A 144179-nucleotide genomic window follows, 5' to 3' on the forward strand; every position below is an offset into this window, starting at 1 on the left:
TTTTTTTTCTGCCTCTGACCCCCTGGTAGGTACTCAGGGGCACCTGATCCCACTCTGAGAGCCGCTGGTTTAATCAAATTTTAATAAAATCTTGTTTTTGAGCAGAAAGCTTCAGAGCTTTGTTTTTGTAGCTGCTATCCTAACCTTCCTGTCTGGTGTTACTGACATGTTATTCTCACTACTTTCTAATTCATTTTTAAACACACCGCTGTATCAGATTCTAACTGCATTAATGTGTTTGGGCTGAATCATGTGTACCTGGTCTTAGTACCAAGCCTTAGATTTAGGTTTTGTGAGAAATGTGTAGAGCCCGCGGCCCACACAAGAACAAAGGTAGGAGGATAGACGAGGCTTCATGAGGGAGGCTGAACATTTGATTGTATGTTTGGTATGTTTGTACTTATGTTATTAAAAAACCACTGCAGTAAGATCATTTGATTTATTATTTTAATGTAGCTTGACTGTTCAAAAACCAGCATTTCATTTTTAGAGGCAGGAAACTGTTCCAGCAAACCAAGATCTGTGAATAAAATCCTGTATTCATATTAAAATGACAAAGATTAAAGTTAGCGAATAAATAAATAAATAAATAAATAAAGTTTTCACAATGTCACAATTTTAACTATCTATGTATGTGTGTCTCCTCCAGCCAAAGCGAACGGGAAGAGTTTGAGACCGAGTACAAGCAGAAGTATGAGAGGGAAAGAGTCCTGCTTATTGAAGAAAATAAGAAGCTGTCCAGTGAACTGGATAAGGTAAAATATCTGTTAATATATACACACATAATGAAACTAAAAAAAAACACAAACAAAGTCGGGTTTCTCTTTCTCTTGCTCAATCTTTGTTCCTCCTTTTATCTGTGTTTTTCTGTCTTGCTTTTTCAGCTTTTTAGTGTAATGTTTATCTCTCCAACACACACACACACACACACACACACACACACATATGCAGAAAAACACAATTCCCTCTAACCCCAGGTAACCCTCTTGGTCGGCCCAAACTCTTTCATCACATTCCTCCCTCCACCCCCTCTCTCCCTCAGCAATGCCAAAGAAATCACTGTTCAATATCCCCCATAAAAACACCCTGTAGCCTCCTACACAGTCAGATGGAATGACTCTCTGGATTACGCTCTGTTGACTTTGGAAGTGGCTTTTGGAAGTTCAAAAAGGCTCCCAATTTAAACAATGTCTTAGAAGTGGAAGGCATTTTGACATATGGAATAAAATGTCAGAGTGTTGTATTTAAAGTCTGCAACTGATGAAAAAGAAAATATCTTGGTGAAATGGAGAGAAATATGGACGTGGGTGCCACTGGAATGACAGAACATATCACTGTAGTTATTTATCTTATTATTCTGTTGTTTCACCCTCTGAATTATTATATTTTTAAAAGATAAAGAACTTAGGATGGATTCAATCTTTCTAGTTGTAGTTCTTCAAACCGTTTGGAGTGTCTGAAAATATTATTGTTTGAGTAGTCTTATTTTTTTTGAAGGCAGCACTAAATTTCAGCAGAGTTTGCTTAGTAGCAAAATCAAGCCACTCCATCTTGAGTTATAATGGGTTTTCAGTACGGCAGAGCGAGCGGGCAAATCTCAGAAGTTTAATTTCTACTGTTGACAGGATCAAATTGGTGATGAATGTGGAGTGAGAATTCAGAAAGACAAGCTCTGTGAACAGTAGTTCAGCCAGACACTAGAGACGTCTCCGGTGGCGACTTAAACTATTTTACCAACTAACTGCATGTATTGAAATGAACAAGACCTTCTGGTATTGGTCCAAATCTCTTCGAATCCCTTTTTTCTTTGAGGCTTGCTTCTACGAGTCTTTGGAGCAGGATTCACTAGACTCTCTTTACTGCACAAACTTGTCATAAATGATTTGTTTGTCATCTTTTCATGAGTAAGTATGTGTGCGTGATCACTAGCACAATCAACATCCTCAAATTGCCATATAAGGCTACATGTTCAGGTCCATTGATGTGCATTCACAAAAATGTCAACGATTAAAAAGAAGAAGGGAAGCACCGTTAGTCAGTGCTAGACGTGACACATAAAACACTTATTAGTTCAGTTGTCTATTCTGTCATCGTAAAGCTGTGAAGGATATATAGAGAGAACAATTTGACATGAAGCTAGATGACAAACAACATCTTAAAGTAAAGTAGTCCACAACTAAAGTGGGAGGTAGTCGAGGAGATGTTAAAATTGAGGTTGTACATCTGGACAGTGAACTGCGTGAAGGCCCTCAGGCAGCTGTTGAAGCAAACTGGACACTGTCATGGCAAAATACGTCCTGTTTTTAAACCTCTCCGTGAATTCAGGCCATGATGTGCACCTTGCTGATACAGTGAAAAAAATATTAATTTAACATTTGATTTGTTTCTAGTTACGCATTTGAACTTAAAATTTATGATGCATTATAATTTTGAGTCAAACAAGTGTTTCCTCCCTGTGGATAAGCAGACTCTGTACATTTCATGTGACAGGTCTGGACCACTTGTGACTTTGGTCCTTGTCTAAGAGAAAATGATAACTACTAAGAAAGTTGGTGAATGCAGCAAGTTTTCTTAAATCATTCTTACGTGCCACTTACGAATAAATTTGTTTGTATGAGTAGTTTCTGCATGAGGCTCGTTATTTTCTTTTCTTTACTGTCTTCAAGTAGCTGACAGAGCCTGCTCGCTGAAAGCAACAGCTACAGCTAGCTTAATAGCCACATCCATAATTTATATGTCAGTTCCACACCTGGGAAAACATCTGTGGGGTTCCAGGTGCAAGCATTATAACTGCTACGTCACTCCTGAAACATGATCCGCAGACTATTGCATCCCACGTTTCCCTATAGGTCAAAATTGTCTTAAAGTAACAGTAAAAGGCAAGAGGCACCTGGTTTGTTATACAAGATGTTTCCATTGTTGATAAAATGTCAGCAGAGATAGACTACAGACCAACTTGTGATGTGATGACACCAGTTGCAACACCTGTTCCGACCCATGAGTAATCAGTCATTACTACATTATTACATGACTACTTAGCACTCATGAGTCAGACCACACCCATCTTCAAACTCTCGAGCCTTAATTTTCATCTCGGCTACACACCTGTACAGTTTTTCGACTGATTCTTGTGATGACACTAGTGCTTTGACAAAATCTGTCCACAGACAAAGCCCTTAAAACACATAATAGGTGTACACATGTGACCACATTTTGTCATGATGACACACTCTCTCTCTCTCTCTCTCTCTCACACACACACACACACACACACACACACACACACACACACACACACACACACACACACACACACACACACACACACTCACAAGATGAAAACAATACCAGCCCTGCTGTCACAGCTGGTAATCAAGTGCACTTTAAATGATTTAGTATATTTTGAACCATACAGTAAGTACAATGTGTTTTTGGTGAGTTGTGGTGTCTATGTGGTTTCCTAGGTGACACCAGACTGCTGTTACACTTACATTTAGTCATATATGGAGGGATTACATCACTGGCAATCTATTACAGAATGCAACATGTGTCATTTTGGTGGGATCTTATTCAGAGAGTCACAGTACATACTGGAAAAGCCAACATTTAGTTCACCCCATGTTTGTGTTTATTTCAATGGCTCAGAGCCTTTAACACAACAATGGCATTGTTTTTGACCTTGACTGTCCTCACAGATCCAGTTACTCCATACAAACCAGCTCCCGGACTGGAAAGCAATTACAAAACAATGTTAAATTGCTGTCTAAGCTTGCACATTACATCACAGTATTGACAGTTTAAAAACTCCAAAATTGTGCCCACAATGTGAGGTATTCAAGCACATAATAAGGCAGTTTGAGACATGTAATGATGTCACCATGGTTACATATTCACACACCTCTCATAGCAAAGGATTCAGGAAAACGTTTTGAGATTAATCATGCTCCCTGTCTCTCTGTGTGTGTGTGTGTGTGTGTGTGTGTGTGTGTGTGTGTGTGTCTCTCTGTCTCTCTGTCTCTCTCCATACACCTCCTTCGCAGCACTGTGGTTGAGGATCTGGGAGTTCAATCATAAACTCTGTCATAACATTCAACAATGGGCTGATTAACTTTACACATGTATATATTAAACCAGTCATCATGTTCAAGGCTGAGCACCTTTACTTGTAGTCACACAACCAACTTAACCTGTTAGACTCATTATACAGTGGTATAGTTTTTTTAATTTATATGTGTGTGTATGTGCTTATTTCCTCAGCTGACAAGCATGTTTGAGAAGGTGAGCAGCTCCAACCGGCAGCTGGAAGATGAGATGAGGGAGCTGGCTGACAAAAAGGAGAGTGTAGCTCACTGGGAGGCGCAAATCACAGAAATCATCCAATGGTGAGACACTGATACACACACACACACACACACGCACTCTGTAACTTTATCAAATGTTGTAAGTATATTGTAATGTCTTAATGATGCTATGGCAAAAAGTGAAAGCTGCACACAGACACATGCACACTCCCATGTTGTCTGGTAGTGTATCGGGTTCATCGACACAGTATAACTGCAGCATTTCTCACATACCTCTGAAGATCTCGGAGCAGCTTGACCCTTCCTTCCTCTCAGATCACTTCCCATTGCAACTGACACCTCGCCAGCTGCTTGGCCTCCCTCTGTTGGACTAGCCTGCAGTCTTCACATAGCAAACATACCACACACAGACACTCAGCTAACATGTACATACAACATAGTCTGGAATGTACTTCAGTGAGCCATGTTGCCCCCTGGTGGGCATGTTGTGCTACTACTACGGATAAACCAGGAAATGGGATGTATTAGTGGGTAAAATATTGTTTGTAATCTTTTTATCATGTCTGTTTTTCATCTGAACTTTAAATATCAAAACTGTTCTTAAGTGTAGAGTGTGTGTTCTGGTGAAAGTCAGCGTATGTTTGAGTTAGCGTTAGCTTGAGTTTATACTTTTAGCACTGACAGTGTTTATTCAGCTCAAGTGTTGGGGATTAGTGAGCTGCTCAGAGCTACCTGACGACTGAGCATGTGTCCGTGTCTGTTGTGTGTTTGTGTGTGTGCGCGCTGGGGGCACTTAATGACGTGAAAGTGATGATAAGTGTGTTTTGGGGTCACAACACCCAAAGAGCATACAATAATACCAGGTTTTCTTAAAGGCAGTGTTTACATAATGTGTGTTTGTTTTTCATTTGTCCTCATGAAAGATGTTTGTAAAAAGGCTCTCAAGTAAAAAAAAAAAAACTTGTGCTGTAACTGTTTATGTGCTTATAAGTGTGTGTTTTGCTGAAAGTAATTTAATATACTGTCAAAACAGTTATTTGGTTCTTTAATATTTTTAGCTATGGGTAAAATTTGGTATTTGCAGTATCCTCACATGCATAGTAACGCAACCATGTTATTTGTGTTTGCTGCAGGGTGAGTGATGAGAAGGATGCTCGGGGCTATCTGCAGGCTCTGGCCACTAAGATGACAGAAGAGCTGGAGGGACTGAGAAACACCAGCCTAGGAGCCAGAGCCACGGTGAGATTCAAACACTGTTTTCAACTGTTTGAGATGCTGCTGAGTCAAATAAAAATCCGTGTTAATGTTGTTGTGCAGGTGTTCTGTGATTTGCAATTGAAAATAAATAAAAAAGAATTTGATTTTTAGAGGATAATTGAATTCATGTTCATTAAGATGAAGCTTTATTTGTAAGTCTTGTACATTTTGGATTTATATTATGTAGACAAACAAGTCTAAACTATAGTGATAGTAGTGATGGATCAGCTTTACACTCTTTTACTATTTTTCATTTCCTAACTTTTCATCTTCTCTCTTTCAGGACATGCCGTGGAAGATGCGCCGTTTTGCCAAGCTGGACATGTCGGCCCGTTTGGAGCTGCAATCGGCCTTGGATGCTGAGATCAGGGCCAAGCAGGGCATCCAGGATGAACTGAACAAAGTCAAGGCCAACAACATCTCCACAGAATGGTATGGATACTTTCATACAGTGGCTTAATTTTTCTCCTTTTTTTTCCCCCGTTACATCTTATGAATATGTTTTAAGGTTTTTTTTGTAACTTTACACTTAATAATAATATTTGATGCATTATTGTCTCTGATCCACCAGCAAACTGCAGGAGGTGGAGAGTAAAAACCAGGAGCTTCTGGCTGAGATCGACCGGCTGAAAAAGGAGACAGAGGAGCTTCGGCTACGAAGGGGTAAATATGTCAAATGATCTTTCTTGTCAGTCACCAAAATGCACAAAGAATGGCATTGCAATATTTTTTTTGAAACAAAAACAAGTGTTAACATACATATTTTCATTCTCTGTTGTAGGCCATAAAGTACTAATGGCAAATTGATGCATTCAAAGACGCTTTTGCCATTACTGTCAATTGATTTCACTCACACTTCACTTAGATAGAGTACAAGTTTGCAGTCTTTCAAGAATACGTATATGGGATGATGCAGCTGTTATATTGGGTGCTGATGGGTTGACTTTACACTGTGAGAGACTATCGCTGTAAAAGAGGGTTGTACCACAATCAGGGACCTAAATGAGAAGATTTTGCATCAGCAGCCATATTTGAGAAATGAAACCATGTGCTACGAACATGAAAATGTATTGTTAGGTCATATGGAACACCCCCCACTTCTTAGCAACAGTCCTGTGACTCATTTTGTTTAAGTCACCCTTTGATGTTTTAATTTGATGTATTTAACTGTGGTTGTGTTACTTGTTCTGTGTCCTTAGGTGTCAAGCACCAAGATTCCCAGAATTCCTTCTTGGCTTTTCTCAACGCCCCCACCTCAGCACTTGACCAGTTTGATGTAAGTATTCAAGAAAGAGTCCGTACAGAGGCTGAGTTAGTTATATAGTTGATATATCTCTATGGAATTAATCAGTGATCATGATCAGCTTGGAAATCATAAATCTCATTAAGCTGCAGTCCACATATTATGTTATCTGTGTTTTTCTTCATGCTTTTATCGTTTCTGTTCACATGAATTTTCGCAGATCTTTATGTTTGTATCTTTTTGGTTGTTTCCTTGCTTCACTCTCTGCTACATCAGGACTCTTATTCCTCATCCTCATCCTCTTTAATTGAGTTTTGGGAAGACGTAAGTTTTATCTTGGTTAGGTGGAGGTCAATGTGTGTGTATATACCTGTAACAGTAGCTGTATGCTGTAGAGCTGTGGGCAGATATACTAGATGAGAAAGACTGTACATACTGTAGATGTATGAGTACCTGCGTCTGTGAGTGTGTGCCTGTGTATCAGTGTAACTATAAGGACGAGTGGGTCCACTGCAAGAAATGTCATTTTAACAAGTTGAAAATCTTATTTTTCTTAAAACAAAATCAATGATATGGTGATATTGTCTTTAAGAAAAATAAGGTGTTTTAATAATTTGAGATAATAAATACCAACACTTGTTAAGGTGGACATTTTTTCCATTGTGCTGTCCCAGTGTTCAGGTGCGCGCTCGCTCTTGTTAACTAGTTGAATGGCTCTACTTTAGCTTCCTAACGCCAGGACAGAACAGAACTGCAAACTACATCTACTGTTTATCATGTTTTCAGCCAGAAAGAAACTTGAATTGTCACTGTGCTCCGTACAGACTTACCCATACTGCTCCCTCCCCATGCTGTCATCCCCATCCCAATGTATTTTTTCCATCAGCATCCATCCACCCTCTTCAGCCTCTGTCCTCAATTAAACCCTGGCTGACATACAGTAGTCTAATGCAGTGATTCCCAACTGGGGTGCTTAACAACTATTTGTGTTAAGCACAAGAATAAACAACCAAATACGATCGCAGAGTGTTGTGATCTTCAGTAAATTTGCTGTAACCAAGAACCTGCCCATCAATCTGAGTGAGGTGAAGCACATTAACACCGCATGTGTGAAAACTAGTTAGCAAGCAGAGAAGTTGAAATCGTCTGGTAATAGTAATTAATACAAAGTTTTGAGATAGTTAGCTAAAAGGAAAATGGAAGAAATGGTTCTTTGAATGGGGAGTTTAGGATCTGTGTATAAGAACATATTTGATTGGCCCTCATGCAGAAGTACATGAACTCGTCTGGTGGGCTGTGGAGGTAAAGCTTCATCAGACAGAAAAGGTTGGGAACCACTGGTGTCATGTAATACAGGCCTATATGACAGTTTTAATGTTTCTCTCTCAGTCTTTTTAAATGTGTTTTCAGCTCTATTAGACAACCTTTCTGACATTCACTCATCTTCTGTGTCTCTGCCACTCTCTGCCTCTTCTCCTGCCACTGAAGCGCTCGCCGTCGGTTGGCCCAGCTAGCAAAGGCAGACGTGTAAGCACCATCACTGCGCTCTGTGATCGCTCTCATTGAGCCTTTTTCTAAATGTGCCGTCTTGTCCTTTTCACAGTGTTTTTAATTTGTGTGTGCATTCCCTGTGTATGTTTACTGTGGCTGTGTGGTTGCATGGCAGGGGTTTAGAAACAGCTTTTTTTTAATGTATATTTGTGTTGTTAAAGTCATTGTTGTGTTGGATTTGTCATATTTTAAACACATGGGGTGTTGTTAGGTGTCTGCACTGGTGTCTGTGTTTTTTTTTTCTTGTTATTTTTCAATGTAGCTTTATGAATGGCCATGCATGGTGTATCGTGTCTCACGGTGTCTTGAATTAGCATGGTCATTGGGCTGTGATGTGTGGCGATGTGTTATAATACACGAGGTGCAATAGAGTTGTGGTCAGTCTGTAGCTTTGACCACAATATTTCAAATTTTTATTTTCATTATGGAGCTTGTTTTTCTCTCTCAGCATGGATGCTGCATATTGTTCTCTGGTTTGTTGTGTTTAAATAACTCTTCTTCTTCTTTCTCTCTTTCTCTGTCCATTTTCCCCATCACCACCTTGTTCCTCTCATCTGCCTTTCCTCCTGCCATCCTCCTCCTCTTCTTCTATCTCCCTCTTTTTGTCCTTTTTTCTCACATATCCTTGTGTCCTCTCACTATCCACCCTGACTCTCCATCCTCAGGTGGACTCTATGGATAACTTCACCCCCTCCAACACTCCATCCCGGGAAGATGACCCTAAGGCCCACCTCAAGTCCCGCTCACGTTCACCCTCCATGGCTAGTGATATGGAGCCTATAGAGGTCAGAAAACCACTAAGTCTGGACAAGAAACTCAGGTGTATTTGTAAAGAGGCTGCTGCTCTACTGGCCTGATCGTCTGAACACAACAGGACTTTTGAAAGACTTTACCTCGTTTAGTGGATAACCACTGCAGCCAGAATGAGATGCTGGTAGAATCTGGGTAGTGTTTGGGTGTAGTTTCCCGTGCTGTCCCCAGTCAGAGAGCGTGATCGAGTTTATTTTAATTCAAAACATCAACATAGGAGAATGCTGAAGATTTCCAGACTAACTTAGCATCAGCAGCCTCTCTCTTAACATGACATCTGTATGTCTGGCATGCTGAGGAGGAAAAACAATGTGTCTAAATATTCCCCATAGCAATTCAATTGACAATTTTCAATGACGGGTCAGCTGCAACTTTTACTCAAAGCAACTCACAATACTGACACTGTTAAATAGGTCAGGCCTGGTGAATTGCAAGTAACTCAGTTAAGAAAAAATGCAAGGAGCAGCAGTACAAGAAGAAGAAGAAGCAGACCACTGAGGCCAATAGTGGACTCCAGTCTAAACTGACCTTGGCCTTTTATCAGACTGCTGTCGATTATGGCGCTGTAAATAAATACCAGTGTCCTGTTTGCAACTTTTAATGATGTGGGGATGTGCTGCTGAAGAAAATCAAGTTTGTGATTGTGTAGAAAAGATTTCTATTAAAAAAAGAGACTGAATAAAATCTGTGAACAAATGATATCAGTGAGGTTATACAAAGACACTGAAAAAGAAGTGCTTTTGTGCAAATCCTCATCTGAGGCTGTACCGGTGATGCTGTATTAGTGAATGACTCTGTGGGAAAATGTAGAGAACCTTAAACAGCCAACCCCTGTTCACCCAGATAGAAATACTGTGCTCATGAAATCTTATCTCTTATCTCACAGAATTTTTTGTCTTAGCTTGTTTTTCTTGGGAAGCGTTGGCCTGAGTGTCTGTTAACCAAGTGGTCTGTCTCTGATTTATTAGTGAAAAACTCAGCCAAGCTACAATGATAAACCTCACTGCTTCATGTTTCTGTTTGTTCCGTCCTGCAGTTGATAGACCATCCTCCTCGCACAGTCCAGACCCCCACCATGCGTTCAGGAGGGTACGGCAGCATTGGACGCTCCTCACCTAAGGTTGGACATATTTCTGTAGAGTCACGCTTCATTGTTGTTCGACTCTGCCACAGTTAGACCTCATGTTAAGTCAGAACCACTGATTATGTCTCTTTTTCTCATTCTTGCACTCCACAGCCCAAAGCACATCAGTTTGTGGTTAAGACATTCAACACGCCCACTAAGTGTAACCAGTGCACTTCCCTCATGGTGGGGCTCATACGTCAAGGTTGTACCTGTGAAGGTAAGGACACAAACAGAGGATGAAGGAGGACAGTGACAGAAAATACAGTAGATGAGATTGAAACTTATAAACTGTGTTCCTCCAACTCATGTGTAAATGTATAACAAAACCTGTCCTGCATAATGTTTGACTCAAATGTTTCCAGGTCATAGATTCTCAGTTTAACAAATATCCATGGAACTTAAAGATTAATACGACAAAGCCAGTTTGTCTTATCATTGATTTTAAAATCTGACACTTGACCGGTCAAACCTCTCATTTTTTCTCCCTCTGTCTCTTCGTCCAGTGTGTAACTTCTCCTGCCACGTAACATGTGCGGACAAAGCTCCGGCTGTGTGTCCCGTGCCCCAGGACCAGACCAAGGGCCCGCTGGGTATCGACCCTCAGAGGGGCATCGGTACTGCGTATGAAGGGCACGTCAGGGTGAGTGAGACTCACAAAGACCTTGGTTGTCTTTGGCCCTGGACAGTGACTTGGTTATCACCATCAACAGCACAAACAGTGATTAGTTACATGTAGAATGCTGATATATAAAAACCCTTTGCTTCATCTGAAACCAAATAAAACCTTGACTGTCACTCTCCGTGCTGTCATCCTTCATTCACACAAAGGTAAACATGAAATATAATATTTTGAATGGATACTTAAATTTGAGGTTTCCTACAGAACTACAGCTTCTAACACTTGAGTTCAGATGGAAATTAAATCCTGTTTCATTTAGGTTTATACAGCTCTGAATTGGCACCTTTAAAGTATTTTAACTACAAGTATTTGGTGATGATCCATGTGTAAACTCTCTGTGTCTCTGTGTCTGTTCAAGGTGCCCAAACCGACAGGGGTGAAGAAGGGCTGGCAGAGGGCGATGGCTGTGGTGTGTGACTTCAAACTGTTCCTCTACGAACTGGGAGAAGGAAAAGCAACACAGCCAAGTGTAGTCGTCAGCCAAGTCATAGATATGAGGTAAAAGAAGCACTACCAGCTCCTCATGAGTCCCATGAATACTGCAGCTGAAGCAATTAGTCAACTGACATAAATTTAATTAATCAGTAAAAAATCTTTAAGCAAAAATGTTCTGGTTCCAGCTTTTCACATGGGAATATTTGCTGGTTTTCTTTGATCTATTAACTGAAAATCTTTGGGTTTTGGACTGTTAATCGGACAAAACAAGACATTCAAAGACACTGGGAAACTGTGATGGAGCACTTTCTGGCATTTTGTACACCAAAGGATTAATCAATTCATTGAGAAAACAATCTAATTAATCAATATAAGATAATTGTTAGTGTCAGCCTAATAAGTACAGTTAGAGTATAGTTGTTTCGATTCCATCCAGATGCAGCTGAGCTTTCACTCCAGGCTGGTTTGTTGTTTGAAAACAAGAAGTAGAGGACACTAACATACTATAAATACTATTATAAGTAATGTTGTCCTGTGTGTCTAACCTTACATCTCACACTGTGATCCAGGGATGAAGAGTTTTCAGTCAGTTCTGTCCTGGCCTCTGATGTCATCCACGCCAGCCGCAAGGACATCCCCTGTATATTCAGAGTAAGTTCAAGTTAATGTTTTTTTTAATGGTTGCGTACTGTATATGTTTCAACAAAGCTGTGGTGAGACATTTCACTCAAACTGATGATTCCCTTTAAGTGTGACCAACTGCCAAGAGAGATGGCCAACAAACGTTTGTGTTTTCCTTTTATGTCCCTGGGGAAAAAAACAAACAATAATCATGATAGATTCTGATTTATATATATATGTGCCAGTCATCTGGGATTGCAGGCATTAATAACTAAAAGCAACAAAAACATTATCAAACATCTAATATTACCTTCCACCTGTCACTCGTCCCTCTCCAGGTGACAGCCTCCCAGCTCTCCCCCTCCAGCAGCCACAAGCCCTCCATCCTGATCTTGGCCGACAGCGACCAGGAGAGGAACAAATGGGTGGGCCTCCTCAACGAGCTCCACCGCATCCTCAAGAAGAACAAGCTCAAGGAGCGCTTTGTCTACATCCCCAAGGAGGCTTATGACAGCACCCTGCCGCTCATCAAGACAACACAGTCTGCTGCTATCATAGGTGGGCGTTCAGCACTCACACTCCAGTTCAGAGACACAAAAAACACACTAGCGGTATTAGAAGCAACTGAAATATGTCACTATCAATCAAGATCCCAGATGTACGTACTCTCTTTCTATCACGTCTTTGTCATCTGAATGCAGTTCTCAAATAAGACACTTCCTTGTTTGTGTATTTTCAGTAAAGCATAGCTGTTCCAGATAAAGTTATTTTCACAGACAACCAATCAGAAATGAGTATAGCCCTCTATGCTCGACAGTCCAGAGTCCAACATGTTATGAAAATAGAAACTAGCGGATTGGAACATTTTCTGCCCTTTTCTGTCCCATTACTGGCACTGAAATAGCAACCTCCCCTCTTCTCCTTTCCCCCAGATCACGAGCGTGTGGCCCTTGGCAATGAGGAAGGCCTGTTTGTCATCCATGTCACCAAAGATGGTAAGAGTTATAAGCTATGTTCTTGCTCATTTGTTTATTTCCCTCTAATGCTGTTTTTAATGTGTTTACATGGATAGAGTGATGACCTGATTTTATGCAACCAAAACCATTTGTTTCTGTTCCTCCGTGATCTTCACCACTTAACTTACTCCTTCACACTATCCTCAGAAATAATCCGGGTGGGAGACAACAAGAAGGTGCACCACGTTGACCTGATCCCCCAGGAGCAGCTGCTGGCCGTCATCTCCGGCAGGAACCGCCACGTCCGTCTCTTCCCGACGCAGGCGCTGGACGGCCGCGAGACCGACTCCTACAAGCTGGCTGAGACGAAAGGCTGCCAGACCATCGTCTCCGGCCCCGTCCGCAACGGCTCGCTCACCTGCCTGTGTGTGGCCATGAAGAGACAAATCATCTGCTATGAGGTCAGGAAACACACATTAACTTACCTTTGTTATTTTAAGCCTGTCCTGAATTCCTTTACCCTCTATACTTATTGCCTCTTTGTTATATGACATAACATTTGTTCTTATATTACATATTATAAGATCATTAAAAAAAACTATTTTCAATTTGTCCTCCAGGTGAATAAGAGTAAAGCACGCCACCGCCGGTTGCGAGAGGTGCAGGCCCCCGGCCCCGTTCAGTGGATGGGTCTGCTCAGTGAGCGTCTCTATGTGGGCTATCAGTCTGGCTTCACCCGCTACAGGTGCTCTACCTGTTTATCAGCTGATCTAAATACAGTGCAGACTTTCCTCTAATGTTTTTAATGTCAATTTTGCTATTAAATTAATGTTGTTATTTGTTTCTGCATAATTGAGTCATTCTATCTGTGTAAAAGTATTTAAATTTCTTTTAAATGAAAATTTTAATTTAATCGATCCTACTTTGTGTTACCACTGTCCACTCCACAGTGTCCATGGCGACATGTCTCCGGTCAGCCTGCTCCATCAAGAGGACCACACCCTGGCCTTCATCCCCCAGCATAACCTGGACGCCCTCTGCGCTGTGGAGATCTCCAGCAAAGAGCTGCTGCTGTGCTTCAGCTCCATCGGGGTGTACGTGGACTCTCAGGGCCGCAGGTCGCGTCAGCAGGAGCTGATGTGGCCAGCTACACCACAGGCAGCCTGTGAGTGAAAGAATTCATGTTCATTTATGTGATGATGGAGTGTTACACACAATATAAATCCTGACATCATGATGAAAATAATCAGAAAGTCTGAAAGATAAAGTGGAAACTGGTTAGGAATGATGTCTCCTCTTCTGCAGGCTACAACGCCCCCTACCTGTCAGTGTACAGTGAGAACGCTGTTGATGTGTTTGACGTCAACACCATGGAGTGGATTCAGACCATCCCTCTGAAGAAGGTCAGTGCTGTGAATGTGACATGATGAAGCTTCAGCTGTCTGCGGCATCTCTGGCTCCACCTGGTGGATCAAATGAATTAATTCTCTTTGCCCTGTCACCATAGTAACCTCTCTTATTCTTTTGATTGCTGCGCTGCAAGATTTAAAGATGAAGGAATCCAGATTTTGAAGTCAACTTCAGATTAATATTAGAAACATTAGAATAAAACAGATGATTACTGGTTAGAATTCAGTTATTGAAAAGTCACTGATGATTGATTTCTCTGATTCCCCTTCAGGTGCGACCTCTGAACGTTGACGGCTCTCTGAACCTGCTGGGACTGGAGACAGTCCGGCTTATCTACTTTAGAAACAAGATGGCCGGTAAGAATTCAAGTGTATCATGTAAAGAATCACGCATCTAAAAACTACAAAAGTTGTCAAGGATGACACAAAAAAGTCTGAGGTTTATGTACTGGCCTGTAAAGTAACAGGTTTATGTTTTATTTTAGATTTATATCTGTTATATCGGGTTCATATCGACTATATGATTTTAGCTCCAGCAGGATGTGTGGCTGCACGAGGCAGTTGTCTCTCTTGAACTCTTGTGTCACTCTGTAACCCTCCTTCTGTTCTACAGACAATATCTTGTATAGCACAATAGTGACTTAAGTAACTGTAGGAAGTTCGATGTGCCACTCTCAGCCACCAAAGTAAATGTGAAGCGCTTTGTAGTCATTCATGTAAACACGCCTGAGGCTTTGTTGCGATCTTCCAGAGGGTGATGAGCTGGTCGTCCCGGAGACGTCAGACAACAGCAGGAAGCAGATGGTGCGCAGCATGAACAACAAGAGACGCTTCTCCTTCAGGGTGCCTGAGGAAGAGCGACTTCAGCAGAGGAGGTAGTTCACTTGTCACACTAGACAGCACACATCAGTGTCTACAGAACTGTGTGACATTAATGTTCCTTCTTTTCTCAACTTGTTATCTGACTTTTATTCTTTCCGTCCAACTGTATTTTTATTGCGTTAAGTTCATAACATACTATGACTGGACTATGTTTCTTCATCATCACTGTATTTTAACAATTCAAAAAAAGGAAATAAAATATGCCGGCTCATTGTGTAAAATGAGGAAAGACTGACAGAAGATAGAAACTAATAATAATAATAATCAGCTCTGTAATTTCCCACTGAATAATCTGCAGCTGAATCAAGATCATTGTTGTTAGATGTAGTTGAAAAAGCAAATAGTGAATTATTTGAGTTCCCTTATGGTACAATTTCTGTTTAACGGACAAGAGTTCTGAACGAGTGGGCAACTACAACCACGTTGTAGTGGCTGACCTTCCTGCTGCTGCACTCAGTTTGTTCCAGAGCATAATGAGGGAGACAGATGTGTGTCTGAAGCAGCACTTAGTGTGTGTGTTTGTTTGTAATGCTAAATCTTTTTGTGGCTCTGCTCATGTTTTTTTTTTCTTTTTTTTGTGTGTGTGTGTGTGTGTGTGTCTGGTTCCAGAGAGATGCTGCGAGATCCAGAGATGAGGAACAAGCTGATCTCCAATCCCACCAACTTCAACCATGTGGCCCACATGGGACCAGGAGACGGGATCCAGATCCTTAAAGACCTGCCCATGGTACATCCACAGACACACACACATAGATATTAACTTTTACATACTGCATATGCATGTACAGACAGACTCACAGCGTCTTGGAAAAAAATGAATGAAGATCAGTCAGGAAGCACAAAATAAACACACACACACACACACACACATATGAACACACATGAGCAGTTGTTGAGTGTGCCTGTGTGTTGAGCTGCTGCTTGCTCAGGAACAGTCTCCCTCCCTGTCCACTGATGTGTAGCATGCAGACAGTAGGATCTTAACAGAAAATAGAAGTTTCTGTTATTCCCTGTTTTCCGTCCTGAGCTGAAGTTAAATCACATCATGAACCTCGTCCCGGTCGTATTGTCCTCTAAAGTTCACAGACCTTCCCCACCTGACCCAGTGTGCGTTTATGGACAGCATGCTTGCATGTCTTCCTGCTTAAACCTCACTGGTCAGTCACATGTTGGCCACATGTGTGTTCGGTTGTTTGAAGCATGTAGTGAGTATCACTGTGCGTCCTCCTCACTCCTGTCCCCTGCACTGCACTCTGTGCTTGTGTGTGTGTGTGTGTATGTGTGTGTGTGTGTGTGTGTGTGTTTGCTCTGTGCGTGTTTAAACCAGAACGTCCGTGTTCAGGAGAGCCGTGCGGGCTTCAGCGGCTCCGTCAGCATCCCCTCCATCACCAAGAACCGGGCCGAGCCAGGCCGCTCCATGAGCGCCAGCAGCGGACTGGGCATACGTGAGTGACTGTTCATACTTCCTCTCAGAACCAGAGACACTGTGGTGAGTCTGAGGATTCATGTGTAACCGACGTCCTCCATCCTTCTCTCTCTGTGCAGGCTCGTCCTCTCAGAACGGCAGCGCTCTGCGCAGGGAGCTGTCAGGAGGAAGCTACGGATCTAAACGTCAGACCATGACCTCCCCCTCTGAGAGCTCCCTGTCCTCTGGTGGAGGAATGGACTGTGGTGACGCTCCCCTCTCACAGTTTGACAGAGAGGTCAGTGAATACATGAAAACTGAACATACAGCTTCATGTGCGGTTGACTCTAAACATGAGAGTAGTGTAAAACACTGTATCTTTATAGACGACTGGGATGTTAGTTAGCTCAAACAGCTAATCTTGTCTTCATGGCAAACTTCAGTTTCTGCCAACTCAGTCTGACTGGACACATTGTTCTTTAACCACTTTTATAATCTGAATATCTTGTCAATGTCAACCCAACATTAGCTTTGTATGAACAAGTCCAAATGAAGATCATGATTGTTTCCTTGTCATGTGATCGTAGAAGTTAGACAAGACGTTTTTAAATACTTGAAAACAGATAACACTGTTCCCCATTGAAGAAACTCCTCCCTCTGTCCCATCTGTCACAAACATCCCGGCCTCTGCGTGCAGGCCCCTCACCTCATCCCACGTCTACGACCGATTGGTTAGCTCTCTGTGATGTCAGCGCTTCATAGTAAACACAGCCAGCTCGCCGAGTCCTCTCCTCTCCCAGTATAGAGACTGTTGTTCCCTCCCCATTATACCTGCGTTAGGTTTAGGTCGTGCTGAAGGAAACACTGTGACACTGACTAATGTTTGCCATGTCCCTGTAACACTTGATACAGGCTTCCTGTCTGTAGAGCTTAACTTCCCTGCAACACTGATTTTTAAAGTCTCCCCAGCAGCGTTGGTCATAAAGTTTCGACACACAGATAAAATGACTGGCATCGAAACATTAGCTTTTGCGTTTAAGTGCAACTTCTTACCCCCCCTCCCCCCCATCCACCCTGCCATCCTTCCTGTGGCTCCCCATCCCCATGGCCCACAAGCCTGGACGCCGTCAGCTCCATTGCGCCTCATTTTGCCCCATTCCTCGTCTCCCCCCTCCCACCCCACCTTCCACCCAAGCTGTGCCCCGCCCTCCCCGCCTGCCCTCTCCCACCCCAGCATGTTGTCTGTGGGCTGGGCGCTGAGTCTGAACTCTCCTCTGCAGTGGCAGGCAGTCTCACCATCGGAGAAGACCCCCGATCTGAAAAGGGCTTTAAGGACCCTGCTTAGTAAGATGAAGGTAATGTCAACAGCTGCAACGACCTTGCACCAAACACACAACTGAGAGCACCGTGTCACTGAGTGAGCACCCACATGCAGAACACAGTTCATCATTTCTTAAAAAAACAGCATGTGGTGCATTCAAAACACAAACACACATACACACAGGTTGTCACCAAAACTCCGCCGCCCCACGGCCCCCCCGCTGCACCATCTCAGCCCCGTCACATCAGCAGCATCTTTAATCAGCCGCACCCGCAGTCCGTCCCTCACCTGTGGCCTGTGTCAGTGTTACTTTTGGTTGCTGATTAAATGGTGCGATGCTGCTGCTGCTGCTGCTGCTCGGCCATTTTGCATACGTCTTCTCCACCGCTGCCAGTCACCACCCAATCACAGAGCATGTCTGCTTCCATACGTCTCCCTGGCGGCCTGCCCATGTGTCTTACCATGAGCTGTCCCGTTCAGAGCTCAACGAGGCCAGAGGGACGTATAATAGGTTCACTGTAGTCTGTGCTCGGGGTTCCACCACGATCTCTCTGTAATGATAATGATTGATTATAAATTGGATTGGAAAACATCCCAACAGCTGCATGTGAGTGACTCCTGATGCACAGCTTTGGCTCAAATGACACAGATGTACGGACAGTGTAGCTGGGCAGTTAGTAACTCTAAGTGTTAAAGAACAGTAGAGCATCAGCCGGTACCGAGTATTGATCCGATATTACTGCATTGAAAAACCCTAAAACTAACCCTGTGTGGATGTGATATTATTGCTGTTGTAGTTGTCAGACCCTTTGTAAAACATGAACAGAATGAATGCCACAGAATCCGTCTTTTATGATCTGATTTCTCTGTCAATCATAAAAAAAAATAAATCTAGGAATAGAAAACAAATCCTACGCGTTGGCTAACGTTTCACTATTTACAGGAAATCAGTTCTTTGCCGCTCTATAACAGAAGATGCCAGTGGCCGCACAGCGCCAGCTGTGTAGATACTGCTTTAGAGCAGCATAGAAGAATTAAATTCTGGGGAAATTGCTGTTTTATACCCGTTTGAAACTATAAAGTGTATTAATAATTTACTTGTGTACTTGGCTGGATTAGGAGTATCGGAGGAATTTCTAGTATCTGTATCGAGCAACTCTACACAGCTGCCCATCTGCACTGACTTGTGAAAGGCTTTGTGTGTGTGTGTGTGTGTGTGTGTGTGTGTGTGTGTGTGGGTGTGTGTGTGTGTGTGTGTGTGTGTGTGTGTGTGTGTGTGTGTGCGTGTGCGTGCGCGTGCGCGTGCGCGTGTGTGCGTGCATGCGTGGTGTGTGCTGTAGGTTTCGCACAACAGATTGAGAAAGTGTCCAGTGTAACTTTGTGATTGTTTGTCTGACTGTAGCTGGAGATGGGAGACATGACGCAGGACGCCTCTCTGAAGTGTTTTATTGGCCAAATGTGTTTGTGCGAGTTTAGATTGGATCCAAACAGGAGATGATTGTTCACATCAAAGCTATCAAGTCCAGAGTCAGTGAACTTTCCATCCAGCACGAGATAATTATTATAAATCTGACGACATCATCGCTGAAGAAAGAATCTCGTACAAACTGTAGCACACAGAAAACAAAGGCTTGTTTCTGTTACTGTGTTTGCTTACATGGCAGATAGATGTTAGTTATGATCAGCTCATGTCATGGCTTTACAAGTCACACTCTCTGTGTTATACAGTACGAAGGTTTAACCCACATGCCCCCCCTCCCCTCATCTGCTCTCGCTGCATGTTTGTTTTACTGTAGCTGATCATTTCTGGTCAATTGAGCTGTTCATCTGCTGATGATGTGGAATGTACTGGAAGACGAGGAGGTGGGGTGGTGGGGGTGCGAGCACTGTGATTCATTCTGACTTTACATCTGCCCTCCACTCCAGACAGCAGATTAATAAGCATTGAGAAGAGTATGCATGCAAGCAAAGCATCCAGCTGTCAGCCATCACCTCTTCACAAACAGGAGGAGTCGCTTTAAATAAAATGATGTATTTTATATCTTTATTATCGCAGAGACAGAAACACAGTCTCCAGGTTCATGAATCTCAATCACAGTCAGTTTGTAAAGTCATAACGTATAAAGTGAAAATCATCTAACTTGTGTATTTTTGCTTCTTTCCTTTGTTTCTTTCCCAAACTTCACCTCCTTCATCTCCACCTCCTTTCTTCCTCTCCTCTTCCTCTCCTTTCCACTTCCTCTTCCTCTCCTCTCCTCTCCTCCAGGACTCGGACTCCCCCCGTCACTCCACGGCCTCCAACAGCTCCACCTTCAGCAGCCCTCCCAGCCCGGCCTCCCCACACAAGACCAAGTCCCTGTCCCTGGAGAGCACAGACCGGATGGGCTGGGACACATGAGCCCCCCCCACCCCACCCCACCCTTCACCCCACCCCACCACCCACCCCACCCCTCCAGCCTCTCGCCCGCCCAACCCCACCGACCGACCGACCGACAGCACAGGACTCCAAACCTTCCTCCTCTTCTTCTTCTTCTTCTTCTTCTACTTCCTCCTCCACCGCAGGCCTCTCGCCTCCTTTCTGAATATTCCCCCTCTGTGCCCAGAGAACTGCACCTCCTGTCGCCCCCCCTCCCCCCCTCCTGATGAACATTTGTCCCACTTTACAACCTCAGTTTGTCTCTCACCGTACTTCCAACGTGGGGCAGCGACACTAAGAGCGAGTCTGTCGTCTCTTTGAGGGAAATCTAAATTAGTGGTAGTGCTGATGTGTGAGGGTGAACGTGCGCGTGTGTGTGAGAGAGGCTGTGCGCGCTCGCCAGCGTGTGTGCATGTGTTTGTTCAGAAAGGGCAAATGATATAGGAATGAAAAACTCCCGTCTTAGCTCTTTGTGCTGAGCGAGGGTGACACCGCTCTGCCCCCCACCCCCACCCCCCTCCCCCCCTCGATGAGATCGATCCAGACTCATGATGCAACAAAAACAAGAAGAGGATTATTATTGAGAGAAAATGATTTGTACTTGTACATAGGACCCTTTGGGTTTTAGGGGACAATATTTTAATTTATTTATCAATCTTAGACAAGGAAAGGGAGGTTTGCTTCTTTATGGCCTGAAGCAGACGGGTGGAGTTTAAACCCCTCCTCACTTCCCTCAGTCGCTTTCTCTTTGGGTGCTGCAAAAATCAGAAAAGTAAAAAAAAAAAAGAGAGAGAAAGTAAGGAAATCAGTGATTTTTCTTTTTTTATTTTGCTCATGATACTAAGTGCAGTGACTTTATAATATTTTTTATTTTGACCATCAGTAAAAAAAAAAAAAAAGAAAAGAAAAAAAAAAGAAGCTACAAGCAGCGTCAATAATAACGGCTCGTATGACATCATCACAGCTCCTCCTACTGTGCTACTCTCTTCCGCATTGGTCCACCGCAAGTGTGACATCATCCAGCAGCCCTGGATGGACGTGTCCGCCATCGTAGCGTAGATGTTCCACTTCGCTGTGCAACCAAACCGACCAACTCACAGACTCCCATCACAATAATGTACATAGGTTCAAAGTAGAGAGTAATATATGATAAGGAAAATACTGTAGAGATCTACACGGGAAAGAAAAAAAATCCTCTTTGATTTTTATTGTTTGTTTTTCTTTTGAGTGATTTGAGGTTGTATTCACACACAAAAAGCCATTTTAAACTTCTTTCCAGTTTTCTTTTTTTGTACCATTTGAATTTAGATTTGTTTGTTTTTTTTATTGTATGTATGACACGCGTTGTGTGTTGTTTTTTTTTTCCTTTTTCTTCTCCCCACTCGGTTTGCATTTGAGTGAAGAAACCTGATTGACACTACTGCCCGTACTGTAGAGTGAACACATGCATTTATCACAAACCTCCTATCACACATGTATCTACACACTGAGGTGGTGTTTTTACGCAGCAAATGCCTTGTCCTGCTCCTCCTCTGGCTGCCAGAGGTGAAGCGGCTCTGATCATTTAATCAACAGTTAATATATGTGTGTGCGTGTGTTTCTAAATTCGCTGTGGTACCTGGATGGAAGCGGTCAGTCCCTCCACCGAGAGATCAGCTCGATTTAACCAAAAATGGACAAAAAGAGGGAGACTGAGGCGTTATTTTGTCTTTCTCACAGCCTTTGCTTCTTCTGAAGAATGTTTTAATGATTAAGCGACATTTGTAAGAGCTCTTAATTACAAAAAAAAAAAAAAGGAAGCTAAAATAAGAATGTAAAGCTGCGAGAAAGTCAGCACTTGGGTTTGTGTTTGTCTTGATTAAATAAGCTCAGTGCTGCCCGGCGTTGTCTGTGAAATTAACAGGGCTGGATGTGGACGCCTCCCTCCAGGCGGTTTTTCTTTGGCAGAATGGAAAATGCCTCTGAAAGAGCTTTTTTTTTTTTGTTCCCGGTGTGGCGGCTCCTGGCTGCAGAGCAGGGCATTCACAGCCAAAAACCTGTTACCTCTGTTCATCTCCTTCAGTTTACAGACAGTGAAAACAAAAAGCATTTTACTCGAGGAATCATGAGGCAGAATGTGCATGGAGCTGAAAAAGTCCTGACGTCAAACACTAACTCCACTGTGGTTGTAATGTGGTATTATCTGTTAAAAAAAAAGAAAAAAAAAAAGAATGCACAGTCTGTGTTCACTGTTAGTGACAGTGCAGAGAAACCTGGTCCTCCTCTGTGGGAGCTGACAGTACAGTGTCCTGGGTCACGATCCTCCGGTTTATTCCGCTTGTCTTGTTTGTTAGAAAGGGAAACAAAAACTTGAGTACTTCGGTGCACATTCCTGCCGATCCTGCCCTGTTGAGACTCAACAAAGTAGCTCTAAACAGCCCATTCCAAGTGTTTTATTTAGTGTTTTATACGAGGAGAGAAAGGTTTGGAGCGCCAGAGTGCAACTAAGCTGGTTTTATTCCAAACAACCGCCTCTTAGAAACTTTTTAAACTAGCGACTCTCCTTAGTTCCTGCTGGAGTTTATCTGTAGAATGTATTCGCTGGAGGAGAGGAAGCTGTCTCAGCCAGGTGTTTTATTATTGGCCAATATTGTACAGAAAAGCTGATCCCAGATATCCCAGTTTGAGGAGAGGGGAAGAGAAACTCAGGAAACGTCAGAACCAATGAATTATTTTCATTTAGATGAGAATGGGCGTGTTAGAGGTTTGTTTGATGGATGGATGGATGGATGGATGGAGGAGTGATTGAGTGAAGGGAATCTGGCTGTAGTGTACAGTAGATGTGAGCCGGGTGGAGACAGCAGGAAGAACGGGTGGTGAGGACTAGAAGATAGAAAATGATGAAATGTATCAGGGGTGAAGGGTGACAGGTGATTTGATGGCTGAGGTGCCACAGTGGTAACAAGAGGAAGAAAACCTAAAAAAAAATCAAACGCCTTTGCATTTCAGTGAGGTCTTATCCACAGTACCTTCTATATTATTTTGCTCTTTCATATCATATTACACTTTGTTTTTTTTTTTCTAGGATTGCTTTGTAATAATTTGTACAGTTTTGCATGTTATAGATGTAATCATTTTTGTTTTCGGTTTGTTGTTTTACTTGGACTTGCTCCTTTTTGAACGGTTTGGGCGTTTTACTGAGGATAACCCACTACAGGTGATGTAGATTCTTTTTTGCACAAAAAAAAATATTTAAGGTGTAAGGTCAAAACAAAAAATAATGTATGGAACTGGCTGCCACACTTATGTGGAGAACTCATTATATTAACCTGACTCCGATGTATTTCAATAAAGCGGAGGGCTGTTACAAATACACACCCAGTTTGTGTCAGTGTGGTCATTTCTTCTGCCAGAAACATGCCTTTTGTCCGTTCTTTAAAAAAACTTTATTACAAATGAACAACAAAAGTTCAGTTTTTACATCTATACACAAGTTTTGCCACTAGAGGAAATGTTGTTCTAACATTTACAGTAACTATACAAGTAAGGACACATTTTAGCAGGATCACCTATTTAGAATTTGACTAATTTAAGGGCTCTATCTATTCAAACAGTAGAGGTGTGTTCAGACAGAAACGAGCGAAATGGAGACGGAAGTTATTCACAAGCAACGACCGGGTGTGTGTCTGTGTTTGTGTTCAGCTCAGCCTGAACTCACTAAAAACTGTTCTCTCCATCCAGTCTCTCTCCTTCTCTTCACATTTATGTCATAGTTTCATAGAGGACCGGGATACACGCACAAGTTTTGGTTCAAGTCAAAACATTTTCAACTCGTGTCTTCACCTAAATTCGACACTGGGTGAATTTGCATCTGTCCTCTGTAAACAATCACGCGTGTAAAGTTCACCTCTGGTTCCGTCTGAACACAGTCGTAAGGCAGGAGTTTGGATTCAGCTTTGTTCCTGTATTTCAGCCCTTTCATTCAAAATGGTAAACCACAGATTTCAGACATTTTTCCTCTTAACATTACATACATTGTTCCATAGGTGCAATGAAGTACCTCAATATTAAAAACACTTTTTAAAATAAGAGAGAGATCCAGACATCACCATCAGACTATCCATCATTAACTTGACTGAAATCATTTTGAAGTTTTTGGGATCAGCCAGTGGGTCAGGTAAAGCTGAGAGGAAATTTTAAGGCAAAAATCCACACTCGGTTGTTGGTTCCCTAAACGTCTCGCTAATGTGTTGCCTTTCATGTGGAGTTTCAATTCAGGTGTGAAAACATTTGCCTTTATAAATAGAAGTTTAGCAGGTTTAAGTTCCCAGAATTTTAGACATGAAACTGAAAAATAATTGTGATGTCAGAAGCTGAAGAGGTGCAAAAAAGGTAAAAAGTAAAATCTAAAAAAGGTAAATCTTTAAAAAAATACCCTGCTTCCGCCTTCATCAGTGCTAAAAGCACAGACTACAAGAGAAGGCTCGTCATGTCCATTGTTCAAATCCTGTTCACAGTCCTTTATACAAACAAGTACAAGTAGAAACCATCCAGTGCAGTCTGTCAGTGTCACATTTTGTTCCTTACTGGCTCAGTTCAGGTCCAGCAGTGAAGCTTTGTCCACATCAGTACCACAAATTCTCTTGTGGTTTTGTAAACTGGACACAAATCATCTGACCTTCAGTTTTTGGGATCAGCTGGAGGTTCAGGTAAAGCTGAGAGAACATGTTAAGGCATCAGTCCATGCTCCATCCTTACTCTGGCTGATGTAGCCCTTGTCCAGCTAAACTTCATCTGGATCCTCGCACATTCTTCATCCTTCAAGAAAAGGACAGAGAGTCATCCTCTTCACGAGTCTCCAGGAGAGGAGGGGATCACAGTTCAGGCTGTCGCTGCGTCCTCCTCCAGGACTCTGTGGATCCCGTTTCCAGGGACACCGAGAACAGCTTGGGTGGCGCTGCTCAGGTCCCTGATGCTGCTGTGCCGCGACTGGCTCTCAAGACGCTGGGTGGAGCCGTGCCGTGATAGGCTGTCTAGGCGATTGGTGCTGCAGTGCCTGGACTGTGATTGGTCGTTGAGGCGAGGCATGCTGCCGTAGGGCAGTCGGTCATCTGTGGCGCGGAAACTGGAGGCTGTGTATCTGAGGTGGAGAGGAACAACCATCAGCTTCAGGAGTGAGACTTTCTGTGGAGTTATTAAAACGCGTGAAGCTGAAAGCTCACCTGCCGTCTCTGGAGCGGTGCAGGCTGCCGTGGTAACTACTCATCTTGGAGCGTGCGCTGCGAACTGAGCCGGCCCGGCTGGTGCTGCCGCTGGGTGGTTCATCCAGCATGGCCAGGTGGGTGGAGGAGGCGTGGGTGGAGGTCCCCTGGGTGGATGTGCCCCGCGACTTCCTCACGATGGGCGTGTTGGGGTCCCTGAACAGCAGCTGGGCGAAGTCGGGCTCCTGGAGCACCTGTCGGCTCTCGTTGACCATCCCACTGCAGCAGGGGAAGGAGGAGGGGGTGGAGGAGGAGGAGAAGGGGAGTGTAGGGAGGGAGGGCAGGGAGAGACGCAGGAGGGTGGGGAGGGAGAGGGGGAAGGTAGTGGGGTGGTGGGCGTGGTAGAAGAGGATGGAGGAGTGTGTGGAGCAGGCAGTGGGAGAGGGGGTTAATGCTCTGAGTTTGGAGGGGAGGGGAGTGAGTGCAGAGAAGGGCCTGTGTTCACCAACAAGCCACACACATTTACACACACTTACACACACACCAGAGTACCACTACACTCAGACCTCAGTCTAAATCAGAGTACAGTCACAGACACTGGGCTCAGATTCCTCTGTCCGGCTCAAACAGAGCCTTTATGGGGCCTTAAAAAGGCCCTAAAAAAATTTGATTTGGCCAAGACTTTGATATTTTAGTCATAGGTCATAGTACAGTAAGGCATAAAAATGACAAAAATCATCATTATAATAAGGCATAAAACATCATATAGTATAGTAAGTCAGTGGTGGTGTGTGTATGTGCTGGTCTGCCCTCCCCTTTTCTCATACAGGTATTCCAACACAGCTGATCCCTGATCCCAGTCAGGAGCTGGAGCATGAAGGTGGAGTGCAGAGGCTTGTCCAGCGCCAGAGAGCCATTCGACAGCAGTTGAGCTGTCTGTCATCTTGGAGAGCTAAATTAATCCCGTTTAGTGTTCATTTTGGTTCGTCTTGGTTTATAAGTTTTGAGTCACCCAGAGATTGTTCCACTGTTGGTTTTCTGTTATACTTTATTGTGAATAAAAATTCCTTATCATTTGCCAAATCTGTTTCCCTGTATCTGTTCTGTTTGGCCCAGTTTACTATTTCATTTGCTGTTACCTTTCCCCAACCCCTGGACTCTCACTGGGAGTGTAACAGTATAGTAAAATGTCATAGTATGGTAAGGCAACAAAAGTCAAAAAAGTCATAGTATAGTGAGGCATAAAAACACCAAAAAACATCATAGTAGTCATGGTGACATTTTCATGGGATTTTACGACAGAAATTAGACTCATACTTTGATATATCCACCGTTTAACAATTACGTCTGCTAGCAACCTGACTGCTAACCCACAGAAGAAAGAAGCCAGGGTTAGCTTGCTAGTTTAAGCTTGCTAACGTGGTTAAATAACATTATTTGGCATTTTTCTGGTGATGTTAGGTGCCACTGTGATTTTCTCACATGGCATTAGCCTTCAGATAGCCGCCGCCCCCCTTCAGTCAATCTGAAGGGGGGCACCTTTGACTGAAAGTGGTCAACGATGCCAATATGGAGACAGAAGAGATTTGGGTTTTTTAGAAGCTCTGTGTTGAAGTAAAATGTTGTTCTTATATGAAAAGTCAAATTTCTTCATTCCGACAGTATTTTTTTTCTTCTTTCTCATTTCTACGAATTTAAGATTATTGTGTAGTCTCCTTCACTTGTATGTTAACATCAAGTTGTTAATGACAGAACAGTAGATGTAACTACATACAATAATCTGTCTACATAATGCATTTATCATGTTATTGTCATTTTATGTTGCTGTAGGCTGTTTAAAACAGAAGTGTCATTCCCAGCAGTATCTGAGCCTGCAGCCTGCGCAGAGCTGGTACATAAGAATAAGCTTTGAGACTAAAAATCCACTGGACTTTTTTTAAATCTAATTATCACCATAAAGAGATGAAACGCTTTGAATTCTGCTTGAGTTAAAAATACTGGGACAAAACTTATGTAACAAACCTTTTAAAGATGTTTTAAAGATAGTTTGTTACTAAAATATTTAGCGTCATATAATTAAACCAATTCCTATGAAGCTGAGCCAGGGGAGTGTGCAGCCAGACAAAACCTGCAGTGTGATCATCCTGACAACTCAACACATCCTGTTTAGAGTACGTACTCTTTGCGTCTCTTTCCGTGGAAGAAGCTGGCCCACTCAAAGCAGGTCTTCTTACTGCCCACCCAGAACACTGAGGGGATTCCTACGATCAGCATCATCAGGTACTTGATGAGGAACAAGACCAGGTCAGGACGACTGGTGCTCTCCACCTACAGGACACACACACACACACACACACACACACACACACACACACACACACAGAAGATGTAGTTATTGGTTGTGTTGATTGGGACATCACTAAAACCAGAAACATCACTGTGGGTAGGTTTGGTTGATGTGGGAGGAAGAGCTGGAGGTAGAGACAGAATAAGAGAGACTTTGCAGCTAATACACCCACATAAGCCCTGAAGATGTGTGTGTGTGTGTGTGTGTGTGTGTGTGTGTGTGTGTGTGTGTGTGTGTGTGTGTTATGTGACTTGCAGTGGTTGTCAATGACTTCCTATTTCAAATTTCAGATCTTATATTTGCTAATGTCAAAGTAAGAGTCTGCAGCATTATACACACATTACCACAGGTGCATTACCGACCAAAACTAGATATAGAAATACAAACCAAACAGTGTGATAGCTGTACTGCAGTTCCTGTGTGTAAACATCAGCGCGTATGAACTACTAAAGGTTCCCGCCTGCTGACAGTGTGTTGATTCATTCCCAGTGTTAAGTCTTCACACATCATCAGTGACAACAGATGAGCCGCTGGAGGCATAAACACTGCAGCAGCCAAAACAGTCATCCATCTCTGACTCGACTTGTAGCCTCTGTGTTACTGTTTATTTGTGTGAAAAATATCTTCCATCTCTGTCCTGCATTTCCTATCACTTCTCTCTCACGCAATCATTCTATCACAGCAGGGGAGGTTTCTGATGACTGATATTCATAAATATATATATTTGGTATTTTGTGCTGATATTAGTCAGGGTGTTCTCCCCAAAAAACACTGAATGTGATTTCATTCTAATGACTGATTATATACAGGCAATGTAAGACTAAGGTTAAGGCAAATTACAGTGAAAAATATCTTAAATACTTAATAGCTTAAAATATATTTTAAAAAATGCATAAATATGAATGAATATTGTTTCAAAACCATAACCATAAATTCAAACAGATTTTTCAGTCACAGTCTCACTACACTGCTGCTCTCTGCCATAGCAACAACATTTCAGCTGGCATGCAGAGACCCACAGTCTCCTACTCTCTCTCTCTCTCACACACACACACACACACACACACACACACACACACACACACACACACACACACACACACACACACACACACGTTCACTCATGCAGTCACACACAGATGTAGTCATGATGGCCTCATTATGAGTGGGCCAGAGAGCCCCAAGGCTCAGCCATCCACAGATACACTCATTATAGCATAGAGATAAGAGGCTGGATGACTACAGCCAACGTCCTTATTACAGACTGTATGTCAGCGACCACATCGACACAGCAGCTTCCAGCTGCAGGATCAGATTCACAGGCCCAAACAGTTGGATGTGGTTTATGCAGCTACGCCTAAAATTAGTTGTAGGAGTGAAAACACAGCCTTCTGGACCAATCTCATGAGGTTTGTGTCAGTTATCAACCTGTGTGTGTGTGTGTGTGTGTGTGTGTGTGTGTGTGTGGAAGGGCGCATCACTCAGGATCTGTTCATCAGAGGAGAGGTCTGAGCCTCAGGGAAGGCTTTTAAGATAAATATAGTAAGGCACTTTGAGTCTAAGCTATCTATTGATGCATGTTATGGACTTTATGTGTGTATGAATATAAATGTGAGCTTTCATGAACACAGTAAGGTTGGGGGTGGGATGGGAAGCTGAATCTTGATGTGATTGTAGTCTCTACAGTGCACTGCTGTATCATGTCTAGCAGAACAGAGCTCAGCTGTGCACAACATGCAGAGTGTGTTCAGATCTGCTGGAACTATGATGTGGGGCAGCTTGACCCTAACGACCCCGTCCTCTCCCCGTAGAAACACACTGGATTATTGCACTGCTCTTACACAATGCAGTGTTTACGTGACAGATTAAGAGCAGGACTCTGCAGCACAATGCATCTGATCTTAGTCCAGTGCTCTTGCGTTTCTTCCCACAGCTGCAGCTCTGTACTAAACAACACAGGCAAATATCAGGTTGGTAACGACTGAGGTCATTTCTACAGGTAAAATTAGTTCAACTGTGTCTAGTGCTGCAAAGAAATGAAGATAAATCAATAAATCAGCCATTTCACAACTAGTTCAAACATTAACAGTTAAGTCAGTGCTGCAGTGGCGGAGATCCAGATTAAGTCAGAAAATACCAGAGGCAATTCAATAATGAATACTTCTGCTACAGAATACTGGACTTGTCAAAACAACACATAAACAGTCTGCATCACTGCACACCTACAACCCTCCTTTACTCTGCTCTACCACAATCAAGATCCACTTTGAACATGGAGGGGTAACAGCGGATGTGCAAAGGCAGTGGCTCACATGGGAGGTGATACCTGGCTGCAAGGAGCAGAGAACAACAGATAAAGAGAGCTGTTTGAATTATTAACAGCTCTATGAGATGAGCTGCAGCATGTGTACTGATGCTGGAGGCTACCGCAGCTCTGTGAAGCAACTCGGCTACTGAAGACAACGAGTGAGTGTGTGTACGTGTACGTGTACGTGTACGTGTGCGTGTGCGTGTGCTTGTGCGTGTACCATGGCTTATGTTGGAAAGTGACTGTGTTTACATTCACACAGTATCTGGTCATATTTGGGACACACAGTCTCACTGAGTATCTGCTCTGTAATGTCTCTGTATGCAAACACATCTGGCAGTTATCAGCTCTCTCCAGCTGTTACCTCCTGCTCCGTTTTCTAGCTTCTTTGCAAACGTCCCAGTTGTACATTTAATGAAGAAGAACATCTGTGAAAACTTGAAAACTGTCAATGAATGAATGCTTCAGTATCTCAGCTACCATCAGTACCTGGATTCTGAAATAATCATTCATCTGGGTTTTCTGGATTATAGGATATTACTCTTACATACAGCCTCATCAAGATTTAGCGTTGCAATAATTAAAAGCACACCAATGTCCTGTTTTCATGCGTAAACACTAAGTGTAATGTGTACATTTGTGTGCCAACAAATTAAAATCTGCTGTATTCATTGTAAAGAAGAGGGTAAGATATGATGACACCACCAGATGACGGAATATGCAGGCAGGCAAGCTTAGCCATTATTATCCTGTAACAATGAAACTATCAATATACTGCAGATGTTCAACTTAGAAGGAAAGCATTTTAAGGAATACCGCAACATGATTTATGTTAAAATACAATGCTCTGCTCCTTTAATAATATCAGAGTCAGATATATCACCTGGTAGGGGCAGGGGATGTGGTAGTCTCTACACCTCTCCTGCACCCAGGTGGTCTCCCAGATAGCTCTGTAGCTGTTCTCGTACAGGTAGCAGGCCAGAACGGTCAGCAGGGGGACCAGGTAGAGCACGGAGAACACACCGATACGAATCATGAACTTGACCAGTTTCTCCTGGTTCTCCTTCTCCAATGGGATTTCCATGCGGACTCTGTTTAGTGCTGCTATGCCTGCCAGGAGCAACGCCACACCAACCTGCGACGACATGTGTGAGGGACGAGGTTAAACATCAGAACTGACAGTTTGTTTCTGTTAGTGAACATGTTATTATTCTGTTTATTCAGAAAGTAAAATGTAGAGAGGAAAGTGTGTCTACAGTTTACTCTATAATACTCTTTCTCACCACTACGTCCAGTCCCAGTGGGACCAGCAGGAACCAACGCAGTGCCGTCAAGTTGTAGAGTCCAACAAAGCAAACACCACTGACACTGTCTCCCTCAATCTTGTTCATGGCGAGCAGAGTGACGGTAAGGACACCAGGGATGCCCCAAGCACAGGCATGGAAGAGGAGAGCCTTCTTCTCTATGGCCTCACTGCCCCACTTGGGAACAGCAGCCAGGAACCAGGTGATGGTCAGAATGACCCACCAGACGCTGCCAGCCATGGTGAAGAAATACAGCACCATGAAGAGGAGAGTGCAGGCCTGGGACAGACAGAAAACAAAACCAAGATGTGAGATTATCATCAGTGTGTAGGCAGTAGAAAACCAGACAAGAATACAAAGAACAGGACAGACTTTCTGACCTTATTATGGGAGCCTTGAGTCACCGTTGAAGCCCTAAACCTCCCAGGACTTGCTGCATTACAGGCAACTTTGTCCTCCAACAAAAACCCCAAGAAGAACACCAGGGACACCATCATGTAGCACACGGCGTAAAATATGATCGGGCGCTCTGGGTAGCGGAATCGTGACACGTCGATGAGAAAAGTCAGGAAGGTGAAAAGAGTGGCAGACAAGCAGACGATGGACACCACTCCAATGAAGTAGCGGGCGAACATCAGCTCCTCCCGTGTGAAATACATGTTAGGACAAGGAGGCGAACAGTCTCGAACCCCCATGAAAGAGTAGCCGAGCTCAGGGTCGATCTTGAGTTCACGAGGACACCAGAAGCCGTAGTCTCTCTGGACGGAGATGGGGGATTCGGTTGTGTCTGAGCTGGACAGGAGGTCTACAGGACGGGGGTAGGACTCATCGCAGTCTGGGAACCTGGGAGGAGAGGATGATGATGATGATGATGATGATGATGATGTTGACCTCAGGGTAATTACAGCTGTTCAGCCTTTAACAACAGATTACACACACTGCCAGCATGATATTACTGCCAACGAGCTTCAAAAGTGATCTGTAGCTTTTTAGATTAATGAATCCATTTTGTACCTTCCAGGCACCAGGTGATTACATGTCACATCAGTGCAGAAGAAAGGAGGAGAAATTCAACTTGCAAAGACTTGAAACTTGTCTCAGACATATTACTCATTCTAATGAGCAATTACTTACTTTACTTTTTTCAAAGATACATTATCATTGAGTTGTCAAGAAACTGAATTCATGTATTTTAAGTTGCCTTTTGGTATTTTTGTCATTATTAAAAATACACAAATAGTATAAAAAGCAGAAAGTAAATGAGAACAGAGAGATGGGGGATGACATGAAACTGTTGCCAGCCAGACTTGAACCAGCAATGTTGCACTTTTTTAACCTCATTTCTAAATGTGGTCTGAAATTTCATAATGTTCATTGTTTTTTGTTGTTATTTATCTCTTTATTTATTCTTTATTAATTATTTCATTAATTTCTTTTTATATCTTTTGTTCTATGTAAAGTTATTAGTCAGTTTTAATTTACAACCTTCTTGGTTTGTCATTTCAGGGTAAGTAATTGTTGGCTAATTGTTGTGTGGTCATAAATTGTATGCATTTCTGTGTTATCAGTTGCCTGGCATTGAGTTAAGAGGAAAAACATCTTGTAAAATCTTTACCCGTTCTCTTCCTGTCTGACATTTAATTTTCTTTTTTTTTTTTTTTTTTAAGACAAAAAAACTTTACAAATCACATTTATTCACCGTTTGTCTTCCAGGTTTCATTTGTAACAACTCGTGCCTGCTATGTTGTTTTTGGTAAAATTGTTTTAAGTGATGAAATACTGTGTTGGACGTGTCTGTGCACTGTGATGTGTTTGATGTGCAGCTGACTGAATCAATTATCTGGCCACAAAACTAGTTTCCTCTCTGGGAAAAGAAAGTTCCAAATAAATGGACAGTGGAGTCCACAAGTCTGAGACCACTTTCCCAATATGGGAATGTGGTCTCAGACTTGTGGACTCCACTGTATTTAAGGCAGCCAAATCTCCTACTCCACTCTCCAGCTTCTGATTAGCACATAAACACAAAACACAGATCACTTCTCAGCTGCAATCCAACAATATCATAAAAGTTAAATGTTCCATTTGATTGATTACCTGGTTCTAACAAGTTATATGTCTACAAACAGATTTTTATTTAGAGGTTATACAGCACTTTATTGGTGTGACTCAACTCATTCTGATCAGATTAATGAGTTTGATTTTTTTCTCACCACCACATATGACCAATAGAAACATGGTATTCTTCTAAGCCTCTTCTGCTGTGTGGTCTCGAAAATCAATTTTTTTTTTACTTGCTTGCTGATCTAATGCTGTATTATTACTCGTCCCAAAAAAGGAAAATCTTCTTAAATTACTAATGCAGCAGGGTTGTTCCTGCCAAAATAAATCCAGGGGAAAAGAATTATTACTGTTGTAACAACCTGTTGCAGTCCATCTCCTCCGGCCAGCTGACGCCAAACATGTCCATTAGTTTGTAGCAGTCGCTCTTAGCCTGCAGACAGAGGCGGCGACAGGGCAGAGTCATTCGCCCGTACTCTGTACACACCGGAGCGTAGAGTGCGCAAAGGAACATCCTGAGCTCCGGAGAGCACTGCAGGTTCACCATGGGATGGAACGGCTGCAGGCAGAGAGAAAGACACAGAGACACTATTTTAGTCTATGAACACATCAAACAGCAGCACAAAATTATGCATCTTTTTTTTTTATTTGAAACAGTTTTGGAAGAACACAGTGTTACTCCAGCCCAACACAATGTGAGCCAAAGAGGAGCTCAAAGGGATCAGTGGAGCATGTCGTCTGACAGTTTATGGAGATGAGTCCATAAAAACAACTCTGGCCCCTTTCCTAATAATCCCCTCCACCCCAATAATTTCAGATCCCCCTCCCTCCACCTCCGCTCTCTTCCTTCCCTCCAAGCTCTACATAGGAGGAGCACTACAAGCTGGCCAACACACACACACACACACACACACACACACACACACACACGGCTGCTTCTGCTGCTGACAGGGTCTTTGTGTTACAGGGAGGACCACGCTGTGACTGACTGACACACTGTAGTAACATGCATACACTCACACACACACACACACACATAAGCCAAAGTACCAAGGGAAGTATATTATTTACATGCTAACACACCCACGCACCAGCACAATAATGGTCCCACATATATAAACTGAGCCAAGAGGCGGTGTGAGTGCAGGAAGCATCTATGGGGCACGTTGTTAATATGCAAATAGCTGAGGGAGAGTGGGAGTGTGTGTCTGTGTGTGTGGGAAAGCATATATATAAATCTGTGTATCCAAGAGTGTATGGTTATATGTCTCTGTATGCATGAATTTGCATATACCTCTGCGTCGGTGTGTGTGTGTTACAGAAAGGCCTCCAGCCACACCCAAGTCAGTCAGACAAACGTTACCCGTCCTCCCCCAAAATTTAAAGACAGAGGTCTGTATGACAGACAGGGACAGGGAGGGGGATGGGGAAGGGAAGGGAGGGGAGGGGAGGGGTGAGGGGTGAGAAGAGGACAGGCAGGGGGCAATTTGTCTCTGTATTTGTTAGAGGGGTGGATATTAAAGAGGAAAGGTCAGTGTGGTTTAAAAATGTTCAACATTTAGCTTCTTCAGTGTAAAGTAAATGGAGAGAAGGATATTTACACTTTTAACTGATGTTTGTTGGAGAAAGTATATTGGCGAAATCCCTAAATTCTGGCCCAATAAACTTAGTCCTCTGTATATATGTTTCATGACACTTAAAGAGAGCTATTGTTGAACTAATGAGGCCATTTTGCCACATTCAAAAGCTGCTACACTGACAGAATCAAAGGGGGAGCAGCTGGGCTACACATTGTAGTTTATATAAAGCTGAGTCTACACAGATCACTGAGTGTTTTTTCTTTCCTGCCCCAAATGTAAGCATGAAAAAATAAAACACATCTGAGTCACATCCCAAGAAATCTCAAGATTGGATTCTTAAAAAAAAAAAAAAAAAAGAAACATGAAACGAAACTTAGAGCAGCCTTAAAAATGAAAATAAAAATGCGGCATCTGGCTAAGAATGCAGAAATAAATTATTTTAGCGATGATCTGATCTTAATTATTTGCTTCCTTAACTTCAATCAGATTTGAACAGACAATTGCAAGATGTCCCCACCATATGTCTACAACATCGGTACATATCCTTCTCCTGACAGCATGTTCGCTTGCCACCCACATGTGATGTCTTTATGTAAAAAGGATTATAATGGGTGTTAGGCTTGGCCCTCAAAGCACAAAGCACCCACATCCATGCAGCTTTTGTCATTGCCTTGTTCATATCACTTTTTTCTGGCAAGAGGATGTTCAGCTGCCGTGGAAGAGACAGAAAGTGATCGTGACACAGACAGGCGGTGCTCAGACTGGTTAGTCACGTCCACTGTGAGGGATCAGGGATGGGTGGGTGTTGACAAGGATTTATGATTACACTTAGAAACCACCACGAGTATTCATATCGCTATCTAATGTGCAGGGGATCAATTTTGCTGACTTACACGCCTGTCATAACTGAGATTAATCAACTATTCGATCGTGTAATTTCTCTACAAATGGAGTCATCACGTTTCACTGGGCACCACTGTAAGATGACACAATGACATGAGCACGCTCTGAGCCACAATTATCTGTGAAGCATAAAAACAACTGCTATGAGAGTGATCCACCTTGAGCTGGGTCTATTACCGCAGATGGACACCATCAATCACTCTGTACTGTTTAATGTCTTCCAACTGTATAGACAGCCTTCCCTGCAACAACACAGTCTGACCTTTGAGTGATTTTTCTTATCACTGGATTTCACATTTATCCCAAATGTCAAAATTTAAAGGGGAAAAAGTAGCTATTTTTCTTTTTTACAATAACTCACAAAACTGTGACTACTGGTGACTACCTCCAGTTTTACTAGGGTTGCTGGAAACAGATATTCTTTACATTGATCTTAAAACATTCCAAAACCCGAAGCTGTTCAGTTTAATATAGAAAATAAAGAAAAGTGGCAAATATTCACATTTGAGGAGATGGAAACATTTTGGCTTTTCTGCTTAAAAAAATGACAAAAGATGAATCAATTATTATTTTTAAAAATCCTGATTAATTTTCTGTCAATCAACTAATCATAAAATAATCCATATAATGATCCATCAGTCATTTACCAAGTGATGTAAAAGAATAGTTTACAAAACCCATACAAACTTCATGAAAGCATAGTGGAGCATAGTGAAACACTAAAAAAAACCTCCTAACAGCATAAGCAGAGAGTCACCACAGCCAAACAGACCAAGAACACACTTGAGCACTTACGCAAACTTCATTAACACAGACAGACGCCGGTAGGATGCTGTGAATTCACACACTCTGCAGCACTTGATACAACTTTTATAAAGACACCATTCACAATAATGACACCTTTTTAAATAAAATACCTTCAGACTATCACATTACAGATACAGTCACGCAGAACAAGGTCAAAGAAACGGAGAGAAAGGAAACTGGAGTATGTTGTTAGACAGTCTCTGGAGAAGTAACACAAAAGCAAACAATCCTGTAGTTCACTCCACCCTGCCAGCAGTGTGAAAACGGTGCTACTGTACTGATCATCCTCGCTGTGACTCCGTTTGCAAACTGTTGCCAGCGTGTATTCCTGTGACATCTATGACTTCATCTGTAGTGCTCTGTCAGCGTGGGTTAACCACTCAAACATGATCTAATGCAGCTAAAGTGAGCTTGCATCTTTGCTCTTCTACTCCGTTTTGATTCCCGCAGGCTACTGATATGCTCCATAGAACACAATGTACTGCACTGTACTGGACTACAAACTGAGCTGCCACAGGAAATGGTTGAATAAATATATAGGCTACAAGAAGTGATTCTCTACTACGGGGGGAAAAAAAGCTCAGCTTCACTTCATATTCATGCCTCTTCCTATTCATCATACTTCCCATTTTTCTATTTATATACTCCTCCATTATCCATCCATCCCTCTCCCAACCCTCCTCCATCTCTTCAGTATCTCCATTCAGCCATTTTATGACAGTCAACCCATCATGGGAGCCAGTGTGGGCAGGACTGAACTAGTGCTGGATGGGTCATATGGCTGGTTGCTGCTTTACCCACATAGTCAGCAGCCCAAACAATTTCAAACACCAACATCTTGAGGCCCCGCGGAGGCTCTGCACTCTCTACAGGGACGCCATGTTAATGGCCACACTAGAAACAGCTGGTGAACCACTGGTCCGATGAATGGCCAGGGGTTTGTCATGGCGCTTTCCACCCCAGAGCCAGGCGTGTAAGGAGAATCAAGCGTGTAATACACAACTCTGTCGAATGGTGCGGGGCCTGGGGGGGCGGTATGCTAATGTAATTTCAGCTTCGATCCTGCTGCTACAGTCATTACGTATTCATGGGAGTTTGTTAGGGGATTTTTGATCTCTGAAAATGTGGAATAATATGCCACTCTGGAAATAGCAGGCTCACACACAGTCTGACATGCCAGTTAGAGAAGCAGTGGATTCTGGGGCTGCAAAAGAAGGCCAACAAACATTCCACTCAGGGGGGTAAATGTAGCTGTAAGTGCTGGTTTGTTTTGCCATATTTAAGAATATATTAATTGAAATTTAAACCTAAGTGTTTTTCAAAATAGGAAATGGACAGATTCTGTATTCTGTATAATGTTTCCCGATAGCTCTGACAGCTTAAATGTTTAAAATACATAAAACCAAGTATCTGACTAACTGATGCAGTACAAGATATAGCATAAGGGACAAAAGAAAAACACTAGTTAATGACACAAAAGTCAGGACATGTGAAAGACAAAACTGAACAAAAATGAACAACAGCAAAACCAAAGTCAGACCCCACACTCACTGAACAAGAGAGGACTCTTCTAACAGAGAGCTGCGTTCCACTGTCATGTCATTGCAACAGAAATCAAAAGAAGAAACAAGAAATTGGCACATTTATCTTGATTAAAAATAAATGTAGCAATTAACTCTTTTTAATTAATCAATATATAATTTTCCTTCAGACTCATTCAGTAAATTTAAGTCACTAAAAGATCCAAAATGTTGGTAATTTGATGAAGTTTGTTGAATATCCAACGATTTATGTTTTTTCTATTTTATTCTCTTTCTATTTTTTCTCAGCAGACATTTTGCTTTGTGACAGCAGGAGAAGCAAAGGTTTTACAAATGACATTAACAATGGCTCTATTCTATTCAAGTGTCCCGGTAACTCATGACAGTGTGACAATGAGCCAACGCAATACTAGGATCCTGAAACTATCACCTGTGATTAAATGACAAAAAGCAGAGACTGAAAACCACTGTTTTGAGTTTAGTGAATAAACTAATTACTGAAATCTTTCACAAACGAGGAAATGAGGAAAAAAAAGTATGGAATATTATTTCAAGTGATTATACATGCAATTCAATCTGGTGAACGTACAATTTGTGAATTTGCATATTTCTGCACATTTCTGTAAAGCAAAAACCTCTAATCTTTGAAGAACTAGGCCACAGCCTTGACCTTAGTTTCACCTCCATGCAGTTTTGAGATTACCCAGCATCAAGACTGTCATGATATTAATTATTAATATGGCCCAGTCCTATGAAGTGCATCCAAATGTGGCTCTATGTACTTTCCTAACGCTAAAATAATTAGTTTTTAATAAAAGCTCTGAGTCCGCTGTTAAGATGCTGTGACTGATGAATCGCTGACAAAGAAGCCCACCATGGCCAACTGGTCTGTGTTGATCTGTTCTCTTATAAACACCTCCCAGTCACCTCACTTCCCATCATCCCCCTTTCCTCCCTCAGCCCCTTTCCCTCCTGCATTTACTCTCCCTCTCTCCCCCCTTTATCCTACTCTGCTGCCATTCCAATTCTCCAAATTTCCCAGCTCAGCGCCATGGCGACGAGTGATGCATCACCAGGGAGGAGGAGGAGGAGGAGGAAGAGGGAGGAGAGCAGGGTTCGAGGAGGTCAGGGTGCGGGGCGGAGGGGACCACCTCCCGGGAGGCAAGAAAGCCTCTGCTCCCTTTGTTAACAGCACAATTGGGACTGTTTCCTGGGCAACGGGTGAGCCCTGCGTAGGGGGAGGGGGAGGACAAAAGAGATGGGTGAGGGAGGGGGTTGAAAGGGTGGAGGAGAGAGAGAGAGAGGAGGGATGGGTCGACAGAGTCAGCCGTGTCATTCACCGCTGAGAAAGTGTTTGAAAAACCTTGTGCTCTGACAGTGTGTAATGTCCACACACACACACACACACACACACACACACACACACACACACACACACACACACACACACACACAGACACACACAGACACACACAGACAGAGCAAGGTTGTTGTGGACCAGCGACTTGCTCTCTGGATGTGCTTCTCATTCACTCCTCAGCCAATAAACACGGTGTTGGACATTAAATAAAACAACAGGCTCTTTTATAGCCTGGGTCACGCTGGGTAGGATTTATCAGACCATGTTGTGTCTGCATGAGTGTGTGTGAGTGTGTGTGCTTAGCTGGGATACATCTTTACTAGCCAACACAATAAGCAAGTTAAATGGTGCACTTTTTAGTTCACTGCAGCTAGTTTTAACAGACTTGCAGCCATCACACAGCTTTATCAGGATTTTCGAGAAACTCACACACACACACACACACACACAAACACACACACACACACACACACACACACACACACACACACACACAAACAAACACACACACCTCTCCTTTACAAATCCATTCACACAGCATGGGTGTAGGATCTAGGTTATTCCAAACAGCAGATGTAACATGACACAGTTTATCTGTAAACCTGAGACAAGAGGTTGAGTTAACAACCTGAAAGAAGGAGGAAATGAGTGGAAGTGGGACTGAGCAGACTATTGATTAGTCTTTGTGTCACTGCACACCCTTCACACAAAACAAAGCGAGACAAATAACGTGATAAGCTGAAATCAAGATGAGCAAGAAACAGGCAGAGTAACCTAGTCATAATCTTAGATTCCCATAATAGTCACTAAGACCTCTCTCTGAATTTCCCCTCGACAACGTTCATGTGACTTTTTTATCTTGCAGCCATTAAAAATGATTTGCTGCCTTGGCTCTGACTTCCTGTAAACACACCCTCTTATCAAATCTAATTCAATTTACATCTTCAGTTGGCATTGGCCCGGCTTCTCCTATCTGTCCTTGAAGAAACGATCAAGCAATCCTTGCTCTCATTTCCTTTACCATGACAGTCACATGACTCTGACCTTTCTGAAAACCACCTCCATCAGCCAAGTCTCTCCTTTTTTTTCCTGCAAAACATCCGAGAAGCATATCAAATGAAAAAAGGGAGTCAATGTTCCGTTCCACATCTGGAATGTTTTGGCTATTGCAAGATATTTATAACGGTGTGTTTTGGTTCAAGACTAAAGAAACAGTTTCTACACTCTGTAGCAGTCATCTGCTACGGTAACTGTATAATAAAGCAAAAGGCCACAATACAAATTTAACAATAACAATTAATATTTTTTGCTGCAATGATTCTTTCAAAATTTATTTATTATTTAAATATTTAGTTCTCTGGAAATCTAGTAAATCTGTAAGGATAATGTGGTTTGCAGAACATTTCTCAATCACCAAAAATCTGTTATTACACAAACAGCAAACCTGAACCAGATGAAAAACAGTAATGTTAACATCACTAGACAGTAGTTTTAGAAATATTAAGACGAATCCAAAGCCGAGGACGCTGCCATACACTCATCCAGTAGCTACACTGTGCATCCATCTCTAAAGAAGGGGATTTTAGCCTTTTCTTTTTTTTCTTTTTATAATGCCAGTCAAATCTGCTACGCTCCCACTTATCTTATGAGTGTGGCACAGTATCATTGTGGCACAGAAATAGCCGATTCCCAGCCCCGGGGCCGCTGTCCCACTTCAGCTGTGAGGTCATTCTACGGTCAGCGATGACTGACTAAGCGAGGATGAGCACCGAAACAGAAAATCCTGTTTTTAGAAATCACCTTGTTTGTGGTGTCTACTGCTCAGACAGCCACAGAAAATGTATCAGTGCAAAACCTAAAACAAAGCTGTTTTTTTATCCCTATTAATGTGCACATTTCTGATTCAGCAGTCATCTGTTACTGCACTAAGGCCAAACTAAGACAAAAACATTACAAAGTTTACAATCACTAGACAGTAGGTTTAGAAGTTTTTATCTCAGAAGACAAAGAAAATGTGAAAGTTTACGACAATATGATATAAATTCTGTCCACTTTCCCAAAAACAAAAACCTTGAAAAAACCTTGAAAAGCAAGACATGAAGAAAGAAATCCAGAGAGACACCGCTTCAGGGGGGTTTAGACAAAAACTGCAAGAACGGCAGGCGTTGGTTCTCGTCCAACTCCCTGGTTCTCCACGGTGCAGGGCATTCATCATTATTATCATGGCTATTCAGCGGAGATAATTCCCTTTAAAATCAACTGTCAATTCTCATTTGGCTGCCCTCAACATCTTATAGGCTTTGAATTCTCCCATGAACTGGATCTAGGGCAAGTTATCTGGAAAACAAGAGCCAAACAGAAGCGCAGTCTGCGTTATTTGGAGCCTATTTGGTGTCCATGTGTTTTCCAACGAGCATTTCTGAGCACTAAAAGAGACTTAATTGTGGATCCATGACCAATCAAAGTGAACACCGTCTAAAGCAGAAGTGCTTCTCTCTGTTCACTGCAACCCACACATTGTGATGAGGTGTGAAAAGCGAACCTGGCCTCAAAACAACACTGCACTGGGTTAATGACAGCTTGGTTGAAACCACATACACCAATTGAATCTGCATATTAATATCCATCAAAAATCACACTATGGAGATCTTAAACAGACATGGCAGAGTGAGTAAACCCAGGCGATGAGAGGGAATATTTCAGCAGTGACAAAAGAGAACACAGTGCGAGTATGAGCAGACAGAAAGAAAGGAGAGGTGGAGGGTGTTTGCATCTTTTTCAAATGTGAGTGCAGCTGTGGTGTGGTGCGATTTTGATGTGATGCTGCATGCTCCCAGTCGGGCAGGGCATGTTCAGAGGTTACATAACCCTGGATTTTCGTGCCAAACAGCTCCTCCCACTCTCCATCTCTCTCTCTCTCACTCAATGTGTACTCAATGCTGAGCACTGCACAGTGGAGAGGGCACAGATGGTCGGCAGGGCTCCACACATCAACATCCTCGCTGTGCCATGGCAGGGCGGGGCGCGGTCAAAGGGTAAAAGTAATAGAGGGAACAGGAGCCAATGGGAGCCTGATGCTGAGGATGGATAAACGGAGATAAATATAGACGGATGGATTGATATGCACACACAGACAGGCAGATAGTTCAGCCAACAGAGCATCCAATCTAATGTTTTGGCGCAGTCTGGCCAGTAATTGCTCGATAGATTGAGCTTCCGGAGAGATCAGCCTACATAAAGGATGGGATTAACTTAACGAGGTGATGCATCTGCTCCATGATTGTGTTTAAATGCCTAACTCGACATTTCAGAGAGGATAACACAGCTACAACAGTTAGACGCTGTGGCTGGTAATCTATAGATTATCTAAGAAGTGGAAACAATAAAACATGGACTAAACACTGCAATCTGTGCTTTAATCCATCAGATGAAACAAACTGAAACAAAGTTTGGTATCCTCCCTCCCAGACTGAGTTGACAAACTGTTCCAAAGCCTGTTATGTAAAATGGGTTTGGTGCACAACAACTGATGCATAGAGTCACTACACGTTGTGATAAATCGCTCTGCCCGTCAACACGCCAGATGTGCGGCCAGTAACCGTTTTAGGACAACACGCCCTGTTAAATCAGAGGAGTTTAATAATGTACTGTTCTAGTGGCCCCCAGGGACAAATATTAAAACTTAATTTTCTGCTTAATGTTTTGGTAATACACTCCCAGTCCCCGGAGCTAGCAGAGCCAAATTAAAGTAGGCTAGCACTTTGATATTACCAACTCTCAGCACATACCCAGTTAGCCGTGGTGATAGCTATCTAGGCTGCTGATGACCATAGGGCAGGCAGCACAGCAGACACACTGAACCACTTATTCAACATGTGAGGAAGACTAATTACTTCACAATCACAATCACTAATCACATTCACAAACCCCTGTCTTGACCTGTGTAATATAAACAGCATATGAGTGTGTCTGCAGATGTCTATTTTACTCGTGTACAGCCACAACAACTTTACATTACAACATTACAATAGAGAAAAGGAGTGAAGGGATCAGGAAAAAAACAAACAGTAAAGGTCAGACACAGAAAGGAGGTAGAAGGGAGAGGGAAAAAGAAAAGAAAAGGTCAACTTAAAAGGAGAGAGAGAGAGAGAGAGAGAGAGAGAGAGAGAGAGAGAGAGAGAGAGAGAGAAGTGGAAGAGAAGATAATACGTCATTTTAAAAGGAAAAATCCAGTTTATTTCAACCTGCCATACTTCCAATACATGTGGCTCTTGTGGCTCTATGGCTATGACGGACTTGCACAGAACAACATATCTGGGCTGCATGAGCATCCTACATCTTAACAAATAAACATGGTTTTTACATGAATCGTTTCAAATGCTTGTCTCAGTCTGATTGAAGGTAACACACTTAGTACCTGTCTGGAATGGCCATTATCACTAACTACACTGAGATTTGCAATTGCAAACGTAGAATGACTGACACCTTTGAATAAAATTTGAATGACTTTAAAAAACAATGGTGATATGTATATTTTACATATGAACTAAAATATGATTTATTGTAGATAAAACTACTACTTTGTTCAGGTGCAAGTAACACAATTCCATAAATTTAAGCGGTAGTAGGCTAAAATGAATATACACCAGATATTTGTACATATCAAATATCTGTTAGTCATGTTCAATTCAAGGTTCCTGATTTGGCAGTTTTACTTGAAAAGCCATTTATGGCTTTTCAAAATTGTTGCAAATTCATTTTTTGTCTATTAACTAAAAGACATAATTGTTTCAACTCTAGAAGAGCCAGAAGCTCAGAGAAGGTCAGCAACAGGGACAAAGTGGAGAGAGAACTGGAGAGAACAATTCATGAGAAAAGGTAACGGTATTTCACATATAAACCTTATTATCCCAATTTGTTTTTCAGGTTTTTGGAGGAATTACAACAGCTTTTGAATAACACACTACAATTTTGGTCCTGGTAGGCAATAATATGAAAATCGCACAAAATAGAAAGGAAGAGGCAATGTAATAGAGATGAAAAAAAAATTAAATCGCTCAAAATTTTATTAACAGGAATTTAACAAATTACCTTAGACAGGTAGAAGCCCATTTAATATGGGTTATTACCCATTTGTGGCCTCAATCCAAATAATAGTAGAAGAGGTAACAAATAATACATACAAATAGGTTAAAATTTTTTTTAGATTGTTTTAGTAATCTTCACCTCTAAGCTGTTACCATCACTAGGTCAAAACCCCTGCAATTATATTTTATTTTCCTTTCAATAAATTGTAAATTTTAAATCAAATCGTTTTTTTGTATATTACTATAATAAAATTGCAATGTATCTGCTGAATAGGTGGGGTGGATCACAAAGCTGCTAATACACCTCAAACAATTTCATATGCCCATGTTTCCCTGTAGTCTAATCATTTTTCAAAAGGTTTTCAAACCCTTAAGTGTCTATAACAGATTTCTCTTCCTTAAAATTCAGTACTGATTATCAGCACAAATTATCAGCAAATATCTGCACTGCCCCTCACAATCTGACAAATAACCTGATGTCTGAATAAAGGTTGTTACATATGCACATGTCAGCAGTGTACTGTACCTCCATGGCGAGAGCTGCGGTTTGCTGGTCGTAATGGTTCAGTATGTTGGGCATGAAGGTGGAGTTGTAGGGCAGCCCCTGACACATGCGCAGGGTGATGGGCTCACAGGTGAACAGGCTGTGGCTCCCTGCCGCCGCATCCATGGGGATGGCAACACACACGGTCAGCATGGACACCGACAGCACCCATAGGAGATCCATGACTGATCCGTGCAGAAGGGGAGAAGAATGATCCAGGGGACGGCTGGTTAGGACGATGGGGTGAGCCCCGTTAGCATCTGGCTCATTCACCAGGAAGAGTAAATCACAAGGCTCAAGGACTGTCTAGTAGTCTCTTCCTCCTCTTCAGATCACAGAGAAGCAGTCTGGATTGGGCAGCACAATCCATCACGGCCATGATTGAAGCTGGCTGCATCCATCACTGTGGTGATTCCGGCAGGAGTGTGTCATAAAACCTCCATCACCTGAGAGATGCTGTGGTCCTTTAAGATGCCTCACTGTGACCGAATGGCTCACACTCCTCCCTCTCCTGCCTCGAAGGACAGCGATGATGTTGCCGAGAAATATTGATGACAACCACAGATTGAAATGATGTTCAGTCTAAAACCTGAAAAATAAAACCGCAAAATTTAAAATATATACATTTCTTCAAATGCTATAAGCTCAAAATTAGTAGTTTTTGCTATATCTGTAAAGGCAAACCAAAAATTACCTTCGTTTTACAGGAAAATTAGACAAATTACAGGCTGCATTGGGAAAACACAAAAGACTGTTTCAAGAGGGTTGGTAATTGTTTTTTAGGTCACTAACTGTGGGTTGGGTTATGTGGATGAATTATAACATTAGCAACATTAATTAACAGCAATATATCACAGTCAGAGCTAAAATAAAAATTACTGAAAAAATGATCAAGTACAGTGGAAAGATTCAAATCATTACTATATTTAAACATATATTTTCAGCTTTTTGTTGCAGCTTGTTGAAGTGACTTGTTTTAATTTGTGTTATTATCGCTGTTATTGTTGTAACTGTAGTAGGACTGTAGTAGTGTAATTTGTAGAGTAACTACAGTTGAGAAACAGGTTTTTTAAATTTATCATTATTCATATCATTTACATGCCAGTACACACCCATAACAACCCAATGCATTTCAATGCAGTGACATGCAAAACATCAACATATAATACTTTCTTGTACACTTGTGTCTAGTTAACACAAATGTCAAATAAGCCCAGGTGTATTTTTAAGGTTGTTCATTCTTAAGGCGATATAAGTGCGTCAGTTAGCCTACCTGTGCGCCACTACTAACGGGCTCCTCCTATAGCTCCTAGCTGGGCATTCATAAATTAATTGCTCCTCATAAATGAGAGTGTATCTAACTAACGTTACCGGGAGGCTCGTCACGGTCTTTAGTGTGTCTCTGTCCACTGTAACTGACTCACAGTAGAAAAAATGTTGGATTAAAGCGATAGAAATGTCAAGCAACACAGCGTAGACAAAAGATGACGGTTACTTCATCCTAACTGATACTAACCGTGGCATATGTAACGTAGCCTACTGTGTACCGGTGTTACAGCTCACCGCACAGAGCCGGGCGGCAACGGAGGTGCTTTTTCGTTAGAAACGCACCGGTTATAAACGTAAGAAAAACTGGTTAAATTAACGGCAACTTTACCTGACTGTTGTGCCGAAAATTCACGTGTAGCAACGGGGTTTCCGCCGGTCTTCTACTTGGTAACAATGAGTGAATGTCCCTCTACCAGTACCCTCCTCTCTTCTCCCCCTGTCCTCCTCCTCTGTCCTCCTCCCCCTTTCTCCCTCCTCTCTGTCCAACGTCAAGCCAGTGAGATTCTAAAAATGGCTTCCAATCAAAACCGTCAAATTAAAAGCCTCTTCAACAAAATGAAACGCCTGTCCATGCTTAAAATATGCAGGAAGATAAAGAACATCAAATTTTATCCAGAAAAAACATTAAAGAAACAAACGAAACGAACCCCAGCACAAAACACATTGCTGTGTTTTACTCTTACTATGTCACATACAAATGAAGTGACGTAGTTTTATTTTGTTCTGTATTCCCACCTTTCTCACAGAAATTAAGGTCAGGATTTATTTATATTTATTTATCTTCGACCAACAATTTTAGAGTTATGAATATATAAAAAAAAATGGTAGCAGTTGTGGAAAGTAACTTATTTATGCTACTTTATATATGTACTCCACTAAACTTAAGAAGAAAATATTATACTTTTCACTCCTTTATATTCATTAGTCACTTATAGTTAGTAGTTCTTTTTACAGATCAACTTTATTAAGTAAAAACATTTGATCACCGTACAGTGCATTATATAGATAAACTGTCTACCAGTAAAAAATGTTGTTTAAAATTTACTCCACATCAACCAGCTACAACAATAGAATAATAGTTATGTAATGAAGTATGAGTATTAACAATCTTATAATATAATATACAATAATATATCTTTCACAGGGGCCAATTTTCTACAAAACCAGTACATTTACTTTGGTACATTTTGCAGATGCATGTGTTGTATTTTTGTGACATTCAGAATACTTCCAGTGATAGGTTTGAAATATAGTAGCTAAACATTAAATAGAATGGCAACTATGTGAAATGTTATATGATATATGATTGTATTCCGCAAAAAACACACGTTATATGCTATCTGAATGCCCAAGTATTTTAACCATGGCAGGTTTTACAATATTATTTTGAAGGCCTAATCGCCGGGTTTCCGGTTGTGATCTGTCTCTGTGTGTTTAACTTGTCGCAGCTCTTCCCTCTTTCTTCACAGCAGGTTTTCTGTCTTTATTGCGCGCGATCGCCCAACCGAGCACGAGCAGGCTTTCAGCTTTTGAATGTAGAACTTCTCTGACTGGTGGAACGGAGTGTTTCAGATAAATAGGCCAAAATGTTTTATTAGTGGACCTTCAGCAGTGGGTTTAACTTAATTGTTACAATGGGCGCATTATTGCATAGAAAAACCCAGAGCCAACGCCTACATGAGCCTATTTAAAACAGGTCCATTACATACAGGTCCAACTACTACTACTACTACTACCACCAATAATAATAATAACAATACTAATCAAAATGATCATAATCATAATGATAATGTGAAGTTTAAATACATGCACGTTACATGTACTTAATGTTTTGAATTACATATCTTAACATTTACAAGGTTGACCCACTGTATTTGTGCATGTCGATCACTTTTGATATAAGTTATCAGTGCATCGAAAACGCATTTATTTCCAGTGTCTTAAATATATATAAGTATCATCTACATAGAGGTATAGCTGAGAAACATATTTTTTTGCAGTATCAGTGTGTGAGGCAGATGGTCTCTATAGCAATTGCAGTGTCAGGCCTTCTGCACTACATTTGTCATCATTAGAGCCACTGAGGCCTGTACACACTCCGCACTCCACCGTGGTTTGCTTTGCAGCACCCCCCTGTGTGTGACAGGCTGTGAAGGCCAGTCGATGTAAGGAGAGCACACTCACTGTTACTATGGAAACAAGTAAACTGTGCACAGGGGAGTGGGAAGAAGAAGAAGAGAAGAAGTAGAGTTGGGTGTACGGACACAAAGGCCATCAGGAGTATGCACATAAACACAAAGTGTGTTTAGGAGTTGGATTTACTTCTTTGTGTCGGCCGAGGAGAACTGATGGTGAGTTAAATACCAGAGGAGTGTGTTGTGCAGTGCTGAGCAGCAGTGTCCTGCTCACACATACAACACTGCAGCTTTAAGTTTGTGTGTCCGGTTGGATTTTTGCCATTTTCACTGAGGAATTGTTATGTGTTTTTCCGAACTCTTATTTTTACGAGACACAGAATTAGAGCAGGAGATGCTTTGTTTATTAGGTAACAGTGGAAAGAAACATTATCATGACACATTTTAAGTGTGATAAAAGGTGGTATGTTATGTAGCTTTGTATTTTAGGAGGCTAAACATAAGCCTGGAGGTGCTCAGGCAGATCCTGTAAAGTGGCAAAGTAAATGGTGGAAAGTGTTAGAAACATGCTGCTCACACTCAAAAGATGTACAAAAAGCATCCAAAAGAAGACTTAAGTTTCATTTTTGTGTATTTTAATACATCATCTATAGCTAAGTAGTACCCAGAGATGCCACATGCACCGAGGTCACCTACAAACTGTGCCAAGATGCAGACCAAACTGAGCGCCTGGACTCCTCTGAACCACCCTGAGGCAAACAGCAAGGTCAGATCAACTCATCTATCCTGGAACATGTTAACAAATAAATATCATGTTATTTGCAGGTCAGAAAAAAGTTCTTACTCATTGGAGATAACTTTAATTATATCCCATCATACAGTATCACCACCATCAGATAAAAAACCTTCCAGACTACATCACTGCTAGCCATGCATTTTGATTTGTAGTATTCCTAACATTGCAGTTTGATGTTATTTTTAAGCTTCTTCAGTCTTCTCTTCTCCCTCAGGTGTTTGAAGAGAGACGAAGCCTTCTGGCAAAGTGGGTAAGTTTAAATCACACGAATAGAGCCACACTACACATGCACTGATGGGTCCAGACACAATGTGAATCCAGCTCAATGAAACTGAAGCAGTGCATGTGAAAGACTCATGTCTTCAGTTTGACAGGTGGTCTGACAGGCAGAGGAGGGCTGTGCTGCAGGACTTTGTACTGGGCTGCTCAATGGAGCAGCTGAGGTTCCTGAGTGTGAGTGTGAGCAGACAGCTCCCCCTGCAGGCTGCAGACTTCACCTGCCTGCTGCCCAGAGCCCTCTGCCTCTACCTCTTCTCCTTCCTGGACCCACGCAGCCTCTGCCGATGTGCACAGGTACAAAAACCTGACATAATATCAACCTGGAGGGTCGTTCACCTGACAATCACTTTGACAGCTAGTAAAACTGACACTCTGCGCCCTTTTTTAACCATCAGGTGAGCTGGCACTGGAAGAGCATCGTGGAGCTGGACCAGCTGTGGATGCCCAAGTGTCTGAGGTTCAGTTGGTGCATCAATTTCTCCCCCACACCGTTCGAGCAGGGCGTCTGGAAGAGACACTACATCCAGACTGTGCAGGGGCTGCGAGTAACCCCGCAGCAGGTCAGGAGATCAGATCCACCATAAGATGAAACATTATTTAATTCTCATTATTATATTCTCAAATAAACCACACTATGGCTTAGGGTAAGAAAAATACAGAACAAACCGACATTAGCTACATTAAAATGCAGTGATAAAATGTTTATACAAAGTCTTTTGCCCACCTCTCAGACTGCCTCGTCCCTACGGCAGTTTGTGATCCCAGATGTAACAATGATCAGCAGTAGACATGAAGATCTGACAGATCCGGCCCTCCTCACCGAGGAGCATCCGGCGTCCACCGCCCAGCGAGTGGGAAGCAGCCTCAGGACTGGATTCATAACAGAGAAGCAGCCGAGTGCACTGCCTCCATGGAGAGATGCTGACAGACATCCCAAAGACATAAGACGCTTTAACTACCTGGACAACCTGGACCCCAGCCAACAAGCCCTGAGAACGTAAGACATGTAGGCATAAACAGCAGCATAAACTTAGCACTTACTAAACTTATCCACTTTTTTGACTTGAAGCACATTATAGAGATATGATATTAATTAGGGAACATCAGGAACATCCAGATCTTGACGATTAAAGGGTTTAAAATTGTAATTTGGAGATACAGAAACAAATTGGCATCAACATATAACGCAACATAGCAGAACAATTTTCTACAGAGTGCAACCGTGTACAGGATGAAGCTACAGCTCATTGTGCCTTCCATTTTCTCAACACACAACTTATTAGATTTCAAAAAGTAACATCAGACAAAGTTTATACAACTTTCCTAATGTCATCGTGTCATTTAGATCATATATTTTTATATTTGTTCATTAGATTATTTTATAACATTGTTCAGATTTACAGCATGTGCTACAGACTTTCAGATCCTGTTCCATAAATTCACCCCTTTAATTCAAATACACATATTTTTTTACATTAGTCCTCAGCATTTGTTTCTTAAACATAAATGTACCTGAAAGTCATATTTCTCTCTTTTCAAAGAACCTTTAGATACTTTCAGGTGGTAATTTCACACAAGGTCAAGATTTATAAAATCTATACATTTAGAGCCATTAATTTACAAAACTGTAGGTATGTTTGTTCTAAGTAAGTAGTTTTTGTTTTTTAATTTCAGTTCTTTTGGCTCTTTCCATGTAGTTGAAAATACAGAAGGTACAAGTTCAAGGAACACTGAAAGAGAGGCGCTCTGGTCCATTTTTACTGTGTAAATCAATGAACTGGATCACGTGTTCTATGGTGATTAAAGATGCACGATACATGTGCACAATGTAAGAATATGTAATATTTTTCAATTCAAGAGTTAAGTTTCATAATCGTGCTCATAGTGTATGTACAGGTGTTACACTCAGAACCATGTAGAGAAGCTTTCCCTCTTCAACTGATGAATGTGAAAACATTTCATTGTATCAGTACACCAGTCTACACAATGAAGCTCAAACATACACAAAAAGTAAATGAATGGTGGGGGAATATAAAATTCTTTGTAAAACTTTGAGAAGTGAACTTGACCATTATCCATGAATGAAAAATGAAACATCTTGTAATTCCACCTGTGCTTAGATATTCTGATGCCGCGCTCAAAATACAATCTACAGCTGATACATCAGTTTCTGTCAAATAATGAAAGCTGCCGAACACATTTTTGATCGTGTGGCAACAATCTTTAAGCTCATACGTCCACACCTGCATTTCTAGAGTGTTTCTTAAAAGAATGGTTCACTTTGGCTAAAACCCCATAGACCCTTTGAGAGCGCAGACAAGGACAATGTCAAACAACATACACCAGACTTCAGAGAAAAAGAAAATCTAATTCATAGTAAATGATCCAATCTATACCAACATTTACTGGGTTCTTCCCTGGCCCCATATCCATCCCTCCACCAAGTTCGGTGCAAATCAGTTCAGTACTTTTTGTTTAATCCTGCTGACAAACAAACAGACATGGATGAAAACATAAAGTAAATGACAATGAAGTAATGACCATATAGCACAAACAATTTCTCGTGGTAAAACAGAGACAGTTAAGCTGATATAATCAATTGAAATAAAATACAGATATGTCATATTCTTTTTCAAAGGAACGCAGATCCGCCGAAGAGTTCACCTTGATGTTACACCTGCTTCACTGACTCAGTCGTCTCTCTGCAGGCAAACGAAAAGCACAGCTACCACCTGCACCACACCGAAGCCAGACGGCGGGAGCAAGAAAACGCTATCTGAGGCGAATTACAAACTCCGCAAAGCCAAATCTCTGGTAAAACCACGCTCCCATTCATCATCGCCACCGTAACCCCGCTGTGACTGTGACCTCCTTGTCTGAATCAAAGGGAGGGGGTAAACGTGGAAGGTTCTCAGGGGACTGTGCAACCAGCAGGCGTCATGCATTATGGAGCAGCGTTTACGCAGAAAAAGCATGTTAATGATGAGCGGCTCAGAGAGGGAGGTGACAGGGGGAAACCAAATTATGCTGATGATGGGGTTTTAGGAAGCGGGGGAGGAAAGGGTGAGATAGAGGACACCATGGCATTTAATATTCAGGCTTTGGAGAAACCATCATACATTTATTTCAATGCCTGTATATAGTTTATTTTTATTTTTCTGAACACATGGTAATCAAAAATAACCTCAGTTCTCTGAGAACCTTTGTCCTCCTCCTTCAGATGTTCCTCAGCTCCAACTGCAGACCCCAACATCCCCCTCCTCATCATCATCCTCATCCTCATCCTCATCATTGTCAGACCCAAACTCAGCCTCAATGGGCATCTCGCAGTAGCGACTACCCCATCACCAAGGAGACCGCCAAGAGCCTGCTGCGCCTGGCCCAGTGGAATGCTGGGATCCGTCCAGGGCCGGTGAGGTCAGCGGTGCCCCAGCTGAGTGTGGAGGCGCTCAGGGCGTCGCAGCGCTCACACCGGAGCTCTCCCAGTAAGTAAATCGCTGCTCTTTCACTCCTCTGGGCTGAATATGATGTAATCACACAGCAAGAAACGCATTCAGGACAAATTATAGGTTAAAAAATGGCTGAGTCTGCAAGAAAATCACAGACTGAATGCAGTTTGTGCCCCTATTAGAAATGTTGTTTTACTCTGTCTTCCACATTTAGATTTGACTCATTTATTACATTAGAAAATACATTTTAGTGGTTTTCTTTCACTAATAAAACTTCATTAGGCTTAACTGTTAGCTGCAAGGAAAGGCTGAAATTTTCAATGTACTCTTGCATACTTCAAATTAAAGGCATGTAGCTTTATTTTACTCAAAAATAGTTCATTACAGGAGGCTTAAATCAAAGATTTCCAGTATTCGATGTAATATGACCACACACCAGGTTGAGTGGTTCTGATGTGTTATGTGCACTGTTTTAACTACTACTTAATTGGAGATCTGATTTATGACGTGTAATCAATCCCAGGTACACCACTGTTTAAGGTTCAGCCGTGGATCATGCCTGCTTCACACCCACGATGACGAAGAAGGAAGTATATCACCCCCATCAGGAAGACATCAGAACTACAGTTTCAGGACACCAAAGCTTTTCAGAAGATGTAGTTGAATATATTTTACTCATGTAATTGATTCCATTACTGCAGTTACTTTGGAAGCTATTATGTAAATAGCTCTGGATGGAGAAGATTTTATGAAGAACATTTTGTATTTACATGTAATTATTTTTGAAAGGTCTTAATAATTTCCAATTTTAAAAAACTTTAAACTTGGAATAAAAAGCTACTGAAAAGAAAAAAAATCACTCATGAAGAATAAATGTTTTTGTTGTTGGAAGGCGACAGTATTTTGTAGTTCAGTAGTTTTACTAGCCTCATAGTTGTATTACAACTGCATCTTGAATATCTTTAAAGCTCTGTTCAATCATGATGTCTCACATTTAAAGGGGCTGTTTGTGAGTGTTCTCTGCTGCTGAACGTGGTTTCTTGCCGGGAGCAGGTGGTGCCGATTGTCACTTGACAAGATCGTTGTCAGCCATTGTTGTCTTTATAATTTATGAGGTTATAATATGCGCTCTGAGCAGAAAAGTGACTACAGTGACTCGCTATCAGAAAGTGATGAGACGTGCTGGGGCTAGCTGGTTACCACGCTAACTTCAGTACAGGGAAGAAGAAGAAGTGATAGAAACAAGAGTTAGTACTGGCGTTGTTTTCCACCACTGGAGACAGCTCTTGAATAAAGGAATGAAGTTTGATACTGAAGTTGCAAAGTTTCTTCAAGACTGTTGAGTAAACAACTTTTAATGCTAACGTAGCCATGTAGCAATGGTCAAACTTACAAAGAGCTACTTTAAAGACACAACAGCGCTGGTTTTTACTAACTTTTTACAGATTTCTTAAAGGAACCCTGGGGAGTTTTCGACTACTAGCAGCGCTACGGAGCAGTTTGATGAGTGGGCCCCTGTTATGTGTACCACATATTGTAAATAAGAGAGCCAATGGAAACATAGTCTGTATAAGAAATGTACCACCTTTATTATCCAATCCACACATCCCATTCAGAATGCAATACAAAGCCAAAGCAATTTATACAAACACTGAGTCTGAAATCCAAAAATATTAAACAGTAACTGTCAGTTTAAGACAAAAAAAAAAGAAAAAAAAAGAAAAAAGATTTTGTCTCAGTCTTCAAAACAACATCTTGCATTCAACACACAGTAGCATATTCTGGGCGAAGAGGGAAGCTTCGTGTACATCAATCATGACAGAGGATGTGATTTTTATTTTTTAAAAAAACCACTTCAGTCAGATATGAAATATCATACGTACACCTCACTTTAAGTCTCATCCATGTAAAGTTTTCATTTATTGCATATAAAACATTGCATTCAAAGTATGATTCACTCACACACACACACGCACCCATATATATTACTAAATACAAGAGGATCAAAAATAAACAAGACTTAAATGAATGATAGATACCTGACATGTTAATTTAATGTTAATTATCATGAATGTTGACATGTTAATCAAAGGGCAGGAGTGTATATGGTACAGAGTGCAGTATGTGTGGCTTATGGAATAAAATGAAAGTAAGTCTATGTTGTGGATGAAAAATAAAAATAGTCTTTACAAGTAACTACTATTTGTCAGCTTATGCTCTGTCTTCAAGGCAATGCTGTGCTCCACGATGAGCCAGTAACATTTCCATAAAGTAGGATCACAGGGGTGATGGTGGTGGTGGTGTAAGTCAGAGTTATTATTGTGATATATTAGATGGTAAAGTTGAAGAAGTTATCTGAGCAGAAAAAAGTGGAAAAGTAGATTTTACAACTGATAGTCGCATCCTTTAAGACAAGCTTATTCTTATCCATTAACCTTCATACAGATAACATAAAACGTGAACCACAATTTAAATGAACACAATGTAAAACCAACACAGATGAGGAGATTGTCCGACCATGTGAGCAGGTGAGTTTTAGCAGGTCAGGAGCTGCTGCTGCTGCATGTGGAGGAGCCGAGGGACAATCAGGAATGTCTGTGGTGTAATGTTAGTAAAATGAGCTAGGAAATTAGGAGTACACAGTCCTCTGTGATAAGTGACAATGATCAGACACACAGCAGGTCAAAAGCTCAAGTCTAGAGTCATTCCTCTGAGTTCAACAGTCGAATTTAAGGCAAATTTTGAGGTGTACATTATTTCACACTACGAGTTTTTAGGTCATGAAATGATCTGAGGCATGGATTGATGTATAGAAGACAATTAACAGAGTTTGCAAGGGCTTAGCAAACTCGAAATGTTGCTTTAAACATGTTGAGAAATATCAAAATTCATATAAAAATCAACCTGGTCACATTTGTCCCTCGAGTGGAGACGAGGAGAATTATTTCACTGACTAACTGATTTAAAAAAAATCAGAATTCAAAGCTTTAAGGAAAGAGATAAAAAAAAATCTTAAAAAAAAAAAAAAAACTTGTTCACTTAAGAAGCATATGTCATTTATTTAGAATAAAGACATTTTGGGGCTTTTCTTCTTAAGGAAATGGATTTTCTGTTCCTAATACAAAAGCCACAAAAAAAGTCACTTAAAACATGGCAAAACACACAACGATCATTCAGAGCATCACCACAAAACAGTTAAATAAAACATTTGGTTGGTTGATTTGATTTTGTGATTCATTATCACGACATTTTCAATCAGCAAAACCTCGAAGTTAAAGCAAACTTTGACAAACTGGATCTCACTGAATGTGCAAAGTATGTTTTTACGTTCACAGTGGATTTATTTTTATCAGATGCACAAGGCTGGAGTTTGAAAAGAACAAAGGACAAAATACAACAGCTGACTATAAAAAAAAAGAAAAAAAAAGAAGAGAAAACACCCAAATGTTCAATGTTCAACCAATTCATCAAACCAATCAATCCCTTACCTGCTTTCGGTATTTAGCCCTTCACTGCAACAGAAATGTCCACTTAACATTGATTGATTTCATATTGTCATTAAATCTCATACTTTGTTGATCAAGTGAAAACACAGGATGATATGACTTCACTTGTTCTTCATGTTGATTTTTTTGTGATAAAAAAAATGAGAACCTGTGTCAGAATTTAATTTCTCCGTTTCAAAAAAAAATGAAATAAAAGTTTCATTTCGATTCAAAAAAGTTGAATTAAACTAAAATCTGTTCACTAAACTAATTCCATTGTCAAATAAAAGATTTGTTGAAGGACATTTTTATGCTGCCTTGGTGATTTAGTTCCAAGTGCTGTTTGTAAAGCTCATTTATAGTATAAGGCTGACAAATCCATCATTTGTGCTTCGACAGCTGTTAACAGTAGAGGCAATTCATGTGATGCTTTTTTTTTTTTTTTTTTTTGCAAAGTACAAGGTACTTGTTCTGCAGGTTTCAATAACTTGGAGGGAATGACTATGTAAATACACACAAGTATTAACATCGAGTCTTTTTAAATAATGTAAACATATACATCTTATTTGAGGTCAGAGCATTGATCCTCTTCATATCTATTTATATATTTTTTTTTCTTTAAAAAAAGAGCAAATATTACTGGAGCATCGTCCGGATGTTCTTCGGAGTGGACTCGTCATTCAGGTGTTTTGTGGTGAATCTGAAGAGACATAAATAATAAACAGTGCATTAGGAGGCCATTAGCACAACTGTTCTCTATAGCCGCATTTAAACAGAGTGAGTGTAACCTACTTGAGGGCGTTCAGGAGGCCTTCTACGTTGTCCGCCGGCTGGTCCTTCAGGACTTTTATGCAGCCTTTCATCTGAGAGGAAATGAACAGAGTCAGAATGAGAGCACAGAAGCTCAAGAGCTGCATCACAGAACAGATCCATGATGGTGTGAAGTGCTGCTGTTACATGATCTGTGCAGCTTAGATCAGATGTGTGTGTGTGTGCGTGCGTGTGTGTGTGTGTCTTACGTCTATCTTAGAGGACTTGTTGAAGGCGCCGTTGGGGTGAACGTGATCGTAAAGAATGATGACCCCGACCATGACCCTCATGCAAAACAAGAGTGTGTCCTCGCTGCTGAAACGACTCGAATATTCCCTGACAATGCAGAAACACACAGAGACAGAGAGAGAGAGAGAAAGAGAGAGAGAGAGAGAGGATCAGAAGAGGAAAAGATCTAGAAATGATTTATAGTTTTATTTGCTTTCGCAGATGTGTCTGGCACCCCTCCTGTTCAAGGCGGATTTCCATCCGTCCTGACAGGTTGAAATGATCCCAACCATTTATCAAAAATGGGACGGGTTTAATACAATGACTGACAGAGGAGCGCCGCTGAAGCAGCAACAACCAAGATGGCTGCCGCTGATGTGGACAGGTCCGTTGAATCCGTTATCATGACAGTATTAAACAAGCTGGACGGTGTAATATCTCTAAAAGAAGAACAAACAACTGCGCTGACAGTGTTTGTTGATAAGAAAGATGTGCCTGCTATACTACTGACAGATAAAAGCTTAATTTACCTACTGATCGCTACGTCACATGTTTCATTGCTCTGATTGCTTGTAGGTGCAGAGACATTTTGGTCTGTGATTGTTGATAACATCTAATGAAATCAAAAATGAACAGAGAGGTTCCAGACCTATTAGCAAATGTGTGCAATGCCACGCGAACTGATTCAGGCCGTTGAAAAACGTGGGTGTAAACTGAGAGCCAGTGATTTAAAAAAAAAAAGTTCTTTTTTTTTCTAAAATCAATCAATACAGACAATCTCAATATATTATTGGTGAATGTATGTGAGACAACTCAACTTGCTTTCAATCTACAAACTGCAGAGCTTTTTCAAGGCCTCCAAGAAAACTTATGAGTGTGTGTGTGTGTGTGTGTGTGTGTGTGTGTGTGTGCGCGCATGCGTAGCAAAGCGTTGTAACTCACGGTGTCTCCAGCATGACTTTACAGACACTGGCCATGGTGCTGAGACAGTCCGTCGTGTTCTCCAGTGGAAGAGTCTTGTTCTACAGAACAAACAAACCAGATGTTATTACCAATCACTTTAATGACTTTAAACATGAATCATTAAAAAAATTACATACATTCTTTAAATCATCCTGCTTTGACAGAGTAGATCAGCGTAGATGTGTGTAAATCATTTTGAAGGTCAGACCAGGTCTCACTGATATTTCTTCATCTGTATTTTGGTATTAGTTTGATTTATTCAATTAAAATGGCTGCGTCAGAGCTGCAGCATTGTGACAATTATGAATGCAACAAATATTAGATACAATTAGATCATGTTTGTATGACATGCCAAGTTCGAGCAAAGGAGAAAATAGCTCACGTTTTTATGAAGTAAACATACGACAGAATTTGTCACAGTGAGAGTAACAACAGTGATAACGGGTTTCATTCTCACCTCTGTCACAAAGTTTGTGGTTGCGTTGCTGAGTGTTTTCAGCATGGGCGTAGCCTCAGCGTAGAACAGAGACATCCTGTTGGCCATCTCATTGTTGACTTCACTCTCAATGTCCAACTTCAGGTGCAGAAACAAACAACATGCATTCGTTCATTTAGTTTTTTCCATTTTCGAATGCACAAGAATCTGTTTTATATTCACTGAACAGAGGCAGCGGCCCTGCACTGCTGGAGGGGGAGTTATAACATTTTCACATCAATTCCATTTTTAATACTTTAGCACCTCCAATGTGATCAGTTTGGCCTATTTGTGATTTCTGATGTGACGTAAGGGACCCATCAAAACACAGTGAACACGGTCTTTTCTTATGTCACTTTAAAACTGTTTCCTGTTTTAGGCAGAGAAAGCACTGCAGGTACTAAATATAGAAATATCAAAGCCTGCTGTTAGATATAAATATGTGGATCTGAAAACCACAGGAAAAAGATGGCTGTCACTCTGGTGCCATGTAATGTTGATCTCATCTATATATAATTTGTGCACAACTCACATTCATGTTGTTTATCCGGTTTCGGCTGATGGTTCTTCTGTAGTAGCTGAAGTCGTTCTGAATGGCAGGAATTCTCATCTGAAGGGAAACAAGAAAACAGGACAACAACACATTAAGCCTCTATTGTTGACTAAACAGAACCAACACATTAGTTCACACAAGTATGCTGTGTGTCACTATCTGAAGTAATATGGGAAGAGTGGCTGAGACTGTGTGTGTGTGTGTGTTCCTGAGATGAACCACTCAGTGTTTCCAGCAGACCTTGAGCTCATCGAAGCGCAGAGTGAAGTGGAGGATCTCTGCAAACTGTTTGGCCAGAGCCTGCTCCCTCTCCAGGTGCTGAGTGGGTGTGAAGGGCGGACATGTCAGGCACTCCAATAAACTCTGCAGAGCCTCTTCTGCAGACACACACACACAGACACACACAGACACACACAGACACACACACACAGACACACACAAGATGTCAGCAGCTGTGTAGATGTTTGGCCTCTCCTTTAAGTCCCAGAAATCTTCCAGCTCAGAATTTATTTACACAGTCACATTTTATACAGAAGAGAAGCAGAGAACTGAACACTTCATTCTGTGGTGAACTTATTTTGTTATAGGACACGATTTTAGTTTCTGTAGTTCCCCATCATGGACTTTTTGTATTACAAGACAAGATTTCACATATCCTATTAGTTAAGCTAACTAAAACTGTACTGTAATTACTTCATACCAGCCATCATGCAAACCCTATGTTAATACAATCTGAGATGAGTTTTTAAGTGAGTGACCGTGTAGCCTACATGTTTATTATAAGTTGCAGGATTTAATGGGCATTTTCAAAATAAAAGATTACCAATTTAAAGACAACATGGTGTGATGGAAGTCAAAACTTTCAAAATAAGATATGTCATACAAGTACTATTTTACCATTATTTAGCCCGGACTCATTAAGATTAAATATGTTTTCGCTATAACATGACATATTCAAAAAAAGAAATGATAATCCTGGCACTAAAAATGCAGAGGGATAAGACGAGACATTTTGCTCTCTGCTGTGACCACACCTAGTCTCAGAGAGAAACTGTAGAACTTCTTGAGTTTGATGACGAGTGGGCAGACGGAGTTCCAGGCTCGCTCCTGCAGCATGAGGTCGTTGGGGTTTTGAATGGCCTGGACCGAACAAGAAAACAGCAGAAAACATCCATCATTAGTGTCAAACTGACCATCAGCATCTGTGGAGAGGATTGAACTAGTTTGTTCTGCTGTTTCAGTGTAGTTCAGCTTTTGTTTTCTCTCCTTTTTCTGCAAATAGTTCATCAGATGTTACAGCAGAAATGTTCACACTGGCTGCTGTTGAAGGGGAAAGAATAAAAAATGGATTTGAAGACAGGTCTACCTCCCTGCTCAGAGCTTGTATATTTTATTTACTTATGGCAAGACATGTACAGTGTTTCTTGTTTGTGCATGCGTGTGTGTGTGTGTGTGTGTGTTCCTCACATCTCTGATCTCCTGGCCGGCTCCTTTGTATGCCTGCAGGCCAGACAGGATGCTCTCCGAGTCCTGGAGGACTGAGTTCACCTGGTTCCACACCTCTCGCTCTCCTTCTGTCGGCTGTGCATCTAACAGACGAACATGTCCATACAAACACAAACCATCACAACAGGTAGCTAAGCTAGCTAGCTGTCTGACAATGCAAACACATGTATTAATTCTTGCCTTTTCACATCAACGATCAGCTCGGAGTGACTTGTAATTGCACAAATATTTAACTTACAATTAACTTGCAGTTTAACTCATTGATGTGAAATGGCTTTACTTACACAAGTAATAACGACAGTACTTTTAATCATGATGAAACACTCACTGGGAGAACACAGGCATGTGTGCTGAACGTTTTTGCCACTAAAAGTTAACTAGTTCATTTTTGTTCATTTCTATTTGAAGAGCTGTTGATTAGAAGACGAGTGCACAAGAGAGAAAGAACAAAAACGTTCAGCACAATGAACTGTGTGTGTGGGCCAAAGCTAAAAACATTATTTCACTTCAGTCAACATTTCCAGCTTGTGGCACATATACTGTAGTACAGTATATCAACACATACGAGTCCATTAACAGTCAGCCGCCAAAATTTGCTGCCTTGAGCACCGAGAGTGATGCTTTTAATTTGAAATGCAAAACCCAAACTCTATGCATCTGCTAAAAGATAACTACACTGAAAGAACTGGAACTAACCACCTAAGAATTAAGAGAACTCTGCTGTAGACTTAAGGGATCCAGATCAGCTTCATAATCATGTATCCAAAACATACACATCTCTGTAACTAATTACACTGGAGCAGGATGCATTTACTGCATCCTGCCTAAAGCTTTGAAAGAACTTGTGTTCCCTGTTAAAACACAAACACAAAAGAAAATCTGATTTCTGAGAGCATTTCAAAGCAGCAATATTTGAAAGCTGACAGTTAGAGAACTAGTGGGGAGATATAAACGGTATATGTTGGAAAACTGTAAATGTTCTGCTACTGTGAACTATCTTTTAGTGTTTGCACGCGGTCTGCATAGGGCCACATTAGAACCTTGTTAATGAATACGAACACAGTATCAGTAACAGTGTTCATGGCATTTTACTGCATAAGAATGATTGAATGAATGAGGAGTAGTACTGTGCTCTGCCATGCCTGCAACCTGCAAGTGGACTGTTTTGTTTCATATTTCCTGCATGGTTATAGCAAGAATACTATAAATACGCCTCAAGAAGGGAGTCAATTATTTGTAAATAGCTCTGAATAATCCAAAAATGTGTTGTCAGCTCAGTTTGCTTGACCTATTGGGAAACAGTTTTTGTGTAATAATAACGTGAGCACAACACTTAATTCTAATTTAAAAAGGTGTCTACCGGCAACTGAGACTCTCAGAATACAGGCTTCGGCTATCATGACCACAGAGCGTCAAAGTCTACAGCAGCAGCTCTAAATATAGAGCATCACTGACATTAAAACTCTGTGTCTGGGGTCTGTTTTGCATTTCAAAACCCTTCTACTCCCATCATTTCCTCTTTGCTGAATAAACAAAGCCTGAGGTTCGGCTACGTTGTGAGTGCGGCTGAAATGCCATGGTGGAGGCGTTATTGTGTTGTTTTTTTCCCCCCAGTGGGAGGAAAAAAAACACCAAAGCAGATTTATTTGCTGTGTTAAAAAAATGAGCTAAACTGTCTTTTTTGTGTGTAGCAGCAGTAATGAAGCTGAGTTAATGTTTCGCTGCAGAAATGAAATGTGGAAATAATGCTGGTTATATCATTAAATGGTAACAAGATTATGCAGGAAGAGAAACTGGATAAAACATGGATTAATACAGTATAAATGGGACCTGATCAATAATGTGTTAATAGTTACATTATGCCACATACATATGCATCAAATGTGTCTTATTGTAAGTGAACCTACGGGGTCATGCATGCAGACAAGTTAGTAAAAGCAGACAGCAAAAAAAAGGTCAAGGGTCAGCTCCATTCTTCTTCAACTTCAGCATGCAGAGAATAGATCTTAAAACCGTACTGTAATCAATCAGGAATTATAATAACAGCCTTCAGAGGCAGCGTTAGAAATTCAAAGGAGAGAGGTTGGCAATTCAATAGCTGAATGGGCTGACCCCTGACCAGTCAGAGCGGCCAGAGAGAGCTCAAAGGAAAAATGAATTTTAGGATAAGGAGGGGAGGGGTTAACCTAGCAGAAGGACAGGCGTAAGCTGTTCTCACTTTCAAAGTCAAGGAAAAAGTTTGGCCCTTGTTCAAGCTCTGTGCAAGTGAGCACTTTTAACAGATTCCCCATTTGGTTTCTGCAAGAGAGAGAGAAAAAAAGAAAGAAAGAGAAAGGAAGAAAAGTATGTGTGATGTTAAAAAGTCATTAAAAAAAAAAGTTATTTGAACAGAGATGGGAGATCAGAGCTGAAACAGCAGGAGGTCGCGACTGAGTGGAAGAAAAAGAAAAGGGGTTTGGGAAAAAAAGCAAAAGGACAGAAGACAGGAGCAAAAGCAGACTCCTTCATGGCTTCATCATCGGGAGCAGAGACCTGCTGACAGAAAGGAAACAGCTGAGCCCCTCACCCCACCTCCCCCACCTCCCCACATCTCTTCCTCCATCTATCTTTTGTCCCTTTGTTCCACTCCTCGGCCAGACTTACTTTCAAAGTCCAGGAAAAAGTGTGGATAGTTCTCTATTTCCCTTGTTAGGACTTTTAGCAGGTTACCCATTCCAGCAAACCTGATGGTCAAAATACAACGGTAAAAAACACAACACACAAAAAACACATGAATACATGGACATTTTGCACATAATACATCCAATGTGGAGCTAACTTTGTACTTGTCACAACAGAGTCAATGATAACTTGGGGCTTTCTGTTTGTTCTCAGTGATGCCTTTTATGGTTTCAGCCCAGGTTAGTGCAGCTGTCCTGAATACTATGCTATGCTCATTGTTAATGAGGTGTGTGTATTTCTGACCCATCTCACAGACATTTATATCCAACCACACGTCAAAGTGTTCAACTGATGCTTTCAATTGCATTTTAGATGCAACAGAAATTCAGTTTAGACTGAATTCAATTATGACTAAACAGTGGAGCATGGTTAGGGGACTCATTATGTGCAATTATATTGCAGAAAAAGTTTGATTTATAGATGCAAGTGAAAGTAGAGTTATTTTGACCAACAGTTCCCCAAAGATATTCAGTTTGATTTAATAGAAGGCCAAGAAAACCAGCAAGTATTTACATCTAATAAAGAATTTTTGGCACTTTTAGATTTAAAAAATTACTTTCAGATTAATTTTTGTTGATTATTTTTCTGTCCATTGACTAATTGATTACTTAACTAACTGTGTGAGGTCAATTTCCTTCAATCAATGATATCATCTCTTAAAATAATCTCACTTCATTTCATGCAAATGAAACTGAAGAGGAAATGAAGTATTTTCTAATTATTATTGATGTGTGTGTATTTATCAGAAAGTGTGCACACGCAGCAGACATTTAGTTATAAAGACAACATGAAATCTTTGTCATTTAAAATGCATTGTGCAGCTGTGAGTGTGTATGTGGTGTGTGTGTGTGTGTGTGTGTGTGTGTGTGTGTGTGTGTGTGTGTGTGTGTGTGTGTGTGTGTGTGTGTGTGTTTCCTGGTCAGTAAAGAGGCTGAAAAAGCGAAATTTCCTTCCTGAGGTTCTGAACCAGCTTCTCTGCTCTTTTGGATTCAGGCCTTTCTAAACGGGACCAAACACAGCGATGTGGTCCTAAATGGCAGTTCCACACTATAAAGGCTTTATTGAAGGCAAAAGGCAGAAGGTAGGTAGCAATTTCCTGGGGAAAAGTCTACCTCCCCAGCCTCCGAGGGTGGTCACACACTCTGTAATCACAGCAGGCCTTAAACTTACAATAGATATGAGGCCAGGATTACGGTAAAAGGGAGCACGTCACAGTATGTCATGGGGATGCAAGTGGGAATAGTATAACCTTTCTGGGTTCAAAAGATTTATGCAGATGTGACATAGGGTGGGAAACAAAGTTGTTTTAAAAAAAAAAAAACAACTACAAACTAGTCTTTAAAATCATTGTTTTTTTTAGAGAAGACATGCAAATAAATCTATATTTGCAAATTGATCCTGTGCAGAGAAACTATAAAAGCACAGTCTTTTCCTGTTTTACACAAACACACAAACACACACACACACACACACACACACACACACACACACACACACACACACACACACACACACACACACACACACACACACACAATTTCCCCTAAACTTAAGTCAGAGTGTGAAGTGACAACAAAAGAGACACTGTGCTGCAGTGTGCACATGATAATCACACTGCATTTATCTGAACAGCCTCCGGCGAGCTGATTTTCAATCATGGTTTTCCTTCCTCATCTTTCCTCATAAATTCATACATATGTGACAGTCCAGATAAAGACAGTCTGCATACTGATCCCACAGTAACAACTTTCATTCTGGGGAAATTAAAAACCTTATTATGTGTCTGACTATCAATTTCATTCAACTACAAAACAATCATGATTAAATACAGAAGTGCAGCAGCAGGGGGCAGCGCTGGCTTGTTTTTACGTTTCACTGACAAGGATTAAAGTTGTGCTGTAATGGTGTCATGTTGGTACATGTGCTGCTGCAGCAACCATATTTTATCTAGGTGAATCTTAACCTGCGGCTACAACAAGTTCCTCAACAGACTCAGTCACCTTCATCTCCAGCCAAACCGTGGATATCCGTGGATATGCTTCCCTCAGGTGCAAGTTAACCATTAAACCTGACAGCCAGGTCTATCAGACACCTACGCAATGACTTCAACATCTGAGGGAGTTTCTTTTTATGAGAGACCACAGACCAAGGTACAATAAAGGTCCGGTGAAAACTAATACTTGGTTCATCCAAGGCACTTTCAGGATTATTTCATTGATAACAGAAAGTTTATCATGAAGGAAAACACATCATTTTAAGAGATGCCCTCAAGGTAAATGTCTCATGTAGTCATATACTTTTTGTTATCATTAATTTGTCATTTACACCACAGTCGCTCTTGACAACCTCAGAGAACAGATTTATGGCTTTGAGTCATTGGGGTGTGTGTGTGTGTGTGTGTGTGTGTGTACAGTAGTATGTGTATGTGTGTGTCTGCGCGTGCATGTCCATATTAACATAGCTACTGAACCAGCTGGTTTGTGAACACTGGGGAATGTCTATTGTGGTGATGTCACTCGAAATGTAGCTGCATTGCATTCTGGTATGTTACAGCTACTGTTCGCAAAGAAAGCAATGATTCAGAGCAACTCTTTGAGCAGAGCAAAACATCTGTGACATCTGCCTCCACAGCTTGTAAAGAGTGGGCAATAGAAAAATGAAGTTTCCAGCTTGTGTAAGATGTAAGAAAAGAAGCAGAGAGAAAAAAACAAAGACTCAACAGTGCAAAAACCTAATTTACACATAATCTAACCAGAATTTCAAGCATGTGAAATAGGCCAATGAAGCAAATTCAAGCCTGCGATAATATCCAGTGACAGTAAACTCGAAGTTAAGTGTGTGCTTTATTTCCCATCTGAGGTAAACAAAGCAGATCCTGCAGCTTTCTCTACTATTTCTAGTGTCTCAAGAAGCCGGGGTGTAAATGAAACAAACAACCAGCAGGGCTCCGCTCTAAACAAGCTGAAAATATAACGTACACTTGGAGGAATGCACAGTAGCAGAAACAGAGAGACAAAATAATGAGAGTGGTTTCTGTCTGAGAGAACTTAACCCCCCCCCCCCCAGCCTATTTATGCTAATTGAGTAAAAGATACAAAACATGATAAAAAACAGTGTAAAAATGTGCATATATAACTATCCACAGTCTGTCCTCCTGTTCCTGCCTGTTTATTTACTTGAGTCAAAGCACCATATGTGGTTTGTTGCTGTTATAATAATTCTAGCTAACTGGAGCAAAAGACTCTTTTTTGCATTGACCTTACACGGTAATCTGTAAGGTCAATGCTTTTCTCACAACAGATTTGTCACTTGTCACAGCAGGACCAGCACAGATAATAATATTAACAAAGGCTAAGTTCCATTTGGTGTCTAAGAACTGACACATCTGAATGGACTGCAGCCAAAATGAATGTTATTAAAAGGTCTATAGTAAACAACGAAAGACGAGACTTGGTATTAGGTCTCTGAAATGAGACTAATTGGATTTTAACAGTGTCGGATGAGGTTCAACCCCGTCTCTTGCTGCCAGATACATGAAACATTCACAGACACGCTAATCATCGAAGTTAAAGGCCGAGTTATGAATAATGTTTTGTTCCATCTTGATAATCCTGCTCACAAATCTGTTAGTAATACGCTTTGTGATGCGCAGGCTGAAACCGACACTCATGCAATGTCTGAATGGCTTAAAGCGCATCACCTGACCCCCGGCTTCAAAACCTTCCTCTTGACCCGACGAGTTGAACACAGGTCAGGAGATCGGGATGCTGAATTTAATTTAAAAGTTATTAACTTTCAAATACTGACTCATCAAAAAGAAAAAAAGAGTGAGAGGACAACAGAGACCTGAGAGCAGCAGGAGTGACCGAGCATGAGTGAGCAGAGAGACCTGAAACTTAACTTCATTTAGTACTTATGTAATTCTGTGTAGTTCAATGGTTCAGCAGTAATGTGCATGGGATTATAGATGCAGACTGAAGACTTTGAAGAGAGTATCTAGAAGGGACTACGACAACACAAATGCAGGGTGAATGCACATTATACGAACAGTAAGCTGCTCCATATTACAGTTTGTAGGACTATGAACATTATTTGCACTGGAGATGAAACTTTTGCATCTGCTTCACAGAACCATTCGCTGCTCTCTGATACACGAGACGTTCCCATCTTTACCCTTAAATCGTAATTCCTGACAGGGAAGGAAAAATTATGCAAAGCGTTTTCTCGTGTGCTCGGTTCCTCTTTCACAACCACTTATCTATACAGCCTGGACTGAAAGTGTGGAAACTTTGACTTTCCTCTTTTCCATAAGATTTACCATCATCTGACATGGGTTAAATTAAAAAAGGAAATAGCACATATAGTAAGCACGTATACAATAAAGTAATATCTTTTTGTGGACAATTTGCTGAGGGTGCAACTTAAACCCTTAAAGAAGTAGATGTTGGAAACAAAAGGTATTTCCCCTTTATGCTATTAACAAGAAGTCTGAATTAAAATAAAAGAAGTTGCAGTGAAACCTCTCTTCTTCTGAAAGAAAAAACTCCCTGGAATTACATAATCTATTTGTAACTGATGTCCCTCCAGACGCCCCACATGGCGTTGACGCCAACGTCACAGACTCACGTGACTGAGGAACTCTACATTAACCTGTCAGTCAACATGTTGGTATTGATCAATGATCTGCCGTTTCACTACACTTGAGTCTTTCTCAGTGACAGAAACTCCCTCAACACCTCCACTGTCCTCCTTTAATCTCAATTTAAATATTCCTCTTGCCTGTGAAATGTGCCTGTGAGCCCGTGTCGCAGTCTGAAGCCTATTTGTGCTTTATAATTAAAGCAAACTCTATGCATTTAAAGCACCAAAATGAGTGCCACATTTAAATTGCCTTTCTTTGCCGTCTCGGAGTCTGAAACAACCTCTGTTGAGGGAGAAGTCGTGGTCTGAGCAAAGAGACAAATCAAATGATTTATAGAACTGTATATGTATTTTGACATGTTGTATTATTGCAAGGTTTGACATTTGGCTTTTATAAAAAGGTCAGAGAAAAATCGAAATGATCAAATACCACAAACCAGGATTTCTTTCAACTAGTGAGATCCAGTTCTCCTTGAAGCTGATTTAAGGTAGCCTTTGAGTTTTTGACTGCCAGCATCACTATGGTTCAGTAAGGCAGTAAAGAAACAAGCTGGCAAACATGGATGTAAACAAGTCATGATTTATAGTATTTAAAAAATGGCCTTTGCAAGTGTTTTAATGAGAACACAACATGTTTGTTAGACCTCCAGGATACACACATTGCATTTTGGGAAGAAACACTGAACATAAACAGAACTTTTGTTTGTTTGCAGGAAAACTCCACAGGGCTCCTCCTTTAATGAACCTGTTTTTTGTTTTTTTTCACAAAAGAGAAACCAGAGCCAAACTGAATTGTTCTTACCCACAGAAAAGACCTACAGCTGATCTCAAAGCTGGAATTTACTTGAAAGTGCATTGTAATTTCATGAAACTTCATTAGTTCCTTATTACTTCACATCTTGTTCTCTTTTCTGCTGCACAGAGCTGCTGCTGTAAACATGACCAACCTAGAAAACTGCTCACATATGCTTCATTTGTCATGATCATTGCACAATCTCTGTCGTTTACCAGTTTGATGTGCTATTTGCAAGCAGTAACCTTCGGGGCTGAAGCCAACATGGAGGTATCACAAACTGCAGTTCTTCAAATGGCCACTTGAGTCTGGCTCCAAAAGACTCACATAAACTGCCATGTTAAGATGCTCGACTTTACAGAAGAAATAAGCATGTTTACAGCTTGGTACAAAAAACAGTTTTGGTCTCTATAGCTAATTTCCTCCTTCATGACAACTGTACGTACAACTCACCCATTTAAATTTCATTGAGGCTTAAAGTTATGCATAATTGAGGGCGAGTAACAAACTTGTATCAAACCTTAACATTGTGATGTGGATATCTTTGAGGCATAAAAAGGTAACTTTTCCTCCTGCCTACATCAGAACCAACTGAACGTTCAGTGTTTCTCTCTAACAGCCCTGAGGACAAACCGTTCAACAGCGTCAGAGAGAGAAAGTTTTTGGCTCAATACAACAAGTGCAGGCTAATCCCTTCTGTAATCATCTAAACCACAGCATTGTTGCAAGGGCTGATGTGCCTCAGTGGCAGCTTAGAGTGTGGTCTTATTCAAACAGAATGACTACAGGAGCTTGAAAAACTGTTTTGTTAAGGGTGTGTGTGTATACAGGTATGTGTGAGTCATGTACCTTCTCTGGTGGAGGACCTCGGGTTGCTGTCTATATCATCCGCTTTCTCTTTGTCTCTGAAACAGGAGAGAAAAGAAGAATTTGTGTTAAATTAATGTTTGCATGTTTTAAAAACCTGTGGGTGTGTGTGTGTGTGTGTGTGTGTGTGTCCGCCCACACGTGCACATCACACGTCTGTCAGGTACAGTGTCAAGTTTCCACATTAACCAGCTTTTCTCCCGACATACAAGCATTGAGCAAACAAATACAACCCTCCTGCCATCACCGAACACACCACTGAATTATTCAACAGTGAAATCAAAACCCTTGTCTGTTATATCCAAAATAATGCTGATTAAGCTTGTGCCTGCTGCACATTCACTGGAGTATTAAATGTCCCGTGACAAGCTGTGGCTGCTAATGGTCACTGGGTATGCACTGTAACGTAACTCCCTCCCAGGTGACAGTAGAAAATATATTTAGAAAAAAAAAGATGGCGCTATCATATTCTGTCAAAAACAAAGTGAGGGCACATTCAATGTGACATTTATTGGCCAACCGAAGAAGAAAATACCAACAGGATTATCTGAAGCTCGTTATTCAGATTCATATCTTTCAAATGTAGAAGTAAGTTATATTTTATCAACCTAAAAAATAAGCAGCATTTAAAAATCTGAACTAATTTGTTTTGATTTTGTGCTCTCAAGTCATTCTGTAATGGCTGCTTTCTTAATGTGAGATCGAACTCTTCAACTGTAAATGATCTAGTTGCACCTGGTACAACAGGTAAGTGAAATTATTGTAGTTAGAGCCAGTTACTGCACCAAATCTGCAACAATTTAAGTTTTCAGCTGGCAAATGTCTGCTCAGTGCTGCCCACAAAACCTGTTAGTGTGGAACTTAGGAAACTGAGACACTGGATGTAATGTGACCATCAGCAGGGCAGCCTATCATTATACACGGCAGCCTGGAGTTGTAGTCCAGACACAGTGCACAGTACTACAATGGCCAGCTTAGTAGTTTTAAATTATAAAGAGCCCTGACTAGAAAAAAGCAGTTAGTTGTAATAGCGCTGAGTTCTTCTGTTGCCCTGTGGTCACATCTTACTGCCTGTTGTGTTGTGGCTTGAAATATTAATGTTTTATGTCCCCTGGTGCTGTGGCTCATTTTTGTCTGACCAGTAGCTTTGTGGCTAGAAATCTCTGAATACAAGAACAACTTCTGTTACCTGAAAATAAAACATTGGTTTTCTTGATAAGTTAACAATGCATTCTCTTGCAGCTGTCCTCAGTAGCATAGCCTGACTGATACTGGGTTTTCGAGGCCGATACATACAATATATGTACCAATATATCAGCCGATAGTATCTTTTATTTCTAGCATAAGCACATAAACAACAACCTTGATGCTGACCAAGATGCAAACTAAGTGGGACATTTTAGAGCAATGTTATTTAATGTCATTTAATCACAGATACCAATATATCTGCAATAAGCTGATATTTGCCAACATACCTGCCAGTCTAGCTCTTCTCTGTAGTCCATAAAACACACACACACACACACACACACACACACACACACACACACACACACACACACACACACACACACACACACACACACACACACACAGAGTAAACTCACTCACATGAACTGAATCTACTAGGTTACGGGAAGCATTGTTCATACACTGTACTATGTTTAAATGTTGCCACACACGAGCAAATGTTCCATTTACTGCAGATCCACCAATTAGCGCTTAACAGCAGATTGCCATTTACAGTATACTTGTCTTGTAGATAATATAAACTATCCGAACTCTCATGTCAGACATTTAAGACTACACACACACAGTTTGTCTTCTTCCCATCTGTCCATCTGTCACAGTACATCCATCTGTGTTGACCCCATCCCTCCGCTGTGGAACCTGCACGGCAACAGGGTGAGGGGAAAAAGAGGTGGGATGCTGTGGGTGGATGGATGGATGGATGGATGGATGGAGGCCCCACAGGGACACTCTCCTTATAAGGGCATAGAAGTGTGTGGCAGCTCGTCTGACACATGAGCAGACTTCACCTCAACAATCACGCGAGGTCCACAGGCGCACATGCACACTTTGCTTGTCCCTTCTGGACCTCTCAGAAACACCTACTTGCCAAAACACCATGTGGACGGCACAGACTGAGCGCTGATGAGAGTAGACACTTCACCATCACACTCACTTTGCTCATTACACATCCAACTTCTCTCTCTCTGTTCTTCAACTTCCTTATCCACTTTCACGCTTTCTTTCCTTCCCTTTTCTTCCCTCTTTGTTTCCTTTCTCCTTTTCACTTTGCTTCTTCCCCCTGGATTCATCTGGGTTTTTTTGTTCTCTTTTGTGTTTCCAGCCAGACTAACAGATGTCACCAGGCAGTCCACTCATTTACACAGTAACACTGAATATGATTAATTCAATTAGGCAGGAAGTCCATTTACAAAATCAGCCAGCAGACATCATTGCAGATTAAAAAAAACAGCCATTAGCTACACAGACAAATAATCAATCCAGCCTATCATTTAGCCAGTATGTTAGCTTTGTGAGCCACCCATTCAGTAAACAAGCCACACGTTGAACCAGGCAGTCAGCAGATGAGTCAGTCAGTTTAGTAGTCAGTAAATCTGTCAATCATCCTGGCAGGTGGTGGAGCCAGACAGAGAGGAGGGAGAAATAAACATGTTTTTTAGGGAAATATCAATTGAGAGTAGGAATGGAATTTTCCACGGGCCCCACAGGAATAACACACATAATAATAATAATATCATACAGGCCCATTATGTCCCAGTGTGAGTTATTAACAATATAAGTGTAGTAAGGTTGATTTAACCATAAAATGTATTGTTGAGAGCAGTGAGTTATTTTACATATCAGTGTTTCCCCTAGGTTGACTGCTTTGGGGGTGGGAGGGAGAAACATGACTGTAAGTGGCAGCAAAACACAGTAGAGACTCTCACCTGAGCTAAAATGAAATTAGAGCACATGAATTATTTCAATAACATAAATAGATATTTTGCCTTTTTTTTTTTTTTAAATTAAAACTGTTTTTCCCTTTCTTTGGTTTCTTAGAGAGGCAGGACACATTGCATCCATTAAAAAAATGCACGCCAAAAATGTCACTTTATATTGAAATCTCTTTATCAGTTTTGTTTTCCAGACTTTCCAGGAACAGGAGTATGACAGCTAGAGCATTTGTCCATCTCAGCGAACAATATGTTGGAATCAAACTTCATTTGTTCTTGGGATGAAAGATATGCAAAGAAAATCATATTGTTATTATTTTGACAGATTAGAATCCGGTTTTTGGTGGAAAGGGTACATTTTTGAGCGTTCATCACTTCACATAAAGTCTGTTCTCACATTTTCTCGACCTGAATTCATTTATACCCTCAAGGAAAACATGGAGTATCAAAAATCATCAGTGTTTTCATTGCATAAGGACTCTTCAGACATTCAGCTGTGGCTGTAATTGAAAATGACTTTCAGTGAGTGAAAAGGAAGAAGTCCAGTGACCAATTTTATGATTGTTAAGATACTGAAAGAGTGCAAAGGTTTCATTTCCATTACATTACTAGAATGGCACGCGTACCTCCACCACGGCCAAACAGATCCAGATAACAATCTGGATCTGCGCCAAATTGTACAAGGTCATAGATCTCAACATAATAAATACGTTTGAGTTTTTACATCAAGATCCAAACATTATTACCTCTGCAAGGAGGTTATGTTTTCACCTGTGTCCTGTGACCTGTTTGTTTGTCAGCTGGATTACGCAAAGAGTACTAAACTGATTTGCACCAAACCTGGTGGAGGGATAGGTCATGAGCCAGGGAAGAACTCATTACATTTTGGGCAAATCCAGATAATTTAATATGAATTTAAAATTTTTCCTCTTTAGTCTGGTGGATGTTGTTTGACACTGGCCTTTGTGGAGGCCTGCACTCTACTGACTGCATGTTCTGTGTCGAATAATTTTGCAAAGTTAAGGGAGGTGATTCCTGGATCTGCCCTTTTAACCGGATTGGCATTTAATTAGCTAGTCTGGATCATAGCTCAACCACGATGTTGGTTCCATGTGAGATATTGAAGGAATAAATATTTAAGACAACTGTGGAACTGAGTAAAAACAGCGTCACTGATTCCAAGTAGTTCAGCTTTGTTCTACATACTTAGCTCAATGTTTCCATTTTGTCCTAATTATCTTATGTCTCCAAAGTGATAGTTATTTTCTCACTGCAGCAGCTAGTCTTCTGTTGCCACACAGCGAGCAGCTCAGAGCCTTTGCTTCAGGCACAGTGAAGGCAGTTTCTGATGAAAGGCTTCTAATTTACTCCCTCCAGATACATTTTACTCGTCTGGAGGGAGTAATGAGGGCAAAGAAAGAAGCAAAAGAGTCATTCTGTCTGATGTTTTTACACTCAAGTTAGCTCTGTGTGTCAATGAATTATAGACATAGTGATGCCCCGAGTTAACCTGTGGCATTGACCTCTATAAGCACTCACAGATACACCACCGCAAAGATATAAAACATCACCATCATGAAACATTAACAGTTACTTTTGTGCACAGCCACACTGCTCGCCTGCCAGCCCTTGTCTAAAAGCTATCCGTTTCCATGGTGATAGCAGAGACGTCCATTAAAAACAGGGGAAGCACATGAATCAGAGTGGAAGCTGGAGGGTGCATACACATACACACTTTGCTCTTCACTGGTTTACTGTTAAGAAAAAGGGAAGGTATACGTGATGAAAGCTGCTGTCACTTCTGGTTGAACGCCTGGTGAAGAGGATGCCAAACCCACTGGGTAAAAACTGAGAGTGACAGACTGCAGGCGGGTGATTATGATGAGGGGAAAACGCCAGAAACAATCCTGAGAGAAATCGCAGACAAAATAAATCCACGAGAAAAGAAGCTGTGCATCCAAACAAAACCTAAAAACCTAAAGAAAGAGGGCGTCATTAATGTGTCAGCACCTCAATGTTGCTGAAGGCAATGAACCGAGAAGAAAGAAAGTAGAGCAAAACTGAAGAGCGCTGAAAAAGGCTTTCACCTCATGCAGCACAAGCAATGTTTCCACATATAAACACGTAACAACTGTTGTTAATGACAAGCAGAAAGGTACAGATCTATTTGAGGTGAATTGTGTGACATGGAAATACGCACTCTACTTGACTGTGACAGGGCTCAGTGAATGTCCTACTCCAATGGTGTGTAGCCACAGTTTACACAAGACAACAAAAGACTGCATATCCCACAGTTCACTGGGTATAATGAACCATAACAGCGAACATTCACGAGTCCCTCTTATCTAGCTCTCTATCAACTGGGTTTTCACAGTGTGTTTACATGGCCAACACTGGCCTCAAACCACTGACTACTCAATAAATCAGTGAGCACATATTATAATCTAATGCAAATTTGTCCAACAACAGTTTGAAGAATGGTTTTCTTACAAAAAAAGCAAAGACTAAAGTATGTAAAGATAACATATCTCATATTATCTTTATATTTTGGGTGTTCTGCTAATGCACAGTACCTGTAAATTGCTGACATCACTTTGAAAGGGAATGCAGAAACATGCTGACTGGCAGGCATCTGTTAATTGCCGTTCAAACTAAAATGACTTACCTGTGTAGCTGTCTTTGTGGTTGTGATTTACAGTAACCACTGGAATTGCTGGTGAATGAGTCAAAAACACAATGCAATGTGACAGGCGGAAACTACATGCACAGGAAACTGCATTGGCAAACTGTGATTACAACTAGGTCACTGCTAACACTGAGTGAAAACACCTAATAGCATATGTGCTGCACTAAACTACAAGCTGGCCTTGAGAATGACAACCGCATCTGACAATGAAAAACCAACAATGATAGTTTCAACAAACTGGATATTCTGTTTGTAGTCCACCTCAAATAGTATCACTGCAGCCATCGGTCAATGGAAAAGAACAAATCCAGTGTGGTAACATCCTGCGAATTTCACTGATGTGATGAGAGCGTGATGAGCACAGAGATACAAAGAGACAAAGTCAAAGAGCATTTGTCAAGGCCAACAGCTCCACTCAGAAAACTAGCTCCAACAAAATAGAGTCAAGGTTGTCACATCCAACTTGAAATACAATGCTTCCTTGAAAAGGCAACCATAAAAAACAACAACGGTTTTTGACTTTTATGATGTGGAGATTCATGTTGCTGAACTGTAGTAACTCCTTCTTTATGTTACACTGAAGTTTCTACAAGCAAAATAAGTCTTAATTCTAATTTACCAAGGGCTACAAATATGATGAACATTATCTTATTACAGTCATAATCACTTTTATTTTTCCATGAATCTTGACCATGAACTCGCTAATCTCAACCAACAATCAGACAACCAATCAGAGCTGCGGTCGAGTTATGGCAAAAACAACGACACTACTTCAAATGAAAGTGTTTTACAGGCAAATGATTTCCAAATCCCGAGTGTGTAAAATACACTTTTAAATTAAGATGTGTAAACTTTTCAACGTGTATCTCTCAGTGGATAAGTTTGACATATTGCAGAAGAAACAGCCCCAATGAGATGATTACATACATGAGTACATGTGACAGGTGCTTACTGCAGTTTTGTTTAACATCAAACCTCAACCACCAAACGGTTCCTGTTGCATGGAAACCCATCTGACACATGGCAAGTGCATGTTATCAAAATACATTTAAAAATACAGGTATTCTGCTACTAAAGTAAATGCAATTGTGAATCTTTCACAAGATTAAAAAAAAATACATATAATCAACTAATGATCTAGTCATATGAGGTATTATGTTACATTATATTATGCACTTACAGTACACTTGTGTTTCTGATAAAGGGGTTCACAGCAGCGCATTTAAATCACTCAGGTTATTTGAATTATCCAAATAAGTATAAACCAAAAAAAGAGACAATGTACAATGGATGTGCAGTTTCAACATCAGTTTTCTTACACTTCTAATTTTGGGAAAATACAAATAAGTGTGGTTTGTCTATGACCATTCACAGTTATATCAGCTGTTGCTGATGCATTACATCCTCCATAAAACTGGCGACTGGAGGCCTTGGCACAAACCATGGATAGCGTGACAGCTGTTGATGTGCACAGACATTCAGGATTGAACCTGTAAATCAATTATTTACATGGATGAGCATCATCTCCAACACTGGAAAATGCACATTTCCAATGTGGCTCCAGGTCACGCAAGGGGAGTTGGTGTGCAAATTTGTGTGAAGAGTAACCACAAGTCCCAAGTGAGACTCACGTTTCCAAACAAGGAGATAAGGTGTGTGTATGTAGGTGGAAATGAGCGCAAGTGTGTCTGATGGCAAAATCCTGTCCCCTATTGTGGCAGAAGATGGTGTGAAGCAGTGTGTGTGTGTATGTATGTTTGTGTGTGTGTGTGTATGGTGGGATGAGGTCACATCTGGCTCAGGACGATCTGCCTTCTACAGACACCCTCTAAGGGTTCAAACAAGGGTTAACCCCTCAATAGAGGTTCAATGAGCTGAAAGACTGCGAGTCTCCCATGAGTAAATGAGTGAGTGAGTGAGTGTGTGTGCGTGCGTGCGTGCGTGCGTGCGTCTGTCACAACTATGTTGCATCTTTCTTCCATTCTGCATGGCAACAGCTGATGAGTGGATGATGGATTCATAACAGCCCAGTGAGCTGGGTTTGGGGATTTTAGATGGGGTGAAGGGGAAACAGGGACATCACTAACTATTAAGATTAATTGATTTGACAGTGTTGCATGACAACAAGTGCCTGCATTCACTTTGTATTCATGTTATAACATCAAATGTGTTCGTTTTACAGACGTATGAAACCCTCAAAAGAACAACAACAAATGAGAAACAGTTAAATGTTAGATTTCCTTCTTGCGTGAGTGATTCCTTTCATTCATCAACTGACACCACAAACCAGATCAAAACCCCAACTGCTGAACAGGTGCTGAAAACTGCAGGAACTGTGTTAACTTCCTTTTTTATTCATGCAGGTTAAGCTGCACAGCTTCATGTGTGTAATTACATAAAGTCAGTTTGACTTCATTATTTCTATTCTTGTAAACAGGTCAGTTCCTCTTCACTAAATATTTCCTGAATGTTTGCAATAGCTGAGATAGTTGAGGTGTTATATTCTCTAGCAACATAATTACCATTATTCATTTAATTTTAGGTCATAATCCGGGGTATGAAACATTATATTAATGTAATGTAAATATGTACTTATGATGTAGGAGAACAGAAAAACAATTATAGATGTCACAGGAAATTATGTTGCCCCCCCACCCCCACTCCCCACCCCACCCCCACCCCCACCCCCACACAAGGAAACCTGCAAACTGGTAAAACCTGATCTGCAGTTTCTGGAATCTGGTCCAAAAGTCTGAGACCACCTGAGCATCTGCAACACACAACCGTCAAACAAAAGACTTCTCAAAGGTCAGATGTAATAAGAAGAGGCAATTTCCTTTCCAGTATCTTGGTGTACATATCTCAACCAGCCAAGCTGATAAAACATTTATCATGGAACATGATGAAACAGAAAAAGACCTGATCCTAAGCAGCACATTCCCTGGCAGGGCAAAAGCCTACTGTGTTCTTCATGTTGAGAAACAAGGAGCGACCACTGAAAAATAAATCAATTTTAAAAAGGCTTGCGGCACTTTTCAAACACAGTCAATCCCAGACGGAGGAAGACGACCAGCAGCCAAATGCTTCTACATGCTGGCTGTGTCTGGGAGCCACTTTGGCAAAGAATCAGATATGAGAACTTGTAATGTTTGGTATCTCATAAAACATGACAGTGATTATGGATTGAAGCAGATAAAGTATCCAGTTCACAAAAAAAAGTTATGTTAACACATTATTTTTGGAGCCTGAAGTTGAGTTGCTGCCATTTCGGTGCAACAAAATCCAGATCCTGCGAATGGGCGTGAAACGTTTAACGGGGCTACAGTTTAGCGACCATCATATCTGACTGTGACATGCCGAGGAACCTGTCAATCAAGCAAACATGCCTCAGAACTGTGTATTACATTTGTAATTTCTTCCACCTCCTCCTTGGTACAGTACGTTCTGTTTGCTAGACCTTAGAAGCCTTATAATTACAGATTAATTGCCTAATACAATCTGATAAGAGGCTACTTCATGCCCGGTGTGGGACATGAATACAGAAGTGGTTGTTCCTCCCACAGAACTCTGGCAGTGTGTCAGTTGTTGACAATTAACTAAAACATGCTGGTCAGACTTGCCCTGCATTCAAAGCCTGCATATTCAGAAGTGCAGATTCAGACCGGGTGAAAGCAATGATGAATACCATAGGAGTGTGTTTATTCCTGTTGCAGGTGCACAGCCACACATTAGAGAGCACAACTTGCAATGACGTACTGAGACAGGGCGTCATGGTTTAAATATCTGAGTGGCTTCTGTCTTTAGAATCACGGCCCATTAGCTTTCACTTAATGTTGGACTGTTTTCAAAATGAATGGAGAGGAATTTTATCTTTCACTTTCTACACTGCACCAAATGCACACCAAACTAATGCGGTATGTATTAAACCATAACTGTTATGCAGTGTTACTGCTCCAACTGATGTTAAAAACTCTAATAATAAAATTATAATATTCTAAATGAAGCCTGTCAATACCCAATTTTGACACTCCAATAGGTTTTTAGCCAGTGGGTGCACATCCTGCAATTTGTGTGTCAATGTGTGATTGGATTGTAAGTTACAACAAGCGGAACTGTTCTACCTCCAAAATACCGTGTACTGACCGAGTGGTTCTTATGTCTGTTAATCATATTTCCTCCAAGAGGAACTTGGTATAAACCAAAGGAAACCAAAATCAACACCAATGACCCAAAATAACTTCTGTTTGGGAATCTCTAGGAAAATGACTGGCATGCACAAATGAATTGTTTAACTGGTGCGTCTCCCACCACCATTGTTATCCAAACTGAACTGCCTTCACAGTGCCCTAACCACGTACTTTTTGTATGGACTGCTTCTGTTTCACCTAACTGGTTCTCATTGAGGAACATTCACAGTGAAAAACTCCATAATAAAGTTGGTATTAAACGCCTGAACAATTGTTCCCTGCCGCCAAGTGATTTCAGAGATGCAGAGAAGAAATCAATCCAACCCAAAAATTGTGACCTTTGGCCTGGCAAAATCTGGGCCTGCTCATTACACCAGTCTGCTTAGAGTTGTTCTACTTAATAATGCAAAAACTGCTGAGCACTAAGTAAACAAGTTGCATAGTTGGTAGCATAACAACAGTCATAAAAATTGAACACTAATGTGGCAGAATATGAAGAGCACTCAAACTATGGATGTATGCAGATATAAAACTCTTAGGGCCGCTGGAGAAAAGTGGGCCCCGAGTGACAATGTGTGCTCAATTATAGCCCATCAAGAAAACAAACATTAAAAACACACCAGCCTGCCACTTTAAACAAAAACAACATGATTGGCCTTGGCTTTCTGCATCCATTTTTAAAATCCTTCTGCTGTTTTGACTGGCCAGGAAAGCAGGCCTTCAAATTGGGTTAGGGGAACTGCGTCTCCCTCAGGCTTCCTTCGCTGGAGCAAATGTGACAGCAGGGCGTGTTTGGGGGGTTGAGCTCAGCTCGAGGGGAGGTTGGCTGAGTTTTGCCCTAATATGGACACAGGCCGGGGGGGTGGGGGGTTGCTGGAAGGCAGGGCAGAGGGTGGGCTGGGTGTGGAGAGGGAGGAAACCTACCCAGCACCACCACAATGGCAGCCTTGCTTCCCTCTGCTGTATCACTGATGCCCTTTATCCTTGCCTCTTACAGTCTACTTCACATACCAGCACAGGATTCAACTGTTTTGGTCTACTAACTGTTCTCTAAACGCTCTGTGCACAATGAAGAACTCTTTGTCAGTGAGGAGTCGCACATCAAGCACAGTTAATTTTTAAGTACTCCTGATGCTCACTGAAATGCTCTGGCTCAGAACACCCCCCCCCCCCACCACACACACACACACACACACACACACACACACACACGAGTCAGTGATACTAAAGCACAGCAGTGAGTCTCCTCCTCTGCAGCAGTACTCAGCTCTGTTCAGCTGCTGGCTCTGTGTGCCCTCTGGTTCAGCCAGCTGGGCCTGCAGCCTAATTTTACACTTGCTCATTACAAACTCGCCACTATCCCTCCTCCACATCTGGCCTCTGGTGCAGAGAGAGGGAGAGGGACGCTGATAATGGCAACAGAGACAAAAACTCACAGAGTTCATTTTTTTCTGCTCAGGGAGTGGAGGAGGAGGGGGTGGTGGTCAGTGGACGTAGTAAACAACTCACAGAGGCTCCTGTCAATGCTGAGAAAGAGAAAGTGGGATAGAGAGAGCGAGAGACTGCCAAGGCACATAAGAGCGCATGAAAAGAACAATGGAAGGAAGAGAAGAGAAATCAAGGCAAAAGCAAATAGGAAAGTAAAGGAGGGCGTTTGGTATTTGGAGAGGAGGAGGAGGCAGAGTGGCTGTCTGGCTACTAGCAGCCATTGCTGCGCAGAGTGGGACTCCAGGCGTAGAAATTCCTCCTACATCTCTGCTCAATGCCACTTCTGTTCTGCCAAGGCCTGCATGTCAGCAGCACAGATACAAAGGGAACCATGTCTGTGTGTGACTGACTTGTTTGAAACCAGTGTGTATGTGAGAGCATCAAGCGATTTACACCACTACAGGCTCCTTCTCTGCTGGGTGGAGGTCTGGTAAGCTACGCCAACCGAAACTACCAAGACCTTGGCAGCAAGATTATTCTAAACAATATAATCAAACAGACAGAGGTGCAACTGCTGGGGTTACCTGAAGAATGCCAACATCAGCAAATGCTCTGACTTGTTGCTCAATAATTTAAGTCTGCTTTGATGTTTTAAGACCAGAAGTCATTTGATAAATGCGTTTATTCAAATGGCGAAAGGGCAGCACTTTGGTTGTGTTTTATACTTTCCGCATCCTCGAATACATGAGGCTCCAGTAGGGTCCAAGTGACGTAATTTCCTCATCAGAGGGTGTACACAAGACTGTGCGGAGGTCTGTGTACCATTCAATTTGTTATGACCACGCTGCCACTACGTTACAAGGGCACTGTTGAGAGTCCAAGAGGACTACAAAGTAATATAATAACAACTTATCATGAATGGTGTCCACATCTGTCAACAAGCATCATGTGTCAACACTGTAGTATAAATGAGTCTAACGTGGATAAACCTAAAAAGGAATAGTTTGGCATTTTGAGAAATAAGCTTTTTGCTTTTGTGTAAGATGAAAATATTGAGAACCCTTTCATATCTGTCAATTGAATATGAAGCTACAGCCAGCAGCTGGTTAGCTTAGCATAAAGATTGGAAAGAGTAATACTATCCACATACCAGTACCTCTAAAAGCTCACTAATTACCATGTGAACATTCTGGCAGATACCGTAAAACCACAAACTGTCATTTTCAGTTTCTCACACTTTAGTGAGAAAGCTAGGAAGTGTCTTCCTTTAATTCTATATTCTAGCTCAATGAATTGAAATAAAAAATGACCTGCTTTATCATTACATTCACATGATTGGCAATATTGGGATATTTGATATTGCTAATATTGTCCATCTTTAAAGCAAACCATGGACAGTTAATCCTTCTATACACTGAGCTTCATGATACAAACTGCTGAGCTTATTGTTCACAGCTGAGAGAGAGAGAGAGAGAGAGAGAGAGAGAGAGAGAGAGAGAGAGAGAGAGAGAGAGAGAGAGAGATGGTCTCTGACTAATTTCTGCAAAAACAGCTTACACAAACACAGGGAGTGGGGCACAGGGGTTTCCTTATGAAAACAAACCTATTTATGGCTTTTAGTGAGCGCTGGCTCTACTGTGAAGCATCAGCGCTAATCACTTCAGAATGGCCTTGCAGACGATACTTGACCTTTACAGAGCATGCAGGCCTTTGGCCTCTGTCATCAGACAAGTTTGTCAACTGAGGCTCAGATCAAGTGCACTCGCTCAGTTGGTCCTGCAACATATCTAGGCCAAACAGTTTTTTTTTTCTCCTTACAATGCTTTCACTTTGTTACCTGTACTTTGCATCTCATATCCACAGATAAAGGGGACTGCACAAAGCACAAGCGGGACACACACGTCAACCTTTGCCAAATTGAGACGTGACCAGTTTCTGACCATTTATACTTTTACACACAAAGGCTGTAAAATTATTTAACCATGCAAAATGGTAGAACTGCAGCATGTATGCAAGAGAAAAAAAATCTATTTTTCTGGCAGCACGCTTTGGACCTCCAAATAATTACATAATCAAATTATCAAGTCTAATAATCAGCATTAATCATCATAATCCCAGCATACAGTAATCAGGATCAGGATTTAAGCCATTACTCTGCAGCACTCGGACATTAAATCAGTTTGGACACACTCAGTGCCCTGCCCTGACAGAGCTGCTGTTGTTTTGGTCCTTCCACTGGTTTTTGTGCTGATACACCCTCCTTACCAGAGGGTGACGGCTGTTCTCCTCAACATCCTAATATTTCTGCTCTCACAGACCGTTAAGCTTGTCATGAACAATAAACAGCTGTAAATCTCCGGGTTCCTGCACCTGCTGAGATCAGTGAGCGCGCTGCTGAGTTGCAAAACGCCAAGATCCTCCGGCCAGCTGTGGAAATGCAGAAAAAACAGGTGGAGTGGCAGAAAACAGCTAACTCACTATTCTCTGTGAAACTTAAATATTATAATGATTTATATATTCAAGTCTATGATGCATATTGTTTCATATTTGTATCATAAACATTTTTCCAATTGAATTTGCTTTCAAACACACTGATCGGGCAGTAGTGACATGTGTAGCAAGAGAAACTGGCTTGCAGGTAATTTCACTACATAAAATAGAAATTGACTCACACAGCAGAAATTTGCCATTTGCCAATAAATATAGACTAAGAATAAATATGATCACAAATATGACAAAGACTGAAAAGATGAGAATTATTAAATCTGAGTTTTTTTCTTTTATCTTATACTTTCATAGCTTTCAACTTAGCTTTTTACTGTAACACATTTTCCAAGGCTTTCCAATTTTCCAGTGGCCTAGAAAGTATGATGCTTTGGGCATTTGTGCATAAATAAACGGCCAAAGCAAAGAAGCCCGTTGTTGAAAGTAGTTTGCACAAAATCGATAGGACAGATGGCGTGCATTTTAGATGACCCCGTCGTACCACCACTTAGGTTTCAAAAACAACATGCTGACATGAGGCAGTGTTAAACCTCACAGGGTTAAGTAAGGACAAAATAGAAGTCGTACAAAAAGGAGTGACAAACATTTGTCATCACGATAATAATTTAAGTTAATAAAATAAAATTAAATCATGAAAAAATAACATCCTTGAAAACTGCTGTACATTAGCACACGGACGCTACGTGGTTCGAAAGTTGGAGCCTTTAGTTAACCAAAAAAAAAAAAAAAAAGTCTCCTACCATAAAATAAAACTTTAATGACTCACGTGGGGAGTCTGTTGTTACATGAGCAAACAACATTACGACAAACCAAAGAAAAACTCAAACTTACAGTAATATTGGAGCAACTGAGGGATAATAAACATAAGAGAACTGACAATTACAAGCTCAACCTCAGCACTACACTAGCCAGCGAGAGCATACTGAAAGTGCACAGCAAACAGACTCACAGAGAGCTGTTGTCCCGCTGACAGGATGTGAGTATAAAAAGTGAAACGTGAGCGGGAAGTGTGCAGGGTCATAAGGCAGCGCAGCTCGTCACACACTTATTCTCACAGGCAGACAGACAGATAAAAAGACAGGCAGACAGGTAGTTTGCGGGTAAAACAGGAACTTGGGAGCGGACAGTTTAATGCGCACTTTGTTTTACTGCGACGCAGCCATGGTCGGCCACACACACAACTCATTTCCTGAGAGTATTAAAATAATAGGTGATTGTGGAGGGCCAAAAATGAATAAAAAAAATTGACCAGAAAACATTACTCCTGGTGAATATTGAACACTGGTGGCTTAAGAGTTGGAACACTTTAATCTTTTAAGAGATAAGCCGTTCTAACAGCTGAGATTTATTAATCCTGCTTTGCCAAACTGGGAGACAGAAAAGGCTCCTTGTGTAAGTGGGTACACAATTACAGCTGAAATTATCATTTTGATTCATAGGCCTTTTTCACAGCAGACATGTTGACATGTCACAGAAGGAAAAGTACTTGTACAACTAATAATATTTACAATGACTGTTGTATTCAAGTGTCCCTGTAAGTCATGACAGTGTGACAGTAAACCAGCATGCACAATATCAGCACATGGAACGTGTCAAAATGTCTCACACAGCCTTTCTCCAACAATACACGTGTTTTAGCTTGTGACTGGTTAGATCTCTTCCTCAAGCTCCATTAACACCAAACTTTTATTTCAATTAGAATGGAGGAGAGACACATTTGTAGAGCTGACACCATTAGTCCGTAAATTGATTAGTGACAGAAAATAAGTCAATTATCAAAACAATTGCAGGCCTTATTTGCTGCGTGTTAAGTTTAATTGTGTTTTGGTGTGCTACTCCAATGCTCCACCAGAGAAAGAGCTTGGGACTTCACTGTTTATATAAATGCATGGTAAATATTTAGAAACAAGCAGCAGAGTTGGGCTGCTGCTTTTATATGCACATTATTTTAGTGTTTTTACTCACATGCGCAGTTTAGTTTACTGACCAAAATAATCCACTTATTATTAATACTGCTTTCCAGAGAGTCCTGGGTACACATATTATGAAACAAACTTTAAAAAGATAAAGTGTGTGTGCCATATCAGGTGGGTCCATTCTTATTAGTACACTGCAACACAGATATAGCCAACTTTACCCTGAACAGCCGACTAGTCTGGTGAGCAGAGCGTTTAATGGTTTGATCAAGAAAACAGTTTTCTACCACTTTTTTTCCCCCCAATTGTGTCAATACTGACAAAACCCTCTGAGTGAAATTAAACACTTGGATATTGTTGCAAAAATATTATTTGAAAAACTGGGTATTTATGATATTATTTTAATTTTTTTTTAACTCTCTTTAGACTTATCTTTAGTACTGTCTACACTTTATTGCTCTCTGAAGTTCTCTTTCACTTTTTCCACTGTCACACGCATGCAGGCACATGCACACATACACACAGACACACAAACAATCTGTTAGCTGAGCATCTGAGGGTCTAGAGCCAGTGAGAAGTCTGCTGTGTTTTCAGTTCCAGCCCAGATGGCAGCATTGGCTGAGTCAGCGGTGGCTGGTGGTTCACTGGATGATTAGTCGTTGATAACAGGAGGACAGCCAAGCACTAAGAGCCAGGAGCTGTGGAGCTGTGGAACTGTAGGACTTCTCAGCCACTTTGTTCTGTCTGAATGAAATAATAACTTTAACAAGTGTGATAAGCGTATTCAGCTTCTCTTGAAAGGAAATGCACAAACATGAACTGATAAATGAGAACAATCAAGATGATTAGAGACAATGGAGACAATGATTTTGTATGGGTCATATCCATTTAACATTTGTCATACCTGGTTGTACTTAAAAATAACAAATATCTGTTTATACTGTAACCACCTGTATAGTTTTCTCTTGATGCAACACTGGCATTTTTATTTGTCATGCTGTTGAATGAGCACAGGAGGAGGAACTATATATTCAGCCAACATCTGACACACACAAACAAATGTGTGCTTGAATGCACAAGAGACAGTCTTGCAGTACTGCAGGCTAACCTTCACCAACATCAACAGTGAAATAATAATATAAGAAAGCTTCAAACTGCTGGTTCAGCTAAAACCTCAGTAAGATATCAGACTTGGCACCAGTGCAGCGCTGGAAGGAAATCCTTTGGGATTTCTTATTTAGTGTCACAAAGCAACTTGTGATTCATAGCTGGACTCCAGCAATCAAAAACCGCTGCTGCAAGCAGTTTCATTTGGAGTTTGAGAACAGCTAAACGGCAAATATCACATTACCTCCATCCGGTCTGGTGAGCGTTTAAAGCAGCACATTTCAGCGGCTGGAAGCCTCTTTGTAATAGGACTGTAATGGCTATGGTCATCATATTTCACACATCACAAGGTAGCATCAATGCCAGTTTGCTAAGCGTGGTTAAGGTAGATCCTGTATTTCTTTGATCACCATACTCAACCAAAAGATGATGCTGTGTAATTTTGCTTTAGATTTGACCGTACATATTTTAGTCCTGGTTTGGTTATTGTGAAGGCTGCAGAGGTAAAACTTTATATCTGGTTGGCCCATTATCATATACTGTAAATAATAAGGCTAAACATCTTCCACATGTTTACTGTGGTTGGTATTCATGGACTCATTCCTTTTTTGTATTTCCCTCAGACACTGCGGCAGTGTTCTTGCTGTAACAGCCTAGTAGAGCTAAATAAATGCAAAAGAAAGAGTGCGATGCAGCACAAAGGGTTACCCACGTGCTCGCCTCAGGCAACCTGTAATGCAGCAGCAGGTTAAAAACCACAATTTGAAAAAATGCCACTGTTATTTAGGGTGTGAGATGCCATATCCTGTTTTTCTGTCACACACACGAAGACTGAACAGTGAGAGAACAAAATTACGTGACATTACTACTGCGATTTAACAGCCACTGCTCTGCCAGGGCGATGGTCGAGCAGAGTTTCAGCCACACAAACACAGTACATTCAGCCTCAGCCAAGATACATTTGTAAAGTCTGACATGTTCTTTGCTCTTTTCAGTGTCCTCCCATTTGCTGCACCATGTTGCATTTGCACAGCATATGAACCCTTTTCATGGTTCACAAGGACCACACTAAACCCAACAAGAACTGATTAGCCAGTTTACATTAGCTGCACACTCGCAACAAAAGAAAGTTATCAGTTGGATATTATAATTATTGCCAAACCAAGTCTGCAGGGACATAGGTCCCATCACTGGGATGTTCTAAAGCAATACACTGACTAGTCACCAAAGCAATATTCATCCATATAAACACTGGCATGGTGATGGTGCTACATAGGGGTCCTTCTTCTACAAGTTTGGAGAATGTGTGGTGCATCTTATGCTGGCCAGACATTTGAAAACAAAAGTTTAATACCTCTATAGAGTCAAACAGAGCAAGACTTTGTTTGTGCCACATCATATGTGATTCTTTTTATATCTTGCTGCTTATAGTAATGACTCGGCACCTGCTTTTGGGGCCATATAAAGCCCTGCGTGCCCGAACTTGTCACCACTGTGTAAAAGTGAACACTGAGGCACACAGCTAGGCCAGGCCATGCAAAGAACATGCAAAACATTTCAACTTCTTCCAACAGAGACCAGGTTCATCCACAGCAGCCATTGTCCACTATGTTTTAAGTCACAGTATTCGACCAGCATTCCTGAAATGCTGCAATTACAGCCTGGCATACCAACTGAAACAAAACGCATATACACACGTGTGCACGCACACACACACTGTTGTTGAGGTCTGCAGCTGTTGCTGTATGTCTTCTCCAACAAAAGAGCGCCATTTCAGTGCAATAGGAGGCGCAATAAAGCACATTCCTCTCACAACTTACAAAAATTAAAATGTGTCTGATAAACATACTAATTTTGAGTCCCAGCACTTTTGCATTGGATAGTTAACTGGCTCCCACAGTTCAGTCTTTGGTCTAAATTTTTTGAAAGTCCTCAGTCCTGACTCATTTCTTGAACAATCAACAACATCCCTGAAAGTATAGCCCCCCACCACCTATACCTCAATACTGCAATGACTTAAAGTACTGGACTGAATCAACCATGAGTAATCATGTAGTGCTGTTGTTGGATATGATGAGGTATGTACTCCAGTAACATCCCATGGGGCAGAATAGAGTCATTCGCTGGCAGCTCATGTCAGGAGAAGCGAAGGAAACAGCTGCTGTTGTTTGGTCTGAGAGACCCAGAAACATTTAACTGAGCCAGAATATCAGGACTCTTCTACAGGTTAAACAGGTTGAGAAATTTACACGAGAGCGCCGCTAGAAAGGAAATAATTCACATTACGCTGCAACCACCTGCTTGTTGATGTACAGCACACTGCTGTCGGTTTGTGGTGGAGTTTACACTGTTGTGAAAACGCAGTGATTGCGGATGAAAAGTTGTAAAATTGACCTCACTTTTAACAAACCGGGGTCCTTAAGCATTTCACTCCCCTGACTCACTCATTCAAGCAATTGAGAATCAAAATAAAGCAGTAACGATATTATTTGGGACGTTGACAACGGGGAAAATTCAAATAAAATGTAGCAAGAATTTGGATGCTACTTGCAAGCTAAGTTTGCTGGCTAACCCCTCCGCCTGTTAGCCAGCACTGCTGTCAGGCAAAAACCTGGAGAGGGTAGTACATCAACAGAAAACTGTGCCCTGTGTAAAAGTCCTCTCACACTTGCACAAGGATTTAACACTCCCACATAACTATTTTCAGCGCAAAAAAGCCGCTAATGTTAGCTAGCAAGTTAGCGCTTCCTCCCCGGCATCTCGTCCCATGTGAACTCGTTTGACAGTCACTGAATTGACGGGGAATTGACAATTTGGCACGACACCAGGCGAAGAGAAGTCAACTTAGCCCCTAGTAAACAAGAATAAAAGTTAGTTAAAGCCAAAAACTCACCAGTTTGTCTCTTGGGGTAGTGCTTTTCAGGAGGTAACAACCGAAGTCTTGGTCAGAGAAGTACTTTCACCGACCTTGGCAGCTCTGTCTGTCCCCAGCAGCCACAGACAACAACACTCTCAGCACCCCTCCCTCTGCCACCAGAAAAAGGAAGAAAAAAAAGTCCAGCTTCAAGCCCCGCCCAGTCACGTTTTTAATTGGTCAATATTAGGGACAGTGCGAAATAAGCCAATTAAATCAGTTATTGTCATTTTCTCTGTCCAAGAGTAATGCGTCACATTATTTCCTCTCGTCAGTGCGTGGCAAAGATTTTATGTCTCAAAATTCAATTAGAGCTGAAATTTATGATGAAAAAACAACGAGTAATCGAAGTTTTAGAAGGATTTGGTGCTGTAATTTAACATAGTAAACGTAAATATTTCTTCAAAGATTAAAACACTCATTTCTCAGACCAATATAATATAACCAATATATAATGTAATGACCACCTTTAGAATATGAAAATTGTAGTTTTTTTTGTGGATTTCTGCAAATTACATTTCTATATAAGCCTCATCTTACCCTTGCCAGTCTTTCATTTATACTATCATATAAAATAGTCTGTAAGTGGACTGAGAAAATGAATCAGCAGCTTTTCTGAAGACTGATTAACTGAGGAATTCCTTCTTTCTTTGCCATATATGATAGTAAAGTGAAGTGTTTTTTGTTCGATGCCACCCTTGAGAGAAAATTAAATATTTCCAATCACATTTTATAGGAAAAAAAGTAAGTGTAAGATATTTTGAAGCAGGAGCATTTACGCTATCTTATCCAACCAATGCTTTTCTTTTGCCCACATTGCATTCATATCCATGTCTGGATTCAAACTGCAATTTACATCTTAGCAAACTTCCTGCTTGTAACGGCTGGTCTGAGCCAGCATTAAGATTGATGGATGAAGTCAAAGGCATGTTTGAACATTAGTGGGTCTAGAGAATGGGGTCCTGCATTCTTGGCCCTGAGGGCTGCAATGCAAAGCAACAGGAACAACACACACACACATACACACACACACACACACACACACACACACAGCCTTTAAAAATGTCAAGGCTCCACAATCAAAACATACAGCTTTTTCAATACAAGGCCATATGTAGCTCACTGATGCCAGGTTGCCATAAAGCATGCTGGAACCTAGAGTCTGTGACTGTGGGAAGAGTTTGAAGCTCATTGTTGTCGGCAGTGTAATCAGAGTTATGTACAGGGTAAATATACCTCTTCAGGACTGTAAGGGCCAATTAGGTTAGATGATGGGGGTCAGAGTACATCCACGCCTACCACTACCATATCTGATGGCTGTCACAGAATTACGTTTCATTTGCAGTAAAACTGTGCACACCCACGCACACAAGAAACATGTTTATTACACTGTCCAGCCATCGTCCACTGATGTGTTAGCTCATGTCAATTATGTCATTCTGAAACTTGAGCCAATGCTGTAAATAGGTCAGTTCTCAAACAAACTTTCTGATTTACACCCTTTACTTAAATACACTAACTTAAAAGTTGTATCACATACGTTCAACAGAAACGTACGTGATACAACAGTCATTTCCGCTCTCTGTTCAGCAGATAACTAGGCATAAACTCATAAGAAACCTTAGCACACATCTTACTGAAGGTGTTGGTCCTGGTGTTTATATTTTGACATTTGATGACACTGCCAGTGCTTTGGAAAGCAGTGGCTGTATGTTTGACGGAAGAGACACATAAATGCTGCTGAAGTGTCTTTGAGCAGCAGCACATTCATTTGTTTATTGCTGCAGGGCTGACCTTTGACCTTCCTGCTATGAGGCTAAAAAGTGGAAAATTCTAACTTTCCCTTTAGAAATTAACACTTTGTCACAGATTATGTGTAAATAGTTTTACAGATTGGCCAATTGTGTAAAATTGTCCAAAAGTGACACCTGGTGGTGATTTCTAGTAGTGTGGCTATAACTGTTCTAGTATAATGATGTTCATAGTGCACTGTACAGGCCATTCACAACAAAGATCACTCCTGCAGCCTCAAACTCACACTTTGTGTACAGGATGTATAGTGATTGCACTAGATGGCCCATTTGCTGCACAGGCTTTGTACAACAATAACTATGAAACAGATGAGATGAAACTTTCCTGTGGCTAAACTGGGGGTTTTTAATCTATAGTGCAAAGATAAAGTTTGACCCTCTTAAAATGCTGAACAAATACAGAAGAAATTTTCAACTGGAAACACTGGAAATTACAAAATAAAATGCAGAAAAAAGTGAAGGCATATTGTTCTAAAAACCTAAGTGTGCATATATATATATATGTATGTATGTATAATATATATGATCCAAAATGAAAATACTCTTACCGTCTTATGAATTGTTTTATACAAATTTTCTTTTTTTTTTTTTTTTTTGGAAGCTTAAAGATCTCATGTAGCTTTTACACTATTTACTTGTTTTGTGAGGCACATTTGATGACAATGGAACACATTCATGTTCAGTTGTTGAAAACAGTATGACAATTTAACTTTTTGGCCAATAATTTAATCCTTGTAAAATTCCATAACAATCTACAACCAAACAGTAATGAGTAAAGAAAACCAAAGCCTCCACTGCCATAAATTAGAGAATAACAAGTATTATCTGTATCCTTCCATCTCTCCCTGCAAAGTCTGCAGAACAATTTTTATATACATGTACAAGATGAAATACTGTAATGAAACATCTTCAATCTGGAAAAAAGACTACAATCTTGCATATTTAAACATAGCATCAAACAAAGAGGTCTTGTTTAAGGTCAGTTATGCATGCAAATGTCACTGGTGGTTTCAATGGTTTCCAGTTTGGCTTGCAAATACAAACGTTTTTCTAATGCAGGCACAAAAATCTCCAGCCTCTGGGTGGCAGTAGCTCACCACACTGCTGACTCAGCTGACTCCAGCTGTATGTGCACCGATATCAACTGAATTTAACATAATGTACATAATCTTTACTTTAATGGGTGATGCACAACAGCTAATTCAGCTGTGTTGAAGATACTTTGTGCATTTTAAAAAACGTTTTACAGGTACTTTCTCTACAAATGTTCTTGGCTGCTCTCTCATCCATGTCCTACAGAACCTGCTCTCAGCTCAGGATGGGGACTGAAAATGAGCATAATGTGGTGATGTAATGCAACTGGCTGCTGTTTCTTCTCATGCATAATGTGAGCATAAAAAAATAAATATACCAATATCAACATTCAGGCCCCGGAGGTGAAAACAAATACAAAAACAAATGCCATGTTAGTGCGCTCCTCTCTGTTTGCCGTTGGCGCTGTGCAGAGCAGAACAAGAGTTTCTACTCTTTCATCTCTTGATGTCCATACTTGGCCGGGTTCCAGGCTACTGTTGCTAACGGCTGCATGGACTTGTTTGGATTATTCTGGCTGTGCAAAAATACACAATATAAAAAAGGGCAAAAATATATTTGATCCGTTAACGTTAAGCCTAAAATAGTGTGTCCAAGCTTGTTAATTGGTTTGATTCTCACTCATTTTCCCTTTCACCTGTTTTCACATCTTTCCAAACACGTTGGTTTAAGAACAGAGGCAGCGAAAATGTTAAATGATATGTCAACATTTCCATTTTTGTGGGTAGGAATCTAAATGCTGCCAGAACAGATGTGAATATACATGGATTCTAAATGTCACTGGCCTGCTGCCTGATGAAAAGGCTTTTTGTTGCCCAGTGGACCAGGTGCATTGAAGTGTGATTTCTACTTCTTCACAACCTCTCCGCACTGCGAAGTGTCCAAATGTCAGCCCTCTGTTTGCCCCGGTTGTGGAAACACCAGGTTCTGCGTGGTGGGCTGCAAGTTGAGCAGAAAGGACAAAACGAATCAAATCCGCCCCCCCTAGTTTTCTCTGGTCTGGTGACACTCGACTAAACTGCTCCGCTTTGTTTGCACTTTCAAGTGTTTCATATTTGTAAAAAAAAAAAAAAAAAAAAAAAAACTACCACAGGGAGGGATGTACCAGCTTAAAAAAGCAAGTGAAACCAGCTGCTGCCCTTGTCGGATGCCCCCTTGCTTGGTCCAGGTTGCTCATGGTTGCCTGTTTGAGACTCTTAAATCCACCCAGTCTGACCTCGTCTGCAGGCTGTCTGCCAGACTGTTTGGGAAACATCACAAAAAAGGCTTCACCATGTTTCAAGTTCACAGCTCTCTGAGGGGTCTTGAAATGAAATGCTGTTTGAATTTCAGCTGCCCTAAAAGGAGACGGCGGCGCCTAAGTGCTCCGCTGCTCTGCAACACCCATGGGCCTCGCAGTGTTGTCACGCTAATTGGCTTCTGTTCTGCAAGCATGCTGTGCAGTCAAACACACACAAAGACACGCATGCATCTTGACAGTAAACAGTATACAGCCTTCCTCAGATCTGCCAGGCTCTTGCCAGACTTTGAAGCACTTGTTGGACCTTTCTGGGCATTTTGATCTAATTTACTTGGTCATAACCCCCTTCGACTCTTCCCTGTCTCCCTGTCTCATCCTTTTCTGGCTGTTGCTTTGCAGCTCACTGGATCATTATCAAAGCTGCTGCCTCCAGAGCTTTGCTGCGCTGATAGCGGTTTGATGCAGCTTGCTGTTAGTCGCATATGTGCATCTCTATGTTTCTCTGTCTTTCCCCCTCTTCTCCACCTTTTGCACACTGATCTGTCTGTGGAAACTGCATCCCCAGTAGGACTGGGTAGTTCTCTGCAAAGGATTCCTAGGTTATTGATGGCAACAATGTCTCCTTTTGTGCCCTGATCGATGGCAGAAAGTTCACGGTGGAATTATTGGTGCAGAGACATGTCAAAAAATATAGCAGCAGCAGCAGCCAGGGGGGTACTGACTGATTAGTGCAGACAGAAAGGAGGAAAAAACATACACAAATCATTCATAAAGGAGAGTAAACACCTAAACCCACAGCATTCTTAAGCTATTGTGCACCGACACCCAAGGCTTTGTCATCAGATTAGTGTCAGACATTAACCGGGGCAGTGAGGACTCAGGCATTGCAGATGAGCATTTATTGGCTGCACTGAAATTGAGAAAGAGTCTGTGTTTGCCCTGGAGATCGCCTCTGTGTTTGAATATTTAAGTCTAGTCCGAGGGTGTACCTGCAGTATACCCAGTGTATGTTCTGGCTGGAAGCAAGAAATACAAATGATCCTCTGATGGTAATATGCATTGATGATTTTGATCTTAAGCAAAAAAAAAAAAATGAATGAAACAAATAAATGAAATATTCAGTGTGAATCAACATGAATCCTTGGTCAGCTCCCATAAGGTTTTGGTATAAACCCTAATTTTAAAATGCTGATGGTTGTTTTTACCAGAGGGGTGTTGAAGTCTCATCACTTTGCATTTCTTGCTTCAGACTGGGCACATCAAGTCAGCATCAGCTCACTTACAGAATCAAATAAATAAAGTGAAATCTAGAAATGTAAAGTAGACAGATAAGAATAAATTGAGACTAAAACTGTAATGAGGCTGAGAATATTAACAAAAATTCATCATAGAAGTAGCAATACTACACATACAGTACATGCACAATCAACCTGCTAGCAGTTTCCTATTTATCCATCAGACATTTTCTTTTACTGAAGTTTGCATGCTAACAAGCTAGCCCCGGTCCAGCCGGTCTGTCTCATCACTTTCCGATACCGAGTCACTGTAGTGTCTTCCCTGAAGAAGTAGTGCTGCTCAGAGGGTGTATTATAACGTCTTGTATCGTAAACGCAATGATGGCAGAAGCTCTTGGTAAGACTGGTAAGTAAACAGCTGTTAATGCTAATGCTGGCTATGTAGCAATAACAAAACCTACAAATAGCTACTTTAAAGCTGCACTACTCAACATTTTTACATAGTGGAGCATTTTGCAGCTAAAGAGCCCAATATTTTCTTTTGCACTAAGTAGCCTAACAGATCAAACCACAGAATATGATGTGCATATTACAAATTACGTTTAGCCAGAAACATGACCCTAACTTTTTTTGCTGTCCCCAAGTGATCAAAATTACTACTTAACTACTTAAACTACTTAATTAAAATACTCACTTTTGGATAATTTAGGCTCGATTTCTGAACTATTGTCAAGATGACTGGATTATGTACTGAACAGAAAATGACTATGTTATACAGAAAACAATCTACCGTCTTGCATATTGTTAAATAAACCATAAACCTATGGGAACCATTTAAAAATGTGTATCAAACAGCACTGGGAACTGTCCCAGCAAATCCCCCCCCCCCGCAACTGTTTTGATGCGGGCAGTGGTGTTGGTGTTTCCTCACCCCTCTCTACTGGCACTGACTGAGTGGCCGTTTGACATCATGTTCTTATGCAATCAGCCGAACCATCAGAGCGTGACTATTGAGGAGGTGCAGGGGACTACTGGGTGCCAGAGAGAGCGACGGAGTGAGGGCTGCCAATGAGGGAGTGAGAGAGGGAGAAAGAGAAAGAGAAATAGAGAGAGAGATGGTAAAGGGAGAGGTCAGTAGATATGGTAAACAACTCAGTCTCCTGTCAGTGTCATGTGAGAAGAGAACAGAAGAAAAATGGCTATAAGAGACAGAGAGGAAGAATCAAATAATGAGATGAGGGATAGGGATTGCATAGAATCAAATATAAGGGATAAATGACACAGAGAAGAGGAAACAGGGGATCAGAAACAGAAGGATAAGTTGAAATGGGGAGACAGAGCCTGTGAGGGATGCTGCTGTCTCTCCAGCTCAGTGCAGGTCTGGCACGACCGAAGCAGCTTAGAGAGTCGGGACTAACACACTGTGACACACATTCCTACCTTCATCATTTTCTCTCTGTCCAGCAACACAGAGCATTTTGATTCATGCCTTAATTAGACGCCTATAATGATGGTAAAAACCCAGGCCTTAACTTCATCACAATGGAGAATTTATCTTCTTACCACACATATGGTGCCATGGATATAAACCCACTAGTTCGTCGACAGAATATTGTAAGGCTGCAAACAGGATGACACACATAAAAACTGTCTGGCATTGTCGCAAATGAAATCATCATGAAAGACCTGATACCATTATTCTCTACTCTCTTTGTTCCATTGTAAATACTCGAGGAAGCACAAATGGGTGTCTGAATCTGATTCATCCACTTGCCAGTGTAGCTTGACCATAAAAAATTAGAGGGCAGGAAGAAATAGACGATAGAATTACATTACATCCTCACTTTTGCACTCCTTAGGTTTTCATTCTGCATGCAGAAAAAGCCCCATTGCTAATATCATGTGTCCCCGTCGTGAATTGGTTCTGCATATTAGCACTTTTAGAAGTTCTTCAAGTACAGTCTCCTTGATAGAAAGATATATGGAGGGACATCGGCTAATGGTGTTTCTTCTTCTTTTTATGAACTTAGCTGCTGCTACAGCGTCGCTTTATTGCAAGTGACACAGCCCACTACTGAAGCTACTGGGACTGCGCTGAATGCTAAATAAGGATGATGTACATTCAACGGTCGTGGTCAAACTCATTCAAAATTTAGACCTCACAACGCAAAATTTTGTATTTACTCTGTGGCCAGTGGAAGCCTCTGTATTTAAAGGTGTACTCCCTGTGACTTGTTGTGGCACCTGGAAAGTTAGGGACAGAGACGGGCCACAGGTCAGATTCAAACCAGGGCCGCTGCTGTCAGGACCAAGCCTTCGTGGTAGGTGCTCTACCAGGTGAGCCACCAGGGCACCCCAGTCTTTTGTTTTATTCTGTAGCCTGTACAAAGCTCAGTTATCAAGATTAGTGAAGCCAAGGAGGAATGATGACCACGAAAACTGACTCTTCCTCTGTGCGAAAAGTTCAAAAAGATTCATCAGTCCAATAGAATAGGGGGGGTTAATAAATGTCATTAAAATGAATTTACCACCCTGCCTTAAAGCTTTTTCTTTCCATTGCTCAGTGGATACTGAACCACGGCAGCCTCCTTACTCACTCGATTGCTGCCCCCGCCTGGAGGATTACAATGAAGTTGTCAGATTACAGAGGGGGGGGGGGGGGGGGTTGGGTTGTTTAATGCCAGTTTTAGCAAGCCCTACCAAGTTCTAACTTTCAGAAAACCCTTTTTGGCAGCACTTTTTCAAACAAAGCAAGAACATTCTGTAGTTTAGCTATGCAGGGTAGTTTTCATGAATTTGTCAGCAGTCATACATGATCTCAGTGCTACAGCTCTGAACTAGTATGGCTTAAACAGATCTTCCATGTGAGGCTCACATCAGTCCTCTTTATGCCATCCATCACAGACAGCCCTGAAATGTGCTCCCGTTTTATCATCTTGGTGGTGTTGCAGCTCGGTTTACTGCCCGCTGCTGCTGGTAATGATGCTGTGATTCTATATATAGTCTCCTATGTATCCTTTGAAAACAGAGGGGGATGGAGCGACAGACAGAACTACAAAGAGCCACCGGGAGAGACACTGAGACAAACAGTGATTAAGCCAATGAAGAAAAATTAAATAGAGAGGCAGATGGAGAGGCTCAGGATAGGTAGAAGGTGTGAAAGAAGAGAAAAACCTTGAGCACAACTGTAACTCTCAAAGCATTCCTCGACTGCAGTTATATAGTGCACTTGAAAATTAAGACTCATTAAAATTGGTCAAAGTATAAACATCTTCTCCAACAGCATGAATTAAACCAGTCTCAGTTCCATCAAAGATAGATAACTAGTAGCTCATGAACAGTTAGCAAGTCAAACATTTCATGTTAGATTTTGAATAAGTTTTAGGAACATTGTTCATGTTTACCTATTATGGCCTTATAAAGTTGATATTGCTAACATGTCAGCAAACAGTTGCCTGGTTACACTTCCTGACACATACCAAAGCAACATTAGCCATGATTTTGAGCTGTATAATAGTGCAATATTTATTCTCCTTTCAGTCACCCCTAAAGTGGACCATACCATTTCTTAAGCATGACATTAGCTGAACACCCCTCCCATCACTGGCTTGCAAACTCAGGTCTTTGCAGCACAGACACTGTAGGTAAATGCAAGTAGCAGTAGCTAACTACTGTATCGAGCTTGTTTAATACAGTTCTTACCGTCTGAGTTAAATTGTGTCAAGTATCTACAGATGAGCAATAATGATAGCTAGTGTTTAACGTCTTCTTTCATTTCCAATGTAGGCTTGGCATTTCATTACGCATATAAAATCAGTCATATCAAGTCAACTTCATTTCTAGTGCACATTTAAACACTGCTTGAGCTGACCAAAGTGCTGTACAAAGGACAATTAAATTATAAGATCAAACTTTTAGCAAACACTTGTGCTCAGTCATGAGCAGAGAGACAATGGAGGATTAGTGGGATATGTGGCACAGAGTGTAGGGTAAGGGGAAGAATGTAGTAAGAGGGGCCAACAACACCAGCTGGGGAATGACACCCCAGGAAATACCATTTCTAAACTCTAGCAGTTTGTTAAATGATATCAGGACACAGGCTCCTTAAGTGATAAGACAGACATGTTTTTGAAGTCAAAATATTTTATTAGAAAACAAAAATCAAGTAGCAGGAACTGAAGCTGCTGAAAAGGAGATTTATATTAAAGGGAAATGAGAATCAAAAAACAAACATAAGGATTAAAACTTTTTTTCCCCCTCAATGCATAGATTTACAGTACAAGATCTTAATTTTCAAATTACTAAAGATCAATCCTAAAATACCTAAAAACCAGTCCAACATAAACTAAGCAAAATAAGAAAAGGAAAAGTGAGCTGAGGCCACTGGTGGAGAGGCAGACTCCTGAGGGGTGCTCAGGGGTGCTGCAACTCACTCACCTCAAGTGCAGCACAGCAAACAGGATCCAAAAATACATGTGTCCCAGCGCTCTGACTTGCATGCATAAATTGTGGGGGACATCACCCGGGGTGCCTGGCCTCTCAACCTGGCAGCACTCAGCTACACCGCAAAAGAAAAGCTAATGCAAATGCAATTAATCACACCTAAATAAGCAACTGGACTACTAAACCAAAGAATTAATAAAGAACAAACACGGAACTAAAACAACCCACAAACAACACAGTCAACTAAACAAATGAAACCAATAAAGCAAAAATAAACCAGGCAAAACTAATAAGGCAAAACAACAGCAGGGGAACCTAAAAAGAAACAACAATTAGTTGGCTCACCGTGCTGTAAATAGTTTAATTAATTTAAAAAGGGGGCCGTACTCACCACCTCTGTTAAGGGGCATGAATGGGCCCACTATGGATGAACCGGTGTAGAACCGGATGAGGAGGTAGTACAGGTAGGTGGCAAGGTGACTGGTGGGTGTAAAACGGTGTTTGTGTCACTCACCTGCAGCTGCTGCTACCAGCCACAGTTGACAGGAACCAGCGAGAGACTGGAAGAAGCCAGCAGGCGCCCTTTATAACCTGTCCCTGATGAGGAGGGTGGCTGGGGGAGGAGTCGTCCCAGGGCTGTGTGTTCACAGGCCCTACACTACCTGAGAGTGTTCACCTCTACGTAGAGATACATTCTGACATCAATATAGAGTTTATTATTTCATTTTAATAGTCTTTTCTGCGGCTGTGTGGTTTAGTTAGTCTTTTACTTTTTTGATATTAGCTTTTATAAAAGGCGCCCCCTTTGTTTTCAACAGTTCACTTTTACCTGTTTGGGTAATTGAACAATATTAAAAATCTGTGTGTGCTGAAGTAATTGTATTGGCATTGGTGAAAAGTAATTTAAATACATTTACTTTAAGTACTGTACTTAAATACAATTCTGAAGTACTTCACTTGAGTATTTCCATTTTTCCTTTATATTCCCACTCCACTACATTTATTTGACATTAGATACTGTAAGGACTCTGAAGCATGTGTCTGGACTGTAGTGGTTTCCCCTTGGCCCTGGAGAGAAAGTCAGCTCACTGATTGTCATTGTATAATTCAAACTCTGCTCCTTCCCATAATCCCTTTGAGGTGGGCAAGCGTGCGTGCTTCTCTGACTTCTATCACTGGGTCACATTTGCACCTAAAGGACAACATGAACCGCTACAAGCACTTGTATTAGCATCCTGGAACAGATTTCTTGGATATTACATTAACCCACAGTGTGCAGTTCACACCAGTTTGTCACAGTTCACAGATGCTTTTCCTCCCTGTAATCTCTGACTTCAGTCTCATAAGTGGTAAGCAACTTCCTCCCTCACAGGCATTTTGCAGTCTCTTTTCCTCTTCACTCTTTCATGGCTCTGAATTTAATTCAGCGGTGTCGGACCCCTCGGGAGCCCCGGCCGCTCCCTCAGTGTGCTTCAACTCAAGCGTGAAACTACAAAAAAAAAAAAAAAAAAAACTTTTAAAAAATGGATTTCTCTTGTAAGTGTATACAGATGCTGCTGCTTTGTAGCGCTGACCTCCCCCGTTTTTTGTGAGTTTTTTCTTCAGAGCGCATCTGCGCAGAGAAAAAAAGTATGATCTTCTGCCACAGCTGTTATTTGTCTTCACACACAATAGTCTTAATAATGTTCGGAGAGGCTCATTCCTGTGGTGCCACGGGGAAACGCTGCTCACTTTCTTTGGCAAGATGTTCTCCTCATTACCTCCAAAAAAAGTGAGAGAAAGAGAAGAAGAGCGCGTCAACTTCCTTTTTTAAATAATGGATATCCCCTGAAATATACATGAAAGTCTCCATTCTGCACTTGAGTTATGTAATCCAGGGCTCTGTGAATCAAGCGTTCCCCGGTCCCAGTCAGAGTTGGAGTTGCGTAACACTCAAGATGGAAGTCAGAGACCTTGGGGCATCATCGTTATTTCGACTTAAAACAAACAGCGTTCCCCTGTTCCTAACAGTGGCAGCTGTTATCATATTATATAAAAACCGATAATTGCAATTCTCCGTCTCTCTGTTGTTCTTTTTCTTCTCCGCGCACACCCCCGCATGCGCCCATCCACACACACACACACACACCGCTTAGCAAAATGAGACAGACGCCACTGATTGCCTTGAGTTCTGGCTGACGGGGACTGACGCGCAATCAGTGGTTGGAGGCGTTATGATTTTGTTTGCTTCTCCGTGGTAGTTTGCTTCTGGGACACCGAGGGGCTTTGGCATATTTGCATCAAGACAAATGCATAATTAAGCTTATGTTTTGATTTGTCTGATTTCCAGTAATTTCACCGCATGTGTTTTAACATCTCCCGGCAATGTGAATATAAAGAACGGAAGATCATTTAGGCCTCTTTCATGCTTTTTGCCCCTTTTTTATCTTGTGGCTTGATTTCATATAAAAGAACAAAACATAAAAATTCACACTACACAATGGGTGGCAGATTTGCTTGCGATAATTAATGATGGAGCTCACAAAGTCTAAAGTAATGATTAGAATTACTGTTCGTGGTGAGTCAATCAATAGGACAAATTAACCTTTTTCCCCTGAATAACTCAAATGCTATAATAATGTCAGCAGAAGAAATAACTGCACACATTTCTTCTACTCAGACGGTGGTTTCCCAGAATCTTTGCTGTGACAATGATTCACCCCTCTGATGCTAAGTGAGGATGACCATCTCTGTCCCAGCTAAACCGACAGAATGATCTCAGCGCCGAGGCTGTTTAAATCATCTGCCCCCACCCCCCACCCCCTATATTTGGGCCGCACTTCGTTGAATTATCCGACATGCAGCTTTGGCCAACAGGGCAAATGAATTGGAACAGTGCGCTTTTATCTCACCTCATTTTCTCCTTCGCCATCTAACGTGACAGCGTTATCTACTATCAGAGAGGATCCCCGCAGATTTATCACCTTATTCCAAGGGCAGTCGCATGATTGGCAAAAGGATGATACTCCGCACATGGCTGGTTTGTGCTGTGCCACACCCAGTTTTCATCTCCAAGGGAAGGGTGAAAAGCAAGGAGGGAGATAGATTGCTTTAGTTACACCTCTGTCTGCATTTCCAGCATACAGTGGAAACCACAGCGGATGTGTCCCCCGCCCTGCACACAGCCAAAAATACATGGCATTTTATGAAGAAGTCTTCCAGAAAACATGGCAGCAATGACATGTCTGCCAGCGATGGCAATGTCTTCCTGTTGTCTTGCCCCGACAACCTCGATATGAACCCAGAGACAAACTTCTGGCTTTAAGTAAAAGAAAACATCCTTCTCCAGATGATATGTTACTTTGGTGAGAAGCGCCATAAACTCAGGGCTGCATACTTGGGTTGGGTGATATGACACTATAAAGAGACAATATAAATATGTCAAGCTTCACCTTCAACCTCCTGCGGCTCAGTACAGTCGTACAGTAACCGGAAAGTCAGTGGTTCAATCCCTGGCTCTTCCAATGTCCTCGGGCCAGATACTGCAGCCCAAATTGCCCCTGATGTATCATTGGTGTGTGTGATAGTAATGCTTGTGTGCGAATGGCTGAATGTGGCTTGTAGTGTAAAGCTGTTTGCGTGCTCGAGAAGAATAGAAAAGTGCAGTCCATCTTCCATACTTTCCCACACAGTTTAGACCATGACTATCTCCTGAAGACCATTATGAGCAATCTGTCAGATCAGTGAGCGGAGATACTTAATGAAAATATTGAACTTCATCTCTTTTTATGAACATGATGAATTAATGGTATTTTACTTGCTGCATTAGCCAAAAACAAACAATCTGATGCAGTTTTTTAGCCATTAACTGTTTATTGATTTTCCGGGAAATTTGCTAATTCATGATAACATAAAACAGACAGTCTATGATAGATGATTTTATCACAGTATCTGTGATGAAAGTTGTCATTTTTACTCTTTCAGCTGACGACATGTAGATCCTCCAGAAAGCTGCTGGATGCAGAGGACGGTTTGCAATCATTGCATCCATCCTTGCACATTTTCTGCATTGGGCAGTATATAACACATGACATTTCTCTCTTCACAGTATCTAAACTCCATGAGCCGTTCATGATTGGAAGAGCGTATCTTTGCCTTTTTCAAAACACAATTATTTTCTTTTTCATTACAGCTTCAGGCCTGTCGTGGCATGGGAGGGTCTGAGTTATCTTTTTCTTGGAAAGATCAATGTTAGCTTTGTTGTCTGCAGGAGCTGATTACTTCTGCGTAGAACTCTACAGGCGCAGTTGGTATGGTGAAAGAATCCCTGCACAAATACTAACACACCTACAAATCAATTTTTTCTCTGCTTTGTTGACCAAGAATTGACGAGTTAACACTGTAGGACATGAAGGACATGTTGTATAACATGTGTACTGTCAACAAACATGGCTGCAACACGGCCTTCCTGTCAGTTTGCCCGATTGAGTTCTACCTCCATCCATCCGTTCACTTTCAACCGCTCAAGCAAGTTAGTCCAGACATCCCTCTGCCCAGCAACGTTTTCCAGCTCCTCGGGGAGACGAGGGGTATAATCCCTCCAGCATGTTCTGGGGGTCTCCTACCACTGGGAGGCGTCCTAATCAGATGCCCGAAACCACCTCAACTGGCTCCTTTCCTGACTTGACTGTTACCTGTTGAGATGAAACTAAGACTATTCCTTACCTTACTTTTGAGATTTCAGATCGATGGATACTATTGCTCTATTTAGCTATTTATATTCTAGCTTTAATCAGAAAATCAAAAAAAAAAAGGTTCATATACTTTGCCAGTTAAATTTTGGATATTCACTTTTGTTTCCTTTCCGTGGCTGAACGTTGTTGTACTGTGGACAGTCCAGCTGGCACCCATGGGTCACAGTCACATCCTTTCATGTTTGGAGAAGAGGAAGGGTCATTCTGCTGCTGAGCCGCCACCACAGAAAACGCTCTCAACCTCACCTGATGACAAAAAATATATCCAGAGGAGTGCAAACAGTTCTCTCTCCTTTGAAAACTGTCAAGGATAAATCTTTATACTGACTGGATGACAAACTCCAACACTGATGTACTGTTCCCTGTGAATGCGCGTTACGTTTTTGCACTCACCAGGTTGAACGGTTGAATAAATATGTGAGCTGTTCTTCTCCATTTTTCATACAGTTTGGTCTGATGAAGGCCACATCATTGTCAAAATATACTGTGGTTACTTTTTTTTAAATATTCTTTTGAATGAACCATGAAATAAAACCTCATATTTGAGAATGCCCTGAAGCGAAACACCCTCCATTTCATTAAAAAAAAAAAAAAACCTCCATAGAGAAACTCCAGCTAATGCCTCTCGACACCAAACCCCAGCAGAAGCACTCTCCATCCTCTCTGCTTTGAAACGCGCCACAGAATTTGGACACACAGTACAACGCTCTCCTGTTCATGCTTCTGTATGAGACACCCGATATAAATTTTCACTGGGAAATGTCTCTGCACTCGTTCTCAAGGTTAATTCTACCAGACTAGCTGCGCTGGGCAGGGCGGCTCCAAAGCATGAATAGAGATCAGTCTGAAGTTGTGTGTGAATCCAGATCTAACTGGAAGTATTTGCACACGAATGTCTTCCATACTACATTACCTTTGTCTCCATCTCCGCCATTGATAACTGTTGTACTAGGACTCTGGTGAACCTGCAGGACAGCAATGTTATGACCTACACAAGTGTCCAACAGTGTCCAGTCTTCTTCAGTAACCTTTTTGGTATGCATCGTTAAAGAGCAACGACCTGTAACCTGGAGCTCCCCATAACCTGAACCAATAAGAACCCTATAAGATCTTGTTTCTATAGGGTCTGCTTTTCATTTTCCTCTGTGTTTTACTAACCAGAACAGTTCGGATATACAGTATGTCATCGAAAAGGCGAGACTGTGTGGCGACACAGTGACCAGTGCCATTATCTTTATGTGCTGCTTGGTAGTGGCGAGTGCAGTGCAGCTGTGGGGACAGACAACAATGGACCCTAATATAGATTTTCTGTGTTGTAAAAGTCAGTATCGTTAATTAACAGAAGAGCTCCACCCGCAGTGGAAGGTCGACAGAATTAAGCAAAAAAGACTCCAGACGAGTTCCCACATCACCGACCAGCAAAGCTTTTCATGTACCACCACTCACCAGCATAACACAGTGTTCATCAAACCACATGTTCTGTGAACACCTGGAACTAGAACCTCCTCCTGAGCAGTGCCAGGTTGGTTCAGGAACATCCCAAAGTGGGGCGAGTACAGTTGAAACAAAAGCAGAACCCGTTCCAGTAGTGAAAAAAGGTCTAATAACGTGCCAGGGTAACTTTAAAAGGAGGAAGTTCGAGAATGTTTGTCACTGTTTTATTTGAATAATTTGTAAAGGTTAAAATTGTCCAATAATTCACGAGAACGAAAACAAGCATTGGGAGAAAGTCTGAAAACATAAACTTGGAGTAAGCAGAAGTATTTTTTTCTTATTCTCTCCATATGCTCCTTCTCGGCCGGGAGAAGGAATGTCGTAATGTCGCAATTTCAGTCCAGACTGTTCTTGTCTGTGGTTCCCCGATTGGTGGGACAAGCTACTGAATGCTATCAGAGCAGAAGCGTCTCTCTTTATCTTCAAGAATCGCTTGAAGACTCATCTCGCCTCCTCTCCTAACATTCTAACATGCCTAACTAACACTTACTACATACTCTATGTGCACTTCTTTACCCGATCTCTTGGCACTTACTGAATAGATTTAGCACTTAGCACTTACTCCAAGGTTTCCCACTGCACTGAAGCTTTGGTGTTGTCCCTCATTTGTAAGTTGCTTTGGACAAAAGCTTCTGCAAAGCTTTTTCTCCAAATGAGTAAATATAAATGTATGTAACGTAATCACTCGACCCCTTGAATTTGGTTTGTGGTCCCCTTGTGGGCGACCCAACACCCAGTACCAGGTCAGTACCATGTGGCCCACAGGATCATTTTAGCTTGACGATGTAACTGGGTGAATGACAGTAATCACACAGTTCTATAATACTTGTACTTCTATGTTACCAGTTAAATTCTCTTAAAATAAACTATACTAACATAAACTAGACTGGGGGATGGGCACCCCTGGGGGGGGTATAGATACACTGCAGGGGGATCATGGATGACCAGGGGAAAGATATGGAGTGGAACTAAATTGAATTAATATGATTTATGTAGGGGAAATATTTGCTGATGCTATCGTGCTGACTTTTATTTCACAAAAATTCTACTTAGATCGTTTTTTTATTACTTTGCATCCAACTATAATTGTTAATGATTGATAAAAATCGTGGGGTGTGGGGTGCGTGTGAATTTTCTTTTGGCTTCTGAAGGGGGGCACACCAGAAAAAGATTGAGAACCACTGATTTAAACTGGCAGTGAAACAACAAATGCAATAATGCACTCGAACGTGTGCCAATATAAGAAATTAATGGACCAAGTGGAGGGAGGATACTGTGCCATACATTATTGTACTTGCTCAGAGTACGAGTAAACTGCTTGTAAACAAAAGTTCCATGAACTCTTAAGCTGCGTATGCATCGGAGACGAATTTCTGTAACCGTTCATCCAGTCAGCTTAAAGGTTTTGACAGCAGTGGTCAAAACAGTTGTTCAGCTCAGCGTGATGGATGTGTATCTACCTTCTCTGATTTTTACACCAAGAACAGATGAAGAAATATCTGCTGCAGTCCAGACTACAGTTTACCCTTGACTGATTATTGTTCCACGCTCTCCAAGCACAAATAACTGCTGGCTATCAAATGTCAACATCCATCTCCTCCTGCCCATAAAACCTTGCATTGGTTCGAGTTACATTTTCAACTGCACTGCAGCTCCTCTAAAAATATATTAAACCTTTCTCAAATACGTTCCTCAGGTATTTGATACCACCCAGGTTTTAATGACATTGTTCTCACATAGCCAAACTAAGTGAATTAAGCAAATCATTATTCCAGCTCCGCTCTGATTACACTCTGTGTCCCTTTGAGTCCGGGTCCCCAGCCCTTCACATCAGACACACTCCCTGAGCTTCGATCGATGCGTCTTCCATTTTTAGAGGCAGTCAATATCGTTATCAAGACAAAGCAGAGAGCCTCTGCTGCACCACCTGACTGCCAGGCGTCTGCAGCTACCCCCCCACCCCCCACCCCACCCCCTTCCCCCTCCCCCCTCCTCCTTCAGCAGGGAAAGCCTAGGAAGGAGAATCCCTTTGTAAGAACTGCAGAGCTGTAAGCCGGGTGGGGTGACAAGTGACTGCAGAGGTGAGAGAGGAGGAGAGGGGCTTCTTCTCTTTCATCTCTTACTCTTTGTCTCTCTCTTTCTCTCTCTCTTTCTCTCCCTCTCTCTCTCTCTCTTTGTCTCTCTCTCTCTCTCTCTGTCTTCCCCTTTCCCTCCCTCGCTGTCTGTCTCTCTCCCTCTCTGATTGGTATGCAGAGCCAGGCCTGCTCTGTTCTGCAGTGTGGGTTTGTGAACGCTGCTGCATGTCAGGGAGAGGGGGGAATCGCACTGCAGTGGCGGGTGGAGTGAGTACGCACACACGCACACATACGCACATGCACACACACACACATGCACATACACACACACACACACACACACACACACACACAGATCCATAAAACCCCTCCCGTGCTGCACCAGGAAACCCTTTCTGGACCGACTGTGTCACGCTTCTGTTGTCATTCAAATTAAAGATCTGCATCTCTCTTGTGTGTGTATTGATCACTGTATTTTTTATGGTAAATATTATGCTCCAGTGTCTATTTTCCAATACAATAGTATTGAATGTCACAGTAAAAGATAGTTTTACTGTACATTCCTGTGATGCATCTGCACACTATGTAGAGAATGCTATCGATAGAGTCGTGACTAGAAATTCTACTGGAATAGCATACACTGTAGATACACTATCCTGCACTACAGATGAATCCAGTCACCATCATTACTTCGGTGGCAGAATCAACCTGAACTGAAAGGTATGAAATTCACATCTGGGGACCCCCGGGTCTGGGAGAAAATGAGAAGAGAGCCGGGTCCCCAGAAGTGAGGTTCGTCATTCTGTTCACGTGCCCCCCGCCCTTAACTGCTTTCTGCTCAGGATGAAAAGGTAATGGTGCAGTTACTTCACAGACAAACTCAAACTCACCACATGCATTTTTTCCCCCAAAACGTTTAATATTAATACAGAGTTGGGTCCTACTAACACCTTCATAAAAGACTGAATAAAAACATACATTTCACCAGTAATACTTCACTTTTTGTGTTACTTTTGTGGATTTTTATCTTTTACAGCAGACTGTTTTACACAGAGGTTACAGTACTCTTACACTCATTCCGACAGAAATGCAGTTAAATTAACCCTAAAACTACTAACTACTCTATTTGCTTTTGTGCTTTTGTGGCAGAAAAGGAAATGACTGCTGGGGTCCCTGATGGAAATGATGCATTTCACGCCTGGGGTCTCCACACTTGAAGACGTAGTTGGACACAGTTTCTCACATCTACACAGAGTGTGGAGCAGAGATGATTGGATTAATCATGGTCGAGGTAATTCAGGGTTCAAATCACTAGTCTGAAACTGGTTATGACACAGGATTTGGGAATAGAGTAACATTAATATGCACAGAGTGTAATAGATAATTAGACCGAGCAGGAATTAATTGCCAGTTTTTAATTCAAAACATTAAAATTCATGACTTCTTGCAGTGTACTCAAGGAAAAAATATCAGGAAACATAGTAGGCCTACTAAGCTAGCAAGAAAAATGTGGGCTAAGTTTTACTATTGCTACATAGCTATAATTAGCATTAACAGCTGTTTACTTACTAGTCCAGAAGAAAATATTGTGAGTTCTACATCAAACTTCATTTCTTTACTCACAAAACGCATACTGGGAAACTGAATTATAGTTTTGAAACAAAAAGCTTCAACAATGGAGCTAATGTTGCACACCATAATACCCAGATGTACTCAGGTGGATTCAAACCACCATCAGGGACAGAGCAGCTCAGAGTCAGATGAGGAGGATGGCAAATTGAGTTGCTAAGTATCTAAAAATGATGAGGCTTCTCCTCCCTGCCTCCCGGCTAGTATGATATTTAGGTGTGTTCTTTTTAGGGCAGATGATTGTGGGATAATACCTCGCTCTGCAGCAGCAGCAGCAGCAGCAGCAGCAGCAGCAGCAGCAGGGATGTGGGAGTCACAGCAGATCAACAATGTGCTCTCCGACGGAGAGGAGACTTCAATGGATTTTCTCTCTTGGCGCTGGTTGAACCCAATTACACTTGAAGCAATAAATCCTTAGCAATGCAATTTCCCCTCTAGACAAGATCTGCCGGGCTTCCCCCTCTCGCGCGCTCTGCCTCTCTCTCTTCCCCCTGCAACAGACACAAACACAGTCTCTCTCCATGTCTGTCTCCCCCTTCATTCGCTCTACTTATTTCTCCCCCTGTCTTGAATCATTTGTGCTTCATCTTTTTCTCCTCTTTCTCATAATCTATATATCTTCCACCTTTTTCACTCTCCCGTCTCTCACCCCTCCGTCTGTGTCCGCTTGTGTTATTTTTTTCATTTTCACTCTCCCATTTCTCTCCCTCTTTATCTATCCCTCGCTCCCTCTAATGCTCCCTCACTCTCCTATTACACCACTCTCACTGCGACCTTCACCCACCCAACCCCACCCCTTCCCTTTCCCCTGCAATTCTTTCCTTCCTCTCTTCTAATCGCCATGTCACCCCGGACCTTTCTCGCAGCATCATCTCATCATAGCTCGCTTGTTTGTTTTTTTTCTGTGTACCATCACACTCTTTTTCTATTATACCATCTCATTGTCTTTATCTCTCTCCTACACACACACACACACACACACACACACACACACACACACCCCTCTTCATGCACCCTTCTCACCCTTACACTCCCTCCTCTCCATGCAAGTGCTCGGTCAAAACAGTGTGTGTACTCCATCATCAAGGGCATGTCAGGGTCCTGTGGTTGAAGCAGGGACAGCAGCTAATGAAGTAACTCATTTATTCAAATACAATTTGACCCACAGATGAATGCACTTGTTTACAACTGTATTCATTAACGACTAATGACCCGATGATGAATGTTGTATGAGATTTTTCTGTAATAATGTATTGTAGTCGTGGTTGTAATGGGAGTAATGCCAGAGTGAGCATGTGCAGCTGAAACCTCTCTGCAGTGGCTCCATCTCTTCATCTGAAGATTTCAGAGACAAAGTTGTGAGAGTCACCGTGGTCTGTTACTGCAGGTGATCTCACTTCTCTGTGTGAACTTGTACACAGAAGTGCAGGGGTTTCTCTCCCCCAGTGTAACTGTGTCTATCAGAGTTAGCAGTGTTGTTGTTGTATCTATATGACATGTCAGTGAAACCGTGGGTGTTGTCACTTCAAAGACTCTTCTGTAGTTGCTTTGTGCTGTGGCTGCTGGTGCCCTGAGGGGAGAGCATTGTTTCATCTTTCTGATTATTCCCTTCAAATGCAAACAGATACCTGGGTTTGTTTTCTTGATACTGTGGCAAAAGGAACAGTGGCACCGAGAGAGCTGCTATATGTTTGGCTGTAGAGGTCAAATTGAAGGTTAATGTCTAAGTAATGAAAAGTTCCAATTTCTGCACCCTACATTAATCATTTTCTAACCAACTGCATATTCTACTTCTACTTGCCGAAAATATTTTTTAACCCTTGGATCTTCTACGTATGCACCCGCTCAGTGCAGCCATTTACCATTTATTTATCTAGTGATGTCCATCCTGACACCAGGCCAGTGTGTGCTGTCCTCCACATTACTGTACAATACCTGCTACAGTCTGTTTGCCATCTCCACCAGCTGCCGCCAGCTGCACTCACTCTTCATTCAAGTTCAAACACGTGCAGTCTGGTTGTTTATATCACTGAATTAAAACAGGTGGTACCACACAAACTAGTACTGATGTAGAGATTAGTTGCTGCAGTAGCAGGCAGGTAAAGAGTTGAGCACGGCTAACTGAACTGACGGACAAAATTAAAAATAGTTTGTTACTCGCAATTTAAAGAGCACACAACCGGTGCAAGACATTAAGAAAACAACGATGACATGAAGACAAAACATCAGTGCAAAAAAAAAAAAAAAAAAACGTTTAGCATAATTAGATATTTCCTGCTCATTCTAAATGACTAGAATACTACAAACCCCTACTACTAAAACATATACAGTATATTGTATTTCTCCACACATAAAAGGAAGTAGACAATGAATATTTAACGCTGAACTCAAATACATGCTTCCTGCGTGTTGATGAGACAGATGCACACACGCCACCATCGCTTCTTATGAACCCGCATTTTCTTTAGGGTCAGAGCTGTCAGCGGTAGGTCAGGTCCCAGTGTGACGCAGCGACCAGGAGGGCTTGATATAAGAGTTTGATATAATCGATCTGACAATCCAAGACGTTGGTCATTCTGTTTTCATGCTAACGTCTCGCAAAGCAGGTAAAGTCAATACGAGGTCGGGCACATTGGTTGACTGTCAATAAATCTAATTTAGCAAGAAAGATTCAAATAAATATCATGGAGTGGATGATGCATGGGATATGCTTTATACACAATCCTGTCATACGGTGGGAGTGATTCATGGTTTTTAGGGCTGTACTACTGTACATGTGAAAGCTACTGTAAGCAGTCTTAAGCTGCAGCTACATAATCAGGTCAGAAGCTGAGCCCCCCAGCAGTGTGAACAACCCTGACTTGAGCTTGTGTTTAAGTAGAAAATACAATATATTGACTATGAAAAACAAACAGTGCAGCATACCATCATTTACTCTGTTCACTGTGTAGCAGCATTTACCTTTACAGAGCATGTATTAACAGCGTTTTGTATGTTTGAAGGTTTTTTTGTCGTATTCAAAACATGATTATTACCTTGAATTTCAATATAATATCAGGCAATAAAGCAGTTTAAATGGAAAGTTTTATTTTATTTATTTTTTTTAAGATGACATTTGTTTTTTTGCCAAAGTTAGAATGGTTTTTGCTTTCTGTATTTTTTTGTTTTATCTGTGCTCTTCTCATTGGTTTGAAATAGGTGAGGCGTAACCGGGAAAATATGATTTCTAGAATTTCTGTCCACCAATTAGGAAACTGCCGGCCTTAAATCAAGACAATGAGCTGAACGATTCTACTCTACTTAGATATAATAATATCATATATTTGATGTAATAGATTTTAAAATATTTATAGTAAAATAAATATAGTATACTAAAATAAATCTCAAGTTAAATGCAAATTTTATGAGATTCTCCAATAGTAAGTTGTAAATATAACCAACAGTGAACTTTTAAGAAGCTGTACTTAAATTTTATATCAGTAAAAAATATTATAGACTAGTGGAAAATGCTCTTAAGCACAGTTAGCAAAGTATTCCAATACATATAGTCCCATGTTTGTAATTTTTCTCGCCTTTTAAGTTTTCAGGGAGTTAAACTAATTATGGATATGTCTCTCTGAACAATAACACTTTTCCAACTCTTATCCGTGTTGATGAATAGCATGTCTTGGTGTAATCAGCGAGCATGACTGCAAAGCAAAATACTTCATCAAAACCAGCCAGCAGTTTTGTTTATTCATCTTCTTTCTTTATTTCATACAGCCAAGCAAACAGCCAACTTTTTGGCCAGTGGTGTGTGCGAGCAAACGTGTAACACTTTCTCATTTTGGGTAGAGACATTAAGAAACATAATTTGTAATGTAAATCATATTCCTCTCGGGGGCGTTTCACATTCAAGCCTGGCAGCAGTGAAATCAGCGTGCAGAGAGATGCACAGAAACTGCTCTCCACTATCAGCCATGGATTGCTTAAGATACAGCTCTGAATATTTAATAGGGCCTCTTTTGAACGCCTATTTTTATCAGCTTGGCTCAATAATTCAAAACGCATTTCTCCTGTTCTCATCTGCAGCTCCGTGTGTGTGTGTCTGCGTGTGTGTGTGTATGTGTGAGTCTGTGTGTGTGTGTGTGTCATTGTACTGTACATGTATGTGCCTATGTTTATGCAACAGTGTGTATTTTTATGCACATGAGCACAGTGTGACGGAGAGATAGTGAGTTGGGCGCAGCTGAGAGGAGACAGTTGGTCTGTGTCTGTCCCCACACTGGGCCGTCAAAGACGCCCAGCTGAGGAAATATTTTCTAGTTTTGCATGGTCCAGACCAGTTTGTCATCCAATCAAACTCTGGAGTGGAGAAACTGCTTTCTTCTTTCAGAGCTGTAATCTTCAGAATAGTCCCAACAACAACTGAGATGAGAAGGAAACTGTCAACTTTTACCACAGCATGGAAGTCCAGCTCCAAGCTTACATGATGTCAGTTCCCCCTCGAGGCTTAAATCTCTTCATGAAAGGTCTGTTTTTGAATAGTAAAACCCTAACGAAGCTCAGACACAGCCAAATTGACCTACAATCAAACAGTCAAGCGAGCAATCAACAACCTTGCAATTTTTCTTATTTTGTTTATTTTTTTGAAAAGAAAAATCTTAACCTCTTCAATCAGGACATATAGGATATAAGTGGAGTCAGACTACTTGAGAATTTTGCCACAGAGCAGATTCAAAGTGATTTAATTAGCTGCGTTTATGACAGCCCTGAGTCCAGTGAAGAGAAACAATGTGAGGATGTTAGACATCCTAACTAGGCCTGTGGGCTTTGTGATTGGCAGAGTAACAACTTCAGTTGAAAGATCCGAAGTATACCTTCTTCTCTTGCTCCTCTGATCATTAAAGTCAGTATTGGAAATTAGTATAGACTTGTCATGAGTCAGGTTTTATGTACTGTATGTGCATGGCTACAGAGCTTTAGAAATGACAGTAAAACAAAAATCACAGAATAGATCAATAAAAGTAAAAATGATATTATATTTTATATAAAAATAATTACATGGATTGTAAAGAAAAAAATCAGATGATACATTAAATTCATTCAATTCAATACATTAAAACTTAATTTATTCTACTCTTTTGTTTATCTTTAACTAGCTCATTTTAGTTTTTAGCTTCTTTGTTTTTCTTTTGTTTTGGTGTTTAGTCAAACAGAACAAGCTACAGCTATTTCAGCTAGCTAGCAAGCTGAAGCTAACTTTTGTCATAAAACATCAACCGCCAGAGGATGTGATGTTAATCCTCCATGAACTGTACTGCTGTAGCTTCAATGTATCGTGTAACAGTAGCTAAGGCATAATAGCTGGCAAGCTAACACTATCAAAGTTAGCAAGCTAACATTACTTGAAAGTTCATAGACACCATGCTTCTGTTTTCATAACATTATCTTCAAGTGCAGCATTTGAAATAAAGTGAAGGATAAATTTAAGAATGAAATAAATTGAATAATGGTGAGGAAGAAAAAATAAAAGATTTTTTTTTAATACATTTTATTACCAACGCATTAAAGGTTAATAGAAAAGTAAAACACCTCTAAAAACCTTTTCCTACATTAGTCAGCTTCAAGGTTTCACAGGGAGCATCTGTGCTCCTAAAAATAGCCCATACTTTCATGTAGTTGTTATACTGCATTATAAACTGGGTTTTTCTGTTTCTATACATGAGTGCATTTTTTATTGTACACAAACAGTACATAGGTGTATGTGCAATTATGTGTTTCATGCATGAATTTGCATCTATAGGGACTCCTGTAATTGCATTAAAATCTAAATGTGTACGAGCAAGTCAGTGTCTATGTAAAAGCATGTGCAAGTATGTGTTTGTGTGTGCATGCAAGCTCTCAAACAGACTTTGTCGAGACAGATGGCCCAGGTGCCCTCCACACCCATGTTTCAGCACTGCTCATGCCGGCGTATTGCGTTGTTCACTGCGTGTGTGTTCTGTTGCGGGTGTGTTCCTCCCTGCATGTGTGTGCCGCGGCAGTGTGTTATTCTCTGCAGTGACCGGGAATGGTGCTGCGGGCCCTGATGGTATCGGAGAGGGGAGCGCCAGCAGACAGAGAGCCTGGACTCACGTGGGAACACCCCAGACAACACACAAGAGAGAAGAAGGCACTCTGTCTTTTAAGGCATTTTTAATGCAAGGTTGCTGCCGAATTGAAAGTGATTCACTGTGTGTGACTCACTGCTGCCTTTACTGTCTAATCAAAGATGCTTTAATCTTCCTGAAGGAGCATTGCATTATATTTTGTGGGTGTATATGAAAAGTACATTCACTTCTTATAAATTACTGAGTATAATTGTGATATGCAGAATTTATTATTGGGGAGTAGCTAAAGATATCTCATCACAAATGCCTTACATAACATAGTAGCAGTTTTTTGGCATTGACTATCTAAAAACAGGACCAATTTACGAACATGTTACCCGATGTCATATTTACCGATTTTTATGCCTCTGTGCCGGCAACAGCCAGAACTGCATCTTGTTTGTCTGTTTGTCTGTACGTAGCCCACAGACATCCGTCCGTCCCATTCTCGTGGACACAATATCTCAGTAACGCCTCAATGGAACTTCTTCAAATCAGGCACAAACATTCACTTGGACTCGAAGATGAACTAATTAGATTTTAGTGGTCAAAGGTCAAGGTCACTGTGACCTCACACAATGCGGCTTTGGCCTTGTGAACGCAATATCTTGAGAACTCCACAAGGGAATCCCTCCAAATTTGGCACAAACCTTCACTTGGATTCAACTGATTAGATTTTGGTGGTCAAAGTTCAAAGGTCAAGGTAAGTGTTACCTCACAAAACACTTTTTAGCCATTACTCAAGACTTCACACAATTATGACAAAATGTCACACAAATGGTTAATATTCTATATGACCGCGGATAATCAGGAATATAACCTGAAACTAGTGTGAGTGGTGGAGGCATACAACTGTGAGGTGCTAATTCTAGTTTCTTTATTAAATATGTAAGCAGACTTATCTCAAGGTGTTTTTTTTTAAATCAATATTTTGTGCAAGTGATGCAGATGCTACATCTACTGCATATTTTGAGCAAAGAAACAAAATTGTTGGGCAAAATAGAGGCTAGAGCGACCAAACACCACAGACAGTAATGTCACAGTAACTTTAAAAGAATAGCTTGACATTTTTGGGACAGGGTTTGATGAGAAGGTCGATATCACTCTTATCTGCCCACTAAATGTGAAACGAGAGCCAGCAGCTCAGCTTAAAGACTGAAAGTTGGGGGAAACAGCGGACCTGGCTGCCTTTCTAAAAACATCAAACTATTCCTTCAGCATCATGATTGACAAGTTTAATGACACTTTTGAATGAGAGGTGAAAAGTCTGTCTTAACAGAGAATACAAACTGCATTGTTTTTAAAGTGCTTGTTACTGTTAATTCTCTGTATCTGTTTAGTATCACACTGCTGTTCTGGATAAGGACGATGGGTTAGTGAGCGAGATGGCTGGTTGAAGAAAGTGTATTTCTTTTTAACTTATGTAATATTGTATGCTTAAGGCAGATTTTACTGAAAGGGACAAGTGTGCTTCTTATCAGTGTGACTCGTATGTTTAATGGATCCCTGATTAAAGAGTAATCACCTCTGTTTTTCAGGGAAGCTTCTGTTAAACTTAGAGCCTCTGTATGTATGGAGGGAAGCAGCACACATGCTCACAGAGTACACTGTAGCACATGGGAAGCTAGTTACATAACAACAGACGGGGGCCGGCAGAGCAAAGCAGACAGAGCATCATATCAAAGGGGGATGACAGTGAGGTTTTCAAGTTTGGAGACAGTATATAACTCACTGAACAGACATATGCTGTTCTCTTGTGTGTTCCCACTGTTATGTTTTCTACAATGCTCATATGACAGAACATACACTCATTGACCCTATGGGGTGCAATAATTTCTAAGGTTGTGACTGCTGCATCATCAGTGGGTTTTTGATTAGAATTGGAGTGATGGTGCATCTTTAGCATTTAACACACACCACCCACTGTACACCCACAGAAGTGTTTTATTTATTTATTTATTTATTAATTCACTTAATTAGAGTTCCTCCTCAGGACTACGTGGGCAAATTGCACTAGACTGACAAGACTGACATCTCCCCCACTCTCCTGTTAGTTTTGTTGTACTTGACAGAGTCCAACTTCAAACTGAGCAGACAGCTAATTAGCCAGAATAAGTGAAAACACCTGTGTGGGTGTGCAGGGTCTTTAAAAGTGATGCTGATGAGCCTGTTTATGGCAGAAAAAGCATAGTTGTTACTTATAACCTTATAATTTCTGCAATTATAGGATTACAGTGCCCCAAAATAACTAATTACATGAATTAATTTTTAAAATATAAATAAAACTATAATCTGTGAAATGATTTAAGAAATTATCAAAATGCATTATTATATTTTTTTCATTATAACAAAGTTGTGTAGTTCATTTTCACTTATTATTATAATTTTCGTTTCAAAACACATATTTCATGCCACTTCATTATTTTATCATGCCACATTTCATGCCAGTTTTCATGGTAGGGGTGTTGTCACCGTCCTCTCATCTTTTAGTCAGTTAGCCCCCCCAATTTCAGCCCCCTGCAATCTTTTAATTTAGCAAGCTCTACAACTGCTACTAGTCAGCTCCTGTTAGGTAGAACAACAACAATGTCAAACTAATTCTGAATCAACCAACCAGAGGCTGCTGCTGAAAGAAAGAAGAAAAACCCTTGTATTATTCCAAAATTAATAATGAAATACTATTTCATAGTAATTTGCAAAGTAATTAGTAATATTTATTAATTTCATAGTGTGATTTATTTATTTAATATTTAATTACTTGGGCTTCCATACAGGAGTGACGGCCACAGGCCCCTGATATTATAAGGCTTACTGGGTCAATTTAATGGCGTGTTAGCCATAATTAAGTTAAGTTACACCTTAGCTTGTATGGTTATGACAAGTCAAAATGTCGATGTCAGACCATGAGAAATGCCTATGCCCTGATGAAGGCGCTGGAAAATCCAAAATAGTTGGCTTGTGTAGCTTATTTCAGTGTTTCAGTGTTTCTTTGGGGATCTGTCTTTTACCTCCATTACTTTTCAGTTGTAGTATCAATGTAAGTAACAAGTAGACCATACCATATGCATATACTACAATATGAATAAAACATGGTTCACTCACCTAATTGGCCAGATTGTTTTGTTTCCACATAGCCATTGTGGTTCTGCTATGCTTGTCTGTTAACCCTGTCTTCTCTTCTCAATGCCTCAAAAACTTTTCTACTCTGTCTGGATGTCAGCATTTCACTCCTAACTTCTGCTGCCAGCATTATTGAAGCGTAACAGAATGAATGCTGGGTAAAGAGGGTTTCAGGAACAAACAATGCACGCTCTGCTTTCTGGTTCAAACTTCTTTCATCTTTGACAAACTGTGTTCATCAAGTGAATGTCCAATCACTCTTCTGGTGGAGTCAGTAATTAGCTACTTGACTTATGCTCTGGAGGGGTTTCCTGGTGTGTCAGCTTGAGTGGTTCTGAAATCACTGCTTTCTTAATCCACCCTGCTGAGAGAGAGAAACTCTCATGGCCCATATGAAGGAGTGTATTTGCGCACATGTGTGTGTATTCGTGTATGTGTGTGTATTTGTTTATGGCCTAGTGAGCCACATGCGTACAAGTTGTGTCAGATGACCCAGTGCTTCTAAAACAGGTTTTTTAAGTTGCAGCACATTTGCTCATTCAGGCTGGAAGCTTTGTGACATAATGACTGTAACTGGCAAGCTCGTTAACTTGCTAGCTAGCTTGGTCCGGCTAGCGCTAGTTAGTCACAATATTTCCCAGATTTTATCTCTATTTTCTCTCCTGTCATGATTACTCTCCATGGCATTTTGTTCATCATTATACTGTTCGATAAAGAGTTGTGGAATAGGGAAAATAAAGTTCTCCAAGCTAACCATCTTGGTACCTGTCACTTAGCAATGTTATTAGCTTATTAACTTAGTTTAGCTGTCGCTAATGGGTGCTAAACAATGAATGTTACAATATGGCTAATAGGTTATGGTGCTTGCTCTATTTTGGACAGCTCAAGCAAACCTATAGCAGTGGTTCCCAACCTGTGGTCTGTGGTCCCCTGTTGGACATTTTTGAGATTTTCAGGTGGGCCATGAGTTGCAATAGTTCCAAAAAAAAGTACTGCGCAGTACCAAACAGAAGACATACGAAGTTAGCGATGAGCTAGTGAATGTAATGTTCAGTGGAGCATTTAATGGCTAATGAGCCAGATTTCCCTCAGGAGCTGGTGGAGACCAGACCACAGCTAAAAGTAGAGCAAACACTGGACTTAAATTTCAGTCCAATAGAAAGGAAATGTTTCTCTGTATGCTGCATATGTAAATAAGCAACTGAAATAATGTAGGTGTAAAAATAACAGTCATGACATTCATGATATACACAAGACTTACATGGACATGAACACATAGAGGGGAACATGCTGAAATAATGACATAAATCTAAATGCTAATGCAGGAACAGGCTGGGGAGATGGAGGGAGCAGCATATGGAACATTTGACTATTAAATGATTTGTGTGCCTGCCTGAACAACCACCGGGCTCCATACATACGACCACATACACACATACAACCACATACTGCTGCAGTACCCTCCCACATGTCCACTGTCTTTCTTAATGATATAACAGTATAGATAGATATTGTATGTGCCGGTATTTACATGTGAGGGCATTTCTGTGAGCAATGAGCCTACAAAGAGCACACACACGTGTTATTTCTCTTGCTGCTTGGGATGGATGGACATGTAATGGTTCACTGAATGATTCCTCCTCCATCTCCATCCTCCCTCTTCTGCCATCCATCCATTCATCATTCATCACTCCTTTCATCCCTCTCTCAGCGAAAGCTGCATTTATGTAAGAGATACTGTAGAGCCCAAACACTAAAAGCCAAATGGAGTGAAGTGGATCTACATTATGGCTTCTGTTATGAGAGGACTTCAAATGGCAACACTGCTCTCACTTGGAATTAATGGAGCTAGTTACAAAGACAGGAGGGAGGATTTATGTTCAGTAGGGGAAAAAAACTGCAGCGTGTCCAAACCCTTTCATTTTCATCATCAGCTATTAGACCAAACTGGTTCTTGGCGTAAACTGCTGTTTTTCTGTGACACCATCAATCCTGCATAGCAAAATGTACATTACATGTAATTGCTTCATACTTAACAGATGCATTGAATTTGCACAATTTTGACACTTGATTAGAGATGTAGAAGGTTAGAGTCACACAAGTTTAGAAACATAAAGGCAATATTTTCCAATTGAACCAAAGGAAAAAATAATCTGACAGTGTCACTCAGTGATTTTCAGTCACTCTGTGAGTATTTGGCACGTTTAAATCTTGTGGCTCACTGAGCTGAAACTCAATAGTGGAAATGAACTACCAACATGAAATCGAGTGCATGAAAATGTCACCACTTTGGTCCAGGCTGACGTATTGTGATAACCACTTACTGGATTGCATGAAACGAGGTGCAGGTGATCAAGAGTATCTGACAATGAATCTGGTTGACTTTTGTGATCCTCTGACTTTTTTTGGCTTATGAACAATACTAGTCCCATCAGCCTCAAATGTACTTTGTGTTTAGTGCTAATTAGCAAATGTTTGCATGCTAACACACTAAACTCAAATGGTGAACATGGTAAACATTATACCTACTAAACATCAGCAGGTGAGGAATGTCATTGTGAGCATGTTAGCATAGCAATGTGAGCATTTAGCTTTAATTCAGCCCCACAGTCCTGCTAGCACGGCTGTAGACTTGTTAGTAGATGAATGGATGAATGGGGAGTGGACGACGCATACATCAAGATGGGTTCAGTATAACAAATAGGTTTCATGTGTCATAATTAACAAAGTAAAAAGTAAAACCTCATGTTTATAAAATGTAACATATTGTCAAGGTTGCTAGGCGACAGGAGTGGTGCTTTGCAAAGCAATGGTAAGGGCACAGCTGGTGATGTAAAGCACATTGTGGTTCGGCCTTTGCGGTCTACGGCAAAGGTCACTCCTTCCTCTGAAGGACGCGGCCCCTGGAATGAGACACAGCTGCTGTGACATACAGGTCGAAGTTCCTCTACCACCTCTGATCCATGTTTGTTCACAGTCCTTGACAGAGTCATGGAGGTCTGAACATCTACATTAACATGACAACTGAGCAAGGTCTCCATGTAAATAAAGATGTTCAAACTTCTACGATTCTGTGCACGATTCAGTCTCCTGACGATGACCACATGATACATTTAAAAGCTTCAGTTTCCCTCCCCAAACTCAGATCACTCTGCCTCCCACCCTGTCTGCTCTGAGCCCTCTCCTTCCCACAGTCACACATTCTCCTCAGATGAATCTCAACACTCCACAAGTACAGTGACAAAACGACCAAAGCCTTTGCACAGATTAACCATAACTAGACTATTTCATATTCCTAACATCATGTTTGAATCTTGCCTACAGGACCATATACACCATCATAGTATATATAAGTCAGTGCATAGATAACATATCCGCCTTTGACATTAATGAAGGTCCCACATCGATTAGCATTTAATTCAGTAGAGCATAAATTAAATGAATCCAGCTGTGATGATCATGTGCAATAATAAATGGGAAGTGCCACAACCGCCAACAGCAAACTGAAGCAATAATTAAGTAATGAGTACAAGTGATAAGTGTCGTTAAGTTAGAATATTTTCTTCAGCATTTCCCAAAGGGTTTACCTAATTATATGATCAGACCTTATCGATAGAAGCTATTTGACAGCAGACCTCTTGGGTTTACTTTGGCATCATATGCTCAGAGAGTCTAGATATCCCAGGGGTCAATGATTAATAGAAGCTAATTTAGGGGTTGCCATCTCATAATTCTTCCTCTTTTTTTGCTTAATATTACCAGATCACCTAAATCACTTCAGAGCCACAGTGAGCTGAAGCACTGAACCATTTCATCGACACATTTGGTGCAAAAATTACATACATAGGTGGTTAAGTATATGGGTGGGCCAGTTACATGGAAACCATTATGCATACATGATAGTAATATGTAATGTAAGTTTAAAATGAGTTGATATGATGATGATACTGGAATGTTTTCCCACACCCACAACATTTTCCTGTTTATGTGTATATGTGATACATGTGCATCACATATACACAAAACCTTTTAAGAATTGATAAATCATGGAAACAATACCTTTTGACACTGTCAGTTCTCATGACAACAAAGTGAAAATACTGATACTAATACAAATAAGTTATACATGGACTCTGAAAAAATGTTAATTAACTTTCAGTTAATTGTACAATAGAAGAGATTACCCATGTCATTACTTTCAAAAATGCCCAAATTTTTTAAAATCCTCACTTTCCTCAATATCTGCTAATGGCAAATACAATATATTTAAGTTAGTGCAAGAGCCCGGTAAACCGACCACTGTGGTAAAGACTGAGCCTTAATGGTACATGCAATTATTGATGATTTTTAAAGACCCATTTTTAATAAAAACCAGGAGAAAGTAGTACGTTACTGTGAGGGTTATGTCCTTGTACCTTTGGTGTATTCCCGCTCTTGGTCGGGATGGTTTTCCTGCGCAGTGTTCTGATATCTGTCAGACTTAAAGAAACCAAAAAGCTGTCATACTGTCGAACTGACCTTCTCCGGCTGCACTCATTTTCTCATTCCATGAACAGCACACCCGTTATATGATTGGCTGTTTGTCACTCGTTGCACACTCCATTATCGAGGGATATGATGTCTGTTTATGAGCCAGGGATGGAGTAAGCTTTCAGACTTTCTGTGGAACACTCTTCACATTGCTGTTGATTAAGTGTCCATCACCAGTACATATCTACATCCTTTTATCGCCCAGGCCTAGGTTAAGGTATAGATGTCAGGCAACAAAAACACTTTAATCAATCCCTACACGTACATTCTGCTCACTTATAGTGTAAAGTGTACACTACGTTCTCTAATGGCACTGAAAGTTGGCACAGGATTAGATACTGGGATAAAATACAATGAGGCAAAGAAAAAGACAATTCTACAGCATTAGGGGCAGAGCTTACTTTACCATCCCTAAAATGTGGGTGGTTTAGTTCTCCTGGACTTAGAGGGCTAATTTAAACTAGACTGACATCCTCTCTGGGTAAACACAGAGGAGAACATGGTCTCAAATTAAAAGTCTCATCTGCTCTCTCTCTGTAGTAAAGTGTGTTTGAAAAGTGTTGGCTCTCCCAGACTGAGCACTGGAGGGAGAAAAGAGGGACCCGACATCTTAAGTGTAGAGTAATGATCATTTCTACAATGTCACTAAAATGTAGCACTAACAGGCCATCTTTATCAGGGCTTTTGACTTTAGTGATACTAATATCATAATCCTTTTTCATTGGTTGCAGAGCACTCTCTGCTTGTGCCCTTTTTTTTCTTTCTTGCATCCTCTTTAATTAAGTCTCTCATCACAACAGAAGCCTTTGTGGTTTTCCCATTTGCTGCTTCATATACAACGACTAATAATCACAGCTGCTGTTGTGGAAATGATCTCATGTTTTACCTTGTACAGATTGTCTTGTCGCCTGCACTGGGACGCAGAAGCATGAGCCATTTTTTACTTTTGGACAACCACAGGAGACTGCGCATAATTTGCAATCATCTTTTTTGTTTTACACTCCCTTTACTGATAAATCAAAATTTCATTATGCAAATTAAATTAAGTGCAGTGTGTTATTGTCCTCATTTATCACAGCGGGCAGAATGCAGCAAGAGTGGAGGCTCTGAATTAAACACCTGCCTTCTCCAGAAACTATTTCTTCCGGAGGTTGGTGGACAGTCGTGTCACGAGGGCTAAATGCAGGCTTTTGAAACACACTTTCACAAAACGGGCCCTTTAATTACATAAATATGCATGTGTAGCCTTTAGACAGGCTGGTATGTGTTGGTGAGTGATATATTTTCTTCTCTGATTGATCAAACCTTTTAACTTAATTTGCCTACACAGGAAAAGCTGGCTCGGTCGTCACAAGTCAGGCACTGTCGATGTCGATTGTCTAGATCTGCATTTGAAGCCATAACTCTCCGCTGACACGACTGGAGATTACAGAGTCTCACTCATGTGATGGATCTACCCTCACCAAGCATTTTATCAGGTATACTACTAATACTGGGTAGGGCCTGCCTTTGTTCTCAAAAACAGTTGAATTAACAGGTTTTTCCTGTTCTTCCTATTTAGCAGATGTCGTGATCCAGTCAGTAGCGTATCACAGATGTTGACAGCACGTCTCGTAGCGATACCAGCCTTCAAACGTCGGTCAGCAGCTGCCGAGGGTAACACCCACCCAGAGGCCCGAGGCGTAGAAAATGATTTTATCCTCTTTAGAAAAAACATCACTAGGTGCTTCAGTGTCCGTACTGTTACAAAAACGAGAATAATTCCAAATTCAGTTTGACTTGAAATGGTTTTTATTTTGCTTCATATTGATTTTTTTTTTTCTTGTAAATTCAGATCACACCATCGGTGAGTCAATAGCTCAACAGACTGACTTAAACTGTGTGTGCTGGCTGTTCAATTGCTGATAGACAGCAGGTTGACAATAGAGTTGTGTCAGTACAATAAGAGATACAGTATTGATTTCACTTTCGGTTTTTGTTTCACGCATCCTGTTTTATCCCGGCTATTATGTTTGTTTGCTTGGTCGTCCCACTGTGGCCCAGGTAAACAAGTATCAAATGTGTGTCTGTGTGTGTGTGTGTGAGAGAGAGAGAGACAAAGTCGTTTAATGAGGCTCTTGTGTGATCTTGGTGTGAATGATTGGTTCATTCAAGAAAGCTTTAACTTCTGATGAGTAACAGAATGTCTGAAAAGATTACACTGTACTTACGGATTCAGCGTGAGGGAAACCATCAGTGTAATATCGTCTCATTAGAGCCACATCGCTGCTGCTTCATGTGTGAGACTTAAGAAGTAAAGCGAGGCGACTACACTTCTTAATTAGCTCTCTTTGAGGTTCAAATGAAGAAAAAAAATCATCAGTTAATAGCAGTGGTAAGAAAACTTTATCCTGTAATATTGAAATCAATAACACTCATAATTTCTTTCATCTCAACTTGTTAGAACCACAGGAGCCTTGAAGTAGAACTCTGAACACTGCAGGTACGTTAATGTATTATAGATCAAGTGTGTTGCCTGCGGAAGAGGAGATTGGAGTGAGTGAGTGAGTGAGTGAGTGAATGAGTGATGCAATTGCTGAGTGAGAGTGATATGATAAATAGATTTTTATATTATCACTTTATTCTTAATTATAATAATATAGTAATAATATCTCTGTAGTATAAACTTGTTTTAAATGTGGGAAATTAGAGAGTGAGAAAGTGAATCAGTAAGTGAAAGACTTATGACTGAACAAGTGAGCAGGCGAGTCGGTGGGGGGGGGGGGGGGGGGGGTGGGGGGGGGGGGGGGCAACAAAAAGAACAGGAAAAGAAGTGAGTGGGTGAGTGAGTGGGAGAGCACAGCAAGCGGCAGAGTAAATCAAGGAGCAAAGCAGCAAGTGAATCACAGGCCATGGAAGTTGAATTCTAATGTCGACCTCTGCACAACCAGCCCGCTGCAAGTCATCACCTATACTGAGTTCACCGTGGACCCATCCAGCTGTGTCATCCTGAGAGAATGAATGAGACACAGGAAAATTAAATATGGACTGCAACTGACAGAAATACAGAAATGAAGAGAGAGAGGAAAACAGGGGATGAGATTTAGAAAGCTCAGAGAGAACAAAAGCGAGTCCAATAAAACTGTGATACAGACTGAGAAAAAAAGAGACTTTTGATGTTTTTCAGGCAGACAGTAAAAGTTGCACTAGTTAACTCCACAGCAGAAAATAATAACAATAAAAATACAGCACTAAAGCAGCTGCAGCATCAGTGCAGTTACATAAGACTGTCACAGATCTCTCTGCTCCTCCATTCAGGCCGGAGCCTCAGGAAAAGCACATAGGCTACATATTTCTGCTGCCACTGAACAGTGACCCTCCCTGCCACTCCAAAAAGAGTGTCATTTAAAAAAAATGTCATTTAAAAACGATCTTTCAGTGCGGAGATGTGGTGTCACATTTGTTATCTGTAAGTTAAATGATTCCGGGGGAAAAGACAAGAAAAGAAACTGACAGTGGGGAGAACAGTTTTGGCTGTCACTAACCTGTCCCAACAGTATTAAACAAGTAATGAACATGAACTCATTTGTAGTTAATTTTCTGTTCTTATCAGGGTTGATTGAACCTTTAGCTCGGTCAATACTTCTTTATAGCAAGCTGCTGTTTGGAGATTTGATCATTTAGTAACTGTTGATTTCAATGTAGTGACACCTGGTCGCTCTGGATAAAAGTGTCCTTTAAAGAAACATTCATGCTGAAACTTTAAAGCTGCATTAACTGTATTTTTTTTGTTTGTTTTTTTGCTACTTGGGACAGTGAAACAAGCTGTCCACACAGATCTACAATGAAAGTGAATATTGCACTTTCATAGTAGTCCTGCATTGGTCTTAGTACCAACTCCTGAGGATAATGTGGCTCTGAAGCCACTGCATGTTCAACTCTCTCTTGCTAACTTTGTAAATTAAGTTGATAAAAGCAGAGTTTAGGCTGCAAAAGCAGAATAACAACAAAAAAGGCTAAAAGACTCTGTGCTGAGAGGTACTGACAAGTCAAATCTGTCCAGTCCAAAGCTGAACAGACATTTGCAGCCCCTCCTGGTAATGTCTAGATGAGGTCAGGGTTGTAGTGGATGTATGAAAGCATTATTTGCTTTCTCCTCCCGTGTTCCACCTGTGATGGATATGGATATATATGCTAAGCCTACAGCACACGAGAGGAGTCAAATATTCTGCCTGTTCACTTTCTTGCCAGAAGACACCAGAGGATTCCTCTGACTTGTAAATGAGCTACCTCCACTCAGCACGCTGAGTGAAGCTGGAACTTGGAGCAGTGGCAGCACAGGATGTCTGTTGTGCTGCTGGCCCTCCCACACACACACACACACACACACACACACACATACACAGACACACAACTAAACACTACAGTATTAGCATAATAGGAAAAAAACACAGCAGCTGCAGAATGGATATGATACAGAGTCGTTTTAAATTCCACTTCTGCAGAGAAAAAAGAATTGTGTGTATAAAGGTGAGTATTATGTTAAACATGCTTCGTTTTTGTTTTGTTTTTTTCAGTTAGGATGTTGGTGAATGCAGCTAAAAAACAAGGTCATCTGCATGGTCATGGTGTAAACACTGAGAGTAGGAAATTACCTGGGAGAGTTAGCACAGCCCAGTTCTGTTGTGTTGCCTCCTGTGAGAGGGATTCCTCTCTGAAACCCAGACCAAAGGAAAGCTCAGTAGCTTGATGGCTGACTCACCTCGATGCTAACCTCAAGAATTTCCCACCTTGACAGCGTAAAACAGCGATAATGACAACAAAGACTGGAGTAAAATAATCTTTCCACTCATCTACCTCTTCAATCAATTCCCCGTTTTTCCATTATGGCATAAAAACTCATCTCATTAATTAACTTTTTTCTTGTCTGAGCCTTCACATATTATTCTCTTTGCCCAGTAAACAAGCTTACAAGCTTAATGGGATAGTCCAACAAGAATTATGCAGCCATGAATTATTTCCCAAATGAGAAGCTCAATCTCAGTGTCACGCCTGTGTGTTAAGTACAAGGCTGGAGTCAGGAAACAATTAGCTTAGCTTAGCATAAAGACTGGAAGCATTGGGGGAAATACTTGCTGTCTCCAAAGTTCAACAAATCTATGTCAGACTTAATATATGGTTGGACCATGTATGGTCAATGTGCAAAATTGAGAATGTAGTCGAAAACTGTTGTGGAACTGCTGTACTGGAAAGTAGCGGAAGCCTGATGGAAAAGTTGCTAGATGAAATAATACGTCAGTTAGCATACTACTTATTTTGTCTCTCACACGGTGCACAGCCTCTATCTACGCACCGAACTGCTGCTCCACCTCTCTGCCACTCACTGAACAGAGTAGACACAGAGAGAGGTGTACATCCTGCTCGCGAGACAGCACTGGTGACTCTTGTCACTAGGTGCTTTTTTTTTAAAAAAACAACAAAAAAAGTCGCTAATGATGTCTGAAAATGTAAACTGGAATATAAATGGATTTCACTGTTAACGCCCCCCTGATGACATAATAGAAAATGTTTGTGCCAAATCATTTTAAAAGAGAGAACAGCCAATGGTGTAACTTAATCACAAACTCAACTCTATCACTCACTCAGTCACTCAGCCTCTCACTCAATCACTCACTCTTTCACTCTTTCAATCAAAGACATTAAGGGATTTCAAGATGCTAAACAAGCTGTAACTTGTCTATTCTAATATATTGTGGCGTACATACCTGGCCTTAGTCATTTTTGCACTCAATCATTTTGCCCGCGTCCTTTATTCTTTCTTTGCCACAAGAATTTTCTTGCCAGCAAATTCTAAACTGTGGTGTTGAGGCAACAATATTGTTATCTACTCTGTGACGAAACAGAAATATAAAAATAATACTTGATGGATTTAGGAAGAGTTATGTGCTGAAACAATCTTTTTTGGGAAACAGCGACTGGGTGCAGTGACTTCCTCAAATCATGTCGTAACAGCGAGGTTGGTTGTTTTTGGTGCCATCGTGCCTGTACTGAAACCTGTCCTCACCGACCATATCTGGTATTCTACAGTGGTTGGAGAACATATTAAACAAAAGAGCAAGGTAGATGGATAAATTGTTTTTGTCCATGAAATAGTTATGGTATACATCTGGGTGAGTGAGTGGACACATTGTAGTTTTCATATTACTGTTTGCATATCAATCAATAGATATTAATGCAATGCTGCCACACTTGTCGCACTTAGCAAGGGGCATGACTTGTTTTCTGTTCTGTCGTTGCTGTTACTAAGTTGTTCAATCAACCTGCACTTAAAGCCAACTGCTGAAAAGCAAAACACATCCTGAACTGAGCACAACAGATCAATGACACAGAGCGGTTATAACAGTTATTTCTTTCATCAAATCCAAAGCTGTTAAGGTGAAGCACCTTCTTTAAAGAGGCAGGATGCGCCTGGAAATGTGCTGTCCAAGCCTGTTACATCTATTGTTAGCAAGTTGTTCAATTAGCCAGAAAATGCTTGTCAAGTTTTTTATCCCACAAAAAATTTTAAAAAAAAAACAAAAAACAAACAAACAATAAAACACATTGTTTATTTTGTCCCTCAAGTTATTGTGTAGGCAGCCATCATGTCCCTCCACTTTGCTTAGACGAGAGTGACAAAGCTTTCCTCTCTGGCATTTCACTTTGACGTTCAGCACTAAACAAGCTGCTGAGTGGAGGAACATGCTGTTTTTTTTCTTTCATTGAGTCTGTGTGTGTGTGTGTGTGTGTGTGTGTGTGTGTGTGCCCTTCTGCTCCTGTGCTGAAAATAAACCATCACACAGCTAGGCACGCTCATGATTTTAATATGAGCAGCAAAGAGAAAGAAAGAAGGAGGGAGGGAAAAGGCAGAGAGATGCAAAACACTAAGTTGGAGGATGTTGACACAAGAGAACACATTTCTATTCTATTGTAGTCTACTGTGTCTTTTATGACTGCCACACTGCTGAGATAAAAAGAGACTGTAAACTCATGTATCTGCACTTGTGTGTTTGTTGTTGTGTGATGTAATAGAGGGAGGTCATGGATGGGAGCACGATGGAGGTCAGGCACTCAAACTGTAACACTGGTGGGGAAACTCTTTGCTGCTATGCACTGTGATCACTTGGGTTTTTCTTCCTCTACTGCACACATACATGGGGTAATAAATGTTTATACTTATACACAAGCACACACACACACGCTCACTCACACACACAAACACACACACACACACACACACACACACACACACACAGAGGCTGCAGTGAAAATAGATGCGGCATTGGCCTGCAGCCTGCGGGGCTGAATTGTTATTGGAGAGACTGAATGAGAAGGTTGGCGAGGTCTGATGGGCTGTATTCTCGCATTATAATACTGAGGTGCAAGCTCCATTCAGAGACACACCACAGCATCTGACTTCCTGTGAGGGAATTGTGTAGGATTCGCAGTTTTTAAATCTGCCCATGAGGAAGATTTTAAAGAGTTCTGTCATTTAGTTTGACAATACAAACACACTCTTATTCATGTGTCTTGTGGCAACAAATTATAACCAGTTCTGACTCTACAGTATCTGAATAACGACATTTCTCTATTTCTCAATTCAAAATGATGTGTAATGAAAGGAACAGAAAGAACTATATCAGTTAGTTATGGAGGCAGATTTACTCTGCTGACTCTTAACAACTGCTTTGTGAAAGCCAATATTCCTGTCGACAAACGCATTGACAAATTAGTCAATTAGTTACAAGAATAACTAGACACTTCTTCCCATTACAGCGAGCTTGTGTTTACTGAGATCTGTTCATGCCAAAGGGAAAAGGGAAGCACAAACATATGACACAGAGTTGACCTTTCCTGGGCAAAATACAGTATGGGTGCTATACACAACTTTATTTGTCAAGTGTATTTTTATATAGAAATCTTGCGCAAATGTATCAAGACATGTTAATTTCTGAACAGTCAAGTACTGTATACAATAGAGAGTAAATAGAATAAATCAGTGGATCCTTTAGATAAACTGTATATGCAAAGATGCTCATTATCAGTCTGACAACATTTTAAAAAAGGCAGTCTTAGTAGACAGTGGCCGTTTGGATTTTAAATAATTGAATGAATTTCTAGATACAACACTTAGTTTTACAGCTTGGTAATTTGACCAATATCTTTGTAGACAGTTTCCTGGAAATAATTATACAATTCTAAAGAAAAACTGAGGTAAATATTTATTTATCATACTGGGAAATACAACAGGTGTGCTCAAATCATGCTAGAGAGACAGTACTCTGCTCATTTTCTTAAAAATGTTAGTAAATATTATTTTAATGAGGGGGACAATGCTTTGCTTATGTTATCAAAGGTATTACTGAGTCATTTTTAATGATATGTAATGTGTTTGATGTTCTCTGCTTTTGAGATCTCCCACTGAGAAGAAAAGGAGGATTTGGAGCTGACGTGTGATGTTTTAACAAGAACAACATGCCAACAGCGTTTGTGTAATTATAGCTTAGCAACAATAAAGAATGGCAGGTCTGTCAGGATTTGGTGCACTTTTTCTTAATAACTTTCCCAAAATAAAAAATTCAAGAAATGGATTAAAAAGAGTGCTTATCTCTGATGTAAGCTAATGTTAGATAAGCTGGGTAACTAGTGAGTACTAAAAGTAGTAATACCAGGCATTGCATTTGCATTGCAAGGAAAAGAGTTAGTCGCTAACTAAACTGTTTTATGGAGAGACGGGTTACATTAGAAAAATCTCCGTTAGAACTGACACATTCACTGTGTGAGAGGAGCTGTAACATCGTTAGAATTTAGGGATTTAGGGTAACGTTGGTTGCACTGTCCTGGTCTGTATTGGACATGATGCTTCAAAAACTTATGACCAATTTTGTCAATAAAGTTTTGTCTACTGTTGTTATTATTATTAACAGTATATGTGCATTTTCAGAACAGAAACCTGTGGAAAAAGGTAAGGGGGCAGGGTTTATCTTATGGTTGAAACAATTAGCAAACCTCATGCTCCTTTGACTCAGTCTTCTCAGATGTCAACATACAAATGTTTTGAGTGCAGTGATGTACACAGCTGTAATTTCCCAATGCAACACCCTAATATGGTTTTGTGTGGTTGTGACGCATTGGTCAAATGAAGTAATGAAAACTGGCTTTATTCTGCACTGAATGAATAGAGAGTAAAACTGGATTATGGATAAATTATCCGGCTGGATAAAGAGCCGGCCTTTCCAACCTGTGGCCCTCCCATCATCAAGTCTACATTTCACCAGCCAGCTCTTCCTCCCGCTCTCATCTCTCTTTGTCTGGCTGTAATTACAGCAGCAGTTCCCTCGGTGAAACGACTCTTGTGAGAGCGCCCATTCACATTTCCTTGTCAAATTAGACTTGTGCGTGATTAGATCTGGCAATGTGGCGGCGTGTTGCTCCGCACACTAGCTGTCAGGATCGATTAGAGTGATGCCTGGCCTTCTCAACATGCTCGACTGTGTTCTCCTGACACAAAGTGTTTGTTTAAAGGTGCAATATGTACCTTTTTTGCTATCGCCGCAGAGCCAACGTTAGCATTAACAGCTTACCAGTCCAGAAGAAATGCTGCGAGTTCTATCATCAAACTTCACTCCTTTACTTGTGAAGAGATGTCTCCAGCGGTGGAAAGCAACAACAAAGTTAACTACTGTTTTGCTTCTATTTCTATCACATCCTTTCTTCTACTGAAGCTAGCATGCTAACCAGCTAGCCCCAGTCCGTCCAATAATACTACCTTGTGATACCTGAGTCACTGGAGCACCCAGTCTGCCCTCAGCTCAGCATGAGAGGATGAAGATGTAGCACTGCTCAGGGGGGCGTATTCTAACCTAAACACAACCATAGCCGAGGCAGAGAAAACTACATAACACCTTTAATGTATGTCCAAGACAAAGATTAATAGTTTTGATGTTGTGAATTGTCCAGAACTCTTGTTAAATGTATCTGGACAATCCGGATAGAAAGTCCTCTGATACGTGACTTTTTATAGCAGGTTTTCTTTTGTTTGACTGTAAAACCAAAGTTGGCTGTATTGAGTAAACACAGTCTTGATTGACCCAGACAATACAACACACATGTTTGTTAAAAAGCAGTATAATTTTCAACCTGTTTTATGCTCCAAAAATGTTTCCACACATAACTTCTCAGATGGTTTGGTGTCATTATCTGTTCAGCACGGCTCACTACTTCTCTCCGTTAGCGTTAGGAAAGAGGACAACAGTGGCCTGGTTTACTGATAGGGCAGCAGAGCATGCAGTGGGTCAGACGAACGGTGTCCTGCCTGTGGCACTTTTACAGTGTAAATTGTATAAAGTCATATTAAACATTTTTCCATGTTCAAACAGTAGTTAGAATTTCAAATAAAAACTGCCAGTTTTTTTTGTTTAATTCTGTAGCAAAACGAAATACTTTTGGTCACTGCTCGAGTCAGGTTATGTCAGAGTGGCCTTTATTTTTGGGTCATAATTTTTTGACATTTTATTATATAAACAATAAAATCCGAAATTATGATGAAAATAATTATTAGACATACCTCTAAACTTAAACTAACTAACTTAGAATGCAAATGTATTAACTGACCGACTACAACGTCATCATTTACTGGAATACTCCAACGGTCATACAGTTTGCTGCACAGCTGCAACCTAACTGTGTGCCATACTGCTGCACACAGCTGTAAAAGGTATACATGGGTAGTTTCAGCTGAAGGTGAAACCCTGGTTTGAGAATGATCTTCCACAATCCAGGATATTTTACAACCTGACAGGTCGATATGAATTCAGGAGAGGTTACTTGCAGTTTAAAAGCTGGAGGTTGACATGCTGTTCCAAACATAACAAGCTCATGCTGTCAGTTACATAACCCTTCAAAAATAGTTATACTGATTTTATGAAACGGTTGCATCTGACTGCAGCGTATTAATAGTATACCCAGTTAGAAATTTCTTATTGTACAATAATGTAATGGATAAGTTGGAAACAGTTAATCAATGTGCGTTTGAACTTGAGAAAATAGGTCAAACTGGTGTAAGATGTTAGAATTAATTCTAGTTTATGAAAAGGATCAATTGCACATACATCTTTTTTCACAGATTAAAGGAAGGAAGGAGATACAGTATTTGAGCCAAACTTCTCACAAACTCCACTAATTAAAACTGGTTCAATGAACTGGAGTCTGATGATGTTAATGCACCCCTTTAAAGGAAGATTTGTCTTTGTTCTCAATGGATCGGCCTCATTGAAACAAATGAGGCTCATCAGAAGACAGCTTCATAGATCAATATGGAAACTTTAGACCGGATGATGGATCAGATTTCAGGGAAGCTTAAAGGTTCAGCAGGACTCCACTTTGTGACTGAGACGGGTTTAAAAAACAGGAGAAAGTGAAATGAAGTTGAAAAAGCAAAGTTTGAACATAAGATAATCCAAAACAATCTAAACTGAGGAATTTTACTGGAATCTGGAGGAAAATTGATTTTGTAAATTAATGTTTGGCTTTTGTTGTCTTGTCTTTTACAATGGTTTATGGTATCGCAATAAAATCACTAACAGCATGTTCAGTCTGATTGAAGTGATGGATGAAATGTTGATTAAACAGTTGGCTGCACTGTGAGGAACAGTGTAGGGCTCGCCTGTTGTCCATTTGTCTTGATGAGAGATGTTGATTTCCCAGGTGTTTTCAAAATATCTGCTTAATAACTCAAAACCATGAAATATTTCTGATCAAGCCAAACTTTAGTTAAAGTTCCTCTCCATACATGTTAAATAAAAATAATCTGCTATGATTAATATTTTCCCACATAATATGTAGGAAAAAAAATGGAAAATTGGGGCTGGAGCTACATCTACACTTACTTCCTCATTGAGAAATTCTGGATCAGGCCTTATGCCCCTCCCACCACCACTGCTGCTTCAGCTAGGTTGACAGGTGAAAGAGCACAGAGTAACAAGATGGTTAGTGGAGGAAACATCAGAGACTCAGCCACATGTATGAGACTCAGGAGTTTGTTGTGACTATATTTGGCGACATATCAGAGCGTAACTGTTTCTTAGCTTCTAACTGGCAGTGGCTGCTCTCTGTACTGACGAGGTTTAGGTGACCGGTGAAAGAGCAGAGAGTATCAGGATTGTAAGTGTTAGAGGAAACATCAGAGAGACTCATCCACACGTTTGAGCCTCAGTCAGACCCAGACTCAGACGAGGAGTCTGTTGTGACCAAAATCGGCAACTAGCAGACACATCAGAACGGTTAGCACAGTAAGCGTCTTTTATTTGTTTATGTTGTTTGCCAAGTGAATTTTAAACTTGTGTAATTATAGGTGTCATTGAACATAATTATTAATGCTAAAATTTTAAATATTCCGGTTACCATTCAAATAACCGTAAATAACACACAGTACACTTGCCAAACGGGGGATAATTGTCTCAGGAAAAGAAGTTGATAAGAAAATAATTAATATGAAAATGAAGTCTCTCATATAATGCATATAACTGTGATTTTTTTTGGGCTTGTAGAATAGAAGAACCTAATTACTCCAGGATTTAGACTGGCTTTGAGAACAACCCTCTACTCTCCTGAGTGAACAGAGTATCATATCTTGTGTACTAAAAGAGATTAATTAACTTAACATTTTGCAAATGTCTCTGGTGAGCTGATTGACAGTTGTATTTCTGCAGACATCCAACATTGTACCAGGAGCCATAAGCATCAAAACATGTTTTTGCCTTTGGCTTTGCTGACTAAAATGCCAAAGAATATTACCTGACCTCAGTTTGAAGGCCACACTGTAGTGCTCCCTTTCCAGACAAGACACATTTAAAATAGCACCCATCGATTTCACCCCTTTAATGATAGATGCGGTTTATTCTGAAAAGTCCACAGTGGCTGAGTCTAACTATTAAAGCACTCACCTGTGGGTGGCACTTTTATTGTTATTTAAGTTACTCAGCTGAGTCAGTGAGGAACACTTTCCTGGTGGTGGTTTGGGGTTTGTTTTTGAGACCCACAGCTGCAGCACTGAGGAGAAATACTGGAACTGACATTTAACAGAAAAATCCATACAGTGATGACTCAATTCTGCTGGGCTGGAGATTGTACTGGAGTATTGTGTGTTACACTCTATCTACAGTCGTCTACTTTACTCGAGTAGAGTTTTCTGTGGTTTGTTTTACACCAAAAATAAATTGGATAAGCAGCAATCATTGCAAGTTCTAGATAACCGTTGCAGCATTGTAAAGCAAACAAATAGTGACTCACTGCTACATAGGCAATTTATTACTTAGACGTTCCTACTGTTCCACCTGCTGTGGTGTTTATGAGGTATATCTATTATCTTTATTCTAATCTCCCTGCTGATCTGTCTATCTGTCACTTTGCTCATAACTCATTGAAAGCACATTACAAGCCCATTACTTGAGCATAATTTTAATAGTTATAGGAACAAGATTTGATATGAAAAATAATACCTGCAAGGGCCCTCGTTGTTATGATTATGGGGACCACTGTGAGGCTGTCAGCAGGTCAGTGAAAAGCTCGGTGTCTCTGTGTGTCCTCATATGCTTCAGCTACGTTTCATAACCATGTGGAAACAGCCAGGAGCAGCTGTGCACTGCCACCACCCCACCCCCAAAAGTCCTGCCAGTCTCCCTCCCTGTAGGTCTTTATCACCAGAGTACTCTTCATGCCACTGCTGGTGACGGTTGTGGCCGGAGGCATAATGTTTTTGGGTTGTCTGTCCGTGTACGTATTCTTGTGAATGCAATATCTCGGGAACACTTTGAGGCAATTTCTTCAAATTTTGCACAAACATCCACTTGAACTCATGGAGGAAGTGATTAAAATTTGGTGGTCAAAAGTCAAAGGTCAAAGTCACTGTGATCTCACAAAATACGTTTTTGGCCATAACTCAATAATTTGCACGCTAATTATGACACAATTTTTCATAAATGTCTAATAGCATAAAATTATGATATTTTATATCCAAAAGATCAAAGATTAACTTCACTGTGACATCATTATGTTCTTTAAATACACTCAATACCTTTTATTAAATTAAAAGTCTTCGCTATATATTTGTCTGAACAGAGATGGATGTAAACTTCAACTTGACTGGTTGGCGGAGGGATACAACCGCGAGTCGCTAATTCTAGTTCAAAATGAAGGATGGAATAATAGTACACATCTCATTATGATGGAAGATGCTAAAAAGTGACAAGTATGCTTGGAAACAGTGACAATGCCTTTACTGTCTTCTGTTGTTTCCCCTACTAAACTACATAGTGCTTCACCTCGCCATCACCCGAGGTAATAATCCACAACATATAAGCATGTAATGGCTACATTGGTGTCTCAGTTTCCCTAAAGTATTTGCAGTGTAAGTGCTGCAACCTGAGTCAAACACAGCCTGGGTAGTGTGTACTTTGTTTACACCAGGTGTTTTGCAAGATAAGCAGCTCAGATCATGCTTGAAATCCACTGACAGGAGTACAGTGCTGCGGTCGACTGCAGTGCCCATCAGTGTAATGTACCACAGCCACAGTGTTTCCACTCAGGTGGTAATAGAACCTCCCATAGAGTTGCTATGTCTATGCATGGTCTACATTGTTACATGTTAAAAGAGAAGAGTTTTTGACACGTTAGATCGACGTCAAACTCTCCAGGTTGAATCGTTAGTACAAAAGATGAACAACTGTGCTAGAAAATATCTGTTTCTTTAATAAAAAGCCAAAACGTACATGTTTGAGTATATGAAAACATGAAGTGAGACGTTAACTTTAAAAGAGAAATTTGGTAAGAAGCACCCCATCATTGTAGCATGTTAGGCTAACAAGGAGCAAGTTTATGATGAAATTATGTTTAAAACCTCTTAACACTTAAACTAGTAGCTTAAATTAATAACTTTAAAATTAATTCAATAACAATGATGTTTTGCTTCTAGTGGCACGAAGAAGCACTTTCTCATTACATGTTCAAACTGTTTGTGTCCTGCCCTCTACTAACATTCAGTTTTGGTTACCTTTAATCATGAAGGTAGTCTTTCCACAACTTAACAGAATGTTAAACGTATCCATAACCACTTGTTCAGCCCACTTCACTACTCTAGTGCAAGCAAATATCACTCTTTAGGACGTATAAATAAAGCACCCTGGTCATCTGTATCCAAGTTAGATGTGTATGTACTGTTTTTGTTGTAATCCTCCACGTTCTCTCTCTGAATCCCTCCGGACTCTCTCCTCTGTGAATCATGAAATTGGACTGAAAATGCCAAAACAGCTTCAAAAATAAATGTCCATTTTCATACTCTGTTGCTGATTGATGTTACATAATCATGATTCATCCTACTGTATCTTCATTTCGTTAAAACATTTTCAACATCTAGTCCAAGCACAAGCTTTCCCTAACTCTCCACAGCTCAAGCAGTGATGTGTTTTCTCTTTGGTGCCTGAAACTTTTGTCAGTGTGAGAAAAAAAAACTAGTAAAAACTCAACCAGAGATTTTAGAGAAAAAGATGTCACAGTTGGGCTCGCACTGTTTGACAGTAATTTGATCTGGAGATCAAGAGCCCCACATTCACAGAAATACAGATTCTGCACAGGTGTTAGTGAAATATTGGTGCTAAGCTACAATTGGTTTTGCGTTGCATTTAGATACATGTTATTGTGCCCCGTTGGCTCAACATGTTTTGATGGACAATCAGAATGAAGGGTCTCATTCTCTGATACTTGTTGTGTGTGTGCCTTCATGGGATTTACCTGTTGTTCTAAAGACCTTGTGCTCACCACTATTTGAACCCCTGGAAGAGGCTGGACTCTGTCCGGTAAGAATGACCTTCTCCTCTCTATTGCATCCACGAATGGAGTCAGCGGACTTCATGCCTTTGTCTGTTGCATTATGATGGGTCGTGGTTACCTTGTTGCCCAACCCCCACATTTCTTCCTAAGAGGCTTTTTAATAATTCTTGATGATGTTTCATGTCCCGTCCTACACCTTAGGTTATGTTTTCTGTTTCCTTCAAGTTTATTTTTCACTTCCTGTTTTATTTTGGTATGTCTAACCTTTCCCCTCTCAATGCAGATTTCCACTTCCTGTCATTGGGTGTTTCCCGCTCCAGTGATTGTTGCACCTGTGTGTCTTCCCGCGCCCCCTGTCTTCTGTGCCAGTTTGTCTTCGTTCTCAGTAGCAAGCGTGCCAGCAATTTCTCCGTGTTTAGATCTAGTGTATCTCTGACCAGGTGATTTCGTTGACCTTGCCTTTTGCCTTACCCCATGGATTTGTCTGCCTGACCTGCCTGACAACCTGTGTACCGATGTGGATTGGATTAAAGAACCTGCCTCTGATCTCTGCGTAAGAGTCGTGCATTGTGAGTCCTCATCTTGTGGTTGTGATACGACGGGGTTCACTGGCACTACAGAGGATTCAGTAGGAGACAACTGCTGGATGTCAGGCTCCGTTATCAGGTCACTGAGGTCACACGTGACTTTGTTGCTATAGTCCCTCAACATCCTGCGCATGCATGTGATGCATATCCAGTCATTACATACCGTCTGTGGTGGTCATCCAGGATTCATAGAACCATAGTTACATTTGTAACTACTTATTGGATTAAACTGGACTTGAAGAATCCCTGTCGTGTCCTCTATAAGAGCTCATTAATCATTATCCATGATGCAGTCAAGTAATTTTAGTTTCCAGCCGCACTTAAATAGGTCGTGTCGCCCTCTTTTCTTTACACATTATTATGATACATTACAGCTGTCTAAAGTATAGACTCGGTGCCTTTACACAAACTCCTTCAGATTACTGAAAGCCACATAAATCCTCCAACAGCACCGTCTATTAGACTTCTAGTCCCGGCATGTTTAAAGGAAAATAAAGTCACTGATTTTATTTTTCCACCAAGATCGAAACACTTCAAAACCTGGGAGTTTTTTCTCTGCCCAAAATAAAAACAAAACAAAATTTAAAGAAAGAAAACACTTTTTCTTGCATATTCGATGTTGGTTTATTCAAGATGCATTTTCTCTGCAAAACATTGTTGTTGTTTTTTTTATTCGGCCCTCTGTTTTCTCCAAGATGCCCTTGTCTGTAATTGACAGGGCGCTCTGATTTTTATTACTTGTAGGGCTGTAATGGGGCTGTGGGTGGGCAGTGGCAGAGAGGTGCCTGAGAGGGCTGCTGATGTTCGCGAGGTGATGGAAATTACCTTTCATAACAGCAACAATTGCGCCGAGATCTCCAGGACATCGTTAATATTCATTGAACACAACATAACACTGACTGGAGTGGGAAAAAAAAAAAATCCCAATCATAAATTTACATGAAGTCCATGAACACAGTCTGTGGGAGTAGATCCATACTGGAGCTACTATGAGTTTTTTATTGTAAAAGCTACAGTCGCAATACATTTGCTTACATTTATTTGTGTGAATCTAGCTGAGGGTTTCTCATATTGTGATTTCAGTGGGAGCAGTTCAACCCAGTCTGTCCAATTGTGTAGAATTCTATAAGACAATACATTAGAAAAACACATGAAGGCCTTCAAATCATCAAACAATTGATGAGTTTTTTATTGTCTGTCATCAATACTCCTGTCATCTCACTCGCAACCTCTCTTTGTTTCAGGTAATCACCTGTACTGTGGTTTATAAAAGCCATATTCTTCAGCCCTGGTAAACATCTTCAGTTTTATATGACATAATCTTAATGCTCTATCTATCTGAACCCCACTATTTCCCTGCTATTTCCATTCTTCTGCATTTTAATCGGAAATCCAAAGCCCCCGTGTGAGGACCCCGACTCTCCCAACTAAAGCAATTACAACCTCTGTACCTGAGATATCTCCCGTTACAGAGCAAGTGTTGAGTCGTGATCATATTATTTGACCTCACAAATCTCCTGAGTCATTTCACATGTGGAACTGAAGGCTAGAACTTCACTGTCATTACACACTCAGTAAAAACTCCTCAGTCAGTACAGCCGCAGAGAAAACAAAGAGTAAGAACCCTGTCTTGGCAATGATATCGAAGACATTTTAGACATTTTATTGACAAGTGATGCCACTTCTACTCAGGAGCTAAGACCAACTGAGGTCACTCAGAACTTAAGTGACTCAAGTTTGCATACTGGCATGTTTGACCATACTTCATTTAACCACTTTTTGTGATTGCGCTGCATCTTCACAAACCCCTCAGGATCAGTGTGTGTGGTCTGGAAGTGGGGGGGGGGGGCACAGTATTTGTTGTTATTCCCTCACTTCAAAGTAGCAGCTTGGCTTCTCAACTCTCTTCAGTTCAAACTGCAGCTGGAAGCCTGTAGCCTGAGAGATTCTTTACTTCAACATCTCTTCAACTTGTCTGCTTAGTTCAGCACTCCAGCACCTGGTACACAGCTTTGGTGCCTTATCAGGGAAGAGACTCTCTTTCTTCAGTGTGTGTGTGTGTGTGTGTGTGTGTGAGATCCCAGATCATGAATCATCCGCACCACAGGTTGCCTCTCTGCAAAGATCTAAACAGCCCTTCATTCAGATGATACCAATCTTACATTGTATTTCATTCTATTCTTCACATCCACTGATATTGATCAAAAGTTGATAGTTCCAGTTTTGCATGTTAGTGCCCTTATTTCACTTGGCGTGATGTAATGAGATAAAAGCAATGAAATCCTCCTAAAAACCCTGCTATTATTTTAATTATGAGAACATTTGGCACAACACCTCTATTCTTTATTCCAGAAAATGTGCCTTAATTGAGATTCATTGTTTTCATCTATCGTCCATTTAATCCTATTTATATATCATCCCACTGGTGTGTGTTGGCTGTCAAGGGGCCAAATCTAAAAAGTTCTCCTTTTATTGTGAAAATGGGCCACAAATCTTTTTCATACTGAGTAGTTATTGGACTCTAACGTGATTTCCCTTAAGAAGAAAAGGCCCCAGCTGACTTTTATGCAGTAATATTCAGTGAAGCGGCTCAGAATATAAATGACTGCTGAATCCATGTAAAGGTATTATGCTAAGCCTGTTCAATACCCCTTGAGAAGAGGACATGAGAACAGGCTGAAATAGTGAACTGAAGACTATTACCAACTCTAGTCGTGCAGCTGTGGCAAAGGGAAGATGCACAGTGCCAACAGGCAGCGCATAACAGATGGTGTCACTGTAGATAGTCTAAATATGATTCTCTGTTGGTTATATGTTTGTTTACCCCTCCACCTTCCTGCAGAAAAGGTCAGAAATGTCAGCTATGGAACAGTTGGAGGTTGCAGGAGTTCAGTGCCTTGGTCAAAGGAAGCTCAGCAGGGTTAGTTCTCATTTTAAACATCACATCTTGTCAAAACCAAATAAATAACCCATCAAGTTTGATGTTTGTTGCCAAAATCCAACCATGCAAAGTCCTGGTAGTTCAGCCTGTATGTGTCTGCAGGTCAGGTACCATCCAGGTGTTTCTTGTTTTACAGCACAATGATGCAGGAAATATCTGACTCCTTAGCAGCTAAATGATCAATTATGTGCATCTCCCAGTTACTAACTTTGTTTTGTGATTGGGGCTGAGCAGGTGCACAGCAGGCTTCTACAGGTATTTTCACTTGTCACAGACTGGCTCAGTGAATGTGACAAGAAGGGAGTCGATGCAAAGATTGTACTGAAGTAAAACAACTTATTATTACTAAAAGGTAATACAAAAAAAAAGCAACAGGGTGTGAAAATCAGCAAGTCCAGCCATGAAAGCAGCACGTGAATGAGTGGCACACAGTATGTGCAGAAGCGAACGACGTTACCAAAATTAATGGATGTCAGCAGTTGGAAAGAGAGAGCAAGTGAGCACATGGGCCAGCTTTTATAGTGTGGAAGGTCCAGGTGAACTGCATCAGCTGACGACCCTCTGATATCAACCAATCACCTGCTGAGGTCGAACAGGACAGTGGGAGTGGGGGTCACAGGCTGAAAACAGCTGCCTGCTGCCGTCGGAAACAAGGCTGATGAGAGCCATGAGACTGAACCAAAACAGTGAAGTTTTAGGCTGTAAAACCAAAACAATGAACTGAAAGATGCTAACATGCTAATTAAACTACAACTACCATAGTACCATAGTTCTTCGTGGGTTTGTCACTTACAAGTGACCCTTTTATGTCACACATAGACATTTAATCCATTGGTAATTTAAGGGAATTAACAATTTGTTTGATACTGTGCTATAATGGTTCATATTCTCACAAATCTGCAATTAATCACATTACCACAAACTATAGGACACAGTGAATCAAGGACCTTTAGGGCCCTGTACGGTCTGGGGCCTCAGGCCAGTTCACCTGACCAGAGGTGCACCATCAGGAGAGGCAAACCAGGCAAATGCTTGGGGGGGAAAGGGGCCCCCGATTGCCCATGCTATGCCAACTTTAAAGCCCTGTAAAGACACTATACAGTGCACT

The 144179-nt window shown here is 41.0% G+C and overlaps 4 protein-coding genes across 10 annotated transcripts in view; 2 read left to right on the forward strand and 2 right to left on the reverse strand.

Moving 5' to 3' along the window:
• cdc42bpa (CDC42 binding protein kinase alpha) overlaps positions 1-20397 on the forward strand; it is a 73815-nt gene extending 53418 nt beyond the window's left edge. For 2 of the 5 annotated variants that reach the window (XM_022770454.1, XM_022770458.1), the window contains 25 exons: positions 650-755; positions 4258-4382; positions 5435-5540; positions 5842-5990; positions 6130-6221; positions 6758-6834; positions 8290-8328; positions 9018-9137; positions 10199-10282; positions 10400-10505; positions 10792-10928; positions 11326-11465; positions 11972-12053; positions 12362-12581; positions 12956-13018; positions 13187-13440; positions 13600-13724; positions 13930-14144; positions 14285-14382; positions 14661-14745; positions 15140-15263; positions 15880-15997; positions 16598-16715; positions 16816-16973; positions 20263-20397. In XM_022770454.1, the coding sequence (XP_022626175.1) occupies positions 650-755; positions 4258-4382; positions 5435-5540; positions 5842-5990; positions 6130-6221; positions 6758-6834; positions 8290-8328; positions 9018-9137; positions 10199-10282; positions 10400-10505; positions 10792-10928; positions 11326-11465; positions 11972-12053; positions 12362-12581; positions 12956-13018; positions 13187-13440; positions 13600-13724; positions 13930-14144; positions 14285-14382; positions 14661-14745; positions 15140-15263; positions 15880-15997; positions 16598-16715; positions 16816-16973; positions 20263-20394 (3073 nt within the window). In that variant the 3' untranslated portion in view covers positions 20395-20397. Of the gene's footprint in view, positions 1-649; positions 756-4257; positions 4383-5434; positions 5541-5841; positions 5991-6129; positions 6222-6757; positions 6835-8289; positions 8329-9017; positions 9138-10198; positions 10283-10399; positions 10506-10791; positions 10929-11325; positions 11466-11971; positions 12054-12361; positions 12582-12955; positions 13019-13186; positions 13441-13599; positions 13725-13929; positions 14145-14284; positions 14383-14660; positions 14746-15139; positions 15264-15879; positions 15998-16597; positions 16716-16815; positions 16974-17955; positions 18031-20262 lie in introns of all 5 variants that reach the window. The other 3 variants (XM_022770453.1, XM_022770455.1, XM_022770456.1) reach the window with 3 other exon arrangements.
• A 3483-nt stretch (positions 20398-23880) lies between these two features.
• Positions 23881-47190, reverse strand: fzd3 (frizzled class receptor 3). The gene is made up of 9 exons (XM_022770459.1): positions 47089-47190; positions 45414-46020; positions 33972-34168; positions 31932-32394; positions 31531-31830; positions 31131-31382; positions 27772-27920; positions 25614-25871; positions 23881-25531 (listed from the first exon to the last, which is right to left on the reverse strand). The coding sequence occupies exons 2-9, from the start codon at positions 45612-45614 to the stop codon at positions 25273-25275; spliced, it is 2079 nt and encodes a 692-aa protein (XP_022626180.1). The 5' UTR covers positions 45615-46020; positions 47089-47190; the 3' UTR covers positions 23881-25272.
• A 1835-nt stretch (positions 47191-49025) lies between these two features.
• On the forward strand, positions 49026-54183 carry fbxo16 (F-box protein 16). The gene is made up of 9 exons (XM_022737893.1): positions 49026-49111; positions 49549-49661; positions 49906-49941; positions 50058-50264; positions 50366-50530; positions 50702-50967; positions 52679-52784; positions 53191-53455; positions 53943-54183. The coding sequence occupies exons 2-9, from the start codon at positions 49566-49568 to the stop codon at positions 53996-53998; spliced, it is 1197 nt and encodes a 398-aa protein (XP_022593614.1). The 5' UTR covers positions 49026-49111; positions 49549-49565; the 3' UTR covers positions 53999-54183.
• Positions 54184-54985: 802 nt separating this feature from the next.
• Positions 54986-90255, reverse strand: LOC111240347 (protein FAM49A). Of its 3 annotated transcripts, none has more exons than XM_022770327.1 (12): positions 90147-90255; positions 70444-70499; positions 64083-64162; positions 61401-61522; positions 60968-61073; positions 60174-60310; positions 59913-59990; positions 59363-59479; positions 58885-58964; positions 57924-58050; positions 57697-57767; positions 54986-57604 (listed from the first exon to the last, which is right to left on the reverse strand). In XM_022770327.1, exons 3-12 carry the CDS (start codon positions 64150-64152, stop codon positions 57541-57543), a joined length of 972 nt encoding a protein of 323 aa, XP_022626048.1. In that variant the 5' UTR covers positions 64153-64162; positions 70444-70499; positions 90147-90255; the 3' UTR covers positions 54986-57540. The 3 variants fall into 3 exon arrangements, with proteins under 3 accessions (XP_022626048.1, XP_022626050.1, XP_022626049.1); XM_022770328.1 differs by lacking the exon at positions 90147-90255 and adding an exon at positions 76090-76112 and having other exon boundaries at positions 57541-57604; XM_022770329.1 differs by lacking the exons at positions 64083-64162; positions 70444-70499; positions 90147-90255 and adding an exon at positions 63658-63730.
• Between the last annotated feature and the right edge of the window lie 53924 nt (positions 90256-144179).

This window comes from Seriola dumerili, unplaced genomic scaffold (assembly GCF_002260705.1).
Source record: "Seriola dumerili isolate Sdu_G_001 unplaced genomic scaffold, Sdu_1.0 BDQW01000025.1, whole genome shotgun sequence".
NCBI lineage: Eukaryota > Metazoa > Chordata > Actinopteri > Carangiformes > Carangidae > Seriola > Seriola dumerili.

Excerpts from the sequence above, each read along its gene's own strand:
- LOC111240347 (XM_022770329.1), bottom strand. The coding sequence starts at position 63,730 with ATGGGGAATCTGTTAAAAGTGCTCACTTGCACAGAGCTTGAACAAGGG. Across the intron at positions 59,991-60,173 it reads TGCGCTTCGATGAGCTCAAG|ATGAGAATTCCTGCCATTCA; the intron begins GTCTGCTGGAAA and ends GTTTCCCTTCAG. Across the intron at positions 57,605-57,696 it reads GGCCTCCTGAACGCCCTCAA|ATTCACCACAAAACACCTGA; the intron begins GTAGGTTACACT and ends ATGTCTCTTCAG.
- fbxo16 (XM_022737893.1), top strand. The coding sequence starts at position 49,566 with ATGCCACATGCACCGAGGTCACCTACAAACTGTGCCAAGATGCAGACC. Across the intron at positions 49,942-50,057 it reads GAAGCCTTCTGGCAAAGTGG|TTTGACAGGTGGTCTGACAG; the intron begins GTAAGTTTAAAT and ends TCATGTCTTCAG. Across the intron at positions 53,456-53,942 it reads CTCACACCGGAGCTCTCCCA|GTACACCACTGTTTAAGGTT; the intron begins GTAAGTAAATCG and ends AATCAATCCCAG.
- fzd3 (XM_022770459.1), bottom strand. The coding sequence starts at position 45,614 with ATGGATCTCCTATGGGTGCTGTCGGTGTCCATGCTGACCGTGTGTGTT. Across the intron at positions 32,395-33,971 it reads GAGGAGATGGACTGCAACAG|GTTCCCAGACTGCGATGAGT; the intron begins GTTGTTACAACA and ends CTCTCCTCCCAG. Across the intron at positions 25,872-27,771 it reads CACGGAAAGAGACGCAAAGA|TGGGATGGTCAACGAGAGCC; the intron begins GTACGTACTCTA and ends CCCCTGCTGCAG.